General features: G+C 44.5%; 4 protein-coding genes, 1 long non-coding RNA gene, 1 other non-coding gene and 1 pseudogene across 14 annotated transcripts; 4 read left to right on the top strand and 3 right to left on the bottom strand.

Moving 5' to 3' along the window:
• Nucleotides 1-3,046: 3,046 nt before the first annotated feature.
• LOC116271788 lies at nt 3,047-3,150 on the bottom strand. The gene has a single exon (XR_004180538.1). It is a non-coding gene; the product is annotated as a small nucleolar RNA U13 (small nucleolar RNA).
• Nucleotides 3,151-23,136: 19,986 nt separating this feature from the next.
• SIGLEC14 (sialic acid binding Ig like lectin 14) lies at nt 23,137-27,070 on the top strand. Of its 2 annotated transcripts, XM_003916014.5 has the most exons (7): nt 23,137-23,299; nt 23,383-23,766; nt 23,960-24,238; nt 24,505-24,558; nt 26,003-26,260; nt 26,370-26,505; nt 26,629-27,070. In XM_003916014.5, exons 1-7 carry the CDS (start codon nt 23,263-23,265, stop codon nt 26,669-26,671), a joined length of 1,191 nt encoding a protein of 396 aa, XP_003916063.3. In that variant the 5' UTR covers nt 23,137-23,262; the 3' UTR covers nt 26,672-27,070. The 2 variants fall into 2 exon arrangements, with proteins under 2 accessions (XP_003916063.3, XP_021787072.2); XM_021931380.2 differs by lacking the exon at nt 24,505-24,558.
• A 16,557-nt stretch (nt 27,071-43,627) lies between these two features.
• Nucleotides 43,628-60,445, top strand: SIGLEC5 (sialic acid binding Ig like lectin 5). Of its 3 annotated transcripts, XR_004180233.1 has the most exons (9): nt 43,629-43,772; nt 43,863-44,246; nt 44,442-44,720; nt 46,184-46,441; nt 46,529-46,813; nt 47,028-47,127; nt 48,440-48,521; nt 52,859-52,993; nt 59,900-59,980. XR_004180233.1 is itself a non-coding variant. In XM_031659244.1 (8 exons), exons 1-8 carry the CDS (start codon nt 43,736-43,738, stop codon nt 60,089-60,091), a joined length of 1,617 nt encoding a protein of 538 aa, XP_031515104.1. In that variant the 5' UTR covers nt 43,629-43,735; the 3' UTR covers nt 60,092-60,445. The 3 variants fall into 3 exon arrangements, 2 of the variants coding, with proteins under 2 accessions (XP_031515105.1, XP_031515104.1); XM_031659244.1 differs by lacking the exon at nt 52,859-52,993 and having other exon boundaries at nt 59,900-60,445; XM_031659245.1 differs by lacking the exons at nt 48,440-48,521; nt 52,859-52,993 and having other exon boundaries at nt 43,628-43,772; nt 59,900-60,445.
• Nucleotides 60,446-68,565: 8,120 nt separating this feature from the next.
• Nucleotides 68,566-74,806, bottom strand: LOC101017714 (annotated as a pseudogene). Its single transcript, XR_004180231.1, has 2 exons — nt 73,681-74,806; nt 68,566-71,466 (listed from the first exon to the last, which is right to left on the bottom strand). The product of XR_004180231.1 is annotated as a cytoplasmic tRNA 2-thiolation protein 1-like (transcript).
• A 576-nt stretch (nt 74,807-75,382) lies between these two features.
• On the bottom strand, nt 75,383-90,250 carry ZNF175 (zinc finger protein 175). Of its 3 annotated transcripts, none has more exons than XM_003916008.5 (5): nt 90,017-90,250; nt 88,095-88,346; nt 84,013-84,139; nt 83,656-83,751; nt 75,383-79,490 (listed from the first exon to the last, which is right to left on the bottom strand). In XM_003916008.5, the coding sequence occupies exons 2-5, from the start codon at nt 88,164-88,166 to the stop codon at nt 77,650-77,652; spliced, it is 2,136 nt and encodes a 711-aa protein (XP_003916057.2). In that variant the 5' UTR covers nt 88,167-88,346; nt 90,017-90,250; the 3' UTR covers nt 75,383-77,649. The 3 variants fall into 3 exon arrangements, with proteins under 3 accessions (XP_003916057.2, XP_009193380.2, XP_009193379.2); XM_009195116.4 differs by having other exon boundaries at nt 88,095-88,336; nt 90,017-90,197; XM_009195115.4 differs by lacking the exon at nt 90,017-90,250 and adding an exon at nt 88,884-89,938.
• Nucleotides 90,251-90,399: 149 nt separating this feature from the next.
• Nucleotides 90,400-109,008, top strand: LOC110741954. 2 transcript variants are annotated; one of them, XR_004180232.1, is made up of 4 exons: nt 90,400-97,461; nt 103,780-103,834; nt 107,433-107,801; nt 108,031-109,008. It is a non-coding gene; the product is annotated as an uncharacterized LOC110741954 (long non-coding RNA). The 2 variants fall into 2 exon arrangements; XR_002519042.2 differs by lacking the exon at nt 90,400-97,461 and having other exon boundaries at nt 103,536-103,834.
• Nucleotides 109,009-117,814: 8,806 nt separating this feature from the next.
• Nucleotides 117,815-133,965, top strand: LOC101012377 (sialic acid-binding Ig-like lectin 6). 2 transcript variants are annotated; one of them, XM_031659242.1, is made up of 8 exons: nt 117,815-118,043; nt 118,106-118,471; nt 118,673-118,951; nt 119,114-119,194; nt 119,655-119,912; nt 121,371-121,464; nt 121,794-121,875; nt 133,068-133,965. In XM_031659242.1, the coding sequence occupies exons 1-8, from the start codon at nt 118,010-118,012 to the stop codon at nt 133,239-133,241; spliced, it is 1,368 nt and encodes a 455-aa protein (XP_031515102.1). In that variant the 5' UTR covers nt 117,815-118,009; the 3' UTR covers nt 133,242-133,965. The 2 variants fall into 2 exon arrangements, with proteins under 2 accessions (XP_031515102.1, XP_031515103.1); XM_031659243.1 differs by having other exon boundaries at nt 117,818-118,043; nt 119,147-119,194.
• The last annotated feature ends 8,403 nt before the right edge of the window (nt 133,966-142,368 follow it).

The raw sequence follows: 142,368 nt of genomic DNA, 5'->3' as shown, positions 1-142,368 counted from the left end.
CTGAATTCGATCTTTCTTCTCAAGAGATTAAAAAAACTCAAGAAAGTAGACATAAGAAAATAATAAAATAAATACTAAATAATACGTGTTTTAAAATGCATACAGTAGAATCAACAAAGCCCTAACTTGTTTGGTGAAAAAGTAATAAAATTGATAAACCTCTGGGGAGTCTAAATACAAAGAAAAGAGAGAAGGCATACGTAGCTAATGTCAGAAATAAAATAAAGGACATAACCACTGATGTTGCAGACATTGAGACTATAAGACAATATTTTGAACAATTTCACATACTTTAACATTTAGATTAATGAATAAATTAATAAAAATATGTAATTTAGTATAATAGCCTCAGAAAACAAGTAGAAAACCTGAATAGTTCTAAAACTATTCAGAAGAATCAGTAGTAAAAATCATCCCACAAAGCAGACTTTAGGTCAAGATGGCTAAACTTCAGGTATACCACCAAATTGTACCAAAACTTTAGGAATAAATTACTCTATTCCTATTCAAACTCTTGCTCATTTTCTGTGGCTAATTATAAAATTAATACCCAAACTCAACAATATGAAAAAAATAAAAGTATAGGCAAATCTTAATTAGGCATATAGTGGCACAAATATTAAGCCAAAGTTTGCAAATTAAATAGAGCTAGATGTAAAAATGGCAATGTATCATAGCCAAGATGTGTTTATGTCAGGAATGCAAGGGTGGTTTAATATTAGAAACTCATTTAGTGTATTTATCACCAGCACAAATACAAGAAAAAAAACATAATATAACTATCCCAGTGAAGGCAGAAATGAGTCTGATGAAATTCTATCTTTATCTATAACAATTCTCATCAACTAAGGAAAATACAAATCCAATTAGAAAAAAAAAATCAGGCAATCCAATAGCAAAATTGGCCAATCACTTCAAAGTGACTTTACAAGAAGAAAATTCAATGAACTCCAATTGTATAAGAAAAGGTCCTCGACCTCTTTAGAGGTAGAAACCAATCAGTATCATAGTGGATACCGTTACATACTCTTCAGATTGCTAAAAATGGAAAGTACCAAGGTTGGCAAGGATGTGGGGCAATGGTAACTCTCATATTGTACACTTTTGGGAGTGTAAATTCATGCAATTGTTTGGGGAATTTTGTTAGCATTATCTACTGAAGTAGGAGATATATACACACACTCACATCCCTGACTTACGATGGTTCAACTTATAATTTTTCATCTTTATGATAGTGCAAAAGCCATACACATTCAGTACTCAGTATACTGAGTACACATTCAGTATAATCCCATCATAAATGGAAAATATTAAGTAGAAAATTACTTTTGACTTATTATATTTTCAATTTATGACAGACTTATTGGGACGAAACTCTACCATAAGTTAAGGAGCATCTATACACAGACATACACACATGCATACAGAAATTCCTCTAAGATGCATCCTCTAGAGAAAGGGTTCTACTAGGAGATCCCAAGATTCTCTCAGGGGGCATTTTCAAGGTCAAAACTATTTTAGTAATACACAGATGTTATTTGCTTTTTTCTCTGTGTTGACATTACATTGCTGGTGCAAAAGCAATGGTACATAAAAGGGCTGTACCTTAGCAGGAAGCAAGGTAATAGCACTAAATTGTACTAGAAGTTGTATTCTTTATCACTTCACACTCACTGTTAAGAAAAATTCCAGCTTCATTTAAGATTGCGCTTGATGAGACAGTAAAAGCTATTAATTATGTTAAATCTCAACCCTTGAATACACTTGTTAAAAAACTTTTATTTTAAGTTTGGGGTACATGTGCAGGTTTGTTGCATAGGTAAACTTGTGTCCTGGTGGTTTGTTGTACAGATTACTTCATCACCAAAGTATTAAACCTAGTATTCATTAGTTATGTTTCCTGATCCTTTCCCTACTCCTACCCTCCACCCTCCAATAGGCCCCAGTGTATGTTGTTCCCCTCAATGTGTTCTCATCATTTAGCTCCCACTTATAAGGCAGGTGGATCGATGAAGTGCAGTATATCCATATAATGGAATACTATTCAGCAATGAAAAAAATGAAATACAGCTACATGAGTACCTAGAATACTGTCATCAATGTGATATTATAAAAATTTGCAAAATCAAATGAACACATAGTATCTTGTTCCATACATGTAAATATGTAATCTTAAAGACAGCTAAAAGAAAACTATATGCTGGGCACAGTGGCTCACACCTGTAGTCCCAGCACTTTGGGAGGCCAAGGTGGGCAGATCACCTGAGGTCAGGAGTTCAAGACCAGCCTGACCAACATGGAGAAACCCCGTCTCTACTAAAAATACAAAATTAGCTGGCCGTGGTGGTGCATGTCTGTAATCCCAGCTACTCAGGATGCTGAGGCAGGAGAATCATTTGAGCTCAGGAGGCAGAGGTTGCAGTGAGCCGAGATCGCACCATTGCACTCCAGCCTGGGCAACAAGAGCAAAACTCCATCTCAAAAACAAACAAGCAAGCAAACAAAAACTATATGACTGATAGCAATAAAAAGAAAAGTGAGGGCAAAATTATCAAAAAGTTAGAAGTTGCTGACTTCTGGAGGGAGGCGTGGATTATTATTGGGGAAGCCACATGCAGGGGATTCGGAAATATTGTGTATGTTTCATTTCTTGACCTATATGACTACTTTAAGGTGAATCTTATTTATTTATTTTTTTTGAAACGGAGTCTCGCTCTGTCGCCCAGGCTGGAGTGCAGTGGCCGGATCTTGGCTCACTGCAAGCTCCGCCTCCTGGGTTCACACCATTCTCCTGCCTCAGCCTCCCAAGTAGCTGGAACTACAGGCGCCCGCCACCTCACCCGGCTAGTTTTTTGTATTTTTTAGTAGAGACGGGGTTTCACCGTGTTAGCCAGGATGGTCTTGATCTCCTGACCTCGTGATCCGCCCATCTCGGCCTCCCAAAGTGCTGGGATTACAGGCTTGAGCCACCGCGCCTGGCCTTAAGGTGAATCTTAACATGTACTTCTGAAACTATTCAGAAACTATCTTTTTTTTTTTTTTTTCCATTCATATGTGTAATGTGCTGATGTTGTAACAAGGAATGAGGGAGGCACATCTTATACACGAGTCTGAAAACCCAATCATCACACTTATGAACTACAAAAGGCTCTAGAAAGTAGCTTTTCAAGCAGTAAACAAAGATTCAGTTTGTGGTATTGTTTTAATTAAATTGCCTCATCAGCTTTAACCAGATTTCCCAAAGAGGAAGTAATCCTTTCTTTGTGTTAGTTTCTATTAGTGAGGAAGGAAGCTTAATAACTTGGCAACATTACTAACACCAACCTTTCTTTTTTTTGAGACGGAGTCTTGCTCTGTCACCCAGGCTGGAGTATAGTGTGGCATGATCTCGGCTCACTGCAACCTCCACCTTCCGGATTCAAGCGATTCTTCTGCCTCAGCCTCCTGAGTAGCTGGGACTACAGGAGCACGCCACTATGCCTGGCTAATTTTTGTATTTTTAATAGAGACGGGGTTTCACCATATTGGCCAGGCTGGTCTCAAACTCCTGACCTCGTGATCTGCCCACCTCGGCGTCCCAAAGTGCTGGGATCACAGGCGTGAGCCACTGTGCCCGGCCAACACTAGGACCTTTTGCTGGCAAAGTGAGCATCTATTTAGTACCAGAACTGTGCAGTAAGGTGAACAGAGAAAAAAGTAACAGCTAAAAGTACTGAGAAATCATTGTTCCCATACTCTAATGTAAAATGTTAAAATTTGACTCCTCCACATTTTTAACTGTTTATGCCGAGCTAATTTTAGTGTTTTGAAAAGTTGTAAAAAATGGTACAGCGAATTCCTGCCAACCCTCCACTGAACTTCCCTAAAGTTACTGTCTTATATAACCACAGCATAATGTTCAAAACCAGGAAATTAATATTGGTGCAATACTACTAATTTCGCCATATGTTTTAAAAATAATAAATTATTCAGAATCCTTTTCTATAATTCATGGTCATTTGGATTTTCTTTTTGTGAAGTTTACTGCTATGAATGTGTGTGTCCCTCTCTACTCAAATGTTGAGATTGAATCACCAATGTGATGTTAGGAGATGAGGCCTTTCAGAGGTGATGAAGCGATGAGAGTAAAGCCCTCATGGATGGGATTGGGACGTTTAAGAAAAAGGCCCCAGAGTTCCCCTTCAACATGTGAGGACACAGCCCATCCTCATTTCTACAAACCAGGAAGTGGGCCCTTACCAGACACCTAATCTGCCAGTGCTTTGATCTTGGACTTCCCAGCCTCCAGAATAGTGAGAAATAAATTTCTCTTGTTTCGAAGTGGTGTTTTGTTTATTTGTGCTACTTTCTTATAACAACAGCCTGAATGGACTAAGGTATAAACTCAGATCATTAGTGATTTTTTCTATTGAGTTGTCTAATATTTTTCTAGTTACATTTATAGTGTCCTTATAATCTTCATTCAATGAGAATTATTTTCAAAATATTTACATATTTATTTTAAATAACAATGATAACCTCCCCCCCTTTTTTTTGAGACAGAGTCTCACCCTGTTGTCTAGGCTGGAGTACAGTGGCGAGCCTTGGCTCGCCTCCACCTCCTGGCTGATGGCAGCCTCCACTTCCTGGGCTCAAGCGATTCTCCTACCTCAGACTCCCTAGTAGCTGGGACTACAGGTGTGCACCACCATACCTGGCTACTTTTTAAATTTTTCATGGAGACAGGGTTTTGCCATGTTGCCCAGGCCCGTTTCCAACTTCTGAGCTCAAGGAATCTGCCCACCTCAGTCTCCCAAAGTGCTGGGATTACAGGTGTGAGCCACTACACCTGGCCCCATGCATGTTATATGTTGTTAACACAATTAATATATTTAATGAAAAATGCCTACATTTTCAAAAACAAAAATCAATGTGAAGACTGACATTGTTTTACATGTTTTGCAAATCTCTTTCATGTCTGGCTTAAGGGAAATTGATTTTGCCTAGCTGCTTCTTTGTTCGGTTTGTTGTGATTTTTAAACATTTGTCCTGTACTCAGTGGTGTTGGCAAACAAAGTTATTCAGCCATTATCAGATTGATGGGCATTAACTTTATTTCCAGTTTTGCTGCCACGAATAATGCAACAATTAACTTCCTTGTATATTTACCTTCTGTAGTTCTGCTTTTGTTTTAATGGGGTAGATTCTTAGGAGGTGGATTTTGAGATAAAGTGAATGTGTGGGAGTGTTGCTAATGGATGATCCCAAATTGCTTCTACATGAAAGGGTACCCTTTTCCTCACCCCCATGCCAACTTAAAGGTGCTCACCTTTCCTCAGATCCATGCCAGCTTAAGGGTGTTATAATTTTTCCAGTTCATAGGTGTAAGGTGACATGTTATTTTGACTCAAACACTTTTCAGACTGCTGGTTAATTTGAGTAGTTGTTTCATGTTTAGCCTTTTGGATTTGCCCTTCTGTGAATTGTCTAATCACATTCTTTCCTTCCTTCCTATCCGAATGTTCGTTCCTTCCTTCCTTCAACAAATTCCTTCTTGTCAGACTTCCTTCCTTCCCTCCCTCCCTCCTTTCCTCCTTTATCTTCCATATCCATTCCAAAATTCACCATCCCTCACCTCCTTTGGCACTCCTTTTCTTCCTTCCTTCCTTTTTTCCTTCCTACCTTTTTTCCTTCCTTACTTTCTTTTTTCCTTCCTTCCTTTCTTTCCTTTTTCCTTCCTTCCTTTTCTTTCTCTTTCTTTCTCTTCCTTCCTTCTTTCCTTTCTTCCTTCCTTCCTTCCTCTCTCTCTCCTTCCTTCCTTCCTCTCTCTCCTTCCTTCCTCTCTCTCCTTCCTTCCTCTCTCCTTCCTTCCTTCCTTCCTTCCTTCCTTCCTTCCTTCCTTCCTTCCTTTCTTCCTTCCTTCCTTCCTTCCTTCCTTCTTTCTTTCTTTCCTGTCTTTCTGTCTTTCTTTCTTCTTTTCTGTGTAGAGACAGGGTCTCCTTATATTGCCCAGACTGCTTTTGAATCCTGGGATCAGGTAGTCCTCCCACCTCAGGCTCCCAAATTGCTAGGATTACAGACATAAGCCACCACACCTGACCTCTTTCCTACATTTTCTTCAAATTCTTTCATGACTTTTCTGTTTGTATGTTTAAGCCTGGCATGTATTTTTGTGTATAGTCTGAGATGAGATAGGAGTTCGATTTTATTTATTTTGAGATGGGCCAGGTTCGCCAAGCCCATTAAAGTTTAAATTAATTAGAGTGTAACAACACTGAAAATTAAGTTACTTGGTCACACTAGCCATATTCAAGTGCTCATTGGTCATAATAATGAAGCTCTAAAGCCAAGAATGAGGCAGAGTCCCACTATTACCACAATTATCATTGCATTTGTGGTGTTAGGAAAAATAGCCAGAGAGAAAGTTGAAATAAGGTATAAATATGAGAAATGAAAAGACAAGATTGTCATTTTGGTAGACAACATGATCATCTACCTAAAAAAACACAAGAGAATTTACAGAAAAACCTTAGAACTAATAATCAAGTTCTCAGAAATACCATTTGACCCAGTAATCCCATTACCAGGTATATACCAAAAATATAAATCATTCCATTATAAAGATACATGCATGTGTATGTTCATTGCAGCACTAATCACAATAGCAAAGACCTGGAGTCAACCAAAATGCCTATCAATGATAGACTGGATAAAGAAAACGTGGTAAATATACACTGTGGAATACTATGCAGCCATAAAAAGGAATGAGATCATGTCCTTTGCAGGAACATGGATGATGCTGGAAGCTATTATCTTCAGCAAATTAACACAGGAACAGAAAACCAAACACCACATGTTCTCACTTATAAGTGGAAACTGAACAATGAGAACATATGGACAGAGGCAGGGGAACAACACACACTGGGGCCTGTCAGGGGCGCCAGGGGAGGGAGAGCATCAGGATAAATAGCTAATGTATGCAGGGCTTAATACCTAGGTGATGGGTTGATAGGTGCAGCAAACCACCATGGCACATGTTTAGCTATGTAACAAACCTGCATATCCTTCTCATGTATCCTGGAACTTAAAATAAAATTAAATTTATTTGATTTGGCAAGATATAAGATAAATACACTAATCAGGATCTTGTAAAGAATCAACAAGTAAAGTTAGATCCCTACCTCATACCATACACAAAGTCATTTCAGATGGATTTAATCTGATTTTGAGGTGATTTAAATATGAACAAAAATGATTTTTCATTATAATTTTTTTTTGAGACAGAGTCTCACTCTGTCACCCCTGCCAGAGTGCAGTGGCATAATCTTGGCTTACTGCAACCTCTGCCTCCCAGGCTCAAACACTTCTGTCTCCCAACGTGCTGGGACTACAGACATCAGTCACCTTGCCTGACCTCATTATAACTTTTAATTAGTTAGTTTTTTAATGTAAGAAAGTTATTGATTCTTATAAATTAATTGCATAACCCAATTTAAATGGGGGTGATTTTGCCTTCCCCCCAGGGGACATTTGGCAAGGTCTGAAGACATTTTTGTTTGTCACGACTTGGTAGGGGAGGGAGTGCTACTGGTATCTAGTGATTGGAGGCCAAAGATGCTGCTAAACATCCTACAATGCACTGAATATCTCTTCTCTCCCCCAACAACCAAGGCTTATCCAGTTCAGAATGTCAGTAGTGACAAATTGTAAAACCCTTTTATAACCTGATACTTTAATGCGTTTCTGGGTTGCCTCTAATCCTTTTCCCAGTTAATTTTGAATTTCCCAGATATGTAATCATGCTAATTGCAAATAATAAAGATATATCCTTTCCAGGGTTGATACCATTTATATGGTTCTGTTTTGTAATTGCATTTGGCTAGCACTCTCGGAGCATTGTTTGCAGCGCACAGCTGAACTACATTTCTCTATTAGGAGGTTCTATCACTGTGTGAGTCATGATAGGAAGTCCTCCTTCCCACCTCTAAGGACCTAAAAGCTAGATACATGTTTTCCTGGAAACCTAGTGGCTAGCATGCAGGTATCGACTAAACTTACACTGAGACTTTATAAAGACATAAAGAAGGGTTCAGTACCCATTTTGATGGCACTGAACTAGGCTGTCCCTAGGGAAACTTGGAGAAGGTTCTTCTTTCATTGTTTCCTTGGGTTCTGACCCATTTTCTAAACTTGGTACTTTAGCCTTTTCATGGAATCTGTCAGCTGCCCAAGGTCTTATGAATGAATTCTTTTTTGTTGCTTAAGTTAACCCAGATTGGTTTCCTTTGCAACCAAGAACCCCACTGTTAGAATGTTAAATAATCATTGTGATAGTTGGGTGCCATTGTCTTGATCCTGACTTTGTTGGAATTGGTCTCTCATTTGCATTCATGTGTTATTTCATTCATGAAACAGATTGAAATCCATGAATTCACTCCTGTACCTCTAGTTGCAATCAAGTACCACATGGGTCATTGTAGTTTTCTGCCATCCCATATGTGTAAATACCTTCTCTGAGAATGAGAAACTCGTTTCCCATTAATCATGATATATTTACTAATTTGTTCAGTCAATCCCCTGAGTGTAACTAGTCCCTTATCTCAGCCACTGCTCCTCTCCAGCATGACTGGCTCCTCATCCTGCTTGGTCCTGCTTCCCACTACTGGGATGCCCTCTGGCAAAGGACTCCACTCACCCTGTTCAAGCTCTGGTGTACATGAGGGGCCATCCCTGTGTGCACACACAGGTAAGTGCCCTCCCTCCGCAGGTTCTGACACTCCCCTCTGACATCCCTGGGTAGATACCCTCCTCACTCATCTGGAATAGTTCCCCATTCCAGATGACCTCTGCACAACTATCTGCCTTGCTCTTCCCCACCTGTTGGCTTCAGGGTTCTATTGATCAGAAAAGGAAAAGAAGTGGTGAGGAGGAAAAAGAAAGGAAGAGGTGAGGAAAGAAGAAGAGGAGGATGAAGACGGCGAAAGAGGAGAAGAAGAAGGACAAGAAGGAGGAGGAGGGAGGAGCAGGAGAAGGAAAGAAGAATGAGGCCGGGCGTGGTGGCTCACACCTGTAATCCCAGCACTTTGGGAGGCCAAGGCAGGTGGATCACAAGGTCAGGAGTTCAAGACTAGCCTGGCCAACATGGTGAAACCCTGCTCTACTAAAATTACAAAATTAGCTGGGCGTGGTGGCACATGCCTGTAATCCCAGCTACTTGGGAGGCTGAGGCAGGAGAATTGCTTGAACCTGAGAGGCGGAGGTTGCAGTGAGCCGAGATCATGCCACTGCACTCCAGCTTGGGCGACAGAGTGAAATTCTATCTCCAAAAAAAAAAAAAAAGGAAGAAGAATGAGGAGGAGGAGAAGAAGAGGAAGAAGAAGAATGAGCAGGAGGAGGAAGAGAAGTAGTTTTGAAGATATATATATATATATATATATATGTATTTGGATTATAGATATAGATGTATATAATTTTTTTTTGAGATGATGTTTCACCATGTTGTCCAGGCTGGTCTCGAACTTCTAGCCTCAAGTGATCCACCCACTTTGACTCCCCAAAATGCTGGGTTTACAGGTGTGAGCCACTGTGCCCAGCCTCTGGGTATATTTTGAATGTAGAACTGAGAGGATTTCTGACTGGATGCAGGGTGTAAGAGAAGGAAGAGTGATAAGGAACACTCCAAGATCCTTGGCCTGAGCAGCTGGAAAATGGAGTTAATATTTACTGAGATGAGGAAGAATGTAGGAAGAGCAGGCTTGGAGTAGGCGTCCAGAGTAAGGTTTGGACACGATGAATTTGAGACGCGGAGTACATATCCAAACAGGCAATTAAATGTGTGGATCTAGAGCTAAAAACTGAGGACTAGAATGAAGATGTATATTTGGGACTTACCAATGTTTGATAGTTTTTAAAACCTTTGGACTGTTACTAAACTGTTGGCAGAGGGAACTGGAGCCTCTCAACTGGAGCTCTCTGTTTCTCCTCAAGTTACCGCTGAACAAGTGAACCTTGTCCAGCAGGGGGCACAATTGGACAACTGGACGTCGATTGGCTCCCGGACTCTGCTTGAGCGGGATCCGCGATGAGAAATGAAGTTAGAGAGTAAACCCTTGGCTAGAGGAATTGTTTTTTTTCTTGAGACGGGGGGTGGGGAGCGGGAGGGTCTCACTATATTGTCTATATATATATATATGTGTGTGTGTATACACACACACACACACACACATACATATATATAGAGAGAGACAGGATCTCGCTCTGTTGCCCAGACTGGAGTGCAGTGGCGCGATCTCGGCTCACTGCAACCTCTGCCTCCCAGGTTCAAGCGATTTCAGCTACAGGAATTTTTATTTAATGGCTCAGTGCATCTGTTTTCCCGGGAGTTACACAGTCAGGTCTCTACAAGAGAAAGGAGGTATAGAAAATAAGTAGGCCTGGGGTAAGATAAACAATGGGGTTGGGACATGGTGGCTCATACCTGCAATCCCAGGGCTTTGGGAGGCCGAGGCGGGAGGATCACTGGAGCCTAGGAGTTTGAGGCCCGCCTGGGCAATATAGTGAAACCCCACTTCTACAAAAAATAAAAAAAATTAGCCCGGCACGGTGGCACACACCAGTGTTCCTAACTACTCAAGAGGCTGAGGCGGGAGGATCACTTGAGAGCAGGAGTTGGAGACTATAGTGAACTTTGATCATGCCACTGCACTCCAGCCTGGGGGACAAGAGCAAGACCTTGTCTCAAATGACAACAACAACGAAAAGATAAACAATAGGGCAAGATATTGACAAAGCTTTGTCAGTATACTTGTTTCGGCCTTAGCACAGGGGAGACCATAGCACTTGGTGGGGAATGCAGCATAGTAAAGAGGGGCAGCTCCTGCTTCCATGGGCTAATTGCTGTTACATGGGCATGCAAGATAGTCAGATATTTCAAGAGAAGTTAGGCATTCAGATTATTGGGAGAGAGCTCCAAATTTTAAACTGTGACCCACAAATTATAAATATTTTTTAAATAGCTGGGTGCTGTGGTAGCTCACACCTGTAATTCCAACACTTTGGGAGGCTGAGGTAGGAGGATCGCTTGAGTCCAGGAGTTAGCTGCAATGAGTGGTGATCATGCCACTGCACTACAGCCTGGCCAACAAAGCAAGACTGTTTCTTTAAAAACAAAACAAAACAAAAAACACTGTATATACATTGAATACAATTATGAACTGGAATTTTATTGGTGAATGGCACTGGAGTTACTGTATTCATGTAGCATGAACTTCCAGTTATACTGAATAGTGAAAATTGAACACTTTTTCCCTAAGGTCAAGGAAAACAAGGATGTCTATTATTATCACTTTATGCAACATGGCAGTAAAACTACTAGCAGGGTCAATGAAGCAGGAAGAATAAGAGGCATAGTGATTGGGAAGCAAGAAGTAAAACATCATTGTTTTCACTGACAAGATAACATACATAGAAAATCTAAAATATCCTCTAATTTGATATAACTATGATAATTTAGCAGAGCAGCTGCATCCAAAGTCAATATACAAAAATCATTTCTATATCTCTGGTAGCAACTATCAGAAAATTAAACTTAAGATACAGTATCTTTTAAAATAGCACTTCAAATCACAGTGTTCTTAAAAGTGAAACTAACAAAACGGTTCCAAGACCTCTGAAAGCTAGAGCATGTTGTTGAGAGGAATTAACGTCCTGAATAATGGCGAGCTATACCATGCTGATGAGTTAGAACATTTGATAATGTTTTTAATTTTTATTTAATTTTTTATTTTTTGAGACTGAGCCTTGCTCCATCGCCAGGCTGTAGTGCAGTGGCATGATCTTGGCTGACTGTAACCTCCACCTTCCGGGTTTAAGCAATCCTCCTGCCTCAGCCTCCTGAGTAGCTGGGACTACAATCACATGCCACCATGCTCAGCTAATTTTTGTATTTTTAGTAAAGACAGGGTTTCACCATGTTGGCCAGGCTGGTCTCGAACTCTTGACCTCAAGTGACCCACCCACCTTGGCCTCCCAAAATGTTGGGATTACAGGCGTGAGCCACCGTGCCTGATCAGAATATTTGACAAATTTAAGGAAGTCAGTTCTCACCCAAATCAGGAGCCCAGGTGCTGGGGCCTGGGAGTGCTCAGGGCTTTTCCTTCCTAGGCCCATCTTGTTACTGGGGGTCCTGGTCACCCTAGAAAGGGGACTGTTTCCTGTTCCAAGTCATGAAGCTAATATGTGAAACCGACAGTGAGTATCAAGTAGTGCAGGCTTCATTCAACAGCTACAGGATTGGGGAAGTGGGAGCTGGGCTTAAAAATCGACTTCTCAGCTCCTGAGAACTGGGAAGTTACAGATATAGGGTATCATTCATGAAGCGGCTGGACATTAAGAGCAAGGGGAGGAATATTCGTGCTTTGTCTTGGGAAGGGATGAAGATTTTCTTTTTCTTTTTTTTTTCCTTTTCTTTTCTTTCTTTTTTTTTTTTTTTTTGAGATGGAGTCTCACTCTGTCGCCTAGGCTGGAGTGCACTGGCACGATCTCGGCTCACTGCAACCTCGACCTCCTGGATTCAAATGATTCTTCTGCCTCAGCCTCCTGAGTAGCTGGGACTACAGGTGCGTGCCACCATGCCCAGCTAATTTTTTTTAGTTTTAGTAGAGATGGGATTTCACCATGTTGGCCAGGATGGTCTCAATCTCTCGACCTTGTGATTCGCCCACCTCAGCCTCCCAAAGTGCTGGGATTACAGGTGTGAACCACTGCGCCCAGCCCAGCTGCCTGTCTTTTAAGTACCCTTGCAATTACACTGAAGATCCACTTAGGTAATTCAAAATGATCTCCCCATCTTGAGATCCTTAAATCACACCATCAAAGTCTCACTTGCCACAAGTCACATTCACAGGTTCTAGGAATTAAGTTCTATATAGCTTTGCAATCATTATTAAACATGCTGTGATTAAATACCCGTCTTTTAGGGAACCTGTGTCCCTGGTTTATGACATTCACAAGTGATTCTCAGTTTCTCTCCATTCATTTCAGGTGAGACAGGAAGTCTAGAATATGCTGTGCTGGATTCAGGAGAAAATCCTCCTCCTCCTCCTCCTCCTCTGCCGCCGCCGCCACCGCTGCCGCCTCCTCTTTCTTCTCCTTCTTCCTTCTTCCTCGTCCTCTTCCTCTTCCTCTTCCTCTTCTTCTTCTTCTTTTCTTCTTCTTCCTTCTTTCTTCTTTTGTACATTTCCGTTGGAGGCTTGGCCTTGCACATTTATACTTTGGAAATGTGTCTCTTCAAGTTTAACGTCTGGAATGTGCCAAAAATGCTGAGCTCACTAGGTCCAGCAGAGGGAGCCCTTGGGCTTTGGTTTCCTTTTCTTTCTCAAGCGAGCTTGACCTCTGCTGATGAGCCAAAAAGAGAGACAGCTGGTATCTTTTGTTTGGTAGCTCCAGTGCCCCTGAATCAAACCTCTACGTGGTTAAGGCAATTACCGCAAATGAGTGAAGTGGATTTGTGTAAGGAAAACAACTGGACAAGTATTCTGACAAATGGCGCCTGGACTTTGGCTTTAGTAGAGGGAGATGATAGCGCATGGTGGGGAGTGTGGCAAAGTAAAGGTGATTGGTTCTTGCTCAGCCTTGGCTGATTGCTACATGTGAGGATACCGCATCTTCCCATTTTCCAAGAAAGTCGGGTCTTTCATGTCAGTGTGAGATATCTTCAAATTTTTTCTTTTTTTTTTTTGAGACAAACTCTCCATCTGTCTCCCAGGCTGGAATGCAGTGGTGTGCTCACTGCAACCTCCGCCTTCCAGGCTCAAGTCCTTCCCCTGCCTCAGCCTCCCAAGTAGCTGGATTTACAGGCAAGCACCACCACACATGGCTATTTTTGTATTTTTAGTAGAGATGGGGTTTCAAGACCAGACTGGTCTTGAACTCCTGACCTTAGTTGATCCGCCCACCTCGGCTCCCAAAGTGCTGGGATTACAGGCGTGAGTCACCGTGCCTGGCCCAATATTTTAATGGTGTAAATTAATTAAATATTTCCAAACCATCCCAGTCAAACAAAATGTGAAGATGAGCCAGATCCTGTCTGCTCACTGGAAGCCAAGTCAAGGGGAGAGGGACCTTTTTTTTTTTTGAGATGGAATTTCATTCTTGTTGCCCAGGCTGGAGTGCAATGGCGCAATCTTGGCTCACTGCAACCTCTGCCTCCTGGGTTCAAGCGATTCTCCTGCCTCAGCCTCCCAAATAGCTGGGATTATAGGCATGCACCACCACACCTGGCTACTTTTGTATATGTAGCAGAGACGGGGTTTCACCATGTTGGTCAGGCTGGTCTCGAACTCCTGTCCTCAGGTGATCCACCCGCCTCAGGAGAGAGACTCTTTACAGGTGCCTGGTGTCTTCTTCAGCCCTGACGCCACCACTGGTCAAACATGTATCCCATCCTTCCTGTGGTCTACACCCATGGTAGTTGGAGTCCATCATTTCCTCTCCATACTTCAGCTTCACAACATTGTTTCACATTCTCAGATGGGGCTGGGGGAGGGGGCGTGGGGAGGCTCTGCCTTTGTTCTCAGTTCCCCTTCCCTACCTTCAGTGAGGTCCACATGATAGTGATACCAAACTGATATCCTCAAGGATTTTTGCATTATGCAGGGTACAAACCAGAGATCCCCCAATGCTGCACCCTTCCAGAATTTTAAAGCCTAGAGGAAATAAATGGAACTTCAAGCCAGAGAAGTACAGTAATTCCCAAACTTGCCACCCTGCAGGTTATTTGGGAAGATTACTGTAGATGACGGTATTCTCCTAATTGTCATTTGCACAGTGATGTTCTTTCATCCTGACACGGGAACAAACGCTTCCTTCTTGCATTCCTCGGTCCTGTTAATCCAGTGGTATTGTGTAAAACATACCAAAAGTTTGGGGAAAACAGTAGTGAATGGTCCCAAAAGACACTGTGTCAAAAATGCTGGGTTCACCGGGTCCAGCAGGGGGAGCCCTAATGGAGCAATCTACATGGGACCTTAATCTCAACCATCCATCTCCACCCCACGGAACCTGGTACCAGCTGTATGTCTGTTGTCACCATGCTGCTGGGGTCCCATCTATCAAAAGAGAACACCAGCTCCTGCCCCCACCACCTCCGTTGCCATCAAGACCAGGACCTTTGCTGTCTTTTCTCTCTCAGCCACAATCTTAGGATTCACGTTATTCTATTATGCAGAGAAAATTTAGCCTGTTCTTCAGCTCACCCTCCAGGCTAGTCCTGGGCTTCCTGTTTAGACACTCAAAGAGGTGATCAATTTGTTTTGAAAAATAAGTATATAGGTCTTCTCCCTGAAATACATTTGGAATCTCTTTTTGAATGTGGAAAATTGCTCTCCTACCCTGTGAGAGGCTGAATATACATGCAGAAATGGCCAGCTCATTTGTAAAACTAGAACTCTGACCTCTAATTTGCAGCAACCAGCCCTGAAAAACCAGCCCATCATCCACAGTCACCAGCTCAGGCAGCCAGGCTACTCTCTATAAGTCAGACTTGTCTCTGGTAGCCTGTCCAGGAAGCTAAACAATAATCCCTGTAACAACTGGCCCTAAATGGCTGGGACTTGATTAATAACTGACAACTTTCCTAATTTCTGTCCCCACTTTCTACTTAGGACCAAATCAGAGAAAGTGGATATGCTTTCTTAACCCAGTCACATAGGATTCCCTGCTTCTAGTTGGCTCACCTGCAGCTTCCCCAGGCCAACAGCCTCCCATCAGGACACACCTGAAGCTTTCTCTTTTCCCCACTATGAAGCTCTCCCACTCCACTGCCTGCCGGTGAGTCTCTGCCAAAACACAAATAATGGTGGTTGACTCCCTTGTCATAGCAAGATCTGAATACATAACCTTTCCTTGTTCTCATTTAGTTGGTCTTTCTTTATTTCTACAACTGGTTTTATTTTAATAATTCATTCCTTCATTCATTCATTTTGGAGACAGGGTTGCATCTCTCTCTGTCATCCAGGCTGGAGTGTAGAGGCACGATCATAGCTCACTGCAGCCTTGACCTCTGGCCTCAAGCGATCCTCCTGCCTCAGCCTCCTGAGTAGCTGCAACTACAGGCATGCACCACTACACCCGGCTAATTTTGTAGTTTTTAATTTTAATTTTTAGTTTAATTTTTAAGTTTTAAAATTTTGAGTTTTTAAGTTTTTAAATTTTAAATTCTGTGGATACATAGTAGGTGTATATATTTCTGGGTTACACGAGATATTTTGATACAGGCATGCAACATGTAATAATCACATCAAGGTAAATGAAGAATCCATCACCTCATGCATTTATCCTTTGTGTTATAAACAATCCAATTATACTTTTTAAGTTATTTTAAAATATAATTAAATTATTTTTGACTATAGTCACCCTGTGGTGCTATCAAATACAAGGTCTCATTTCATCTTTCAATTTTTTTTTTTTTTTGAGACGGAGTCTCGCTCTGTCACCCAGGCTGGAGTGCAGTGGTGCAATCTCGGCTCACTGCAAGCTCCGCCTCCCGGGTTCACGCCATTCTCTTGCCTCAGCCTCCTCAGTAGCTGGGACTACAGGCACCTGCCACCACACCCCGCTAATTTTTTGTATTTTTAGTACAGACAGGGTTTCACTGTGTTAGCCAGGATGGTCTCAATTTCCTGACCTCGTGATCCGCCCACCTTTGTCTCCCAAAGTGCTGGGATTACAGGCATGGGCCACCGCGCCCGACCTCATCTTATTTTTTTTTGTACCCATTAACCATCCCCACCTTCTCCCCTCCCCTATGCCCACTATCCTCCCCACTATCCTCTCTATCTCCATGATTTCAATTGTTTTAATTCTTAGTTTCCTCAAATAAGTGAGACACGCAAAGTTTGTCTTTCAGTGCCTGCTTTATTTCACTTAACATAGTGACCTCCAGTTCCATCCATGTTATTGCAAATGACAGGATCTCATTCTTTTTCAAGGCTGAGTAGTAGTCTCTGGTGTATAAGCACCACGTTTTCTTTATCCATTCATCTGCTGGTGGATACTTAGGTTGCTTTCAAGTCTTGGCTTTTGTGAACAGTGCTGCAATAAACTTGGGAGTGTAGATATCTTTTCCCTATACTGATTTCCTTCCTTTTGGGTATATGCCCAGCAGTGGGATTGCTGGATCACATGGTAGCTCTATTTTTAATTTTCTGAGGAATTTCAAAACTGTTCTTCACAGTGGCTACATTAACTTACATTCCCACCAACAGTGTACAAGGATTCCCTTTTCTCTACACCCTCGCCAGCATTTGTTATTACCTATCTTTTGGATATAAGGCATTTTAACTGAGATGAGATGATATCTCATTGTAATTTTGATTTGTATTTCTCTGATTATCAATGATGTCAAATGCCTTTTCATATACCTGTTTGCCATTTGTCTGTCTTCTATTGAGAAATATCTGTTCAGATCTTTTGCCCAGTTTTTGATTGGATTATTAGATTTTCTCCTAGAGTTGTCTGAGCACCTTACATATTCTGGTTATTATTCTTCATTTGTAAATTTTTCGTAGAGACAAGGTCTCATTATGTTGCCCGGGCCGATCTTGAACTCCTAGGCTCAAGCAATCCTCCCACCTTAGCCTTCACAACAGCTGGGACTACAGTCGCATGCCGCCAGGCCTGGTAATTGACCTTATGTTGATGGATGTCACATAGGGTGTTGTTAAAAGGGAGGGATATATGTCAGCATCTTTCCCAGACGTCCATGGAAGGGTTGTGAACTCTGAAATTGAGGTCAAGTCTCACAGGGAGGCTTCTGGCGGCTTCAGGGTCTGACGCAGAGTAGGTGAGGGGACATGGAGCACAGTGGTTAGGGGAGAGGTTGTATCAGGCAGAACCCTTTGGGATGCAAGCAAGATCAATCCAGCTCAAATGGGCCTGTTGGGAAATAAAAGCCAAGCGCTGGCCCACTTAGCTGAAAAGTTCTGAAGGACACTGGCTTCAGGCACAGCAGGTTCCAGAGTTGGTTGATGTCTCTAAAATCCTTTTTCTTTGTTTGTTAACCCTAGAGTTTTTCCTTCCTCTGTTGGCTTTGTTCTCAGGCAGCTCCAGACTTACATTTCTTCCACCCAGGGATGCCAGGAGAAAGTGAGTAGCTGTTTTTCCAGAAGATGTGGCAAAAATCCTGAAACTTAAATTCTTTAGAGGAAATTGGACATGGGCTTGTTCGTAAAATTGGCTGCAGCATTGTCGGTGATGATCTATGTCCATTTGTCAGTGCTCCCTGCACAATTCACAGACTCCCCACTGAAGCGAGGGGTGGGGCTGACAGTGGTAGTTCTCCAAAGGAAAATCTAATAGGGCTGTGGATGAAGAACTGGGTTGTGGGCAGTCAACTAATAAGCAAGCAAACAAACAATAACTCCACTGCATAGGAGAACAGAGCCATCGGAGACCTCTGCCTTTCTCTCAAACTTGGAAAACCCAAAAGTGTAGAGGAGGACGTGAAGATGAGGGCAAGTCTGTCAAGGGTTACAAGATTGATACATTGGACTCAGCATTGGAGCTGGAGATCTGACGCCAAGACTGTGGTGTTGTGTTGGTATTTCCACATCAACTCAGATACTCTCAGAAGGGTGACTGGGGACCCAGGCTGGAGATATCATGGGGAATCTTCCTCTTTCTCTGAACCAGAGTGCTTGTGTCTACGTGTTGTATCTTCTGAATGCAACTTCCTTCTCGCTCACCTATCTCTTCCGTGTTCCCGCTCCTAATAGATGAATCAGAGTATGGGGTTAGAGAATGAGGTGATTCCAGGGCAGGGACTCGGGTCTCCTCCTGCCTAGAGATGCTTCTGGCCTCCCTGCCATGGACTGGGGCAGCGGCCAGAGGGTGGGTGAGGGAGGAGAGAGGGGTTGGTTGCACTTGAGTTTCATTCCCCTAGAAGGAGCCTGGGGGTGTGCAGAAAGCAAGAGTGACCACGAACTCTACACTTCCCCTACACCTAGTGCATAGTCTGACTCTGATCCTCAGGTCTAGGAAACTCCAAATTCAAGTTCCCCACATTCAAAATTCCTGGAGGGCACCTGTGATTTTGGTGCTCTGCTTCCTTCTCTTGGTTCCCACCATCTCCTGCACTTTTGACTGTAAATTCTTCTCTCTCTTGTCAGCCCTTCTATGGTTTTAAGAAGATTTGCATTAATTATCTTTCCTGTATTTTTAGTTATTTTCAGTGGGAAAGCAGGTCTGATATCCAGATTATGGAAGCCGTGGAGATGGTCTCTGTCCCTTTTTTGTTTAAACTCATGCCCTGGCCGGGCATGGTGGCTCACACCTATAATCCCAGCACTTTGGGAGATCAAGGTAGGAGCACCACTGGAGCCCAGGAGTTCGAGACCAACCTGGGTCACATAGTGGAACCTTTGTCTCTACTTTTAAAAAAGAAAATTAGCCCAGCATAGTGGCATGCACATGTAGTCCCAGCTACTCAAGTGGCTGAGGTGAGAGGATTGCTTGAGCCTGGGAGGTTGAGGCTGCAGTGAGCTATGACTGCACCACTGCACTCCAGCCTGGGTGACAGCTAGACCATGTCTTAAATAAATAAATAAACTCATGCCCTTTGTGATGTCACTCAGGCTCATGACTACAGACACTCTTTGAACATGAATGACCCCACTTTTGTCTCCAGCCAGAACTTTTTCCTATTTTTCCTAAATTCCAGACCCACAGATCTAACTCCTTTCCTTTCCCCCTCCACTTGTATGTCTAATAAGCACATCTAACCCACCATGCTCCAAGCTGAGCTCCCGGTTCTTCTCTTGAAGTCTTTTCCTCTTCTCTCAATGGCAGCTTCAAGCCTGCAACAGCTCAGCTCAAAAACACTGGCATTATCTGTGGCCCTTTCCTTTCTCTTCCCATGTGTGTCCAATCTGTTGACAAACACTGTTAATTCCCCCTCTTCTCACCACCTTCACTGTGTCCTTGCAGACCTGAGCACCCTCCTCTCACATCTCAAGCATTGCAACAGCTGAGCAGAGTCTAGTCTCAGGAAAGCAAGCAGAGTGATCAGGTAAAAACATAAAATCCTGCCCCTTCTCTGTTCAACCCCTGTCTTCGCTCAGGGTGATGGTTAGTTTTAGGTCTCCACTTGACGGGGCCATAGAGTACCTGGTATTTGCTCAAATACTATTCTGGGTGTTCCTGTGAGGATGTTTTGGGATGAGATTAACATTTAAATCAGTAGACTTTGAGTAAAGTGGATTGCCCTCCTCAGGGTGGGTGAGCCTTGACCAATCATTTGGAGGCCTGGATAGAGCAAAAAGCCTGGCCCTCCCATGAGTAAGGGGAACTGCTTTTGCCTGATTACCTGCAAGCTGGGATCTGAGTTTCCTCCTGCCTTTGGACTCAAGCTGAAACTTTGGCTTTTCCTGGATCTCCAGCCTGGAAGCTTGTGTACTAGAGCTACACCATCATTTCTCCCAGGTCTCCAGCGTGCTGACTGAGGATCTTGGGACTTGTCTGCTTCCATAATTGTGTGAGTCAATTCCTTATAATAAACACACACACACACACACACACACACACACACCATTGGTTCTGTTTCTCTGGAGAACCCTGGCTAATACACTCAGCAAAAGTCAAGTTTTTCTTTTCAATTTGAAAGTAGGTACTGTTTATTAACTGACCACGTTAGTAAAATAATCATGGTAGACACCCTAGTTCATTCTTCTAAGAAGCCTGTTGATCTGGTCCTCCTTGTTGCCAGCATCTCCACCTTCTACAAAATGGGTTGTCTCTTTCCTCATTCTACCTTGGGGAGAGGATCATTTGAACGGCCACAGGAAGTTATTTCTTCTTCAAGTCATTTTCCAGCCATACAGGTCCTAAGAATCAGATCCTCATATAGCAGATGATGCTATCTTTACATATTTATCAAGCAATTGAAGTGTTATCTGTCAAAGCAATTTGCTTCTTATTGATTTTGTCATAACCACGCTTGTAGATTAGTTCATTTACTGACTTCAGGTTTGAGTACCCCCATGTGATATGGGGTTTTGCAATCCTCAGCCTGTTAATTGACGATTTGTTGAGCTTCACAAAGGTTCCATTAGAGAGCTGACGACGGCGAAGGAGCTGCAACACCTTTTGGACCTTTGGGCTCCCACCTTGACACCTCTGATCAGAAGTTGCCAGCTTTTCTTGCCTTCCTTGCATTCAAATTTCAGTTCTGTCCATCTGCCTATATTCCTTGTGATAGTGCTTCGCTTTTTGCTAGAAAAGCTTCCTTCTTGTCTTTTGAAGCATCTTTTGGGCAAACTTCCTTTTCAGGCCTTGATCTTCAGCTCTGTGAAATTCCTTCACTTTTTCTTAAGGGTTTCTGGTACAGCAGGAACCTCCTCCTCCTCCTCCTCCTTCCTTCCTTCCTTTCTTTCTTCTCCTTCTCCTTCTTCTTCTCCCTTCTTCTTCTTCTTTCTTCCTGTCTTTGCCACCCTCCATGGTACCAGCTGGACAAGAAAAAAGTGAAGTTCTTATGAGAGCCCCCAAATTTCTTCATGATCAGACCCAGGACACCTCCCAGACCTACCCTCCTACCATCTTCCCCACTGATCACCCCTCCATGCTGGCATATGGCTATTTTCCAAGCACACCACGTGTGTTCCTACCTTGGGACTTTTAAATGTCCCGTTCTCTTGGAATGGATACCAGTGGACTAATTTCCACACACCCTTCGCATCTTTACTCAAATGTCATCTCTTCCAAATGGCCCCCCAAGCCATGTTGTAAAAAATTTTATCATCACGCCTGTAATCCCAGTACTTTGGGAGGCCAAGTGGTGGCAGATCACCTGAAGTCGGGAGTTCGATACCAGCCTGACCAACATGAGAAACCCCATCTCTACTAAAAATACAAAATTAGCCAGGTATGGTAGCACATGCCTGTAATCCCAGCTACTTGAGAGGCTGAGGCAGGAGAATCACTTGAACCCGGGAGGCGGAGGTTGCGGTGAGCTGAGATCACGCCATTGCACTCCAGCCTGGGTAACAAGAGCGAAACTCCATCTCAGGAAAAAAAAAAAAAAAAAAAAAAAAAAATCAGTCCTCACTGATTCCTCTTTTGTGTTCCTGTTTTTATTTTTTCTTAAAATATATCATTCTTTAGCAGACTGTGTATTTTAATTTCATATTAAATGTTTGTCTTCCCACTAGGATTTATTATTATTTTTATTATTTTTTCTTTTTTTCCTGCTCTTCGTGGAGCAGGGGTACCCATAGGCCGTGTGCTCAGAGGAGCCTCCAGTGGGATTTTTGACTTGCCTTCTCATCCCAAGGGTTTATCCTTTGCTGTATCTCCAGCTCCTAAAACAGGGGGCCTGGTGCACCATAGGTACCCATGAAGCATCAGTTGGATGAGGGAATTCTCAGGGCCATGCACTGTCCTAAGCACTTTACACATGAGACCTCACTAAATCCCCACACAGCAATTCTATTGTGGTCTGCATTTTTCAGCTGAGCAAACTGAGGCACAGAGCGGGTAGGCAACTTTTGTAAAGTTCAACAGCCGGTAGGTGAGGGGTCTGGGTTCACACTTGGTATTCCATGTCCTCAACTTCCACATTTCCAATGGCCGGCTCTTAAGCCTCACCTGGCTGTCAACACCAGGGCTGGAGTCTGACGCTGCCTGGGACAAGGACAATGATGAGATCAGGGACCCAAATCCAAGGGGTGGTGGGGACCACATCTCTCTTGACTGCTAAGGACCTGGTCATGTCCACCTGAAGTGTTTGTCCCTGAGGACTCGCCTTCCCTCTGGAAAGAGGAAAGTCTTCCGCACCTGAAACCCCCAGCCCGTGCTTCCCTCTCCACAGCTCCTGTCATGCCATAAAGAATTTATTCTCCCATCTCGCTGAGGGTCCAGAGGCCCTGACTCCCAGGGACGTGGCCAGGTGGTGTTCTCCTTCCTGTGTAGACAAAGCTGCATAAGGAAAGTGCTGCAGCTATGGGACCTGGTGACCTCAGGAGTCTAGATTTACAAGTCTGGACAAGCCCCTCGGGGGGCCTCAGTATCTTCACCTGCGGCGTCCAGTGGGGGTGGGAGCAGGACGGCCTCCCAGCCCCGGCCTCACTCCGACAGCACGTGATGCCCAAGTTCTCCTTCTGTGCGCGGCCACAGCTCTCACTCACCCTCCGGCTTCCTGTCGGGGCTTCTTCAGCCCCACCCCACATTTGGGGCATTTCCTTCCCTGACAGAGGGACCTGGGACCCGGCTGGGGCCCTGGCGGATGGAGACATGCTGCCCCTGCTGCTGCTGCCCCTGCTGTGGGGGGGTGAGTGAGCTGAGGGAGGAGGGACAGGTACGGGGGTGAGAAGGTGGGGCTGGAACTGCAGCTGAGCCTCTGTGCCCCCCCAGGGTCCCTGCAGGAGGAGCCAGGGTACAAGCTGCAAGTGCAGAAGTCGGTGACGGTGCAGGAGGGTCTGTGCGTCCTCGTGCCCTGCTCCTTCTCTTACCCCTGGAATTCCTGGTACTCCCCTCCCCCACTCTACGTCTACTGGTTCCGGGACGGGGAGAACCAATACTTTGGGGAGCCTGTGGCCACAAACAACCCAGACAGACAAGTGAAGTCAGAGACCCAGCGCCGATTCCGCCTCCTTGGGGATGTCTCGAAGAAGAACTGCTCCTTGAGCATCGGAGATGCCAGAATGGGGGACACGGGAAACTATTCTTTCCGCGTGGAGAGAGGAAGGAATGTAAAATATACCTACCTTCAGAATAAGCTGAACTTGGAGGTGACAGGTATGGCGGGGGCCCTTGGAGAGGACCCTGGAACGTGGAGACCCCCGTGTGAGAACAGGGACAGGACCTGGGCAGGGGCGGTTGGAGGAGGTGTAGGACTTGGGGCAGGTCGGGGCCTGAGGCCTGGCCACTCTCGGGGTCACACCGTACGTCTTCAAGCCCCTGGGGCCCAGGTATCTCCCTGTCTCCTCAGCCCTGACAGAGAAACCCGACGTCCACTTTCTGGAGCCTCTGGAGTCCGGCCGCCTCACAAGGCTGAGCTGCAGCCTTCCAGGATCCTGTGAAGCGGGACGACCTCTCACATTCTCCTGGACGGGGGATGCCCTCAGCCCCCTGGACCCAGAAACCACCCGGTCCTCGGAGCTCACCCTCACCCCGAGGCCCGAGGACCATGGCACCAACCTCACCTGTCATGTGAAACGCCAAGGAGCTCAGGTGACCACGGAGAGAACTGTCCAGCTCAATGTCTCCTGTGAGTGGTGCTGGGGACACAGCTGGGTCCCCAAGGACAGTGGGAGTAAGGGGTGTGTGTGTGTGTGTGTGTGTGTGTGTGTGTGTGTGTGTAGAAGAGAGAGAGAGAGAGAAAGAGAATGATAACCAGGGAAAATTCGTGTGTGGTGCAGGAAGGACAGCCATCCCCACCTGGTGGGTTTCTGTAGGCCCTCCTTGGGTACCTCCCAGGCCCACGCCCCTCCCACTTGTCACCTCTGAAGCTGGGGCTGTATCTTTCTATCCCAGATGCTCCCCAGAGCCTCGCCATCAGCATCTTCTTCAGAAATGGCACAGGCACAGGTAGGAAAGATCCTCTTCCCTCTGGGGCTGTGATGGGAGCCTTCTATCAGCTCAGGGTTCAGCACTGGGAGAGGAGACCCTCCCTCACCCCTAAGACCCTGGGTCTGGGTCCCTCCTGCTCCCAGCCCCCCCCAAGTCCCGGTCACTAAGATCTCGCACGAACAAACCTAGTATTGCTTTTGGCTTCTCCCTTTTCTCTGCTCCCTGTTTCAAATTTATTTTTTCATTGTGAGAAAATTCACATAGCACAGAATTTGTCATCTCAGCCATTTTAAAGAGTATAGTTCAGCAGTGTTACATGTGTTCACATTGTTGCGAAACCAAACTGCAGAGCTCCTTTTATCTTGCAAAACTGAAACTTTGTACTCACTAAACAGTGACTTTCCACTTCCCCCTCCTGCCACCAGGCAGTCACCATTCCACTTTTCTGTCTCGATGAGTTTGAGTACTCAGGACACGCTGTTTCCTTTTCTTGATTTTCTGCCTGCCCCCATGTCCTCTGATGCATGCCCTGCTTCATCTCTATCTGATCACCCTTTTCGGGAGCCTTCGACTTTCCCATCTCTCATAGCTTTGTCCCAGAACCCTGTTCTTCCCCTCCACATTCCTGAGTGATCCCCTCTCTCCTTGACCCTGTCCTGATGCCTCCCACAACTTTATATCCAGCCCTTTCTCTGAGGCACAGATCTGCACATTTAGCCACCTCCCTCGCATGCTTCTCAGCTCCTCCTTCCCTGTTGATCCCAGAGCTGTTCTGGACATCGCTCTGGACAGCACCGTTTCTCATCAGCTGCTCCATGAGTCCGCAAGTCTTGACACTTTTACTTCACCAATCATCACTTTCCTCCTCATCCCCTTGGTTCCAGGCCCAGCTCAAGTCTCGTGCTCAACCCTGGCCCATTGTCCCAGCCTCCTCCCAACCTCCCTGCCTCCCATCCCACTTCCCTCCAGTCCCGGACCTACTTGGCTCCAGCAGGATCTTTCTAGATCCAGTGCTTACTCTGTTTCCCTTGCTCATAGCCGCCTACTGCTTTCCAGGATAAAGCCCAAGGCCCTCAACCTGGCACCCAAGGCTCCAAAAGATCTAAGCCTGCTTCCTCTACCTCCATTATTGTGTCTTGGGAGCTCTGGGTCCTCCCTGCCAGGTTGCAGATATAGGAGCCTCTTTCCTCATCTTCTTCTCTCAGTTCTTGGCACATCTGCCCCTGAGCTGCCCATCCACTTCTCCTTAACGTGAGAACTCCTCCTCATCCATCTTTTCTCAGCTCAGCGATCTTCTTTCTGATAGCCTGACCTGATCACCAAGTCCTCACCCCTTCATGCATGACTAGTCCATTCTCAGCACTCACCACAGTCTTAACTTTCTTCTTACAGCTCAGTGGGAGGAGTGAGGGAGATTTGGGCCTCCCAGCTCCCCTCACCTGGCTGTGCATCTCTTTCCCAGCCCTGCGGATCCTGAGCAATGGCATGTCGGTGCCCATCGTGGAGGGCCAGTCCCTGTTCCTGACCTGCACAGTTGACAGCAACCCCCCTGCCTCACTGAGCTGGTTCCGGGACGGAAAAGCCCTGAATCCCTCCCAGACCTCAGTGTCTGGGATCCTGGAGCTGCCCAACATAGGGGCTAGAGAGGGAGGGGAATTCACCTGCAGGGTTCAGCACCCGCTGGGCTCCCAGCACCTGTCCTTCATCCTTTCTGTGCAGAGTGAGTTGCAGGACAGGTGCTGAGGGTGGACAGCCTGGTGAGGTATTCAGGTTGGTGGGAGGGACTGAGGCCTGGGAACAGCACCTTACCTTCTTCTCCTTTCCCCCAGGAAGCTCCTCTTCCTGCATATGTGTAACCGAGAAACAGGAGGGCTCCTGGCCCCTCGTCCTCACCCTGATCAGGGGGGCTCTCATGGGGGTTGGCTTCCTCCTCACCTACGGCCTCACCTGGATCTACTATACCAGGTGAGCAGGCCTGCCTGTCTCCAGGAAGCTCCTGAGTTCCAGGTGGGGCTGAGCTGTGCTGCCCCACCTGGAATCAGAACTGAAGTGGCTGGTGCTGATCTGAGGCCCGTGTTGGCTCTGCAGGTGTGGAGGCCCCCAGGGGAGTAGGGATGAGAGGCCAGGCTGAGCGCCTCCTGCTCAAGACAGAACCGAGGTGTGGACACGCAGCTCTGCGGGACAGATGTAGGACATCACTGTCAGCTTTTCTGGAGGCTGACATCCCACTGACTACCCCTCTTTTCCTTTCTGCCCCATACCCCATCTATTTATCCCCCTCTGCTTGTGAGTCTTGCCCTATCACACCTGCATCCCTATCTGCACCCCATCCCCTCCCCAACCCCCGTTCTCTTCCCTCTCCATCCTCCATCTCCAGCCCTGTGAAGGGAACGTACTTTCGGTCTTATACCCCCAATACTCAAAACTAACCTTTTTTATTTTTTTAGACAGAGTCTCGCTCTGTTGCCCAGGCTGTGTGCAATGACACAACGTCCGTTCACTGCAACCTCCACATCTGGGGTTCAAGCAATTCTCCTGCCTCAGCCTCCCTAGTAGCTGGGATTACAGGTACCTGCCACCACACCCAGTTTTGTTTTTGTTTTTTTTTTTGAGATGGAGTCTTGCTCTGTCGCCCAGGCTGGAGTGCAGTGGCGCAATCTTGGCTCACTGCAAGTTCTGCCTCCTGGGTTCACGCCATTCTCCTGCCTCAGCCTCCCCAGTAGCTGGGAATACAGGTGCCCGCCACCACACCTGGCTAATTTTTTGTATTTTTAGTAGAGACGGGGTTTCACCGTATTAGCCAGGATGGTCTCAATCTCCTGACCTTGTGATCCACCCGCTTTGGCCTCCCAAAGTGCTGGGATTACAGGCGTGAGCCACCGTGCCCGACCAATTTTTTTTTTTTTTTTTTGGTATGTTAGTGGAGATGGGGTTTTACCATGTTGGCCAGGCTGGTCTCGAACTCCTGACCTCAAGCAATCCACTGCGTTGGCCTTCCAAAGTGCTGGGATTACAGGCGTGAGCCACTGTGCCTGGCTGCCAAAAGTTACCTTCTTAACACTTGAATTTCTGGTCTCCTCAACTTCCTTATCCATATAGGCACAGACAGGCAGCATTTGTTTTCCAGTTAAAACTCTACCTCACTGTGATTATTATACAATACAATTATTATAAAATAAGTAAAACTTTTATGAAACAATACAACGTAATCGATTTTACTCTTTAATGCCTCTGTGAGAGTTTGTAGACAAAAATTATGTCTTTTTTTTTTTTTTTTTTTGAGACAGAGTTTCTGTCTTGTTGCTCAGGCTGGAGTGCAATGGCAAAATCTCAGCTCACTGCAACCTCTGCCTCCCAGGTTCAAGCGATTCTCTCTGTCTATATCCATCTATATTGTCAGGTTCTGTGCATCATATAGCTGGAATCAAACATTGTATATGCTTTAGGGTCTGCTTTCATTTTTTCAGTGTGGTTTTCCCGGTTTATCCATGTTGTTACACGTATCATCAACAGCTCATTTTTGGTTTTGGTGGGTTTTTTTGCTTTGAATATCGTGCAGTCAGCCTTCTGTATCCACTAGTTCTGCATTTTCCCTTTAATTACCACTTTTGCTGCACCACAAAAATTTTGTTATGTTGTATTTTTATATTAGTTCAAAACATTTCCTTCTTTCCCCTGAGATTTTTTTTTAATCCGTGGATTGTTTAGAAGTGTGTTGTTTAATTTCTAAGTGATTACAGATTTTACTGGTTTTTTATTTTCAAACACATTGTTACTAATTTCTTTTTTAGTTCCATTTTAATAAATATACATGCTTGATATGGTTTTTTTTTAACTTTTAAGTTCAGGGGGTACAAGTGCAGGTTTGTTACATAGGTAAAGTGTCATAGGAGTTTGTTGTACAGATTATTGCATCACCCAGATATTAAGCCTAGTACCCATTAGTCATTTTCCGGATCCTCTCCCTCCTCCCACCTTCCACCCTTTGAAAGGCCCCAGTGTGTGTTGTTCACCTCTATGTATCCATGTATTCTCATCATTTAGCTCCCACTTATAAATGAGAACATATGGTATTTGGTTTTCTGTTCCTGTGTTAGTTTGCTGAGGATAATGGTCTCCAGCTCCACCCATGTCCCTGCAAAGGACATAATCTCATTCCTTTTTATGGCTGCATAGTATTCCACTGTGTATATGTACCACATTTTCTCTATCCAATCTACCATTGATAGGTGTTTAGGTTGATTCCATGCCATTGCTATTGTTAATAGTGCTGCAGTGAACATATGTGTGCATGTGTCTTTGTAACAGAATGATTTATATTCCTTTGAGTATATACCCAGTAATGGGAATGCTGAGTCGAATGGTATTTCTGTGTTTAGGTCTTTGAGGAATTGCCACACTGTCTTCCACAATGGCTGAACTAATTTTCACTTTCACCCACGGTGAGAGTCTTTTATACTGGTTAAGTTTGTCTTGTGACACTGGTCTATCTTGGTGAATGCTCCCTGTGTGCTTGGAAAGAATGTGTATTGCCCTGTTATGGGACGAATGTTAAATGGCAATTAGACATAGTTGCTTGATGGTGTTCACTTTTATATCCGGTAACTTTTTTGTCTACTAGCTCGGTCTATTACTGAGAGAGGAATGTTGGAGTCTCTGATCATAATGTTGGATTTTTCAGTTTCTCCTTTCAGTTTAATCAGTTTTGCATCATGTATTTTGAAACTCTGTCGTTAGGTGCATACATATTAAGAATTCTTATGTCTTCTTAAAGAATCAACTTAAATTTTTTTTTTTTTTTTTTTGAGACGGAGTTTCACTTTTGTTGCCCAGGCTGGAGTGCAATGGCGCGATCTTGGCTCACTGCAAACTCCGCCTCCCAGGTACAAGCGATTCTCCTGTCTCAGCCTCCCAAGTAGCTCGGATTACAGGCATGGACTACCACGGCTGGCTAATTTTTTTGTACTTAGTAGAGACGAGGTTTCACCATGTTAGTCAGGCTGGTCATGAACTCCTCACTTCAGGTGACCCACCTGCCTCGGCCTCCCAAAGTGCTGAGATTACAGGCATGAGCCACCATGGTTGACTGAATCAACTGTTTTACATTATGTAACATCACTTTTTGTTCTTGGTAATTTTCTTTGCTCTTAAGTGTACTTTGTCTGCTATTAACGTGGCCATTCCGGTTTTCTTTTGACTAGTGTTTGCATAGTATGCATTTTCACATCCTTTAAGTCCTAACCTCACCTCATTATGTTTGAGGTGAACATTTTAGAAAGCATATATATGGGTCACACTTTTAATTTTAACTAATTTTGACAATCTCTAAATTTTTTAGAGTATTTGCATTTAATGTTATTATTGATATGCTTGAATTTAGGTGTACCATTTTTTTTACTACTATTTTTCTTTTTTATTATTTATTTAATTTATTTATTTCTACCATTTTCCTGCCCTGTTTTGGGATTATTCAAACATATTTTAGTATTCTGTTTCAATTTATTTACTGTGATTTCTTTGTTTCTGAGACAAGGTTTTGCTCTGTAGCTCAGGTTGGCATGCATAGCTCACGGTAGCCTTGAATTCTTGGGCTCAAGTGAGCCCTCCACCTTAGTATCCCAAAGTGCTGGGGATACAGGCATGAGCCACTGTAACTGGCCATATCGACTGTGGTTTTTTTAACAGCTCTATTGAGATATAATTTGCACACCATAAAATTCACTTTTTTTTTTTTTTTGAGATGGAGTCACGCTCTGTCGCCAGGTTGGAGTGCAGTGGCGTGATCTTGGCTCACTGCAACCTCCACCTCCCAGGTTCAAGTGATTCTCCTGCCTCAGCCTCCTGAGTAGCTGGGATTACAGGTGAGTGCCACCACACCTGGCTAATTTTTGTATTTTTTAGTAGAGACAGGGTTTCACCATGTTGGTCAGGCTGGTCTCTAACGAACTCCTGACCTCGTGATCCACCCGCCTCGGCCTCCCAAAGTACTGGGATTACAGGCATGAACCACCGTGCCCGGTCTTCTCCTCTTAATTTTTATTTGCCTTTTATTACTTTCTTTTATAGTTGCCTAGTTATTAAAATATGCATCTTTGACATATTGCAATCTTTCTTGCATCAGTAGTTTTATCTCTTGAATAATATGAACAACTATATCTTCAGATACATATACCATTCCTCCCACCATTTTTGTTATTATCCTATATTTTACACCTATAAATGTTATCAACTTCATAGAACATTATAGTTTGATTTCAACAATGACAACTGTTAAAAATTACCTATATGGTTATGATCCGCTCATGAAATTCAGGACTTCTATCAAAAATTATTTCTTTTTAGACTGAAGAACTTTTGTTTATACTGCAGGGCTACTGGAGTTCAACTGTGTTAGGTTTTTTTTTTAACATGAAATATTATTTTAATTTAATTTTTGAAGAATTCTTTGTCTGGGTATGGAAATCTGGATGATAGGTTAAAGATATCACTCTATTGTCTTCTGATTTACAGTTTCTTTTGTTATATTATCTTCATCATTATTGTCACTTCGTTGAAAGTAACCAGTTGTATATTTCACATATCTGATTGTTTTTAATATTTTCTTACTATCGTTTGACAATAAGTTCTTACTATTGAGTGGAATGGGGGCAGAGAATGGGGGTGAGGAATGCAAGTGGAGATTGAGTTGGAGCTGCTGGTGGTCTCTGTCTCTCCTGTAGAAGACGTGTAGATTCTTTCATGGAGTAGGAGGGTCTGTGTGACCTCATACTCCATGCCATTTGCTACACCTGGAATTCCAAGACTGACTGCAGTTAAGCTAATGATCTGGGACAAACCTCTAATAAACGTGAGCAGCTAATTCAATCTTTTTTTTCTAGTGGTTATAAATGACTCTAGATCCAAATATACAAAATAAAGTCCAAGTTGATTCTAACTTCTTAGAGACCCTCAAATCAACAGTTCCCTGAGAACTAGAATCTCTCAGGTTGTTGAAGTAGGTGGAACTGAGAGGTATTTGGAGTTCTCATATGAGATGTACCCTGGGACGTAAGAGCCTTGCTGTGAGACTGACAGGTACAAGTCTTCTCAAGGAGACAGCAAGAAGATGGGGACTGGAGGAGGCATCAAAGCCCAGCTTCAAGAGGACCCTCTGCTATTCATGCTATGGAGAGTAACCAACCAGAAACTGTGGTGAGAACATGACCCTCAATTTCTCTTGAATGACACCTATCCTCTCCACCTGGGGGCCTGAGATGCCCTGTACTTTGATGCTCACCTTCACTTTGGTTCTCCAGGAGACCAGAAACAGCCTAACTGTTCAGGTGCCATTTCCTGGAGCTGAGGCAACCGCAGAGAGAACCACACTGTTGAGCATGGCCTGTGAGTCACTGTCGTCGCAGGACCTCCATGCCCTGGGAGATGCAAAACCTGTTGGCTGGGGAATGGACATGTCACTAAGCAGCAGAGTCCTTGGTTTTCAGCTTAGGTCAGGGCAGCAGGAAAAGGCCGGAAGGATCTGGTTAAGTTCATTTAGACCAGAACATCCTGGAGCTGCCCCATGCTGGAAGCACATCCCCTGCTCTCAGGGCAGGGTAAATGTTAGGAGCTGGTTGCAGATCACCTGGGTCCCGGGTGGGCTTTGAGTAGTGTGGGTGGAGATTTGATCTTGGCACCAGTTCCTCCCTGTCCCTCCCCTACTTCCACATCTTTACTCTGTCTCTGAGGGGGCAGCAGCAGGGCTCCTGGCCTTGGGTACTAACTTTGCTGGGGTGAGAAATCTCTTTGGGAGTCATCTTTCTTCTAATCTATAGCCTTCCATTGTTCTACACCAGCTGGCATAGCTCTTTCATTCCTAGGGAGTCCAGACCCTCCCCTACAACCACAGCTCTGTGTTCACTGCAGACGCTGAGACTCTCCAAGATGGGAAGAGCTTTGGAGGCCAGGATAAACTCCTGTCTTCCTCAGGACACAGGGAGTCAACTGGGAATGTTACCAAGAGTATTTCCCAGCCTCACTGACTCACTGCCCCAAATGCCCTCAGGCTCAGATTTCTTTACCATCCCGATCCACTGCTTGTCCTGCCACTTCTCACATCCTGGGCCTCCAATCCCCTCTCCCAGGACTCAGACAATAAATATCTTCTTTGCTCTGAGATTCTGTCTAAGAATCTGGCTCCAGAAGGAAGAGAAGCTAGGGACCTCTAGTGTTGCACAGGAATTACCCTTAACCCAGAATCAGTTCCTTCCTCTCCCACAGACAGCCTACTTGCCAAGAGGATCAGATATCAGGTCTGATGAGTAGCATCCTCATTGCACATGAAGATCTTCAATTTATTAGATGGTGATGGGAACAGTTTTTGTCTTTCAGTGTTCCACTCTTTACCAGCACCTGACATCTTCAGACATCTAAAAGTTTTCCAATTTGGAGAGTGTGTAATAGTATTTTACTAGTGTTTTGAACTTAAGTTTACCCACTTACTAATGAGACTGAGTACTTCTTCATCCATTTTGTCGGGGCTGGATATTACTTTTATGAGGGATTGCTTTAAATCTTTGGTTTCTTTCATGTCTCTACCAAATTTAGGATGTTTTGGACATTTTATTCAAATATTTTTGTCTGTTCCATTCTGTCTTTCCTCTTCCTTCAGGACTCCAATTACAAATAGTTAGACATATTTGTATTGTCTCACATGTCCCTGAGTCTCTGTTTCCTATTAGTTTTAATATTTTTTCTCTTTTTTTTTTCAGGTTGAATAATTTTCATTGATCTATCTTCACATTCACTAGATCTTTCTTCAGTTATCCATTTCCTTTAAAATTTGAGATACTGTATTGCAGTTTTCAGTTTCAAAATTTTCATTCGCTCTTTTAAAACAAATATGTTCTATATCACCGCTTAGATTTCCTATGTCTTTATTCGTTATGACTATGTTTTCCTTTATCTCGTTGAGCATAGTTATAGTAGCTGCTTTAAAGTCCTGGTCTGTTGTTTCTATCACTTGGTCATCTCAGCATTGGCCTCTGTGTATTGCCTTTCACTTTTCCCCTTTCCTGTGTGTTGTTACATTCAGGTAGGTCCTATGTTCCCATGTTTTCATATGTTGAGTAGCTTTGGATTGGATCCTAAATGTTCTTAAGGTTACATTGTGGAGACTCTGCAACAAGTTACATTACTTTAAAGAGTATTTTTTAAAGCAGGCAAATAATTTGGTTCAAGTCAAATTGCAGACTATTTCTTGCCTGTGATGGGTGACAGCTCAAGTCTCATAGCAATTCTGTCATCTTTACCTGCAGTGCTTGTGGTATGTCCTACACATACATGGTTCTTAGGTCAGTCAGAGACATGGGAGCATTTATACTCAGAAGCTGGAGTTCCTTTCCCCTAGCTCTCTCCTTTCCAGAATTCTCACCTTATGTTTCAGTGTTCCTAATTGCCCTGGCTTCATCCTTGTTTCTCAGTCCAGAAAGATGGAAGTTCTATTAGAATTTTAGCAGCCCATTTCTGCATTGTAGCTCTGGCCTAACATTGGAATAGAGCTATTTATTCCTTGTTGGTCCCCTTCCCCAAATTTTGACTCCCATCTAGAATCTATTTTCTTTTATCCCATTTTCCAAGTAGCTTTTTTTCCCCATTCAAAGCTTATAACTTGTAAGGATTGTTTTTTGTTCATTTTGTTTTGTTGTGGTGGGTTCACTCTGCTAGGAGCTTACTCCTTCATAATAAAAACACTACTCCTTCTCTTTCGTTTTGAAGGATAATTTTCCAAAATGTAGAATTCTAGCTTTGCATTTTTCTTTTAACCTTTTGGAGATGTCATTCCACTTTGGAGGGCGGCGAGTTTCTCATGACAATTCAGTCATCAGTTTCTTATTGTGGTTCCGTCTAAGATAATATCTGCCTGTGTCTTGCTGCTTTTATAATTTCTTCATTCTTTTTCATGAATTTAAATTTTATACACCTCAGGTATTTTTCTTTTAAGTTCTCTAAGTGCACGTAGCAAAGAGTGCAATATTTACTTCTTTTCTATATGCTTTCACTCTTGATATACTCTATTTATGCTACAATAGAAATGTGTGTCTTCCCAAAATTTATATGTTGAAATCTTAAACCTCAAGATGATGGTATTAAGGGAGGTTGGGGCCTTTTGGGAAGTGATTGACCCATAAAGGTGCCATCCTCATGAATGGGACTAGTGTCCTCATAAAAGAAATAGCAGGAAGTGTGTTTTCCTCTTGTGCCATGGGAGGATACCACAAAAAGATACTATATGGGAAGCAGAGAATTCTCTCCAGACACTGAATCCACTGGCACATTGATCTTGGACTTCCCAGCCTCTGGAACTATGAAAAACAAATTTCTGTTGTTTATAAATCACCCAGCCTAAGGTATTTTGTTATAGCAGCCCAAATGGACTAAAACAATTTATCTGTTCCATCCTATGTCTTCCCCCTCTTTATTGTTTGGGTAACTTTGTTGGAAGAGACAGCTTGGACCACTACAGTACATAATAGAAAGTGTGGCAAAGTAAAAGAGGCAGTTCCTGTTCATCTCCAGTTAATCACTGTCATAAGGAGAGTGCCAGATCTCCCAATTTTGAAAGGTAAGTTGAGTAAGTTCATATTATTTTAATACTTCTCAATATCAAAATATTGAAAACAAATTGATAATTTCCAATGCATAAAGACTTATACAATTCTATAAACAGTAATAATTACAGGAATGCAAATCAAAACCATTAGGAGATACCACTTCATACACATTAGAATGACCACTATTAAAAAACAAAACCAAACCAGATAATAACAAATATTGGTGAAGAGTTGGAGAAATTGAAACCCTTGTGCATTGCTGGTGGGATGTAAAATGGTGCAGTCACTATGGAAGATGTTATGAAAATTCCTCAAAAAACAAAGCATATAATTGCTATGTAATTCAGCAATTCCACAATTCCACCTCTGAGTAGACACCCCCAAGAATTGAAAGCAGGGGGTCTGATATTTGTACACCAAGGTTCACAGCAGCATTCTTGATAATAGCCAAAACATGGAAGCAACATAAATGTTTATCAGTGGATACATGGATAAATGAAACGTAGCATGCATCAAATAAAATCTTATTCAGCTTTAGAACAGAATGCAGTTCTAACAAACGTTTTAACATGGATGACTTTGAAGACATTATGCTAGGTGAACTAAACCAGACAGAAAAGGACAAATGTCATATGAGTCTACTTATATGAGATACCTAGAGTAGTCAAATGCATAGATACAGAAAGTAGAATGACACTTGCCAAGGGCTGGGGTGAGGAGGAAATAGAGAGTCAGTGTTTAATGAGTACACAGATTCAGTCTGGAAAGATGAGAAAGTTCTGGAGATGGATGGTTGTGATAGTTGTACAACAAGATGGATATATTCAATGCCACTGAACCATACACTTAAAAATGGTTAAAATATTAAAATTTGTGTTATGCATTATTTTACCAAAATAAAACATTTTTTGGTCAACGCTTTCAGTCAAACATAATAGAAATGCAAGCTAAATATATCTATCCAATGGATGCCCAATCAAAAGTAAAGACTTCATAGCTACCAGAGTGTTCTCTCAGTCCATACCTCTCCTAATTGGAGTCCTTCATAATTGCCTCCACATAATTCCTGCCTCACTTTTTCATACCATCAACTCAGTCACAGATTGTAACTTTGTTCTCAGCTCCTCCTCTCCTGCTTTGAATATGTTAAAATTGTACTGTACCAGGCTGATATCATCCAAGAGTTTAAGAGCAGATTTAAGTTTTGATGGTACGAACCAGTAGTTCCCAAATCTTGCATCCTGTTCAGATTTTAAGATCCCCAGAAAGTAACTGGATCTCTCATGCTTAATAATCACAGAAAATCCAAAGCTGCCAACTTAACCACAATATGTGGGAGAGTTCCTGAGGGTGATGGGTGATTGACATATGCAAGCTGGTATCCCTTCCTCAAACATGAGAACAAAGACTTCTTTCCTGCCTTTTCCAGCACTTTGTACACATATATTTTGGGCAGCACTTTTCATTCAAGGTTTGGGAGCAGCAGAAAGGAATGGCCCTTCAGGATAAGAAGTAGGTTAAATTTGATGCTAGACATCGTGTTGCAGAAATTCACCATTCATCCCCACCACAGAAAGTCTTTCACTGGATTTTGTGTCCTATCACCACGTTGTTGAGTCCAAGAGGTCATCCCCCAAATCCTCATCTCATTGCCACTGAATCCAGAACTTTAAAAAATGTTTTCTCTATCCTCCATAAGGGGGAGCCTTAATGTTCATGTTCCTTTTTTTATCCAGCACCATTTTAACTTCCTCTTCACCTCATCCTTCAAAAGTGTATACATCCAAAATTACCACTAGTAATTTTGTCGTCTGAATTTCACCTCAGTAAAAATACTATCACCAGTTTGATTTGAAAACAAAGTAGTGATAAACTATATACACACTCCTGTCTCAAGGTAAATTCCGTAGCCCTTCTTGAATGGGAAAATGCTTATTTCTTTACCCCAATTCCTTTTTTCCTTCTTTCACCCAATTCTGTATTTTGTGTTACTTTACTTTTATTAGGATGGGTATTGTGCCCCTGAGGTGGGCCAGCCTGGCCTCCTCCTTGCCCTTGGGCCCAGCTTTCCTGGTAGAGTTTGTGGGGAAATTTCCTTTTGTGCCCTTCTGTCTATATCTTGTGGCTTCTGGTTGCAATTTCCTCTTCCCTCACCCCAACTGTTTGTTGTCTTAATAGACAGCACAGAGGATGGGGGTTGGGGGAATGAAGCTGTCCCTGGGCAAGATCTGGAATCTCCAGCTTGAGAGATGCCTCTAATGTTGAGTGGGACAAATGCCAGAGAGGACCAGGTGGGGTTTGGGGCTGGCACTGCAGGCATCTCTGTCTCTCACCCAAGGAAACAAGTGACCTAATGTTCTGTACATTCTTCTACACCTGGGATCCTGGAATCCTAAAACTCACTGTAGCCAGGCACGTGGTAACTGTGCTTTAGTGATCACAAAGCAGAGGGTGAAAATAAAAAATATTAATTCCCAAGATCAATGTCACCTCCTCAGTTGCCCCCAGGACAATAGCTTTTCTCTGAGAACTGGGGGATTCCAGGTGGGAGTTAGTGGGAGATATATCTTAAGAGGATGTGGTATATAACAGATACCTTTTACCTAAGGAGTCACTGTGAGAGTGACAGGGGCACAAATTCTCCAAGAGTGAGCAACAAGAGGTGGAGACCAGGGTGGGGCCACACATGGAGTTAGGATGAAATCTCTTGTTTCTCATCACTCAGAAGGGACCCTGCAGCCCAATGGAGAGGAACCACCCATTACCTTCTCTCAAAAAGGTGCTGTCTTCCCCTCTCAGGGACCTGAGACCCATCACTGCTACCTCAGTCCTTGTCTCAGAGGTCATCTTTACTTCTGGCCTTCAGGTGCTCTGCAGGTGCCCTTCAGTTTTCCCCTTCGGAAGCTAGAGAAGCATGGAGAGAACCAGCCTCCTCAGCATGGCTTGTGGGAGCTGGGGTAGGATGTCAGGGTCCTGGGGAGACAAGACCTTTGGATGTGCAGGTCCTGTGGAGGCAAGACCTCAGAGAGGTAGAGCTCAGGGTCTGGGCCAGGGGTCAAGTTTTCAATCTTTCTTTTTATAAATAGTGTTATTGGCCGGGCATGGTGGCTCACATCTGTAATCCCAGCAATTTGGGAGGCTGAGGTGAGCAGATCACGAGGTCAGGAGATCAAGACCATCCTGACCAACATGGTGAAACCCCATCTCTACTAAAAATTCAAAAATTAGCTGGGCGTGGTGGCGCGTACTTGTAGTCCCAGCTACTCGGGAGGCTGAGGCAGGAGAATCGCTTGAACCCAGGAGGCAGAGGTTGCAGTGAGCCGAAATCGTGCCACTGCACTCCAGCCTGGGTGACAGAGCAAGACTCCATCTCAAAAATAATAAATAAATAAATGATAAAAATAAATAAATAGTGTTATTTATGTTTTGCTCAGAAATCCTTTCCTACCTCAAGTTCATAGTGATTTCCTGCTATATTATTTTCTAACAGCCCTATTGTTTTCTCTGTCATATTTAGGTCTTCAGGCTACCTGTACTTGACTTTTATGCATGAGCTGGGGGTCAAATTTCATTGCATACTTACTGCAAACTTGATTGCATTAAGTTTTGCCCACGTATTTTTTGAAAAGTTGGCCGGGCACAGTGGCTCGTGCCTGTAATCCCAACACTTTGGGAGGTCGAGGTGGGAGGACTGCTTGAGCCCAGAGGTTCGAGACCAGCCTGGGCAACATAGTGAGACCATGTCTCTACAAAAAATTAAGAAATTAGCCAAGAGTAGTGGTGCATTCCTGTAGTCCCAGCTACTCGGGAGGCTGAGATGGGAGGATTGCCTGAACCCAGAGAAATTCAGACTGTGGTGAGCTCTGATCACACCATTGTACTCCTTCCTGTGTGACAGAAACATTGTCTCAAAAAAGAAAAAAAATCAAATAAATAAAAACCAAAATAAATAAAAAGAAAAATTTATCATTTGCCACTTCCTCTATCACACATGATGTTTCCTGTGGTCGAGGTCTATTTCCAGGTACTCAGTTTTGTTCTACTTAGTCAATACATAATGGTCTTTTTTTTTTTTATTTTTTCAGACAAGGTCTCACTCTGTCACTCTGTCACCTTGGATGGAGTGCAGTGGTGCAATCTTGGCTCACTGCAACCTCCACCTCCTGGGCTCAAGCGATCCTCCTGCCTCAGCCTCCCAAGTAGCTGAGACTACAGGCATGAGCCACCATGCCCAGCTAATTTTTGTGTGTTTTGTACAGATGGGGTGTCAGCATGTTGCCCAGGCTGCTCTTGAATTCCTGGACTCAAGTAATCCTCCTGCCTCGGTCTCCCATAGTGCTGGTATTACAAGTGTGAACCATTGAAATGGGCCTATTTTCTCAAACTTTTTAAAATTTGAGACAGTCTCACTCTGTCACCCTGGGTGGAATGCAGTGGCACAATCTCAGCTCACTGCAACCTCCACCTCCTGGGTTCAAGCAATTCTTGTGCCTCAGCCTCCCAAGCAGCTGAAATTACAGGCACATGTCACAATGCCCAGCTAATTTTTGTTATTTTTTAGAAAAGGAAACAGGGTTTCACCATGTTGGTCAGGCTGCTCTCAAACTCCTGACGTTAAGTGATCCATCTGCCTCAGCCCCCTAAAGTGCTGGGATTACAGACGTGAGCCACTGTGCCCAGCCTGAAATGGTCATATTTTCTATGATGTTATGATACATCTTTTTATCTTGCAAAACCGTTCATTGTTCTTCATGGTTGTCTTGATCATACTGGAACATTTCTACTTCAGTGTAAATTTTACAATAGAGTTATCAAGTTGTACAAAAATCACCCGGGAGATTGTATGACATATTCCTTTGACACTGTAGATTGTTGGGTAAAATTGACATTTGTACAGTATTTGAGAAGAATATTGTTCTCAAACTCATCAACATGGCCTCTTTTTCAATTTATTTACTTTTTTTTTTTTTTTTTTTTTTTTGAGAAGGAGTCTCGCTCTGTCGCCCAAGCTGGAGTGCAATAGTGCAATCTTGACTCACTGCAACCTCCGTCTCCCAGGTTCAAGTGATTCTCCTACCTTGGCCTCTCGAGTAGCTAGGATTACAGGCACTTGCCACCATGCCCAGCTAATTTTTGTATTTTTAGTAGAACCGGGGTTTCACCAGGTTGGCCAGGCTGGTCTCGAACTCCTGACCTCAGGTGATCCACATGCCTCGGCCTCCCAAAGTGTTGGCATTACAGGCGTGAGCCACTGTGCCCAGCCTATTTACATCTTTAATGTCCTTCAATACAGATTTATAATTTCCTCCATAGAGGGGACATATATATATTTTTGTTAGATACATCTCTAATAGTTAGATATATTCTATACATTCAAAAATTATATCATACTTTTTGATATTGATAAATTATATCATAATTTTTGAAGCTTTTGTCAAAGACATCTTTTATAAAATTCAATTTTTGTTTATTACTGTGATGTGGAAAGACAATTGATTTTGTAATTTGATTAATCTCTGGCAGTCTTGTAAATATTTTATTAAGGCTTCAAATGTATCTGTATCTATTTTTGGATTTTTCTATATACGCAATCATGTCATTGATAAAGACCTCTGTTAAAATTTCATTGTAATTGCTGTACCTTTTACTTATTTTTATTGCCTTCTTATGCTAGGACCTGAAGCTACGTCATTAGGTGTATGATGTTTGCTGAAGACACCCTTTATCTTGTTTGGGAAATTCTTTAAAGAGAATTTCTAGTTGGCTATGAATTATATCATAAAGGGATTTGAAATCACCCAATGCTCATTCATTCATCTCTTGAGATTTAATTAGTTAAGGCCTGATGTGAAAACAGAAACCATACTATGTATTTTAGCAAAGGGAATTTAATATAAAGATTTTAATATAAAGACAAAAATGCCATGTTCCTACATAATCGAGTCTTTATCTTTAGATCCTACTAGCCAGTATGATGAATTACTTTCACAGTTCGAATGAGAAATAAGGTTCAGAATTTGCAATAAGAAAAAGAAAAAAGAAAAAATTATTCTGACACCTGTTAACATTGGCTATTCAGGATGACTGAGACAGGTATCAAGACTAGTGCAGGCCAGGCACGGTGGCTTATGCCTGTAATTCCAGCACTTTGGGAGGCAAACTGGGCAGATTACCTGAGGTCAGGCATTCGAGACCAGCCTGGCCAACATGGTGAAACCCCCATCTTAACTAAAAATACAGAATAAGTAGGGCATGGTGGCATGCACCTGTACTCCCAGCTACTCAGGAAGCTGAGATAGGAGAATCGCTTGTACCTGGGAAGGGGAGGTTGCAGTGAGCCAAGGTTGCACCACTGTACTCCAGCCTAGACAACACAGTGAGACCCTGTCAAAAAAAAAAACCAAACAGACAGAAACAATTTTTTAAAAAAGACTAGTGCAATAATGTAGAGAGATCAGGTTCAACTCGGAATACAGCAAAGACAAGGCGGGTTTATAGCCAAGAAACATGGTGCAGCAGGCGAGGGAGGCTGGGTGTGTATGTCAGTGGATGGAAAACTACTAAGAGGAGACGCTGAAGATACCAGAATTCTTTCTAAACTGACTTAACAGGATTCTTGCTGAAAGCAGGCCAGCATGATCAGATAGCAAGAGTGAAGGCTAGGGAATTTTATCAGATAGTGAAGGTGATCAGATATCAAGAATCTTGCAAAACCGACTTAGCAGGATTCTTGCTACAGCTGGACAAGGCAGTCCCAAGGACAAAAGTATGGTTAAGAAGAGAGTCTTTGTGACTCTTTAGGAAAAAAATACAAAAATACAAAATTTGGCACACATGGGATGATTTTTCGACTGAGAAAACACATCAAATCACAAAATCTAAAATGCCAAAATATGAGACAACTCAAAAAAATGGCATACTATTTTTATTAATAGTATAGTCTACCTGTCTGCTATACCTGCATACTTTTTTCCTGTATTTTTGACTGATATTCTTTGATTGCCTTCATAATGGAGATTTTCTTTTTTTTTTTTTTTTGAGACAGAGTCTTGCTCGGTCACCCAGGCTAGAGTGCTGTGCTGTGATCTTGGCTCACTTCAACCTCTGCCTCCTGGGTTCAAGTGATTCTCCTGCCTCAGCCTCTGGAGTAGTTGGGACTATAGGTGTGCACCACCACGCCTGGCTAATTTTTGTACTTTTAGTAGAGACGAGGTTTCACCATGTTGACCAGGCTGGTCTTGAACTCCTGACCTCAGGTGATCCACCGCCTCAACCTCCCAAAGTGCTTGGGATTACAGATGTGAACCACCACACCTGGCCAATATTGGAGAATAATTTTATAATATAATTTTTATAGATAGACTAGAAAGAGAAGCCTGTATTTCTTCGGGCATGGGAGGTTGACATTTGTTTTGATCATTGATAGCTTAAGAAACTGTCTTTATTCTCACAACACATTAATCAGAATGTGACCATTTGTTAAGGTCATTGTTAAATTGTGGGAAACTATTATGAAATTTATTTCATAAATGAGCAGTAACAATGCAGGTTATTTCCACACATTGCTTGGACCTCTGCTGGGCATCTGGAAAGTGGGCCCTGGAAGGGAGGGCATTGAAGATTGAGCTTCATTAGCCTGATGGTGGCAAATTTGCTTCTGTAGCTCCTTAACAGGATGAGGCTTTAGCAGGGCCTTGTGTTTCACCGCCATCCCACAAGACCCTCCGGTCCATCAAGACCCAAACTGGACTGTGCTGTGTCCCAAGAATCTTCTTAACATAAGAGTGCTTCAGCTCTCTCATGTTCTGACCCTCCACTCAATTTGGGTCAAAGAAAAATTTTTTTTCCAGCACTTTTGAACTTCTTTTTTTTTTTTTTGCAAGGTTTCACTCTGTTGCCCAGGTTGGAATGCTGTGGTGCAATCATGGCTCACAGCAACCTCAAACTCCTGGGCTCAAGGAATCCTCCTATTTCAGTGCTCCAGAGAAGCTCAGACTATAGGTGTGTCACCACACCAGCTAATAGCTTTTATTTTTTCTAGGGATGGGGTCTTGCTATGTTGCCCAGGCTGGTCTCAGACTCCTGGGCTCAAACAATCCTTCAGCGTCCCAAAGTGTTGGGATTAGAGGCATGAGTTACTGTGCCTGGTCACTTTGAACATTTAAAATCAAATTTAAAATTATGTATTTCCAGAATGTTTCATGGTTTTTGGGTGGAGGGTGGTTCTGACATCTCACCTCATCACCAGGACAAGCCCTCCTCTCTCTTTTCTTTCTGCATTCACCCCCCTGAGGATCTCACTCATGACTGAAACATCATTTGAGGGTGATCACCTCCAGATCCCCAGCTGGACAAGCCTCGCATCGTCTGGGGGCCTCAGTATCTTCACCTGCGGCGTCCAGTGGGGGTGGGAGCAGGATGGCCTCCCAGCCCCCGCCCCACCCAGACAGCACGTGATGCCCAAGTTCTCCTTCTGTCTACAGCCACAGCTCTCACTCACCCACTGGCTTCCTGTTGGGGCTTCTTCAGCCCCACCCCACATTTGGGGCATTTCCTTCCCTGACAGAGGGACCTGGGACCGGGCTGGGGCCCTGGCGGATGGAGACATGCTGCCCCTGCTGCTGCTGCCCCTGCTGTGGGGGGGTGAGTGAGCTGAGGGAGGAGGGACAGGTACGGGGGTGAGAAGGTGGGGCTGGAACTGCAGCTGAGCCTCTGTGCCCCCCCCACCCCCAGGGTCCCTGCAGGAGGAGCCAGGGTACAAGCTGCAAGTGCAGAAGTCGGTGACGGTGCAGGAGGGTCTGTGCGTCCTCGTGCCCTGCTCCTTCTCTTACCCCTGGAATTCCTGGTACTCCCCTCCCCCACTCTACGTCTACTGGTTCCGGGACGGGGAGAACCAATACTTTGCTGAGCCTGTGGCCACAAACAACCCAGACAGACAAGTGAAGTCAGAGACCCAGCGCCGATTCCGCCTCCTTGGGGATGTCTCGAAGAAGAACTGCTCCTTGAGCATCGGAGATGCCAGAATGGGGGACACGGGAAGCTATTCTTTCCGCGTGGAGAGAGGAAGGAATGTAAAATATACCTACCTTCAGAATAAGCTGAACTTGGAGGTGACAGGTATGGCAGGGGCCTTGGAGAGGACCCTGGGACGTGGAGACCCCCGTGTGAGAACAGGGACAGGACCTGGGCAGGGGCGGTTGGAGGAGGTGTAGGACTTGGGGCAGGTCGGGGCCTGAGGCCTGGCCACTCTCGGGGTCACACCGTACATCTTCAAGCCCCTGGGGCCCAGGTATCTCCCTGTCTCCTCCTCAGCCCTGACAGAGAAACCCGACGTCCACTTTCTGGAGCCTCTGGAGTCCGGCCGCCTCACAAGGCTGAGCTGTAGCCTTCCAGGATCCTGTGAAGCGGGACGACCTCTCACATTCTCCTGGACGGGGGATGCCCTCAGCCCCCTGGACCCAGAAACCACCCGGTCCTCGGAGCTCACCCTCACCCCGAGGCCCGAGGACCATGGCACCAACCTCACCTGTCATGTGAAACGCCAAGGAGCTCAGGTGACCACGGAGAGAACTGTCCAGCTCAACGTCTCCTGTGAGTGGTGCTGGGGACACAGCTGGGTCCCCAAGGGCAGTGGGATTAAAGGGTGTGTGTGTGTGTGTGTGTGTGTGTGTGTGTGTGTAAGAGAGAAAGAAAACAATAACTTGAGAAGCCTTGTGCATGGATCTGAGCCTTGGGATCTGGGAGAGAGTGAGCCAGGACAGCCTTCCCCACTTGGTGGGTTTCTGTGGCTCCTCTTTGGGTACCTACTGGGCCCATGCCGGTCTCCTCACTCCTGAAGCCAAGGTTATATCTTTTTAATCGGATGCTCCTGGAACATCTGCATCTTCAGGATAAGCACAGGTAGGAAGACCATTCATCCATCTCTGGAAGCTGGGATACCTCTCGGTCTGTCTCTGAGCAGATGTACAGGTCAGGCGGATGGATCGGTTGGGGCAAAGATGGGGATTACTGTCTTCTGGCTTCCACCTTCATAATGTGAACCGTATTGCGGGCGCATGCACCTGCGCCTTTATCTTGCTGCGCTTTTACTCCGCGTACCTGTGCACCTGCCTTTATTACTTGCTCCACGTACTGCGCTTTGCTCCACGTACTGCCTTTTATGCGCGCGCACTCACGTGCACCGCGCACATTACACCCGGCTCACCGGATAAATGTTGATGCTGCGGTTCTTCAGTCGCCAGTGCAATCGCCATCATATCTTGATGCCATAACCTTGCGCCAGTCCGCGGTCATTGCGCGGTCGGCATAACATTGCCATGATGCGGTCGCCATCCATCAGCGATGCGGTGCTGCCTGAATCCACGCTGATGCTGTTGTCTTCATTGCTGATCATGGTCACGGTCGCCATTGCTGATCATCGCGTTCGGTCGCTTGCGCATCGTGTCATGCTGGGTCACGCTGATCTGCTCAATCCTCGCTGGTATGGGTCTTTATGGTCTTCGCCTGCTGTTCGCCTGCCGCGATCTGCCGGTGCTGGTCATGCACCGCACTTTCACTTTTTACATGCATACCGCCTGCACACAGGTGCACACTCATGCACTCTGCTCCAAGCGGTGAACAGACTTTAGACCCCTCCCATCTCCCATCCCTCCTGTGGTCTGGTTCTTCCCACAGTCACCAAGGACCAATCCATGTCCCTCTCATCTCAGTCAGCCTAGCTCTGTGGTTCTTCTCCTCTCACCCTTCCACTCCTGCGTTCTCAGTCTATGTCCTGCCACACTATGGGACTGTATTTCCCAATGCCACAGGGGGCTCTCTGTCCTCTTTCCACCGCAGTCCAGGCATGTACCAGTGAGATATTGAGCCTCCTCTGGAGACATGAGACTCAGACAGTTTTGGTCAGTTTCCTGAGTGTGCAAAGGCCAAGCGTTTGAACCGGGATGGAACCAAGCCAGCATGGCCAGGGGAGGAGAGGGAGATGTCATCTGGATCCTGGGAAGGAGGGAAGAATAGGGACTGTCAGCCTCCCTGACCCCATCTCTCTCTCCCCAAAGCCCTAGAGATCCTGCAAAACACCTCGACGCTTCTGGTCCTGGAGGGCCAGGCTCTGCGGCTGCTCTGTGAAGCTCCCAGCAACCCCCCTGCACACCTGAGCTGGTTCCAGGCATCCTCTGCCCCGAACGCCACCCCCATCACCGATACTGGGATATTGGAGCTTCCTCGAGTAGAGTTTGCAAAAGAAGGAGTCTTTACCTGCCGCGCTCAGCACCCGCTGGGCTCCCTGCACATTTTTCTGAATCTCTCAGTTTACTGTGAGTGTGGGGGCAGCTGGAGCAGGAACTGTACGGTATTAAAGAGGGAAGAGGCTCCCTGCTGAGCCCTGTCCTCCCTCCCCACAGCCCTCCCACAGCTGCTGGGCCCCTCCTGCTCCTGGGAGGCTGAGAGTCTGCACTGCAGCTGCTCCTTTCGAGCCTGGCCGGCTCCCTCCCTGTGCTGGTGGCTTGGGGAGAAGCCACTGGAGGGGAACAGCAGCCAGGGCTCATTCAAGGTCAACTTCAGCTCAGCCGGGCCCTGGGCCAACAGCTCCCTGATCCTCCACGGTGGGCTCACCTCTGGCCTCAAAGTCAGCTGCAAGGGCTGGAACATCAATGGGTCCCAGAGCGGCTCTGTCGTGCTGCTGCAAGGTCAGGGGGCGTATTGCAGAGGGCAGGGGCCTGAGGGGAGGGGCGTGGATCCCAGAGTGATGGATGGCAGGAGAGAGAGGCTGGACTGGTGGTGGGGAGGACAAGGTTCTTCATCTCCTGTCTGAGCAGGGCCCTGGAGCAAGTTGCCCAGCAGGTGGGAGGAGAAGAGTCTGAGTGCTGAGAGTGAGTTATTGCATGCCCCTCTTTTCTGCAGGGAGACTGAACCTCAGGACAGGAGTGGTTCCTGCAGCCCTTGGTGGTGCTGGTGTCATGGCCCTGCTCTGTATCTGTCTGTGCCTCATCTTCTTTTTAATGTAAGTCTTGGTCCCAGGGAAGGTACAGGTTGGTGTTCGTAGGGAGTAGGAGAGACTGAATGTCAGAAATGCAGAGCTAAGGCCAGAGGTGGTAAAGTGTGCTCATAGTTTCATATGCTCAGGAGTCCGAGGCAGGGGGATAGCTTGATCATAGAGGCTGAGGCTGCAGTGAGCCGGGATTGTGCCACTGCACTCCATCCTGGGCCACAGAGCGAAAGACCCTGTCTTAAAAGAAAAACCAAACCAAACCAAAAGCAGAACTGAGTAGATCCAAAGAGGTGTTCTTTCTTTCTTTCTTTCTTTCTTTCTTTCTTTCTTTCTTTCTTTCTTTCTTTCTTTCTTTCTTTCTTTCTTTCTTTCTTTCTTTCTTCCTTCCTTCCTTCCTTCCTTCCTTCCTTCCTTCCTTCCTTCCTTCCTTCCTTCCTTTTCTTTCTTCTTTCTCTCTTTCTTTCTTTCTTTCTTTCTCTCTTTCTTTCTTCCTTCCTTCCTTCCTTCTTTCCTTCCTTCCTTCCTCTCTTCCTTCCTTCCTTCCTTTCTCTCTTTCTTCCTTCCTTCCTTCCTTCCTTCCTTCCTTCCTTCTAATAGCTTTATTGAGATACACACTTTGTACAATTCATCCACTGAAAGTGTACGAGTCAATGGCTTTAAGTATATTGACAGAGTTGTGCATCTGTCACCAAAACCAATTATAGAACTGTTTCATTAGCCTAAAGTGAAAAACGAAGACCTAAAGAAACCTTGCACCCCTTAGCTATCACTCCCGCTTCTTTCCCCCAGCCCTAACCTATTCTCTGTCTCTGTGGATTTGTCTGCCCCGAAGCTGCAGCTGTACTTCATGTGAATGGAATCATGCGATATGTGGTCCTTTGTGGCTGACTTCTTTCACTCAGCATAATGTTTTCAAGGTTCATCCATGTTGTAGCATGCATCGATACTTTATTCCATTTTGTTTCCAAATAATATTCCATTGTATAAATGAAACACATTTGATTTGTCTGTTCAGCCATTGATGGGCATTTGGGTTGCCTCTGCTTCTTGGCTATGATGCATAACACTGCTATGACCATTCCTACCATGGTTTTGTGTGTAAGAGGGGGTCTATATGATGGAAATTCAGTCCGTGGCACCCTGACCAAATCCCTGGTTATCCAGGAGGATGAAGCCCTCATTCCCATGTCAGGAAGGTCTCCGAGTGCAGTTCCAGGGCCTGGATGACTTCACTGTCATTTTCACCATCTTAACACGGGATGGGGCAGCCTGCAAACCTGTACCTGGGTGGTCCCAGCTGCACTGTACTGGTTTCTTTCCTTAGAGTGAAAGTCCGCAGGAAGCAAACAGCTGGGAGACCAGAAAAAATGGATGATGAAGACCCCATTATGGGTACCGTCTCCTGGGTGAGTGGCTTGGGAATCTTCTCTTGTGCATGTCCACTCAGAAAGTCCAGGCTGAGCTCCTCAGCGTTCCACCAAACCCACTCCTCCCTCGTCTCCTGGGAGTTCTCGTCTCTCCTGTTCTCCCCCTTCATATCCCAGATCCAGGAAATCATTATGTCCCATTCAACCTTCTTTGTTTGTCTGTTTGTTTGTTTTTGAGACGGAGTTTCACTCTTGTTACCCAGGCTGGAGTGCAATGGTGCAATCTTGGCTCACTGCAACCTCCTCCTCCCAGGTTGAAGCGATTCTCCTGCCTCAGCCTCCCAAGTAGCTGGGATTACAGGTGCACACCACGACGTGCGGCTAATTTTTGTATTTTTAGTAGAGACGGGGTTGTGCCATGTTAGTCAGGCAGGTCTTGAACTCCTGACCTCAGGTGATCTGCCTGCCTCGGCCTCCCAAAGTGCTGGGATTACAGGCATGAGCCACTGAGCCCAGCCACCAACCTTCTTTCTAAAAGTAAAACTTACTTGTCCTCTGCTCATCTTCCATCCCCACCTCTACTGACCACAGAGCCTGCCTCGCCTCCTCCCTGCCTCCATCTCTCATCCCAAACTTCAGGCTGCCAGGACCATCGCCCCAAAACTATTACTTCTCAGGCAGCCTGGAGTTGTTGTTGTTTGTTCCCGTCGCTTAGAGAATCAGGCCCGTGTTCCTTGCCCCACACCAGGTGGCCACTGCAGCCTGTTTCCTGACCTCCGATCCTGCCCCGTGGCCTGGCCACACTGGCCTTCTGTCTCCACACAGACCTGCTGTCCTACAACTTAGAGCCCTCGCAAGTACAGTTTCTTCCACCCTTCCTTCCCCATTTCCACAAGACTACCTCATCCAATCCTTCCAGCTGTAATCTCAGTATCTGTTACTCTAGTCATTTCCCCTCCTTTTGACATCTACCCCTTCTCTTCTGTGTTTACAGCCCTATACGCATCCCTGTCCCCATCACACATCACCACTGCCTTTACCTGTCTCCACCCCCCTCATCATATCTGTGGAATTCTTTTTTATTTTTATTTTTTGGAGACGGAGTCTTCCTCTGTCACCCAGGCTGGAGTGCAGTGGTGCGATCTCGGCTCACTGCAACCTCTGCCTCCCAGGCTCAAGCAATTCTCCTGTCTCAGCCTCCCAAGTAGCTGGGATTACAGGCATGTGCCACCACACCCGGCTAATTTTTGTATTTTTAGTAGAAACGGGGTTTCACCATGTTGGCCAGGCTGGCCTTGAACTCCTGACTTCAGGTAATCTGCCTGCCTCAGCCTCCCAAAGTGCTGGGATTACAGGTGTGAACTACCGCGCCCGGCCAATATCTGTGGAATTCCTGAAGGACAGGGGCTGGGGCTTCTTTAGCCCCTGCAGTTTTTTCTCACACTGTTTCTGTCCAGCATGTCTCCTCTCCTCTTTTATAAAATTGATCTAGTGTTGCCCTGAATGGAATTATCCAAAATGCTTAGTTCATGACCAAGCTATAATCACTGGAACAAGCATCAATTACTTTTACTTTTTCATTTTTGTTCATAATATGATAAATAACTGCGAACCCACCATCCAACCTAAGACCTAACACCTTGGTGATAACTTATATCCACCCGTGTTGCTCCCTGATCCATTCCCAGTAACCACTGTTGTGAATCTTGTCTTCCTACTGTTGTCACATATATGTAGACTTAACATATGCCACTATTTCGTTTTAATTGTTTATGAATCTACAGAGGGTATCATGTTCCATGCACACTTCTCCGACTTGCTTTGTAGATTCAACATTGTATTGTGATTCATCCATGCTGTATGAAGTTGCAGTTGTATTCATTTTTCCTGCTTATAATATCTATATTTTTTGAGACAGGGTCTGACTCCATTGCCCAGGCTGGAATGCAGTGGTGCGATCTCGGCTCATTGCAACCTCCGCCTCCCGGGTTCAAGCAACTCTCCTGCCTCAGCCTCCTGAGTAGCTGGGATTACAGGCGCGTACCACCATGCAAGGCTCATTTTTGTATTTTTAGTAGCGATGGGGTTTCACCATGTTGGCCAGGCTAGTCTTGATCCACCCGCCTTGACCTCCCAAAGTGCTGGGATTATAGGTGTGACCACTTATAATGTTATATTTTATGATTGTATCTATCACCTAAGCTCATATTGATGCACACTTGGGTTTTTCCATTTGAGCCATTCTGAACATTCTTATCCCTGTCTCATTGTATTAACACGCGAGAGCTTTTCTTTAGCATTACCTAAAGATTGAGTAGCCGCATCGCTGGACATGTGAATGGGCATCTTTACAAGGTCATGAAAAACGGCTTTCCAAAGCAATTACATCCATTTATACTCTCATCTATGCCTAGGAAGTCTTGTTGTTCTGTAATCTCTTCAGCCCTTGCTTTTCTCAGTTTTCTCAATTTTGGAGGCTATTTTACTATCTCACTATGGTACTGATTTGCATTTCCTTGGTTACCAATGAAGATGAAAAATCTCTCTCTGTTTTCGTCCTCTATAAAACGCCTGGCCACATCTGGATCCCATTTTCCTATTGGGTGTTTGACTTTTTCTTATTGAATTTGCTTTATACATCTTTACACTATTTTTCTCATTATATGTGTCGTAAATATAAATATATTCTCCCAATGTGTAGCTTGTCTTCACTTCTTAAAGTGATCTTCAATGAACATAAGTTCCTAGTTGTAATATAATCATATTCACAAATCCTCTCTTTTCTATTGAGTACCCTTTGGATCTCATTAAAAAAAATTTCACCCATCCTAAGATTAGAAAGATACTCAAATATAGTTTCTACTAAAAGTTTTATGCTTTTCTTTTTAATTTTTTTATTTTTAATTTTGTGGATACATATTAGGTGTATATATTTATGGGGTACATGAAGTGTTTGAATACAGGCATGCAGTGTGAAATAAACACATCATGAAGAATGGGGTACCCATCCCCTCAAGCATTGATCCACTGAGTTGCAAACAATCCAGAAGTCACCTAAGTGTCCATCAATAGATGAATAGATAAAGGAAATGTGGTGCATATACACAATGGAGTACTATTCAGCCAAAAAAGGAATGAGATCCAGTCATTTGCAACAACATGGATGGAACTGGAGATCATTATGTTAAGTGACATAAGCCAGGCACACAAAGACAAACATTGCATGTTCTCACATATTTGTGGGATCTAAGAATAAAAAAAAATTGAAGTGATGGACATAGAGAGTATGCTTTTCTTTTGACATTTAAGTGCTCACCCTATCTGGGGTTGACTTTTGTGTGTGGTGTATAGTGTTGATCCAGATACGTTTCTCCTTCATTTCTGAATAGTCCTTCTCCCTTCTCCATTGAGCTACATGCCAATTCTGCCACGTATTAAAATTCTGTATTTTGTGGGTCTCTTTCTGTGGTCTCTGTTCTATTCCAATAGTCAATTTTACTGTCCCTGAGTCATCACTGTCTATAAATTCAAAAATAAGTCCTGATATCAAGTACATCAAAACCCCTTCCTTAATCTCCTTCAATAGTATCTTGACCATTCTTGATCCTTTTTTTTTCACTTAAATATTAGAATCAGGTTGTCAAGGCTGGGCATGGTGGCTCACGCCTGTAATCCCAGCACTTTGGGAGGCCAGGGCAGGTGGATCACGAGGTCAGGAGATCAAGACCATCCTGGTTAACATGGTGAAACCCGGTCTCTACTAAAGATACAAAAAATAATTAGCCGGGCATGGTGGCAGCGCCTGTAGTCCCAGCTACTCAGGAGGCTGAGGCAGGAGAATGGTGTGAACCCAGGAGGCGGAACTTGCAGTAAGCCAAGATTGCGCCGCTGCACTCCAGCCTGGGTGACAGAGTGAGATTCCGTCTCAAAAAAAAAAAAAAAGAATCAGGTTGTCAAATTCCAAAAAATGCATTGAATCTATAGCTCAATCTGGAAAAATTTTACTTGTTTAGAAATTCATGCCTTCTTATCCTTGAGAGTAGGTCTTTCTCTCTCTATTCCTTTAAATCTTTTTAAGTGTTTTTAAGAGATAATGTAGTTTCTTCACACAGGTCTTACACATCTTTTGTTATTTTTCTTCCTAAATACCAGTTTTTGTGGTTATTGTAAATGCTATCTTTTTAAAAGTGCATTTTCTGATTCCTTATCACAGTGCAGAATGAAAGTATTTTAAAAATATAAGAGGGGTTGATTTTTTTTTGTAATTAAAAAATATCACAAGTTGGTCTTGCATGTGTCCTTTAGAATCTTTTTGCTTCAGTAGCTGGAGAATTCTTAGATCTTATTTATAAGCCTGCTGATCTCTTCTTTTTCAGAAATATAGATACCATCTGAAAAATTAGTGATATTCCTATTTTTAGCTGTCATGGCTTGCTGAATCAAAGCAGCTGGGTTTGATGCAAGTGTAATGCTATTTTCTTCAAGAATCAACTCATCCTTTTGGGCTTCAGGTACTGAGCAAGAAATGCCTGTCCTCATGTATACTCTGCAGATGTGTTTTTCTTCTAAGGGATGTCAGATTTCAACAACTGACCCACTGCCCTGAATAATCACTTTGATGAGGAAGTGAGGACACGCAAACCTCCTCTGGCAACGGAAGTCCATGTAACACCTCAGACTGTGGGCAGTTCATGACTATGGATGGTTCGAATAGAAGCCAGTTACTTTTCATTTCCTCACCGTTTGGCAACACCGAACTTCTCCTTTTCCTTTCCCACGTTGATGGGGTTGAATTTCTCGGCTGGGTTCCTCGAGGGGCTTCACTATAACTGTGCATCTCTTCATAGTGACACCCACCGCTTCTGGGGTGTCAGTTCTCTGGATTTAGAGGATTGTCTTAATTCTCTTGGTAAATGCAGCAAGTAAAACTCAATTACATTTTTAATTGATTTCATTTCCTTTCAACTTGCTAAGCTCCCTTATTAGTTCAAATAACTTGTTATAGAAACTGAAGTATTTTAAATAAATTTTTTTCACTTAAAAAAAATCACAAATTAGGCCAGGTTTGGTAGCTCATGCCTGTAATCCCAGAACTTTGGGAGGCTGAGACAGGAGGATCTCTTGAGGCCAGGAGTTCAAGGCCAAGGAATAACATAGTGAGACCTCCATCTCTAGAAAAAGAAAAAAATCACACATTGGTCTTGGGTATTATTTAGAATCTTTTGGGATTTCAAATTAGATGATTATATCATATGCAAAGTAATAACATCTTATTTCTTCCTTTTGTCCTAAGCACTTCTTTCCCTTTTCTTGTTTCAACATGCTGGGTGAAAAAGTTGAGTACACATAGTGTCATGGTGTCATGTCAAAGTTGAGTAGACATAGTGACCATGGGCATTTTTGCTACTGCTGATTTTGAAGGAAATGTACCCAGTATCCAGCCACTTGGTTTTGTGAACTTTCATCAGGTTAAGGAAGCTCCTTTCTATCATCTGTTGTATTTTTTGAATGCATCTACTAATAGGATTTTTTCCTACTTAATCTCTTACCGTGGGGAATGACAAAGATTTTTCTAATATGAAACTACTCCTGCATTCCTGGGAGAAAAGCATATTGTACATAGCATTTTATTTTTTTTAATACTCCAGTAGGTTCAATTTGATCATCTTTTGCTCAGCACTTTTGCATCTATATGCATGGGTCAAATACACTTGTCATTTTCCTTTTTCCTCCTGTTTCTTTTGTTTGGGCATCAAGATAAGATTGAGAAACTGGGGACTAGTCTCTCTTTTTCTATTGTCTGGAAGAGTGTGTAAAACTGAAATGACTTGTTTCCTCGATGATTGATAGATGTCACTTATCAAACTACCTGGGCCTGGTGGTGTCACTATGTGCAATTTTCCTAATTTAATCATTTTATGTATTCTTCAGCGAGCTTTATTCTAGAGACATGTTCATTTCATCTAAGTTTTACATATTTTTTTTTGACAAAAGGATATAGGTGGCATTCTCTTGTCTTTATGTTATTTGTTTTGGTCGAGATTACTTCCCCTTTTGGAAATATTCCTAACATTGGTTATTTGTGACTTCTTTCTTTTTTTTTCCAGCTAAATCTTGTTAATTGCTTTCCCTATTTTATTATCAGTTTCATGGAACCAACTTTTGGGATTGTGGAATTTTCTCACTGTATCTTTGTTTTCTATTTTATTGATTTTTACTCTCATTTTCTCAGCACCTTCCTTCTACTTGTTTTGGTTTATTCTGATGATCTTTGATAAATTTTTAAGCTGGATACTTACCTTCTTAGTGTATATATTTTCATTCTCTATAAAACATAGTTAGGGATAAATTTCTCTCAGAATTTCATTTTTATTCCCTTCCACAAATTTTGATATATATTATTTGAATATCATTCAGTTGTGGATATTGTTAAAACAACATTGTGATTTCTTCTTTGAATCTTAAATTATTTGGGATTAAAAATTCCAAAGGTATGAAGATTTTAAACATCTTTCATAATTAAATTCTAAGTAGATGCTTTTTGGTCAGAATACATGGTTTTATGATATTTATTTTTAAAATTTGTTGAGACTTGATCTGTGGCCTGTATACAATGAATTTTTGTAAATGTTTTCCGTGTGCTTAAGAATAATGTATATTTTTAGCCGGGCACAGTGGCTCATGACTGTAATCCCAGCACTTTGGGAGGCTGAGGTGGGTGGATCACAAGGTCAAGAGTTCAAGACCAGCCTGGCCAATATGGTGAAACCCCGTCTCTACTAAAAATATAAAAATTACCTGGGCATGGTGGGTGGTGGCAGGTACCTGTAGTCCCAGTTACTCAGGAGGCTGAGGCAGGAGGATCACTTGAACCCAGGAGGCAGAAGTTGCAGTGACCCGAGATCGCACGCGCCACTGCACTCCAGCCTGGGTGACAATGTATATTTTTTATTTCTTAAACTAACAGGCCAGTGTGTTAATTGTAATGTTCAAACCCAAATCTTTAGATGTAGATAGATCTTCCCAACCTGTCAATACTTGAGAGAGGTGTGTTGAAATCTGACATTATGATAATGTATTTGTCAATTTCTTACTGTAGTTCTATCAGTTGTGTTTCTTATATTTGATGTACTTTTAAATTAAAAGCATATATTTTAGAAAAGCATTATTATCTTCTCAGTGAACTGAACATTTTATCAAACATAGTAATTCTTTCTCTTCTTTCTCTTCATAGTGGTGCTTTTTGTTTTTTTTTTCTTCTTTCTTCTTCTTTTTTTTAGACAGAGTCTCACTCTGTTACCCAGGCTGCAGTGCAGTAGCATGATCTTGGCTCCCTGCAACTTCCACCTCCTGGGTTCAAGCAATTCTCCTGCTTCAGCCTCCCTAGTAGCTGGGATTACAGGTGCCCACCACCACGCCCAGGTAATTTTTGTATTTTTAGTGGAGACACGGTTTCATTATGTTGACCAGGCTGGTCTTGAACTCCTGCGCTCAAGTGATCTACCCACCTCATCCTCCCAAAGTGCTGGGATTATAGACATGAGCCACTGTGCCCGGCTCATAATGATGCTTTTTGCTTTAAAGTCTGTTTGATTGGATTTTTTTTTTTTTTTTTTTAGCCAGGGTCTCACTCTTTCACGCAGGCTGGAATGAACTGGCATATGGATCTTAATATAGCTACTCTAGTTTCTTATTGATTAGTTAGATGCCTGATACTTTTTCATTTTCTCCCATCCTCACAACATTTTATGTATTTGTGCTCTAGCAGTGATTTTTGTAAACAGTATATAACCAGGTTTTAAAAAATCCAATTTGACATCCCTTGTTGAGTTTACTGGCATTTATTGTGGTTACTGACATATGTGAATTTCTTTCTACTATTTTACCTTTTACTTTCACTTAGTTCCACTTTTTCAATATTTAGTTTTTCTCCTTTCTTACTTAGAAGCTTAATATCTTGCCAGGCACGGTGATGCACATCTGTAATTCCAGCTACTTGGGAGGGTGAGGTAGGAGGATCGCTTGAGCCCAGGAGTTTGAATCTAGTCTGAGCAACATAGCAAGACTCTCATCTCAAAAAAAAAAAAAAAAAATTAATATCTCTGTCTTACATCTAACAAAAAGAATTTTGGTGTGCTTTTATATCTCTTGGCCTCTCTTCCTTCAACTTCTTACAATGTTGGTATTTTCTATAGATGTGCAGTTTTTGTTCTGTGTTACTATGAACATACTTAGCAATTTTCTATTATTTGATTTTTTTTTTTTTTTTTTTTTGAGACGGAGTCTTGCTCTGTCGCCCAGGCTGGAGTGCAGTGGCCGGATCTCAGCTCACTGCAAGCTCCGCCTCCTGGGTTTACGCCATTCTCCTGCCTCAGCCTCCCGAGTAGCTGGGACTACAGGCGCCCGCCACGTCGCCCGGCTAGTTTTTTATATTTTTTAGTAGAGACGGGGTTTCACCGTGTTAGCCAGGATGGTCTCGATCTCCCGACCTCGTGATCCGCCCGTCTCGGCCTCCCAAAGTGCTGGGATTACAGGCTTGAGCCACCGCGCCCGGCCCTATTATTTGATTTTTTAAAAAAAATACACAACTACACATTTTGCTGAGGTATTTTGTTACCTTTCTATCTCATACTTACCACAGACTTTCTGTTTTTCTTTCTCTTTATCTCTTTGTATTTGAATTCTTCCTCCCAATGGGTTTTCAATTTGGGTTCCTCAAGGCCTCTGAAGATTTATATGCCTGGAAATATATTTTATCCCCTTACATTTGAATTTTATTTGGCAGGATATACATTCTAAAATTAAAGTGATTTTCCTTCTGTGCTTTAAACTTCACCCCACTGTTTCTTGCATTTAGTACTGCTGTCAAGAAATCTTACGCCGGCCAGGTCCGGTGGTTCACGCCTGTAATCCCAGCACTTTGGGAGGCCAAGGTGGGTGGATCTCTTGAGGTCAGGAGTTCCAGACCAGCCTGGCCAACATGGTGAAACCCCATCTCTACTAAAAATAAAAAATAGCCGGGCGTGGTGGTGGGCACCTTTAAGTCCAGCTACTCAGGAGGCTGAGGCAGGAGAATCACTTGAACCCAGGAGGCAGAGGCTGTAGTGAGCCAAAATCACGCCACTGCACTCCAGCCTGGGCAACAGAGCTAGACTCCGTCTCAGAAAAAAAAAAAAAAAAAAAAATTGACATCTTACGTCATTATTAATCTCACATACTTGTAGGTAATCCACTCATTTTCCCTGGAAACTTTTATAATTTTCTCTTTGGTTCTGATATTCTTAAGATTCACTATCCTGTATCTAGGCATGGGATGCCCTGCATCTTTTTTTCTTGCACTTCTGGGGCTCTTTCAGCTGAGATGTTTCATCTTTCTTCAACTCTGGAAATTTTATTTCCACTATTTTTTTTTTTCAAATATTTCTTCCTTTTCTATTTCTTTTCTTTCTTATTTGAAAACTATTATTATCTAAATATTAAAGTGTTCTTTTTTTTTTTTTTTTGACAGTCTCACTCTGTTGCCCAGGCTGGAGTGCAGTGGCACAATCTCGGCTCACTGCAATCTCTGCCTCCTGGGTTCAAGTGAATCTCGTGCCTCCGCCTCGAGAAATGGTGCATGAAATCACACCACTGCACTCCAGCCTGGATGACAGAGTGAAACTCTGTCTCAAAAAGAAAATTTCTGAGCTTCTGTTTGAAGACTCATATTGCTTTCAACATACTTTTCCACAGTGTGATGGGTAGGGATATGGGTGAAGGTGGGAGAGGAAAGAAATTGCTTCTTGTGTCTGGGTACCATCTTTGCCATCTTTTGGACTTAGGATCGGCTCCATTTTGTTCTCTTTCTTGGAACCTAGGTCCAGGATGAGAATTGCCATCTCTTTTCTGGTTTGCACATAAGATACCTTGTAACATATGCTGAAGGTATACATTTGCTTCATCTATAATCTACTCCTCCTGCCTAGGTCAGGGTCTATGTCTGATTTCTCACACGGTACGTGCCCAGAACCTGAAAGAGAGGAGACAGAGCTGGGTTCGAATCCTGGCCTCACCATGTATTAGATGAATAACCCTGAGCAAGTTACTTAACCTCTCTCTACCTCAGTTTCCCTGTGTGTAAGGTGGGGATAATTAGGATATCTTTTATACTGTTGTGGGTTTTTTTGTGACGATTCAGTGTGATTAGTAAGTCCCCAATATGGTCTAATCAGTCATAGTATTACAAAATTTTGAAAGAATGAGTGAATAGTTGAGTTCACAGGAAATGTATATGGACAGGTGGGGCCGGGATTTGAACCCAGCCCTGTCTGCCCTGTGCCAGGTCCTGGACACGTACAGTGTGAGAAATCAGACATAGACCCTGACCTAAGCAGCCTATGGCCTGCTAGGAGGAGTGGATTATAAAAGGATGAATTGATAAATGTTACATCAGCCCAACTTCCCCGTGGGAACCATTTATTGTATTTTCCTCTTATTTTGGTGTTGAGGCCTCTTTCTGGGGATTGGCCATAAACTCTAGCCTTGCCTTGAATGGGAACCCCAGGGATTTGGCCATATGTTCACAGTGTAACTTTCACAGAATACTCCTTTATCCTGGCACACCGCCTACTGCCTAAGTGCCCGGCCTGTGACCAGCAGTCCCTCTCATAGCAAACTTGTTTATCCTGGCAGATGTCCTTGCAGCTCTCATATGACCTGTGTCCAGTTTATTCCTACCAAGACAGCTATTCTCTAGGAGAGCCCTGACCAGAAAAGAAGTCAGGTTCAGGTCTGTCGGGTGGGTGGGGCACAGAGGAGACAACACAACAAAACACATGAAATAACAGAGGCAGTTTATTACTCACAGGTCCCAGAGAGAAGATGGCACAACAAGCCTTGAAGGGCAAATGGAAAGGAGGGAACTGACCAGGACACAAGTACTCATCCAGTGGGTAGGGAGCGAGAGAGAGAGAGAGAGAAAAAAAAAAGGACCCATGAGCCAAAGCCTTAATAGAGTCCAGGGCATAACCCAAGCAGGCTTCCCACAGGGAATATTAACTGGGGGTTTAGAGCTAGCAGATAGGAATTCTGTGGAGTCACACTGTGACTGAGATGTGGCTGCCACAGTATATCTGTGCAGCCTATGAGGGACACAGGAGTCAGGAGGTAAGTCAAGAATGTTGTAGCTGTAAGTCCCATAGGGAACTGGTCACAAGGAGGTGGTTGTATCAGGCAGACATCTGGATTAACCACCTTGGGGAACTGGGAGGAGGTGGAGTATTGGAAATTGTGTCCAGGTGACTAAGCCCTGCTTCTGGCATGAGACGTTCCAACTTAGGTTCAAAATAAATCCCAAGGCAACATATAAATATAAGAACTCATTATTCTATGCTGCCTCTTTATTCCTACTGTGACACCTTTCCTTCCCCTTTACTCAGGATTCCAGGAAGAAGCCCTGGCCAGACAGCCCCGGAGACCAAGCATCTCCTGCTGGGGATACCCCTCCCTTGGGAGAACAACAGGAGCTCCATTATGCCTCCCTCAGCTTTTCTGAGATGAAGTCGAGGGAGCCTAAGGACCAGGAGGCCCCAAGCACCACGGAGTACTCAGAGGTCAAGACAAACAAGTGAGGACTCCCCCAGAGCTCAGTCCTGGCTGGAGGAACCACAGCCTGTCTGGGGGGAAGGACAAGTCAGGGACCACTTGCTGAAGCAGGAAGAGCCCTTGTGACGATGTTAACATTAACTGATATGTAAGTGCTCCAAGCAGAGCAGAAAGAAGATAGATGATGGAATTGGAGAAGTGGGCTCAAACCTAGGCCCTGGCACTGCCATCAAGCAATTCACTGCATCCCTCTGTGCCTCAGTTTCCCATTCTGTAAATCAGAGATCATGCATGTTACCTCAAAGGTTGTTGTGACCATTAAAGAAAGCAACACATGGAAATCAACCAACACAGGTCCTGGCACAGGGCATGTGCTCAGTGCTTGCTGGTCTCTCTTCCTTGAATAGGAAGGTCCTGTTGGCAAATTCTCTCAAGGCTGGGGATTACCGGGTACAAAAACCAGGGCAGCAATATGTTGGTATCACTCCCCTTCCCAGAACTTTTCAAAGACTCCCTAGGAGAGACCAGCCCTCAGCCTGGCACTTGGTTCATGATGTGGGATCTTACATCCTTGCCAGGGTCATATCTTTGCCCACTTTTACCTGCAATCCTTGCATCATATTCCATTGGCTCCAGTCCTTCATTTTTGAGACCCACAGGAATCCTTCCAACAGCCAAAGAGTTGAGTCTAACTCTTTCCTGCCCAAACCCATTCATGGCCCCCTGGCCTTAGACAACACATCACAAGCACCTCCCCTGTCACTTAAGGTCCTTCATGACCTCCCTGCTATCTATTTATTTATACTTTCCTCTTGGCCAACCCTTTCTTAAGCCTTTCATGCTGGTTCATACAACACTTTCTTTGCAATTTGAGATTTATCCCCCTGGAAGTCATGCTTCCTTGCTTTCATCTGGCTTACACTATCTTTTCCTCCAAACATGAGTTCATGGGTGGTCTTGGGTTGAAAGAGTGGACTGGAGAAAGAAATTATACACTCCCTCCTCTGAAATTGAACTAATTAATTTTTTAAAATGCTAAACCAAAAGCAGCTAAAAATTTGCCGGTTACTTATCTAGGTTTCTCCAAACCCAGATAAATGACGATGTTAGAAACTTTAGCAAGTGGCCATGAGGAAATGAATGGATAATTCCAGTGGAGTACTGGGAGGACACTGATTCTCAATATCTACCACCCAAACCTCGTTTTCATCACTGTAAAGAAGTTGAATTGTGACTACTGTTTTGGTTATGACAGGTTAGATAATTTTGATCAAGCCTTGTGTTGAAAATAATAAAATCTTTTGGGGAAAAAATGAGAGTAGAAAAAGAATACTTCCCTTAAATAGTATAGAATGCCTGAAAATAAAATGGGAACTTAGTAGGCCAAAATTCTGGGGAAAGCCTGAACCCAGAGAAGTAAGCAGAATCACTAAGCCAAAATTCCCAAGGGCATTTGCTCATATTGAAAAAGGGAGCTTTGGTTCTGTGGTCTTGCATGTGGCTCTGGAAATGAAGGTCAAATCTATGGCCCAGTGAAAGGTTGGGAATGTCAAAAGAGACCATCTCCACATTGGGTTTTTGTCAAGGTAAGGCTGAATCAAAGAAAACTGAAGACAAGGAAAAAAATCTGAACAGCTACCAGAGAAAAAGGATCGCCTTCAAAAGAAAAGTCATTTAATTGACAGCTGAATTATCAGTAGCAACTTGGAGAGTAGAAGGCGGCAAATACGATTTCTAACATCAATTTGTAATCTATACTCAGTAAAGTCAACTCAAAAATGAGAGCAATAATGATCTTTCAGAGCAAGTAAATGGGGGAACTTTAATACAAACAAAAGATAATTTAGAATTCCTGACAAACACAACGGCTAAGTACGAAGGTAAGCGTATTTTACATGTCCTAATATCCATATATTATCCAGGAGGAGAGAGAGGTTTTCATTTACTAAAGACTTTGATAGGTTAATTATGCATGCTGTAAATTTGTATCATGATGGCTAAAAGAACAGAATCATAATATATAACTTTCAACCTAGTGATGATTAAAGGTATACTATTAAAAACTTAGTAAACCGGCCAGGTGCAGTGGCTCACACCTGTTAATCCCAGCACTTTGACAGGCCAAGGTGGGGAGAATCACTTGAGCCCAGGAGTTCGAGAATAGCCTGGGCAGCATGGCAAAACACACCTCTACAAAAAAATACAAAAAATTTAGCCAGGCATGGTAGCATATGCCTGTAGTCCCAGCTACTTGGGAGGCTGAGACAGGAGGATCAACTGAGCCCGGAAGATGGAGACTGCAGTAAGCCGAGTGATAGAGTGAGACCTGTCTCAAGAAAACAAACAAACAAAAAGCCAAACAACAACAAAAAACTTAGTAAACAAAAAAAAGTAGAGAAATAAAGTAATGTAGAATTGGTGACACATACAGAAAACAAAATATAACATGGGACATTTACGTTAAATATGATTGGATAAATGCTTCAGTTAAAAACAGAGTCCACTTGGATAGATTCCAAGTATATGATCTTTACAACATATACACATAAAGTACAAGGATAGAGAAGGCTAAAAGGGAAAGTATACTATGCTGACATTAATACAAGGAAAGCTGGTGCAGTCCTATTTGGGTATACAAAATACACATTACCACATTGTTCCATTTGTGTGAACGTTTAAAGCAATTATTCTTGCTTAAGAATATAGACACAAGTATTATGCTTATGGGCAAAAGCAGGGAAAAAAGATAATTCCAAATATCAGCAAGGTGGTAACTCATAGAGAAGGTCAGGGAGGGTGGGAAACAAAGAGAGTTTCTAAGATTCCCGGGGTGCCCGCATGTTCTATTTCTCAGCATAACAGATGATTATACAATGTGAATGGTAAGTATATTTTTGATAACACAAACATGGAAAAATATTGCAAGCTAGGAAATGTCTGATCTTCTGCTAGTCATCTTAAAATTTTTGAAGAAAAAAATAATTGTCCTTATGGAGATTATGACAAAAAGTTAAGAAAAATTCATCCTTCTTATCAAAAATCTTGATAGATTTGACAACATCACAATGGAAAGTATCACTAGGCTCAGTGGCTCATGCTTGTAATCCAGCACTTTGGGAGAGTGAGGTGGGAGGATCACTTGAGCCCAGGTGTTTGGAACGAGCTTGGCAACATAGTGAGACCCTGTCTCTATAAAAAGAAAAGAAAAAAGTTAGTGGGCATGGAGGCACACGCTTGTGGACCTAGCTACTTGGAAGGCTGAGATGGGAGGATCGCTTGAGTCCAGGAGTTCAAGAACAGCCTGGGCAACATAGTAAGATCCCATCTCTATGAAAAATAAACAAAAATGAGTTGGGCATGGTGGCAGGTGCCTGTGGTCCCAGCTACTCGGGAGGCTGAGATGGGAGGATCACTTGTGCCCTGGAGGTTGAGACTGCAGTAAGCTGAGATCATGACACTGCAGTCCAGCATGGGTGACAGAGTGAGACTTTGTCTCTCTCTCTATATATATTTATATATATATATATACACACACATATATACATGCACCAATAATATGAGACCCCATGAAGTTGCTTATACGTCCAGTCTCTGTTTCCCACTGTGTCAAATGAGAATTATTAACCATATCTCTCTTAGGTTGGTTACGAAGATTAAATGAGGTATATATAGAAAAGCACAGCCCTGAGTCTGGAACTTGGGGAGCTTCAGTGAAAGTCCATCTCTTTCCTAAACCCTTATCCGAGAGGAGATCCAGGCAGGGACTTGCTACTTAAAGCGTAGTCCAAGAACCAGCAACATCAGCATAATCTGGAACGTCAGAAAAATACCTTGTCCTTCTCTGTCCTTTAGCCAGGCCAGCACTACAATTCAAAAGAATGATCCTTAGGTCAACAAGAGGAGCGAGAGGAAAAGCACAGCGATAAGTCCCTTTCCCAGGCCTCTCCTTCCCAAAAGGGACCCAGCCTTTTCGAAGCCTTTCTGACTTAGGTGCCCCGCTGGCCTACAGCTCAGAACCGTGAGCTTGTGAATTTGTGTCCACGGCGGAGTTGGGAGTTTCCTGAACTCAGAGCACAGTTATGGTGCAGAACCATGGACAGCGCCAACCCTGGCTAGTAGGTCCCCAAATCGGGCATGGCGGATGGAGCGCCCCCTGGGGGCAGAACTCTGGCCTGTCTCCAATGCAGAGGTAAGAAGGTTGGAAAGTAGGGTTGGTTACATTCTGTGCTGCAGGACAGAGGTGGTCAGAGGACATCCAAACTCCTCCTCAGTCTTCTTCTGAAGTCCCCCTCATTTTAGGGAAGAGAAGACAACTTTAGAGAGATGGTGCATTTCTCACAGGCCACTGGGATACTTGCTTCTCTGGGCTGACTCTGCCCTCACTCCTTCCAGGAAACCTTCTCTGTGGCAGGCTCCATCTCTTCCTCCCTTCCTTTTCCAGTGGGTCGATAATTTACTCTTGCTTTGAATCCTTTATTTGTTCTGTCATGGTGTTCTGAACAACAGAACATGATATGTGATCCTTTTCCATACCTGACTCTGTGCCAAAACCCGAATCAGCTCAAATGAAGGAATGAAGTATCTATCAGAAGGCTGGTTGTGAAGTTATATTTGGAGCTGGGGGGTCACAGAAACAAATTCTAAGTTTTCCTTCATTCTACATGAATGGTAAGTATTTATACTGGGAAAAGGATCCTGGGGCCTCAGTGGACCACAGGATGCAGAGAGTTGTCATGAAGGGCAGAACAGGCAAGGCAATGTCAGGGTAAAATGGATGTTGGTTAAGGAGGGAGAGATCTGATAATTACTGTGAAGATGGGAGGCCCATAGGGCTGGAGGAACTGTTAAGAAGTCAAAACTCGGCCGGGCGCGGTGGCTCAAGCCTGTAATCCCAGCACTTTGGGAGGCCGAGAGACAGGCGGATCACGAGGAATCCAGGAGATCAGAGACCATCCTGGCTAACACAGTGAAACCCCGTCTCTACTAAAAATACAAGAAAAAATTAGCCGGGCAGTGGTGGGCGCCTGTAGTCCCAGCTACTCGGGAGGGCTGAGAGCAGGAAGAATGGCGTGAACCCGGGGGGAGGCGGAGCTTGCAGTGAGCCGAGACCACGCCTGCACTCAGCCTGGGACACAAGCAGACTCCGTCTCAAAAAAAAAAGAAGTCAAGACTCAACACTGAAGGTGTGAGTGAAGGGCTTATCAGAAACCTGAGAATAAGCAAGGAGACATACAAAAATTCAGTGACTTTTTGAACTCAAATTGACACCAGAAAAACCACAAATGTCACAGCCAAGTGTGAAGCTGGAGCCAGGCCCTCAGTTCTGAGTCACAGTCTCTGACAATGAAGGGCCCCCTTGCAGGTGAGTTTCAGTTCCACCTTCTTGTGACTTCTTGTGTGACTAGGACTGGGTGGAGGGGCAGAAGATTCAGTTTCAGGGCTCCTAGACTCTTCTGCTCTGAGAGAGATCTCCAAGAGTTCCAAGTGAACAGAGAAGAGGTGGGGCATGCCCCATTAATTTTCTGAGGAGAGGTAGGAATGGATGCCTGGAGGAGGCCACATCTGAGTGAGGAATGAGAAGGCAGGGGGCACTGAACAGGTTATCAGTAGGCCTGGGGTGAAAGGAGGTCAACTTTCACTTCCCTGGTGGTTGTTTGAGGAAGAGGACTCCTAATAGAGAGAGGAACTTGGAGCAGCCCAATCCAGGAAAAATCTCTAGCTGTCCTCTTTCTGTAGCTGCCTTGATCTGCAGATAGAAGAAACTCATCAGGTGATGTCAGGAGTCCCAGACTCCCCCCGCTCCAAACCCAAGATGCTGCTGTTACCCCTGCTGTGCATGTGCAGGGGCAAGAGTACTGCAGGAAATATGACTTCAGAGAAGGTCCTTGGTCTTCATTTTGGGGTACAGCTTGGAGAAATATGCAGGATAGAAGTTGCAGGTCTGAGATTTGAAGATGTGGTACAGGACAAAGTACCTCTGTATCCTCATGCTTTGACCTTCTCTCATCTTGAAATTTTTGTGCTTACTCCAGAAGAGCCTATGTCTTTTGGTTTGTGGAAGAGGTCAACATTTCTATTTCCATGATTCTCCTATTTCCACAAATAGAACAGATCAAAAGCTGCAGAGGAGGCACCAAGAACCGTAGGCAGATTCCACCTCCTTGGGGACCTTCACTGAGCAACAGAGATGCCAAGAAGGAGAGGAGCATGACATGTTTCCCTCGTGAAGAGAAGACTTTTGTGAGATATTGTCACAAATAGAAAACATAACCTCTAAATGTGAAAGGTAGAGTACTGCTCTACTCACAGAGAACTTAGGTGTTGCTGTGTCCCACATCTGGGCACCTCTCATGCTTGGGGGCCAATTGCAAGTTTGGAGGCCTTAGAGAAGGTAGATTTGCCATTGCCTTCTTCTTTCACATTTTAGACTCTGTTATGTTTGGTACTGGAACATCCAGGTGAGGATGGCCCCTTTCCAGAACCAACAGCCACGAACTGGATCTGAGACCATCTGGGGATCCTGGAGTGAGGAAAGTGTAAAGTGCAAGCTCTTCTGATAATCACAACCACAATAAGTGTGGGTGGGTGAGTGGGTGGAGCGAGGTGTGCCTCAGGGTGACCCATTGCCAGTAACAGTTCTTGGGTGTCCTATATCCTCAGCAGGCTCTGACATGGTGAAGTCAGAGCCCCCTTGCACCCAGATTCCAGGATACCTAGGATGTGAATGTCAGGTGTCTGCATCAGCACTTTTGGGGAGAGGGAGGACCTGGGGCACAGACTGGGAGGGTATGGTATCACAAGTGCCTCTGCATCAGCCCCTGAGCTGGGTCCTCTGCTCTCAGCTCAGGGTCCTTCATGCCTTCCACAACCAAACCCTTCAGATGAAGTAGGTTGCTGATTCCAAACAGAGTCTGAAAAGCAAAGTAGAACGTTTGAGTCTCAGCGAGATAGAATGATAAAAGTTATGGCTGAGGGCTTGCCAAGGAAAAGGGGCTGTGGCAAACACTGCAGTGCTCTGGTTGGGACCTTGTAGAGTAAGGATGAGCTGGAACTAGATAATACCTCACAAGGATTAAAGCCAGACCAAATTTCCTCAATATCTGATCAAATCGAAGTGGTCTGCTTGCCACAAGCAAGAGTAAATATGCCCTGAAAAATGATAATGTGACTCAGAGTTTTAATATAGATTTTTATCACTGCACCAGACAAGAGTGTGGCCAGGGAAACAGCCACCAAGAGTTTTATGAGAATAAAGGGCTTGCTAGAGGACCTAGAACTTAACGCAAATGTGGTAGAGCTGGAAAGTGATGCTTTGGAGAAGGCAGGATGATCATGAGAGCATCATTAAGCAGTTCAATTGAAGAACAGGTGTGGGTGGGCAAGATAGAGCTTGCAGGGATGTATGAAAAGCCAAGTATGTCCACTGTTACCATGGGAACCCGAAGGGGGATCTCAGAAAGTTCTATGGAAAACTGTTGCCTATGTAGCTACTGCCTCTGTAAGCACACAGGCAAGCAGGTGGTGGTATACTTGAGGCAGGTGTAGGTCATCCCCAGGGCTGGCAATTGGGAAGCCGGCCTGCATGTGGAGCAAAGCAAGGAAAATTGCCTAATACATTATGCTATTTTATAGTTGTTTACAGCAGGAGGGTAAGTCTGCTACTAGTTACTCCATTCTGCCTGGTTCTTTATTATTATTCGTCACATTCACAGTTTTAATGGTTCTTTTTAAAATGTAATCCAATACAATGCTGAAACTCTCCATTTTAGCATCTATTTTCACATGATGACAATTAAAGTCCATACCTAAAACTCATATCTAGAACACCTGTAATTACATCTGTGCTTGATGCCCAGCCTCTTGGTATTCAACTATTTTGTCATATCTCCTGGTATTCTTGTAAACTTTTTCATTTTTAGTTGAATTTCCAGTATTTTGTTTGAAAAACTGCAGAGATTTTTTGGAGCTCTGACTGAAATTTTCCTCCTCTGGATTCTAGGACAGTCTAGAACAGCACTGTGCAAAGGAACTTTTGTGACGATGGAAGCATTGTGTCTGCATTGTTCAATCTGGTGGTCTTGAGCACTTCACAGGTATTTAGAGTGACTGAGGATTTAATCCTTGATTTTATTTTAATTAATTTAAAGATAAATTGGCTCATGTGGCTAGGGCTACCCTACTTTTGCTTTCTAGCAAGTAGAATAGAGACAGATCCCTTAAGCCAGCCCCAGGCTGAGTGAGTTTGAAGATGAATTTTGGTCTTTTTGTGGGCAGGTCTACTCCCAGTTGACCCTTACTTTTTTTTTTTTTTGAGACAGAGTCTCACTCTATTGCCCAGGCTGGAATACAGTGGTGAGATCTCTGTTCACTGCAAGCTCCGCCCCCTGGGTTCACGCCATTCTCTGGCCTGAGCCTCCTGAGTAGCTGGGACTACAGGTGCCTGCCACCATGCCCGGATACTTTTTTGTATTTTTAGTAGAGACGGGGTTTCACCATGTCAACCAGGATGGTCTCAATCTCCTGATCTCGTGATCCACCCACCTCAGCCTCCCAAAGTGCTGGGATTACAGGTGTGAGCCACCGCGCCTGGCCAACCCTTACTTTTAATCTGTAACCCTTCTTAAGTCCTAACAGAAGGTTTGGGGTGTTTACTGGGCCTCTCCTTATCAGACCTGGAACATCACATTTGGTTTACCCAGTTCCATCAGACTCCTAAGAGTAGAGTTTAGGTATGTTGGGCTCACCTCAGTGATCTTCCCTTCCTTCCAGGGTTTTGGTCCCTCAAGTCCTGTCTACCTTGGTAGCACCAGGCTCTAGAATCTATTTGTATTTATTTAATTTTATTAATTTTTTTTCTGTAGAGACAGGGTCTCTGTATGTTGCCCCCGCTGGCCTCAAACTCCTGGGCTCAAGTGATCCTCTCATGTTGGCCCCCCTAAAGTGCTGGGATTATAGGCATAAACCACTGCACCTGGCCACCATGATTTCTTTCTCCAGCCCCAGCCATAACACTACTGAAAGCTCAACTCAGGTTCCCATCCTCTTAAGCCTCTGCTTTCTGCTTGCTTCCTTAGCCTTTTGGCCCCTCCAGGAGAATGAGCTTCCCTTTTCTCTTGGATCCTGGCCAACTTGGTAGCTCTCCAATGTCTTCAGATTGTTTTGTGTGTGTGTGTGTGTGTGTACGTGTGTGTCCTGTTTTTCCAGTTCGTCTCAGTCTCAGTGTGGAAGTGTTATTCTGACGTTAGCTACTCTATCATGGCTAGAAACCTCGCTTGCTTTATTTGATCTCTGCCCCCAAAGTCACCTTCTCAAAGAGGTCCTGGCCTTTCAAACTAAAATAACAACTAAAATAACACCTCTTTACACCTTTTCCCTTTATGTTATTTCGTATCCACAGCACTAATTATCTGACATTATATAAGTGTCTTTCCCACAAGGCTGTAAGCTCCATGAAAGATTCGGTCTTTTTTCTCTCACTAGTGCCTAGAACAGCCCCTGCACACATTATATGCTCAATAAATGTTTCTTGGATGAATAATGCTGTATTGTCCAGTGGGGAGACAGGTCTGGTCTTTGCCCTTAATGATCAGTCTAATTAGGGAGAGCATAACCCAAAACGGTTGGAAGGCCACAGAATCAGGATAGGACCTATGGGTGGGGGACCTACGTGGTAGGGTTTGGGAGAGCCGTATGCCCTGGACTGGGTGGGAGGGGAGAATCAGGAAGGTCCTCTTTCTACAAGGACCCTGGAGGGTTTGAGCAGGCAGATGGGAAAGGGAAGGCATTCCTGACTAGGGAGGCAAGTCAGCAAAGCTCGGAGGTGGGACTGAGAACACTAAATCTCCCACAGGTCAGGCAGGAAGTTTCTGGGCCTCACTCCTTCCAGGACCAGTTGAGCAGCAATCCTGAAAGCAAAAGCCCCCTGGTGGCCAAACCTTAATATGAACGACCAAGTTACTGAATCCTCCCAAGAGTACTCTGATGTCGGGGGAGTGAAGAGGGAGGGTTGCTTCTCTTTTCAGAGGAGGAAATGGAAGGTCAGAAAAGTTAAGACGCGACTCAGGCTCACGCAGCTCTGCCTTCAGAACTTGAGAGGTCTGCAAAGCCCACCAGCCCCTCCTTATCTATGACAAGAGAGATTCAGGTGGTGATGGATGAGGATAGGATAGCATGGGGGAAAGGCAATCCCAAAATCTGTGAGAGCTCTGGAGCCAGGCCAACCTGGTGGGAGCCCCCAGGTCAGTTACTGCGGCTCAGGCTACAGCCAGTGAGGCCGTAGTGGAGACGAAACGAGAGGGTGCAGCGCGTCCTGCACACGAAGCGCTGGAAGGGAGGCACCGTGACGGGGGCTGTGAATGGCGTGTGTCCATCAGGTAATGTCACTCCGCTTACCCCACTGCGGGCAAACAGGAAACATCAGGAATCTGGTGCTCAAGGAGGGTCAAGACCATGCTGAGCGCACCCAGAACCAGCAGAGGCACTGGGCAGGAGGTCCCCAACCAACCCCCACTCGCTCAGGAATCACAAGGTGTTCAGCCCCCACCTCCCTGAGACCCAGGAGTCCACGACCCCAGGCCCTCCTTCTTCAGCCACAGATGCCTGGGGTCTCCAGTCCCACTTCCTCTAGCCCTAGTCCTGGCCCTTTCCTCTCTCAGACCCAGGATGGTCACCCAGCCCCCTCCTCCCTCAGAGTCAGAAGCCCAGCTCAAGACCCTTCCTCCCTGAAACCCCGAAGTCTGGGGTCCTAGCTTCTTCAGGGTTTCAGGTTACTAGGCCCCCATCCCCCTCCCACCTCACATGGAAGGCCCGGTAAGGTAACAGGTTTATTCACAGTGTCATTTACAGGCAGCCCCCACCAGGGGGCGTCGGATCCCGGCGGGAGGCCCGGAGTCGCTAGAAGGTGGGGACAGTCTCGGAGGTGGGGGCCCGGGCCGGATCCCCGGGTGTCCCCGGCGTCGCCTCCTCGTCCAGCCGCCGGCGGCCCTTGCCGATGGCCGGGAGCGCGCAGGCCTGGCAGAGCGCGCGACTGGCCAGGGCCCCACAGCGGGAGCAGGCGCCGGGGCGCGGGGGCCGCGCGGCCGGGGCCAGCGCCAGGCGATCGGCCGAGTGCACGAGGTCCAGCACCGCCGACGGCCGCGCAGCCTCCAGCCGCTTGAGCGGGTCCCGGGAGTGGCCGCGGAAGGCCTCGGGCGCGTAGACGCACTCCTCGGAGAAGTAGTCGAGGCGGCGAAGTGCGCGTACGGCACCACCTCCTTCTGCGAGGCGAACTGCAGCGGGCGGCAGCGCGGCAGGGCGCCCCCTTCGCCCGGAGAGCCCAGGCCCCCGCCCCGGGCCAGCCGCCCCGCGTCGCCTCTCAGGAAATTCATGAGCACGGTCTCCGCCATGTCGTCGGCGTTGTGACCTGCTGGGGAGAGACGGGAGCGGGTGAGGTGGGGCGCGGAGGGCGCTGCTGGCCAGGGAGCCCCCCGGGGAACCAAGGGTCCACGAGGACCCAGAGAGAGACTGGGAGGAGAGACCCACGGAGACCCAGGGCACAGTGTGGCCGCCAGGACCCAGAGAGAGACGGCGAGAGGGAGAGCAAGCCATGGAGACAGACCCCCGAACAACGTGCGACAGTCAGGATCCAGAGACAGGGAGTGGGAGAGAGAGCCATGGAGACCCCTGGGGCACTGTGGGCAACCAGGACCCAGAGAGAGACGGGGAGGGGGAGAGCGAGCCATGGAGACCCGCGAACAACGTGCAACAGCCAGGATCCAGACAGGGAGGGGGAGACAGAGCCATGGAGACTCCTGGGGCACTGTGGGCAACCAGGACCCAGAGAAAGACGGGGAGCGGAGACCCAGGGCACAGTGGGGCCGCCAGGACCCGGAGAGAGACGGGGAGAGGAGCGCGGAACATAGAAACCCAGGGTACAGCGGGGCCGCCAGGACCCAAGACAGAGAGGGGCAGGGGGAGGGGGAAGAGACACTGATGGGGAAACCGGACCATGGAGACTCCCGGGCACCATGGAGCAGCCAGATGGAGACTGGAGGTGGACAGAAAACCTGAAGGGAACACAAACAAGTTCCTTGGGGGAGCCCTCATTTGCCATCCACCTACTGTACACCAGGCCCTTCGCCAGCTCTCCTTCCACATAGCGGGTAAAAATGCTTTAAGCTGCAAACCATTTCAGCCTCACTTAAAACTGTATTTCAGACAACACAGGAGAAAAAAGGACCATCTAATGGGGATTCTCAAGAGAGCTGTAGACACAAGTGCCTCTGGGAATACAGATAACGAGGTTTAGAAAGACCAGAAAGTTAGTGCATACAAACACACCAGTCGCCATACAATGTAAATAGAAACCATGTTTATTCTGCATCTTGTCATCTTATACTTGACTCTGTATATTAAAATGCTTGCTGTTCTTCTTAGGGCTTCTCAAGTTGGTCATACTTCCCCTCCTCAAGGCCTTTGCCTCTCTGTGTCCTCAGCTCAGAACACCGCTCCCCCAAACTCCAACTCATCCTTCACCTGGTTATTCACTGAGCCTTCGGGTCTCAGTTCACTCAGGAAAGGTTTCTTTAATCCCCACCTTTTCCCCGTCACTAGGATCCCCTGATATAAATTCACATGTTCTGTGTAATTTTCCGTAGTAGCACTTGTCAGGTTATAACTACATACGTGAAAATCAGGCAGGAGTACAGATTGTATTGTGCTCTTGTGCATTGTCATAACAGCAAACATTTACATCATGTTTACTGTTTTTCAGCCTCTAGTCTAAGTGCCTTATATATAACTCAAGTACTTTCCAACTCAAGGACCCAGATATTATTAACATCCCCATTTTAAAAAAGATGAAATGGAGGTTAGGTAATCTGCTCTAGGCTACACAGCTTGTATCTGGTATTTAGTCAATGGACGATAATTACTTATTAAAGTAATCATTGGGAAAAAATAAGAGTTGTCGGAGAGAAACCTATAAAGAAAAGGAGTTAAGAGACACCGTAGCGTTTCAGACTGTATGGCTCATGATGGGAGACGCCTCTTCACATCTCTCTCTTTGTAAAGGGAGATACAAAGAAAGTCATTTCCCTCTACTAAAAATACAAAAATTACCCAGGCGTAGTGGCAGGCGCCCGTAATCCCAGCTACTTAGGAGACTGAGGCAGGAGAATCGCTTGAATCCGGGGGGGCCTAGGTTGCAGTGAGCCTAGATTGCACCACTGCACTCCAGCCTGGGCAACAGAGCAAGACTCTATCTCAAAATAATAACAATAATAATAATAGCAGAGTACTCCAGCCTTAGCTCCTACAGGGTAGCCCCTCTACCCCTCTATTTGCCAGTGTGTGTACTAAGATGATGGCAGAGACCCAGAGGCTTGAAAAACCTGCCTTACTCCATCCTAGGGAGGCACACGTACTACCCACATGAGCCTTCAGCAGGCTCTGGCCCCAAATAGGCACATGTGTATTTCCCCAGCGCCTTACTGAGATCCTGCCGCTAAGCCACTCCCAGGGTCTCCTCGCCCACTTCTGGAGCATGCGCCCTAGTCCCCTTTCAGGAACCGCCCATTGCCTGCGCATGCTCCCCACTCCCTCTATCACGCAGAACTGCGGCCGCCCTTGTTCTCACCGGTCAGTGTGTGAGTGGCTCCCACGCGGCGCGCCCCTTCCTCCAGCGCCCGGCGCTGCAGCACCCCACAGAAGGTACAGCAGGAGCGGCTGCGGCTGGAGTTCGTTGTGCTGCGGCCTACGGGGTCCACCGTCCAGCCCCGAAGAGGTCTTCGTAGGCCACAACGGTGAGCGACAGTTCCCAGCGCGCCGCACGGCCGCCAGCGCCGCTTCCCGGTAGCCGCCGATGCCCTCGTCGAAGGCCACCAGCTGCAGTGAGATGCCCAGGCGCGGCGCCAGCGCGCAGCACGTGCGCCACCACTGTGGAGTCCTTGCCGTACGAGGCGCCCACGGCCACCACCGCGGCGGGCAGCAGCAGGCGGCCTGCAAGCACCGTGTGCAGCACCTTGGCCTCGAAGGCGGCGCAGAAGGAGGCACTGCACAGCGCTTGTCCCGAGGAGGGCTGCGTGTGCCGCGTGGCAGGAGGTACATGACGGGGCGGGCATTGCAGGAAGGGTCAGCTTCTCCGGGACCGGGAGAGGAGGCGGGTTACACGTGAGGAGTTCTTTGAGGAGTTCCCTAGATAGCACCCCTGCCTGAATAGACCAGGGGCAGCTGTGCGCAGGCTGCTGCTATATACATGGGTTATAAACGGGTTCTGGCTTAAGAAGGCCACTGCCTCCAGGAAGTCTTCCTGGAGTGCACCCATTATGCACCAAGAAGAATAGGAACTTAAGCTCATTTCAGGGGGAAGAGAGGGAGTAGCAAACAGGTTATACCCAGAATTAGATTGTGTGCTATCCAAAGGGGTGAGGGTGTCTATTAAGGACCAGTTGTAACAACTTCCAGGGAGGCCACCCATGTTACAGCCCTGATCAGAAGGTAAATATTATTGACTATTCAGAGAGGTTGTGAGGGGAGGGGTCAGAGACTCTTAAGGACAGAGGGAGGCCATGCTCTGTATGTATGAGTATGGAGACTAAAGCCATGGGTGCCCATCTCTAACACCCTTCTGGAAAAGACTTCCAGCTGACTGAAATCTCCCACCACAGTCCCACACCCAGCACAAGGGAGCCAGGCAGGCTCAGGGATACTTGGTCTGTCCATGCAGTTCCAACGGTTTAACACATACCCACTTCTCACACCAAATGCATGGGGATAGGGTACTATCATAATCTCCCTTTTGTAGATGAGAAAACCAGAATAGATGATACCAAATAACTTGCTCAGCAGATGCAGAGGGTAGAGAGTGGAGCCAGGAATCAAATGCAGGAACCTAGCTCCTGGGCCTGTGCACTTAAAATATTATGCTGGTCTGCGTCTCAGAAGTATTTATAACAGTCCCCTCTCCCTTTTTTAGCAAAAAACGTGTGTGGGGGGAAATAAGTAATCAAAACTGTGGGAGTGGCTCAATAAATTATGACAGGTCAACCTCATAGAATACATGTGTGTGCAACCCATCATGGATTGTAGAATGAAAAAAATACCATCCACACACGTAAGAGATCTGAGTTTTATAAATCAAGGAAAGGGTCCTTACACAGGTATATGATTATGAGCACAGTAATGTGTGTGTGTTTGTGTGTGTGTCATGTGTTGGCAAACATTTTCTGTGAAGAGCCAGAGAGTAAATATTTTCAGTTTCCAGCTTGGGGGCCATTTGATCTCCGCCAAAACTACTCAACTCTGCCAGTGGAGCATGAAAGAAGCCCAGACAATACATGTCCAAATGAACATGGCTGTGTTCCAATAAAACTTTATTTTAAAAAAACAGCTGGGAGGCCGTATTTGGCCAGTGGCCACAGTTTGTTGACTCCTGGTGTGTATGTTTAGGGGCCTGTGTAAAAATATGAACGAGACTAATGGTTGGCACTGATTATCTATGCAGAGACTTGAACCAGACTAATGGTTGGCACTGATTATGGAGAGGCTCACTATAGATGGTGGAGATGGAAAGGGAGGTGCAAGCTGAGCTAATCCTGAAAGAAGAGAAAAGCTATAATATAAAGATCAGTAAACATTATAGAATCTCATTTATGCATTTACTAAAAATGTACATTCATGTGTATGTATAATAAAGGAGTTAATCATTGTTGATACAACCTCATGACATATTCAACAGGGAATAATTTTTATAAAAACAATTAAATTAGATTCTCTTAAAAAATAACTGTAATCTACCTACACCTAATGCTGTGCAGTGAATTCTGCTGCAAACCCATTGCACTGAGGGCATACATACCTACGTATGCATACATACACATATGCTGACCAGACCATATACATATGTCTGCATATGCATATATACACATACATAGATACCTAAATATATGTACATACAGGTTGGGTATCCCTAGTCTGAAAACCCAAAATCTGAAACTTTCTGAACTCTAACATGATGCTCAAAGGAAATGCTAACTGGAGCATTTCACCTTGGATTTTCAGATTAGGGATGCTCAACCAATAAATATAATGCAAATATTCCAAAATCTGTTAAGTATCTGAAATCCAAAATGCTTCTGATCCCAGGCACTTTGGGGAAGGGATATTAAACCTGCATATAATATATATGCTTATATACATAAGGCACACACACATACACATAATATTGTCCTATCATTACTGTATTGGCACTTTAGAAATATATCCCAAAACAAACAGGGTTATCATTGATATAATTTCCCACAAACTTTACTATAAATAATCAGGTAACAACCTGTCTTGTACCATTCTTTACAGAAAGGCTTTTCTCAATGCATTAGTCAGGGTTTCTTCCCAGGGTGAAAATTTATAATCCTTAATGAGGCCGGTACTAAGAGAAGGACATTTCTGCTTACTCTTTTCTCGGTAATTGCCCTCACATAAAATAAAGCATGACTTTGTCGTGTTCACACGTGCAGTGTGGGGAAAAGAAAGAGAGATCAGACTGTTACTGTGTCTATGTAAAAAGAAGTAGACATAAGAAACTCCATTTTGTTCTGTACTAAGAGAAATTCTTCTGCCTTGAGATGCTGTTAATCTGTAACCCTAGCCCCAACCCTGTGCTTGCAGACATGTGCTGTGTTGACTCAAGGTTTAATGGATTTAGGGCTGTGCACGATGTGCTTTGTTAAAAATGTGTTTGAAGGCAGTATGCTTGGTAAAAGTCATTGCCATTCCCTAACCTTGAGTACCCAGGGACACAGTACACTGTGGAAGGCGGCATGGACCTCTACTCAGGAAAGTCAGGTATTGTCCAAGGTTTCTCCCCATGTGATAGCCTGAGATATGGCCTCGTGGGAAGGGAGAGACCTGCCTGTTCTCCAGCCCAACACCCATAAAGGGTCTGTGCTGAGGGGAATTAGTAAAAGACGAAGGCATCTGTCTCCTGCTCGTCCCTGGGAATGGAATGTCTCGATGTAAAACCCGATCATACGTTCTATTTACTGAGATAGGAGAAAACTGCCTTATGGCTGGAGGTGAGACATCCTGGCGGCAATACTGCTCTTCCATGCACTGAGATGTTTGTGTCAAGTCAAACATAAATCTGGCCTACATGCACATTAAGGCATAGCACCTTTCCTTGAATTTATTTATGACACAGAGATCTTTGCTCACATGTTTTCCTGCTGACCCTCTCCCCACCATTACCCTATAGTTCTGCCACATCCCCATCTCTGAGATGGTAGAGATAGTGATCAATAAATACTGAGGGAACTCAGAGACTAGTGCCGGTGCGAGTCCTCCATATGCTGAGCGCCGGTCCCCTGGGCCCATTTTTCTTTCTCTATACTTTGTCTCTGTGTCTTATTTCTTTTCTCAGTCTCTCGTCCCATCTGATGAGAAATACCCACAGGTGTTGAGGGGCCAGCCCCCTTCATGCAGTGCATCCCTACAGTTTATTGAAGCATGAATTAAGTAACATACAATTAGACCTGATTGTGAGATTTTCTCTTCTTCAAGAAACTGAGGGAGTATATTTCATTTATGAATATGCTGATGCGCTAGGATTTCATTGCTTGGTAAAGCCTTTCACAGAATAACTGCATTTGTAAGATTTGTCTCTGGTATGAGTTGTTTGGTGTTTATTGAAGTTTGACCTGTTATTGAAGGCCTTTCCACATTCAGAACACACATAAGGTCTTTCTCCCGTGTGAATTCGCTGATGCACCTTGAGTTGTGGTTTCTTACTGAACGATTTCCCACAGTCGAGGCATTCATAAGGTTTCTCTCCCATGTGAGTTCTTTGATGGGTAATCAACTCTGATTTCTGGACAAAAGCCTTCCCACATTTGGAACAGACAAAAGGCCTCTCTCTAGTGTGTGTTACCTGATGTTTATGGAAATTCGACCTGCCGTTGAAGGCCTTCCCACATTCAGTGCACACATAGGGTTTCTCACCCGTGTGAATTCGCTGATGCTCTTTGAATTGAGACTTCGAAGTGAAGGCTTTCCCACATTCACTGCATTTGTAAGGCTTCTCTCCGGTGTGGATTCTCTGATGCATGCTGAGTATTGACTTCTGGTTGAAGGCTTTCCCACATTCACCGCATACATGGTGTCTTTCTCCAGTATGAATTTTCTGGTGTATATTCAGGTGTGACTTTTGGGTGAAGGTTTTTCCACAGTCACTGCATTCATAAGGTTTCTCCCCTGTATGAATTCGATGATGTATATCAAGCTGTGACTTGGAAATGAAGGATTTCCCACAGTTGTGGCACTGATAAGGTTTTTCTCCCGTGTGGCTTCTTTGATGGACAATCAGGTGTGCCTTCTGGATGAAGGCCTGCCCACATTCGATACACACATAGGACTTCTGCCCTGAGTGGATTCTCTGGTGCAAGCTGAGTGTTGACTTCTGGGTAAAGGCTTTCCCACATTCGCTGCATGCATACTGTCTCTCACCAGTATGAATTTTCCGATGTATAATGAGGGTTGAGTTTTGGGAGAAGCCTTTGCCACATTCACTGCATTCATAGAGTTTTTCTCTACTGTGAGTTCTCTGATGTCGGAAGAGAGATAACATCTGGAAAAAGGCTTTTCCACAGTCATGGCATTCATAGGGCTTCTTTCTAGTGTGTGTTTTCTGGTGCGTAACCAATTCTGATCTCTGAATAAAGACCTTCCCACATTCCTTGCATATATAGGGTACGTCACCTGTATGATCTGTCAGATATACACTGAGTTTTAGTTGTGGCGTGAAGGCTTTTCCACATCTGCCACATTCATGGAGGTTTTCTACACTATGAATTCTCTGTTGGGCAAAGAGGTGTGATTTTGGGGTGAAGCCCCTCCCACATTCGGAACATCCACCTGGATTCTTCTGAGTATGAATTTGATGTTGCGTGAGTGACTGTTTATGGCCACAGACTTTTCTACACTGATTACCTTTGCAAAATGTCTCTCCTGTATGGATATTCTTGCTGCAAGCGTGGGAGGAGCTACGGCTGAATAGCTGACCAGACCCAACAACGTCATCAAGCTGTTTTGTGTCATTGTTTTCATTCTGACCACTCACTTCTAGGTTCAGCTTCAAACTTTTTGTAAATAAGCAACATTTCTGAGGTTGTTCCTGTGAAGAAGCAAGGTGGGGCCTCGTGTGAATCATTTTCCCAGGGTCCTTATATTCACAATTGCTTTCTGTGTTCAATGTTTTCTTGTTGAAGAAAGCACTGTGACTCATGGGCTGAATTTGATTTTGCTTGTCTTTCTTTGTACGGTCTGTATCCAGCCTCAGTTCTTCTAAAATGGAACACCATGAACCATCTCTTGTGAACTCACCTACCATATCCTTTTGAAATGAAGCTTTCTTAGAAATCTCCTTTTGTGGGACTTCAAGCCCAAACTCCCCTTCTAAAAGGAGAAAGAGAAGATGAAATAGACACAATGAACAGGAAAGAGGAGAAACTGTATGAAGCTGATTGACAATGAATACAAGGAAATTGCTGAGTCATGTAATAATGATGCTAACGATGCTGACAATGAGCAGAAACACAGAGCCCTTATTATATGATGAGCACTTATCTACATAGCACTTAGCAGGTGCCAGGCAATGGCCTAGTACTCATTTAATCTGCATAATAACCTCGGGAGGCAGTCATGATGCTGTTCCTGTTTTACAAAGAAAAGGAAGCACATAATGGTTATGTAATTGGCCAAGATCACTTTGCTAATCTGTGGGGATTAGATTTCAACAACCTGAGGCCACTTATGCAAGTGGTCTGGACACCCAGATCTAGTAGGATGAGTAGGGGATAAAACAGACAAGAGCGTTGTAGGGCAACATCTGTGGACAGCCAAGGCTTGAAGGAGGGGACTCAGTGTGTAGGTCTTCCTTAACTTTCAGAGATGAATCCTCACCAATCTGCCTGCTTTATCTTACTTGTTAGAAACAATGCCAAGTACATCGGCCCTGTACATCCTTCTGAAAACTATTAAAGCTTCACCTATCTTGACATGGCCAACCAGTGAAAAAATGACTATGCCCCAACTCTCCATGAAGCTACAATTTTTTTTTTCTTCTTGAACTTAGGAATATACCCATCTCCCCAGAAAGATATTCTAAAAGACTGGGTAAGCAAGCTGTTCCCCAGAATTTGTTTCACCCTTGTTCCACTGAAATTAATTATTCTCTGTTAGAATTTTTGGCTTTATGCTATCAAATATGCCTTTTTTTAGTTTAGTTTTTTGTTTTGTTTTTTGCCAAGAATAAGAGTCCCTGATCATCTTGTGCACTTTACTAGTATAGTGCACAAAACACAGCAGGTTCTCAATAAAAATAATAGTTACTAAATTTTACTATTACTTTTTCTACCAGATTGTAATACTGAGTATGACCATCACATGTAGTTTCTTTTCGCTTTCAGTCACTTAAACTGTATCCCAGACTCTTGTCCTATCAAAAAAACTCAATCATCTTTCATTCTTTTTTTTTTTTAAAAAAAAGGACACAATCTTTATTGTTAACTTTTCCTTATTGTAGCAGAAGCGCATAATATTAAACTTACCATCTTACCCATTTTGTATTGTACAGTTCAGTAGCGCTACCTGTATTCACCCTGTTGTGCAATGGATCTCCAAAACTTTTACATCTTGCAAAACTGAAATGCTGTACCCATTAAACAATTTCCCTTTTCCCCCTGTCCCTCATGCTCTGGCAGCCACAATCTTATTCTGTCTCTATGAATTGAGAACTCAAGGTACCTCATATAGGTAGAATGATACATTTGGATTTTTTGTGTCTGGCTTATTTCACTCAGCATCATGATAAGATTCATTGACACTGCAACATGTTTCATAATTCCTCTTCCTTTTTAAGGTTGAATAATATTTCATCGTATGTATGGACCACATTTTGTTTACCAATTCATTGGCCAATGGACAATTCCACTTTTTGGATATTGTGAATAGTGCTGCGAGGAACAAGAGTGTACAAACAGCTGTTTGGGTTCTTGCTTTCAATTCTTTTGGGTATCTACCCAGAAGTGGAGTTGCTGGATCATATAGTAATTTTATGTTTAATTTTTGAGAAATCACCATCCTGTTTTCCACAGGACTACACCGTGTTACATTCCCACTAGCAAGACACAAGATTCCAGTTTCTCTATATCCTTGCCAACACTTGTTATTCTGTTTTTTTACTAGTAGCCATTCTGATGGATGTAAAGGGATATCACACAGTGGTTTTCATTTGCATTTCCCACATAATTAGTGAGGTTGAGCATTTTTTCCTGTTATTGGCCACTTGTATATCATCTTTGAAGAAATGTCTATTCACATCCTTTTCCCACTTATTAAAACAGGTTATTTGTTTTCTATTTCATTTTTTACTCTTAAATAGCAATTTTACCCATATATGGGTGGTCATTTATTCTGGCAGTCTTCCTCTGTGTCCCCAGGCAGAGATTTGAAACCTTTTTAACTTCTCACTTTATTCAGGTCATAAAAATCTTGCTGAACCTGGTAACACTTAAATTACTGCCCGAAATGTTCAATGTAAACTATCAGAACTGTACTGAAAAGCTCTTCCACAACTCTCCAACGCAGCCTAACAACGCTGATTGCAAAAAAGAAGTCCAATTTATTCTCAAATGCAAGCACACTCTCATGTCCTCTGTTCCCATTTAGCCTGCTTCATCTGCTGCTTTGTTTCAATTCAAAATGGCTTTGTGGACCAGTTACAGGTACTGTGTCCTTAAAATTAATTCCCAATGTCACTCCACTTCTAGGCTGACAACACTTTTTCTGAACTTCACAAGCATTTACTATCCATGCTTCCCGTGTTGATACACTTACTTTTTGAGTAACCTTTCATGAAATAGACATGATTGATGCACAAAGGCTAATGCTTTTAACATTTAATGCCATTGTCTTCTCCATCCAAACACAATCTGTTCTTTTGAATTTATCTCAGCAAATATTTAAAGCATCCTTTTAAAATAGTGTGAAATATTCTTTCCTGACCATTTTCAGAAAATCAATAATTTCTGTATCCTAAATACAAAAATCCTAATCCTGTATCTTAAATACAATGGTTTCCTCATGCGGAACACTGACATAATGAAGATTAAGTAAAGAAAGTACAAAGTAATCAGCAGACTGTGTGCAAAGTGATACAGTCTATGGAGAAAACATTAAACAACATACAAAAACAATGGAGCAGAGCATGAGTGATGAAAACTCTTCAGGTATATTTTTTACATTGGAAATACGTGGCCATGAGGACAATCTCACTGAAAAGAGTTTGTTAATCCTACACAGTAGGAAATAACTGCATGTTTTTATCATATCTACTGAGGAAAAAAGAAAATAGCCATGTTTGGGGGTAATAAAATCTGTCAGTATCTTGACTGAACTCCAAAAACTGAAATCATTAGGAACAACATTGTCTAAATATGAGAAAATGGGGATCTAGTTTGTTGTAATACCACTGGGCTTAAGAAAAAGGGTCACCTTCTTCTTAATAAAAAGAAAAAAAAAACTGGTAAGAATTCCAAAATAATAAATTAGAGGACTGTGTTTCTGAGCCCATATGGACAGAACAGGGCTGACAAGCTATGTCAGGTAAGAATCACATACTTGGGAGGAAAAGAAGACCAATATTGATTTTCTGAAATGGAGAAAGTCAATAAAATTAGGGGCAAAAAAACTCCATGAAAAAAAAAAAAAAAGGCAGAAAACTCCATGGACACAAATAGATAAATGATAAGAAAATGCAATGAACAAATGAAAACGCCAATCAGATAACAGATAAGATGAGAGGCTCTCATTCAGTTATTAGAAAAAGAACACTTCAACAATGAAACAGGCTGGGCGTGGTGGCTCACGCCTGTAATTCCAGCACTTTGGGAGGCGGATCATGAGGTCAGGAGATCGAGACCATCCTGGCTAACACGGTGAAACCCTGTCTCTACTAAAAATACAAAAAATTAGCTGAGTGTGGTGGCGGACCCCTGTAGTCCCAGCTACTCAGGAGGCTGAGGCAGGAGAATTGCTTGAACCCAGGAGGCAGAGGTTGCAGTGAGCCAAGATCACGCCACTGCACTCCAGCCTAGGTGACAGAGCGAGACTCTGTCTCAAAAAAACCAAAACCAAAAACAAAAACCAATAAAACAGCCCTTTCACCCATCAGTAGGGCTATAAATTCACCAATTTTGTTAATGCCAAGTGTTAGCAAGCAAGATGTACAAATGCAAATCCTTGTGCACTGCACATGGGAGCGTGAACTGGTGCAGCCCATCAGCCCATCAGAAGAGCAATATGGTTGACTTAGTCAAGTATACTTATCTCCAGGACCAGGCAATCCCATTCCTGAGTATTTACCACTGGGAAATTCTTAAGGTAGCCCCTATAGGACATTCAGAATTTATAGAATATTTACAGTGTTTGATGTAGAAACTGGGAGTAGGAGGCAACCTATGGGCCATCACTGGGGGAATGGAGGGAATGGAGTAGTATGGTAGACTGGTAGTGGTTCCCTGCAAAGATATCTACATTTGCCTGGGTACAATTTACTCACCTTGACACCTCTGATGTGAGAGTTCAGCCTCCTCCACACATGGCTCCTTTTCTTTTAGCATTCTGAAGATGACGTCTGGGTTGGGAATGTGATACCCTGTTAATTAGAAAGGATACTGGATTCGGGTGTAGCGTCTTCAGTTTTAGAGGCCATTCAGTGAAGCTTTACACTGGCTCATTAGAAAAGTCAACATGGGCACAAAGTAATACTAAAAGATGCCCAAAAGAAACAAACAATCCAGGGCAAACCAAGGAAAGAGTCATGACATACTTTGATATCCCACTGCGTCCTGCAACAAGGAGGAAGGAAATCTCCTCAACAGGATCCAGCCAAGATTCCCAGGTCAGTTGTGCTCACCCACTGAGAAGAGGTGGCTATAGAGCTCCAACGTCACGTCCTGGTACAGGCGTCTCTGGGCAGGGTCCAGTTGCTGCCACTCCTCCCTGCTGAAGTCCACGGTCACGTCTTCAAACGACAGTGATGCCTGTAACAGTGTACCCCAGCTCACTGTGAATTAGGTCATCATTGGTGAGTGGGGATGGCACACATAGGAGGAACATGCTTTTAATGATTTTCACCATGATCCATCACAGAGGGTTCCCACCAAACACCTATTTCACATTTTTAGGGATTTAAAAAAATTAGAGAAATATCCTCCATCCACTGTACACCTACATTGATTTATTCATATTTTTTTTCCGAAAATGAGGCCAGAAATGGGTTCCCTCTAAGTCCTCTAGCTAATTTAGGAATAACCAGCATGATGTTGATGAAGCAACTACATGTGAGGCTGTACTTACGCTGGGTCCTGGTGCTCAACATAGAATTACATAAGCTTCTACTCTTGCAGCAACTCAAGAGACTTGGAAGACATGTGAATACAAAAGCTCAACTATGGGGTTAAAAAGGGAACATGGTAGAAATATATGAGAGGACACCGTTGGGGAGGGGCAAATTAGGGAAAGGCAAATTCTACCTAGCAGTAGAAGGTAATGCTACTTAGAGTTGGCGCAGCTTACACTGGAAGTAAGAACTTTGATGCAGGATGTGCGAAGGAAATCATTTTCCAGAAAAGAGCATGAATAAAAGTAGAGAGGTAGGAAAATACTGTGAATTCAGGGAGAAGCAGACACCTCTGTGTAAGGTAAGAGGTGACTATGTCATGTTTGGAAAGTGGTTACCATCCAAGCTCCAAGGAAGTGGGCTGGTGTCTGAATATATAATGGGTACAGATTATTTTAATGAATGGATTGCCATTTCAGGATTTTAAGTGCAGGGAAGAGATATGATCATATAATATTTCAACAAGATGATCTTTCCTATAAGAACCAATATTAGGTTCATGAAAGGACTGATGATGGAAAGATCTTCATTACAGAAGTACCACAGATGATAAATGCAGCCTGAAGGACAAAACAAAAATATCACTTTTACTGATCACCAATGACTGCTAAAACCATATGAAAGACTGATGGGGTCTTTATAATGGAGGAGTGGGCTGACAATATCTGAACCCAATCATCAATTTTATCACAAGGAGAGAGATAACCAGATACTAAAGTGCACCTAATATGATGTAACAGCTACTCGGGAGAGTGAGGCAGGAGAATCACTTGAACCCGGGAGGTGGAGGTTGCAGTGAGCTGAGATCACACACATTGCACACACAGCACTGGGACACACACACAAAACTGTCCCTGAAATAGCGAGTGTCTGCTGCCATTACCTAGTAACAAATTCAATTTATGAAGAGAGTGTGTACACACTTGGAGAAAATTGTATAATACATTAACATGTATATAGGCAAGTAAATAATCCATAAAAATTGTGTGCTCCAGGGAAAAACCTTAAGTTATGCAGGCAACGAGTTATCACAGTCTGTACAGGCAGCTCTGAATATAGATTCACACAGTCATAATAATGAACAAGGAATATTGACCTGATCAGAATCTGAACCAGTTCTTAGAGGAGGATGGGCAAGGAAAGCAGGTGTTGGGGATGAAAGTATGAGGAAGTGGGTAAAAGCAAACCTTTTAATGACATGTTTCTTAATTAATTAACATGTTAATTAACAATCCAAGAGGCAGCAATATAGGCATGTCACTAAAAGATTAGGAGGTAAATGCCGAAATAATTAGCTAAAAATGTAAAATGTGATTTGTGATTGCCTGGGAGGAGCTGGAACTTGGGTAAAAATACAGCAAGTGACAGCTCTTTTAAAAGATTACAGGCTTCACAAAACCATCTGATCCTCTTTTCTATGTTCAAATAAAACTAAAACCTACTTTCAAAGGAAAAAGTAACAAAAACTATTTACAAACATGCAAAAAGGACCCTAGGTTATTACTATGTAAGAACTCTCTTGGGACGCTGAGGCGGGCAGATCATAAGGTCAGGAGATCAAGACCATCTTGGCTAACACGAGGAAACCTCGTCTCTATTAAAAATACAAAAAAATTAGCCGGGGGTGGTGGTGGGCACCTGTAGTCCCAGCTACTCGGGAGGCTGAGGCAGGAGAATGGCATGAACCCAGGAGGTGCAGCCTGCAGTGAGCAGAGATTGTGCCACTGCACTCCAGCCTGGGCTTCAGAGCAAGATTCCATCTCAAAAAAAAAAAAAAAAAAAAAAAGAGAACTCTCCAAAAATCCAAACCAAAATATAAATCAAAAGGTGAGAAAAAGTAACTCACTAAAGACAACTGACCAATAAAATTATGAAAAAAAATGCTGTTTGTAAACAAAGTAATGCAAATTAAAACACTATAGTATCTTCATTTCCATCAAATTAGAAAAGATAAAAACGACATAAAAATAGTACTGTCCAGAGCAGAGGGAAATACACACCACAAAGAGAAGACAACATGAATGGTACTGGGATATATTCTGACATGAATTCAGACACTGATGGAAAATCTGAATTAGCGACAGCAGTATTGATTTAAATGACAAACTAGAAATCAGGTCAAGCAGGAAAAAAAAATTCATTGTTAAAAAAGGAAAAAAGCTTATATTGAACATGTGTCCTAAAACACTAAACTTGAAGAGGTTCTGAAAATACAGGTTGACCAACATCAATGCAAATGAGAGAAACGTTTGTGCATTTGTACTGCTGTCACAAAGACTTAGACAATTTCATGTTTTAAACGGGTTTTTTTGGTTTTGTTTTGAGACAGGGTCTCACTCTGCTGTCCGGGCTGGAGTGTAGTGTCATGATTGCAGCTCACTGCAACCTGGACCTCCCCAAGCTCAGGTGATCCTCCCACGTCAGCTTTCTGAGTAGCTGGGACTACAGGTGCATGCCACCACACCTGGCTAATTTTTGCATTTTTGTAGAGTCTCACCGTGTTGCCCAGGCTGGTCTCCAACTCCTGGGCTCAAGTGATCTGCCCGCCTTGGCCTCCCAAAGTGCTGGGATTACAGGCCTGAGCCACTGTACCCCACCTAAACTTGCATGTTTCAATTTTTCTTTTAAGAATGACTTTTAAATATTTGGGGTATTTACAATTTTGAAAGTGATTTATATGTGCAATTTATTTTGTGTTAATGTTCCCTTCTTTTAATACTTTCTATTATCAAATGTTTCTAGCAGGTTGAGATGATTTTAACAGGCTACTGAAATATATAATCTTCTCACGATACACTGGTTCAGGATAATAACACACATATTTATTATACTTTTTTAAAAAACAACATCTCTGTAAATTTGGGTAGAAACCTATCACAGAACAATGGTGCACTGTTTACTACTATAGTCATATGCTATTTAAAGACTTGTAAATAAAGCATCAAGAGATACACAGAATAATTTAGGATTTCAGGAAATCTTGACTATACCAAGAATTCTGATTTCTTGTTACTAAATCCTGACTATTTCTTGTTACTAAATCCTGACTATCTGTGGGCAATCTCGAGACACTATTTTCCAGCATTTTTTATTCACCTTTTTAAACAGGAAAATCAACATGGTCCTTAAAAGCCTGTTCTCGCTCTACCTCCCTGTGACTAAACTACAAAGGAAGCTTTTTCTGCACCTTATGAGAACAGAGGAAAAACGGGCCAATCCCCATGGACCAAGCAAGGAATTTGGGTGGGGACCACTTGAAATTCTTCAAAGACCCAATGGTGGATGAAGGAGCGGAACAAGTGCTTAGAGGGAAAGCGTCAGCTTTTCCATCCTATGACTGGGGCTTCTGATCAGACCAGGGACTACAGTTTCTTCTTTCTTGACCCAAGGCCAACCCTCTACTATCCTCTTTTATTAGCCAATTTATGGTTTCCTCTAGAACACAGATAGCCTATGAATGTGGAAACATCAGCCTTTGTGGTCCTCGCTTGACAGGAGGCTCAAGACTGACTCAGGAGCAGGGAGCCCAGAGCCTGCTGCATCCTGTGTCTGCCCTCACGTTCTGGAGAACTGTCCCCAGGGCTGCCCCTGCTTACCTCGCAAGATCCATCCTGCTCCTCTGGACCCAGGACATGAGGCTTCTGGGATAAATTCACATCAGCAGGCATCTCCGCTCTGGACTTCTACTCTCGGTCTCTCTTGCTGACAACTCCACTTTTCCCAGGGGCCAGAAGCTGGATACGTGTTTGGATTCTCCAACCAGGGACACTGTGGAGAGGCGTGCTGGGCTATGAAGAGAGATCCTGCAGCCTCAATGAGGTGGCCTGACCCAGGGATTCTGCAGAAGCCTCGGAAAAGCAATGAGTACATGGTCACTCATTCAACATTCACTCCACAAATATTTCCTGAGGGCACTGAGGTGAAGTCACTGTGTCAGACCCTGGAGTAGGCAAAGTTCAGAAAGCCCAACTCTAGTTATTAGTCAGGGTTAAAAATAAAGACTGAGTCTGGACTAAATGATGAATTCATTGCAGCTTTGCCAACTTTTCACTGAGAGAATGTGAAAATATTACTTTAGTTATAGTTTCCAAAATGAAAATGCAGGTATTTATCACAGGTGTTGGGAAACTCAAGCAAGATGAAGCTTGTCAAGTCCTCAGTGCCTGCCTGGCAAGTGATAAATATGAATAAAAAAGAGAAATTTGTCAATTTAATTGTCAGCTAAATATCATGGGCATTATTACACCCATTTTGGGGATGAGGATAATGAGGCTGTTACATAATTAGCCTGAAGATTACTCAGTCTGTAAATGGAAAAACGGAATCAGCCCACATCTGCCTTGTTCTAAACTGTACACTGTCCCCACTATCTCATGCACCCTTACATGGCCAGCTTCCGGAAACACCATTTCCTCTTCCTGTTGCCTTCATAGAGCTCAGGCTGGGAGGTGGCTTTGTCTGGTGTACCTATTCTGAGCTTCTGGACTTTTCAGTCCCCATCCATAACACACCACACAGACCAGCCTCTTCTGACTAGAGCTAAAACTTAAAATCACTGTCCCAATCCCCACCTTGATGCAGAAAATTTGCAGACATGCATCAGGGCCTCCAGTTACCATTTCTTGCCTGTCCACAATAAGTTGCCCCCACCGCACCTGAATGCAATCACTGACAGCACTGATTTTCAGAAATCCCCAATGAGTGGACTACAGGGCTGCCAGAAAGTTCCATAATGCCTCCCAGTCACTGACATGGCCCAGGCTTCTGAAATCATTACTGCCCTGATAGCCAAGAAATGTTTCCCAGCGAGTACAATTTTCTGGTTTCCATAAAACGACAAATAATCTCCAACATAGGGGTCCAAATGAAATGCTCCAATAGGAGACCATCGTCGATCTGCTCAACTGTCAATTACCAATCCTTACCATATCGAAGGGACCCAAGAAGAGGCCAAGACTGCCCCACCCACCAATCCCTGAAGGACCCCAACACTCACTGCCTAGAAAGCAATGCAGTCACCCTCACAAATCCCCATCATTAACCCCCTATGCCTCCAGTCAACTGGCTGCCATAGGCTACTACTGGCAACCCCAGTCTACTGATTACTATAGGTCGCCCATCACTGGTCCCCTGAGAGTGTTACAATGTGATCCTCAAAGGCCTCCAACTTCTGAAGCTCTTGGCTGCCAATCAATCACTGACTTCTCGAGTCCCACGGAGAGTGAATCCCTTCCCTGAACGTCCTCCAGCACCATCTGCAACGGCGCTCTTAAGACGCACGTTCGCTGTCCTCAAGTTAGCAAGTTTCGTGGACCAATATAAAATCCGGTATTAAAGTACACTTGTAATTTAAGTCACAAAAATACTTATTACAAGCAGAAAATAAGCAAGAAAAGCGGGAAAATTAACCAGCTAATTATCCAACTAAAATTAGCAAAAACCACTTACCCCACAACACCCCTCACCCACCCCAGAAACCCCCCCCCCATCGCTCAGCCAAAACAGGCCTGTCACTTACCTCACAGCCCGGTCTTCAGCCGAGAAATCCCTTTATCACGCACCGCCCCCTCGCAACAAGCCCCTCATCACTCACCCAAAGCTGGCTTCCCCTCCCTGACCCTACAGAACCCCCACTGCTGATATTCCCAATCACTTCAGCTTCCCGTAAGCCGCACAGGCTTAGATCCACTTAACAACAGAAGCGAAATGGCCGCTCTAGGCCACTTCCGGTTTGGGTTACATTCCCGTTAGGATTTCTGCGGGCGAACTGAACCGCGCGCATGCCCACTAACACTTTTGAAGCTACGCTCTGCCAACAGTCATCATGGCGTAAAACGGCGTACTTTTATCCCGCGGTTCATTCAACTTCAGAAACTTCGTCGGGAGGACGGCATGGCCGCACCCATACGGATTATGATATACTGGAGGCCGCCATCGTCAAAGGGCTTTTATTCCGTACAGCCAAGAAGGGCAAATGGAATGTCACAGAGTAAAAGCCCTGGGTCCCACATTGGCAGGGGACCTATTCAATACTGTGTATATATATTTCTAGAAGAAACTGACATTCTGTATTCTGAAAAATACTTTTTCTCTATATTTTCGCCTCTGATTTTTTTTTCCTGAATTGCTAAACAACTCACTGTCTTTAATAGCACTTTTGAAAATGTTATCTTTCTGAGAAATTGTTATCTTTGTTATCCTTACACCACTGCTCTCTATACCTGGATGAACCTATTGATGAAGTTACCTACCAAGAGACCACCTGAAGAGAGAATTTAGGGCTCTTGGGACACTTCATTCAAAGAGAGGAGAATGAAAAAAATACAATCAAGTTAAAGGAAAAAAACACAATTACTGAGAACAATGTCAGCCAGTCCAACTGCGCAGAATTTTCAGGAAGAGGCTGTTCAATCAAATAAACAAAAATATATTCTAGAAGGTGGGAGATAGCAATCATAAAATTAAAAAAAAAAAAAAAGGCTGATTAGTAGGAAATAGGAGGGAGGGCTGAGTGAGGATCTGAAGGTGAAGATCTGAAATGATCCTTCTTTTTTAAAAGATAATAATTTAAATATATTGCTTTAGCTGTTTCTGCCATTTTGTAGTTACCGATTTTACATTCTGTGTTCACAGCTTTTGCCACCCCTTCTCTACACTTAAAGCCACCATACTGCATTTAATTACTTTATACCTCATTTTTTGTCAATTGGAATCATAAAATAAGACTGTTTAGCCAATGAAGCATGTTTTTGAACATGGTTCCCCAGGAATAGTTCAGTTTTCACAGTTAGTATCTGAACCTGACTTTGTTACATGAAGCATGAAACCTGCTTTTATTTTTAAAAATCAATTATATATTTACTGTAAGCAAATAGTGTAAAAGCAATTAAAAACCCTTCTCTTTACTGTGTGAGAAAGTGTGACATTGTACTTAAGTTACTAAAAAATTCCCCAGATTTAGAACTTTTGAATTTTCTCCACTTACAAATCTGAGACTATTCTTTACTGTGTCATAGGTTTTACCCTACGGCTTTGGTACATTTTATTTTTAAAAAAGGAAAATGCAGAGAGTGAAAATTGAGATAGAAGTAGGAAACTTTAAATACAATAGCCCAGCATGTATATATTCAGGGCAAGTGAAGGAGTCTCTCTACTGGGACATCTGTATGTCTGTAGGAAGAAGGGTAACTGCTCCTAATACTCTTAGTGGGGCAGGCATACCCTAAGGTGACCCCTACTGAGTCACACCTTGTATAAATCCATCCCTTTGAGTGCAAACAGAACGTAAGATTTGCTTTTTACCAACAGAATATGGCAAAAGTTATGGGTCTCATCTCTATTATTAGATTATGATGTTAAAATCTATGGGAACTTGAACATCATCTACAAATACCGGAAATATTTCTCAGTTTCTAATTTTTACATTTCTTGCTTATTTTTCTGGTTTTACCTTGTTGGCTATAACCTCTTTAATAATGTCAAGTAATAATGGTGACAGTGGGCATCCTTTTCTTGTTGCTGATTCAAATGAGAATGCTCCTCAATTTTCCTTATTTATGGTGTAAGTTGGTATAGGTTTTAATATATATCTTTTATCATATGCATGATAATTCTAGTTGCTCCACTGCCTTATCAATACTTAGTATTATTAGTCTTTTTAATTTCATATGTTTTAGTGAGTATCTCATAGTGGTATCTTTCAGTAATTTTAATTTGCATTTCTCAGATCAAGCATTTTTTCAAGTGCTGAATGTCCACTCATTTGTCCTCTTTGCTGAAGCACCTCCTCAAATCTTCCACCCATTTTTCATTGTGTTTTAAAATTATTGTGTTGTGAGAATTTTTTATATATTCTAAAAATAAGTCTTTGAGAGATATGCATATCACAAACATTTTTCTTCCAGTCTATGGTTGCTTTTTTATTTCATCTAATCTTTAGAAGTTAAAAAATTTAATTAGGACATTCTAGAAGAGTTTTTAAAGATTGGAGTTGGCTATTCCTCAATAAGACAGACAAAACTCTCTATGAATCTTCATATATCTTGTGTAGATAAAAGTCAAAAAAGAAGAAGAAAAAGAAAGAATTCTGTCTCTTGAAACTTAAATAAAGTGCTTCAAAATTAAAATGCTTCAAAAAATAAAGACAAAAAATCTTGTGTAGATGAAAGTCAAAAAAGAAAAAGAAAAACAATTCTGGTTCTTGAAACTTAAAGTGCTTCAAAATTAAAGTGCTTCAAAAAATAAAGACAACTGATTGCAACTTATGAGGACTTCAGAATTTCAAATACTTCACTTTAGACTATACCAAGAACTCTCATCCTGACCAACTTCAAACCAATCTACTGCCTGCATGACTCAACGCCTTGTTAAATAATGATCTCAACAAGATGCCTGCACTCAAAATCTCCGATACCAATTGTGCCTGTTTTTTTTTTTCCTGGAAATCAAAGAAAGTAAACAACCAAGAACATTGAAAGAAACTTCACCCCAAAAATACAGTATTGAACAGAACATTCTATATACAGAAATGAAACTGTTTATCACCTTCATTTATAGCTAAGGATAAATGCGCACACATTGACTAAAATGACCCTTTTCTTTCATATATCTCATTTTAAGCAAACCTAAGATGTCTGGTAAAAAGAGGCTTCATCATTCTGAGATATAGGATTAGAAAACAAAATGCAAATTAACAGTTGTGATTTGCATCACAAGAAATTGGATGCTAAGGAAATGTGCTGAAGTTTTCCCAAAGTTCAATTATTGATCTGTTCAAATGGATCCAATATTAAGATTCTAAGAATATCATTCTCATTCATTCATATTCTGATATTGCACCTTCCTCAGAAGCAGAAGAAGAGGAGCCCTTGGAAATTGCATGTGGCCTGAAGACAAACTTTGGGCAAGTCTATGAAAGTGAGATTCTTAGTCTGCTTAGGGTTTATGTGGGAAAATGGTTGAGGGCTTTGCCTGGAGGAATGAAGGTCGCTGACAGGTTTTAATCAGGGATGTGATCTTCTTTATTCTGGTGTCTGGAATGACTATCCAAACTGCCAATTAACAAAACTGGAAAAATTACTAATTCCTGAAGCTAGAGAGGCAATGGTTACTCTCATTCAAGACTGGGGAAATGGACACTGCTTCAGCCATTTTCTCAAACTCGTGGCCTCAAGCAATCTTTCCATCTCGGCCTCCCAAAGTGCTAGGATTACAGGTGTGAGCCACTGTGCATGGCCTGTTACAGCCATTTTTGAAAGCAGTTTGTAAATACTCATCATTGTTTTGCAAACATATTACTTTCCCTTGAAAAGGTGATCCAGTTTCTGCTAAAAATATCTTCTAAGGAAATAATCAGAAATTATATTTTTACACAACTCACATTTGTAGCTTGAAGTCAGTCATGATAGAAGTGTTTACACTGCAGAAATTGGCAAATACCATCCATCAAGTCTTCATTTATCATTTTATTGATTGTCTACACTTGATATAGTGATGGATAAAATGCTAATAATGCAACTTAGAGAATGCTAATATCTGCTGTCATTACATTGTAAATAGCACCAAAATTCAGGAAATATTCTTCTAATGTAGATATTCCAAACCTCTTATCTGATTCAGCAAAGAGTTTACTCCTGTCATTGACAGAATAACAAAATCCCACCATACATCTCATTATTTCTGTTTCATCTTACTCCTTAAAGTAAATGAAAATATCAACCAACATTCATAACTACACAGTGTACTGTTCATCAATTGCCACTATAAGTTAGCTAAAGTTGCAAAAGTTCAGAAAAATCACTGAAAGCATTCTGTAAGAATCAGTTGACTATGTGGAATTTACAATAAAAAGTATAGTACATTTTATTATTCTTTAAAAGTTATGTGCTGCAGGGAGACGAAGCCCCGTGGGATGTGACCAACTCAGCATTCCACTGGAGGCTATATGATCAAACAGCAAACTGTTTATCATGAATGCAGGATGTGGGCAAACTCACGACTACTCCCGCTGCCAGAAGGTTTGCTGAGGGCAATTGCTTCCTGGCTCGGAGCTCCTTGGTTATCTACTGGGACATCTAGAGAATGCAGTCTTGCAAGCCTACTTTGGACCAAGCAGCTGACCTCTTTTTCCACCCCACTTCTGGCTATCTCTTTTGCCTAATAAATACGGAGGGCTGTGTAAAGCTCAGGGCCCTTGTCCACTAGAGGCAAGGTGCCTCCGACCCCTTCTTCCAAATATACTCTTTTGTCTCTTGTCTTTTATTCCCATGTTGGCCCCACTTTGTTCAGTCCCCCTAGGTCCATGAGAGTTACGTAGTGGCACCCCGAATAGTGACAGAATTGAGTGCTCAACAGTGTGCTACACATACTTTATATCAGTAAAATTTATCATGATATGTATTTTTTGGAAATCCAGTTGTTAAATATTTCTCAGCACACTTCTGCCCCAATTTCATGTCTCTCTTGAATAAAGAATAGCCTTCATGGATGGAGGAAGAAGGAGTGGGGAGGAGAAAGACTATTCTACTGGGATCTTTCTCACTCACCCCCACACCAGGTGTTATCCACCAGCATAGGCTGAGGGGTGCTCTTGGGAACATCAGCTCCATGGGACTGCTAGTCTGCCCTTAAGCCGGTTGAGTGTGGAATGCCAAGTTGCCTATGTTCACAGTGAAGAGTTAATTTGCACATATGGGAATAGTACATGCGAATTACATTATGAGTAGGGAATTAATATTTTCTACAGTTTTTAACATCCTGAGCCCCAAATATCAGAAGTGCCAGTCAGACTCCTCAGGGGTTGAGGGAGGAATTTGTACATTCACCCCTTAGGGCCAGACCCTTTACTGGATCCTGTTATAGCAGCCAGCAAACCTCTTCATCTACTCTCGTCCTAGAAACCATAGCTTCACTGTCACTAGCAGGATTGGTTCTCTGTTATCCCATGTCTTCTTGGGTAGCAGGGGCCTTGATGTGGTCATTTTTCTTTACCCTTGATGCCATTTCTGAAACAGGTCAATGTGATGCCATTTCTGGGACAGGTCATAGGTGCTCAATACGTGTCAAATGGATGGGTAGCTGACATCCAGACTCAGGTAGGAGAGCGCAGATGAGGGTGTTAGGTTGAAACTCATTTAGGATCAAGCTAAACACACATTATCTGGCCCAGGAAGATCATGTATGCTCATAACCAGAAGTGGACTCTGGCTTCATGTAACCACAAGCCAGATCGTTTTCTGGAAGGCAGCCCACAGGCCAGACGTCTACTGGGAGGAGGCAGGATGAGGAAGGGAGATGTTGCGGTCTTAGTGGAGTGGGGACTGGGTAAAGCACGAAGGAGGGGTGTCAGGAGCTGCTGCAACAGCCTGCAAAGAGAAAGAAGAAATCCAAGGGATAGGAGAGCAGGGGTTCAGGGCACTGAGAGCAGTAAATGGCAATGCTTCCTGGGTTCTTTCTGGAAGAAAAAAAGCCTCACAGCAAAGGCAGAGCTCACACAGAAACCCAAGAAAGGTCTGTGAGGCAAGCCCAGGCTCCTCCCTGAACCCAAACAAGCATCAGAAAGCAGCAAATATCCCACCTAAGTCAGGGACTCCATTCATGGCCCCCAAGCTTCAACCCTAGCACCATGGGTTTTCCTGCTCAGAGAACTTCGAGAGCTCAGCCAGGACTTCCCGAGGCTCCCAGCATGCCCAGATCTGAGGATGAGCATCGAATAGGAGGAATCAGTCCCAGGTGGGACCCAGCTTCCAGCATCTCCTTCCCTGCACGGTGGGAGAATGTCCCCAAATCCACAGCTCTCCTGAGGGAAGGTGAAGAATTGGCTTCAGGGGACATAATCTGAGGTCTGACTGGGGAAGCAAAAGGAAGAAAGTTCCCTGCTAGGGTGTGCTTGGCCCTGAAGTGAATAGGCCTCAGCCTTCACTTCCTCAAACGTGGTTTGGGTGTTTCTGTTGGAGGGAAGGGTTTGAGGCGAAAACTCAAAATAGATACCAGGTGTCTGCTGGGAAGGGCTCCTCAGGTGGTCTGAAGGGGGCTCTAAACAGCCCCTCCAGTCTCAGAGATGCCATCCCTGCTGCTACTGCTGTCACTGCTATGGGGAAGTGAGGAGGCTGGGCAGAGTCGGGAGGGTTGGCTGGAGTCTGTGTTACAAGCCTAAATGCTGGGCTCTCCACAGGTTCCCTGGAGGACCACATGGGGTATGAGCTGCAGATTCCAGAGCTGGTGACAGTGCAGGAGGGCCTGTGTGTCCTGGTGCCCTGCTCCTTCTCCTACCCCAGTGATGGATGGAGTCACTCAGACCCACTCTACATCTTCTGGTTCCAGAAAGGGGACAATGAACACTGGGATCCTCCCGTGGCCACAAACAAACCCGGCCAGAAGCTGCAAGAGAGAAGCCAGGACCATGTCCATTTCCTCGGGGACCCCCAGACCAACAACTGTTCCCTGAGCATCAGAGACACCAGGAGGAAAGATGGCAGAGTGTACTTCTTTTGGTTGGAGAGGGGTCCTGTCGTGAAATTCAGCTTCAAGCAAAAGACACTGTCTTTGAACGTGACAGGTAGGGGTGCCTGTGTCCAGGAGCCTAAGGCTCAGAGCCATCCCTGGAGCCAGGACAGAGGCCGCTTCTGAGGTCGCACCCTGGAAGTCCCCTCTCTGTGTCCAGGTCTCTGCCTCTCTCCCTCCCAGCCCTCACCCAGACACCTGACATCCAAGTCCCAGCAACTCTGGAATCTGGCCATCCTGTGAACCTGACCTGCTACGTGTCAGCAGCCTGTAAAAGCAGGAAGCCTCTCACCTTTTCCTGGACATGGGGAACCGTCATTTCCTTGGGCCCTGGGACACCTCACTTCTCAGAGATCACCATCATCCCACATCCCTGGAGCCACGGCTCCAATATCACCTGCCAAGTGACTTTCCCAAGGTTTAATGTGACCGCAGAGATGACCATCCAACTCAATGTCTCATGTGAGTCGGAGTTATTTTGGGCAGTGGCCATGGGAAGAGAGTCAGGGCATGGGATACTTGGAGTGGGGTCCTGGATTCTGGGCAGGGGAAGGGACCAAAAGGATGCTCCCCTAACCCTCAAAACTGAAGAGGGATGTGTCATCTTTTGAATTCAGATGCTCCACAGAACCTGACCGTGTGTCTTCCATGGAAATAACACAGGTAGGAGACAAACTGTCCTTTCCAAGACTGTGATTAGGGTAGGAGGGCACCTCCAACACCTCAGAATAGAGTCTAAGTCTCAGAGCTTGCATGACAGGAGGGCTGAGACCAGGAATTCCAGCACAGGTCAGGTGCCAGAAGACTTCCTAAATCTAAATCCTCTGTCCCCTGTTTCAGCCCCAGGGAACACTCCCTCATCTCACCACGATGACGAAGACTTTCTTATCGTCAAATTTTTTTTTTTTTTTTTTGAGATGGAGTCCTGCTCCGTCACCAGGCTGGAGTGCAGTGGTGCAAACTTGGCTCGCTGCAATCTTCGCCTCCCGGATTCAAGCAATTCTCCTGCCTAAGCCTCCCAAGTAGCTGGCACTACTGGTGCAAGCCACCAACACCTGGCTAATTTTTGCATTTTTTTGTAGAGACGAGGAATCACCATGTTGCCCAGGTTGGTCTCAAACTCCTGAGCTCAAAGCGATCTGCTGGCCTCAGCCTCCCAAAGTGATGGGATTACAAGCATGAGCCACTGTGTCCAGCCTGGCAGCTTTCTGGAACTTCTCAGCTCTTTCACCAACACTAATAGAACCAAATCTGAGAATCAGATGTTGCCTTCCTGCCTCTTCATTCAGCCTCTCCTCTCTACTTTTCAACAATTTTAATTTAAGAATTTTTCCCAGGCAATATATTCACATGATCTCACAAAGAAAAGACATAAGTGGGCATGTATAGAATGCACCTGTCTCACCTCTGCCCTCCAGATTCCTAGTCTGCTTCCTCTGAGGCCTCCATTGTAAACTGTTTTGGATACATTCATCCAGAGATGCCTTATGCATGTGTATCTTCATCTAGAAGTAAATATAAAAATTTCATGTGAGCATGCTTTTTTACACACAAAACATCCTTGATACACTGTGCTGCACCCTTTTTTAAAATTTATTTTATTTTATTTATTTATTTTTTTGAGATGGAGTCTCACTGTGACAGCCAGGCTGGAGTGCAATGGCACTATCTCGGCTCACTGCAACCTCCGCCTCCCAGGTTCAAGTGATTCTCCTGCCTCAGCCTCCCGAGCAGCTGGAATTACAGGCACCCGTGGCTACACCTGGATAATTTCTGTATTTTTAGTAGAGATCCCAGATCGGGATCCTATCTAGTCAGACTCCTCTGCACAGCCCAGTCATTCCTAAACCAGGGACACAGCCCTGCTTCAGCACCAGGGACAGCGCCACCTCCGATGTCTGGGGCTCTCCAGGACCAAAATGTGTCTGGATGTGCAGCGAGAGCCGCCTGCCTCTTTAGGCAGGCCCTGATGGGAGACTTGGGAGAAGACGCGGCAGGATAGGAAAACCTCCCAGTCTGGGTCTGCCCTTCTCGGGCTCTCGGTCATGCCCAGGAGATGGGGCTTTAGATCACTCAGAAAGGGACTCTGCGCGTATCCTTGGTTTCTTGCCTCTCAGGACAGACTCCACCCCCAGGGCCTTCAGGAATCCCTGTCTAATTGTGATAAACTCCCATCGCCTCCCCTCCTTCCTTCTCCTCCTTTTCTTCCTCCTCCTCTTCCTCCTCCTTATCCTTCTTTCTCTCTCTCTCTCTCTCCCGCCCCTTTCTCTCCCTCTTCCCTGCTTCTTCCTCTCTATCTCAGTATATGTCTCTTTTTTTTTTGAGGGCAGTCTTGCTCTGTCACAGGCTGAAGTGCAGTGGCGGATCTCAGCTCACTGCAGGGTCCTCCTCGGGTTCCACTGTTCTCCTGCCTCAGCCTCCCAAGTAGCTGGGACTACAGGCACCCAGCCCTTAAGCCGGCTAGTTTTATTTTTAGTAGAGCCGAGGGTTTCACTGCCGTGTGGCAGGATGGTCTCGATCTCCTGACCTGTGATCCGTCCTCAAGCCTCCCAAAGTGCTGGGATTACAGGCGAGCCACATGCCGGCCATTATATGTCTCTTTTCACCTTCTTCCCCTTTCCCTTCTTCTGTCTCTCTCTCCCCCTCTCCCTCTTTCCTGCCTCTCCCTCTCTTTATGTCTCAACCTGTTTCTATTCCCTTTCTTTCCCCCTTTGCCTTGTCTGAGGGCAAAGGGAGTGTTCCTGTTGAAGGGAAACTTTCTCTCTCTCTCTCTCTTCCCCTCTCCCTCTCTTCCTCTTCTCTCTTTTTCTCTCTCCCTCCTTCTCTCTCTGTCTCAATCTGTTTCTCTTCCCCTCCCTCTCTCCTTCCCTACTCCTCTCACCTCCGTCTTCGACTGGTACTGGTGCCCAAATGGAGCTCTGAAGGACAAAGAACAAGACTCATGGTCGTTTACAGTCTTTAGCTCTGTGCCCAATCCTGAAAGATTTTACATATATATACACACACATGTATACATATATAATATATGTCATATATCATATATAATATATATAATATATGTCATACATTATATATAATATATACATATATTATATATGTCACATATCATATATTATATATACATATATTATATATGTCATATATCATATATAAAATATATATTATGTATATATACTTCAGGATCTGTAGGCTAAATGGAAGAACAGAATATCAGGAGGCTGATGGAAGCATGGTCTTTGGAAGTGATGGAAGGGAAGACATTCAAAGTGTTTAGGCACACAAGGGATCTTAGATTGAAAAAAGAGTCCTGTGAGCTTAGAGATGGGGAGCTCTCCATGGGAGACCTAGCAGGCTATTCACTTCGAGAGAGAGAGGCCAGGAGAGGCCAATTTGGTGGTCACCCCACAGAGGGGAGGAGTTGTAGAGGCTGGGGAACTGTGGAAAAGTCAAAGGGAAGAGACTGTGTACGTACATGTGGAGGCAGGGCCCACAGGAAGTGGGAGGAGGAACAGAGACCCAGGGCAAGTTCTGTCTGCCTCACCCTGAACCTAAAGAGCTCACCTAAGTCTGGAGCTGGAGCTGGAGCCAGGGCTGGAACTGAGGACAGAGAGGGTTCCATTTTAGGAGAGTCTCAGTCTCGCCCTCCTACGACCCTATGCAAGGGGCTCCAGGAAAAGCACCTGGGGAAAATAGACCCACAAACTTCACATCTCTCTTGAGGGAAGTGGGGGTTGGTCTTCAGGTGGTGAGGAAGAGGCGGAAGGAAGGTCCCACCCTGCTGTGGTCAGGGGAGAGGAGAGCTCAACTTTCATTTCCCCTGCAGTGTTCTGAGGGCAAAGGTAGTGTTCCTGCTGAAGGCAGAAATTTGGGAGAGGAACTATGGCGTTCAGTCCAGGAAGAGAATCTATCACTCTATGGTTGTGTCCACTTCCACGTAGGAGAGGCTAATCAGTGTGGAGAGCCCGGTTCTCTCACTGTCTGGGGCGCCACTTGTGGAGGGCCCGATCCTGTCGCTGTTCGCGGTGCCACCTGTAACCTGCACGGACCTTGGTGGACTGAACAAAGGGGGACGAAAGCGAGAATAAAGACAAGAGAACAAAAGAATATGTTTGGAAGAAGGGGTCGGGGGCACCTTGCCTCTAGTGGACAAGGGCCCTGAGTTTCACACAGCCCTCCATATTTATTAGGCAAAAGAGAGAGCGAGAAGGTGGGGTGGGGGGTGGTGGTGGAAGAAGAGGTCAGCTACTTGGTCCAGAGTAGGATTGCAAGACTGTACTCCTTGAACAGTAGGCTCTAGATGTCCCAGAAGATAACCTCAAGGAGCCGGGGCCAGGGAGTGATGGTCCTCAGCAAACCTTCTGGTGGCAGGCGCAGTCGTGAGTTTGCTCACATCCTTCATTCATGATAAACAGTTTGCTGTTTGATCCAGTGGAATGCTGAGTTGGTCACGATCCCTTTGGCCTTTTCGGCTCCCAGAAAAATCAGATGGTGTCAGTGGAATGTAGAACATCCTTTTCTGCTGCTGCCATTGCCCCCGCTGTGGGGGCAGCAGACGCCTGAGGAAGAGGTTGCTCAGTCAGGCTGCAGCCACAGCTTGCTTCCTGGCAGCAGTTCCATGAGAATCACCCGGCTGCGCTCTCACCTTTCAGTCAGTGATGGTGAAGGGGGAACCTTTGCATCCTGTGCCCAGCCTCATTCTCCAGTGCAATCTGTGGGTTTTCTGGACTGACTTTAACCCAGTTCACACCCACCTTTGGATCTCAGAGGGGGCCCACAGACACCATAATCCCCTTGTGGCCACAAACAAGCCCTGTCAAAACCTGGAAGAAGGCCAGGTGCAGTGGCTCATGCCTGTAATCCTAGCACTTTGGGAGGCTGAGGTGGGTGGATCACCTGAGGTCAGCAGTTCGAGACCAGCCTCGCCAACATGGTGAAACTCCATCTCTACTAAAAATACCAAAAGTAGGCAGGTGTGGTGGCAGGTGCCTATAATCCTAGCTACTCAGGAGGCCGAGGCAGGAGAATAGCTTGAACCTGGGAGGCAGATGTTGCAGTGAGCTGAGATTGTGCCACTCCACTCCAGCTTGGGCAACAGAGCAAGACTCCATCAAAAGAAAGAAAAGAAGAGAAAAGAAAGAAAGAAAGAAAAGGAAGGAAGGAAGGAAGGAAGGAAGGAAGGAAGGAAGGAAGGAAGGAAGGAAGGAAGGAAGGAAGGAAGGAAGGACCTGGAACAGAAGACAGAAGACCTGGGGCAAAGCCAACCTCCTTAGAGACCCAAAGGCCCACGGTTGCTCTCTAAGCATCAGATGATCAAGATGCAGGAAAGTAGGAAAACATCTCTAGGTCAGAGATATCACATGAAATATAGCTCCCAATGAATGACACTGCCTCTGACTGTGACCAGCAGAGAAGGGTCCCCAGGGGAGAGCCCCAGAGGCAGGAACATACCTGTTTCTTATCTGGAGGGTAAGGGAGAGGTGCAGGATCCCAGGGCTGAGGGCAGGGGAGGCCACCCCTAGGTTGACACTCTGGGGTCTCCTCTCTGAGTTTTCTTCTCCTCTCTATCTTGTATCAGATACCCATAATTTATATCCCTTTAAGCTTAAGTCTAGCCATCTTGGAGTCTAAACAGCACCATGCTAGGGGCTTGTGAAGGAGGATGCACCTCTCTTCCTGGGGTTCTGAAGCCCCCCCAAGTCCTCAGTGTACCTCTGTATCCTAGGGTCCAAGAACATGGCATCAGGCCCCCATGCCAGGTGACCTTCCTAGGAAGCGGTAGATCCATGGATAGAACTATCTGAGGAGTCCAGCACCTGGTTAAAAACATAGCTGTGGCTTTTCAGGTTTGACTACAGGCAGTTACAAAGCCTTTTCCTGGAAGGCCTCACTGGGGGACTCCACCCTCTTCACCCTGGGTTGTGGTCAAGGACTGCACCTCTCTGGCCAGTCATCCACCGTGCAAATTTGCATTTCTATCCCAGTTACATTTATTTCTAGGCCTCTTTGTCTGAGGCCTTGGACAGAGGTCTTCCACAGATGCCTCTGCTGAGACCACCTTGTTGGGGGCAGGAGGAACCTTGAAGACATGTTTCCCCACTCTGACTCAGTACTCAGTTATTTTCCACTCCTAGCCCTTCTCATGCCCCCACCCCTCCCAGGGTCTGTGGAACTGTCTGAGCCTTTTGTTCAGGGCTCCCTCCTCAGTGAGAGGACCCTGACCCCTATGTCTGTGTTGATCCATGAGCCACCTGACCAAGCTGGGAAATATGTTTAAGGATTTTTACTTATAAACTCCAGGTGATGAGAGTGTAATGAGTGGGGGGGGCAGTAATGAGTGGGGGGACCCAGTTCAGAGAGGAGGCAGGAAATGAAACAAGAAGAGTTGGTGCATTCTCTGGTTTAGACTCTTGCCTCTATCACTGCCATCTGTGATTAAATGCTTGATTCATCCTTTCAGTTTGGTCTATCATTGCTTTAATCGGTGACCCTGCCACCTTGCAGCTCAGCTCTCTCTCACAGCCCAGCTGAGCTCCTTGCACCACCAGGCTCAGCATCCCCGTTGGATGTGGGCCAGGACACCTGGGTGGCTGAGGGCTGCCAGGATGGACAGGGAGGGTTCAGGACCTGAGAGATTCGACACCTGGTCAGGAGCTCTGCTGGAGAAGGGAGAAGAAATCACCCAGTCCTCACCTCAGCAGCTTTCCGTGGATTCAGCCAAAGAGGCAGAGCAGCCATATTCCTCCCCATGGTAGTAGAAAATGGTGCCTTTCTCCATTCCAGATGCCAGATGCTCCACAGAACCTGGCTATTGGCCCCACCCGAAGAAATAGTACAGGTAGGAAAAAACCCCTCCTCTGGGGTGGTGATGAAGGTGGGCTTCCTGCTTGCTCAGGACAGAAGTGGAGGCCCAGAGCTCTGATGGGAGAGGGCTGAAGACATCCCAATGAGTCCCACCCCCCCTCACCCCGCTTCCCCCTGCAGTCTGCCCCTCCCACCCATCCCTGATAAAATTCTCACCACTGATGTCACCAATGCACAGCTCCTTCTCCTCCTACCTCCCTGGCCAGGCCATCTCAGTCATTCCCCAACCCACAGTTAAGCTTAAGACTGTGGGTTCCCCACCCCTCCCCCTAGGGCCTTCCGTTTCCCCCTTGGTGAACACATCCACCTCCCCTGAGTCCAACTCCCATAGGATTTGTGAAGCTCCCTACTCTTCCCTCTCCAGACCAGACCTGCCCCCAAGCCCTGACTGCTCATCTCACCAGCTCTCTGCCATGACACCCCTAGGCCCCTGCTGCTTGAGTCTGGGCTCTGGGAGCCACTGCAGATGCTCCCCTCCCTCAGGCACTGTAAAAATTAAAGAAAAAGGAAAGAAACACAAAAAGTGGCTTTACAGTTAAAGACAGGCTTATTTTGGAGATGAAACCTGAGAGGGGCTTCTGGCTGAGTTAGGTCAGAGGCACTCTCTTTTACAGACTAAGAGTTTATAAGGGTTCAAGGTGGGAGAGCTTATCACAGGCTCAGAATATTTCTGTCTCTCTGTCTTGCTTTTCTGGGAGGGAGAGTTGTGTGTCTGTTCCCACATATCTTCCTGAAGCTGCAGGCATACCCCCTGAGTCTGCTTTTAGCTTCCCTATCTTAGTGTACCTAAAGGGAAAGGAATGTGTTTGTTAAGGCCCACTGTTTTACTGGGGCCCTTGTATAAGTGTGAAGTTTGGTGGTTACCCAAGAGACTTTGCCCCCGACATCCCTCTGTGCCTGAGCTGTCTCATCTGTGTTTTACTTTCTGCTCTTTCTGGCTGCTTGCTGTTAGAAGAGAAGGGATTTCCTTGAAATGCATGAGGCTGGAAAGGGAGCCGGAACTTACAGTGGCGGTGTTTGTCTGAGATGGCTGTGCTCCTGCTCTGTCGTGCACCACTGCCAACTCTGCAAAGTCCACTTTCTGAAAATGTCTCAAATTGCTTCTTTCTTCAGTTACCAAGGTGACTTGTTTTGAGAGTCCTCAGCTAAACTGGGGCTCCAGTGCCAGAGTGGCTGATGACCCTGCCCTAACGGGAAATGAAGGAGAGCTGGATGTGGTGTCTACAGCGTACCTTTCACAGGATCTTTCTCTTACGTGGAAGATGATCTAATGCCTGGTTGTCTGGCCCATGACCATGGGTGCCTCCCATGGGCAACTTGTCTAAGCTACAGATGCCCTTGTGGTTCTTTTCTGACCCATGTTCACTTTATGTCTGCCTGACCATTGCCCTGGCACTGGAAGTCCACCCTTGTAACCTCCCAGGTGTCCTGGGGGAAAACCCAGCCTAGGGTAGCCCCAGTTCTTCAGCTGGAGGGTGCAAGTTCAATGCACCACCAAGCTGGGAAATATGTTTAAGGATTTTTACTTATAAACTCCAGGCGATGAGAGTGTAATGAGTGGGGGGGGGGGGCAGTAATGAGTGGGGGGACCCAGTCCATCCCTGGGTCACCCGAGGCAGGAATGAAGAGTCAGGCAGAGAGAGAAAGAAAAGCACATGGCATCGGGCAGTACCTCTCAGGGAATCAGGTGTGGTTACTTTAAGTTAATGGGCAAATATCTGAATGGTTCCCTTAAAGGTAGCACCAGAAAAAGCAGGAAGGCCAATCTGCTTTTGCAGGAGAGATGAAGCTGCTTCTTTTGTTTATCTATTGTTTTTTTGTAGAGATGAGTTCCCTCTATATTGCCCAGGGTGTCTTGAACTCCGCTCAAGAGATCCACCCCACTCAGCCTCCCAAAGTGCTGGGGTTGGTTGAAGGCATGAGTCACTGTGCCCATCTAAGTTCTTATCTCTGGCCACTGGCTTGAGCCGTTTGAATGTGGTTTAGAACTGGAAATTGTTAAGGGTGACTGAGCCCTGCTTCTGGTATTTAAAAAGGACACTGAGGTCACATGCAATTCTAAGAATTCACTACGTGACTCTCTCCTTGAAAGCATGGTTCTTCCTTACCGAACAATCACAACGGCTTTCTCTCTGGGCCCTTAGCCTCCAGTCTGGCATTGGAGGGATCTCTCTGACATGTATATATTACGCTGACACTTTCCTGCATGAGAACCTTCCATGACTCCCTATTGTCCTTGGAGAAAACTCAAGCCCATGATTGCGTCTGTCTTCCAGGACTACTTGAGCTAGTTGAGGGTCAGGAATGATGCAAATCTGTCTCTTTTACTTTTGTTTGAGAATGAATGCACATGTGGAATGAATGAAGTGTTGCTGCTCTTACCTCACCTGGACCCTTTCACGCCTCTGGCACTCATCCCTAGGAGACTGACCTCCATGGGGGTCCCACGCCTGTGATTCACGGGGAACTGGCCAGGTGGCACCTGTTTCTCCAGTCACTTGTGCACAAGTCCAGGAGGCAGGACTTGGGGACCCTGGTCCTTCATTGCTGCCTTACTTAGGACAAGCCTCTTGCCTTGTCTGAGCAACATGCAAAAATGGAACTCAGTTTTCTTAAAGAGTTACTTACAAGGGACTCTGTGTGTCTGAAGTTCCCTTTTCTGGGCTGGTCACCTGTTGTTCTCACCACAAACTTCCTCTGCTTTCCCACATCTGTAGCTTTCCCTTCCCTTTCAGAGGTCTGCCCCTGGGTATGAGGCAGAGATGCCACTGCTGCTGACCCTGCATAGGCTGCAGAGACAGCAGTCCCCACTTAGGAGGCTCCAGAGCCCACGGCTTAGTCTCTTCCTCTCTCCCGAGCCCCTGGCTTAGGTTCTGGGATTCCAGCTGCAGCTCCAGGAACCCGTGATGGTGCAGGAGGGCCTGTGTGTCCTCGGGCTGTGCAAATTTCCCTACCCCTGGACTTGCTATGGAACCCTTCACCTATGCTGGTTCCAGAAAGGGGTGGATGTAGACCACAGTCCTCCAGTGACCAGGACAAACGCTTCATGGCAGGACCCAGGGCCAATTCCTACTGCCCAGGGACCTCGAGACCAACAACTTCTCCCTGAGCATCAGAGGCGCACACAGGGACTATTTTTTTTTCCTTCCTTTGTTTTTGAGATGAATTCTCGCTTTGTCACCAGGCTGGAGTGTAGTGGCACAATCTCGGATCACTGCAACCTCAGTCTCCCGGGTTCAAGAGATTCTCCTGACTCAGCCTCCTGAGTAGCTGGAATTACAGGTGCCTGCCACCATGCCCAGCTAATTTTTGTATTTTTAGTACAGACGGGGTTTCACCATGTTGGCCAGGATAGTCTCGATCTCTTGACGTCATGATCCGCCCGCCTCGGCCTCCCAAAGTGCTGAGATTGCAGGCGTAAGACATGGCGCCCAGCCCATGGGGACTCTTCAGAAAGGAGAAACCCTTCAGGAAACATTCATATCTTGTAGGATGCTCTCTTGGAATATGACAAGTATGTTAAGAGCCCAGACATCAGAAATAATGCAATGAAGGTTCTGCTCCTTCTACAGGTGGTGGCATGAGGACAGCCGTGAAAGGACACTGGGGTGGGCTGACAACATTCAGACGGTCCCCAAGCTCCTCTCTCTCCTCACCAGCCCTGACACACAAGCCCAACATTTTCATCCCGGAGATCCTGGGGTACCAGTCACACCAGGAACCTTACCTGCTACGTGTTCTGAGCCTGTGAATGGGAGGACCCCCCTCCACATTCTTCCAAATGGGGGTCTCCGTGTTGCATCTGGGCTCCAGGACCTTCGGCTCCTCGGTGCTCACGATCACCCCACAGCCCCAGGACCACAGCACCAAGCTCACCTGGCTGGTGAAGTTCCCTGGAGCTGGTGTGACCACAGAGAGAACCATCCAGCTCAGTGTCTCCTGTGAGTGCTGGGGCCAAGATGCCTGGGTTCCTGAGGATGTAGGGGGCAGAGGAGGATCAGGGCAGGGGACATTTTGTGGCTATGTCCTGGAGGCCTGGCTGAACAGGGGAACTAGAAGGACAGAAGCTCTGTCTTTTGACATTCCTGTGGCTTCTGGGGTAGGGAAGGAGTGCCTACTTTTACCTCATCTCAACCCCAACGAAAAGGAAATTCTCTCTTCCTGTTCCAGATGCTCCAAGGAACCCAAGGATCAGTGTCTCTCTAGGAGACGGCACAGGTAGGACAGAGCCCCCTCCCTGGGGCTGGGGGAGTAGGGCCTGCAGCTCTGGGCACGACTGGGCTACTGTTTCTTCCTGGACTCACCTTGGTAAACTGAGACCCCCTTGTAAGTGAAACAGCGGTCTTCCCCATCCTTAGTCTCTGAAGCCACCTGAGCACCTGTCCCCATCCTCCCCTCACTACCCTTGGCCTCTTCCACATACAACTCCCACAGGCCCTGTAACAAGGACAGGGTGCCATTCACATAGCAGATCCAGGCTTTGAGTCCCCACCTCCTGAATACTCCTCCTCCCTCATCTTCTTATTCTCCCCAATAGTCCTAATCTTAGTTCTTCTGGACAGACGATACAGTCACATGGGTGAAAATTCAGAATGCACAGTAGAATCTGCCCTCAGTCACCCATGCCCTTCCCCAGAATCCACCAGTGTCTGTCCTGTCTGCACTGCACCTTGATTTGCTTGCCCGAAGGATCTCAGTGATGGTTTAACATCAGTAGTGACATCAGAGTGATATTACTCTCCTCCAGTACTGTGTGTGATTCCACTGTGTGGATGGACTCCAATTGTATGGCATCAAAAATGTGGACTCTGATTTTGTGCCTAATGGAATATCATGGCACTAATTTTATCCTGCCAACAGTAACACTGCAATAAATAATCTTGTATCTACTGCCACAAGTGTACATCTATGCCTGTGAAATCAGTTCTTAAGTGCAAAACAGTTGGATCATATGTTCTTTCTAATTTTGAAAAATATGGCCAAGTGGTTCTCCATGAAGGTGAACAAGGTTACATGCCCAACAGGGAGGGGTAAAAGTGTGTGTATTCACCCACCCAGTGTGGGGCAAAACTTTTTTTTTTTAATTTTTTGAGACAGAGTCTCACTCTGTTGCCCAGGCTGGAGTACAGTGGTGTGATCTTGGCTCACTGCAACCTTTGCCTCCCAGGTTCAAGCAATTCTCATGCCTCAGTCTCCCTACCAGCTGGGATGACAGGCATGTGCCACCACACCCAGGTAATTTCTTTTGTATTTTTAGTACAGACAGGGTTTTGCTATGTTGGCCAAACTGGTCTTGAACTCCTGGCCTCAAGTGATCCGCCCACCTCAGCCTCCCAAAGTGCTGGGATTATAGGCCACTGCTCCCATCTGGGGAAAAACTTTTCGAAATCAGGACCTGTGGTGGAGGTGGTCCTGGTGGCTGTTGGGGAGGCAGCTGTAAAGATCCTGGCTATCTGCCTCTGCCTCCTCTTCCTCAGGTAAGTGCTGCCCCAGGGACCAAGAAGAGATGTGGGAGTACAGGGGACACAACGCTGAATCCCAGGTCCTAGTGCTGGGGGGACCTGAAGACTCAAGAGAGCCAGGCAGTAGGCTGAGTTGTGGATTTTTCAACGCAATATTTCCAGTCTTATTGAGGTGTAATTGAAAGATAAATATTGTATTTATTTACAGCATATAATGTGATGTTTTGTGGATATTTCCTTTGAATTTTCATTGTTCTATTTTAATAGACAAATAAAATTGTGTATATTTATGATATGCAACATAATGTTTTAAAATATATGTGCATTGCATAATGAAGAAATAAGCTAACTAATATTTGCATTACATCTCACACTTATCAACCCCTTTGCACTTTAAAGTAACACCTTATACTCATCAAAAGGATTGCTTTGTATCCAGCAATATTTGTTTTGTTTTGTGATAAGAACACTGGAAATTTACTGTCTTAGCAGTATTGAAATATATGATACAGTATTATTAGCTATAGTCACCATGCAGTACAGGAGATTTCCAGATTCCTCTTGTCTACCTGAAACTTTGTACCCTCTGACTAACATCTCTTTATTGTCTCCAACCCCCACTCCTGATCACCAGGGTTCTAGCCTCTGTTTTTATGAAATTGACTTCTACAGATTCCTCATATAAGCAGAATCATGAAGTATTTGCCTTTCTGTGCCTAGCTTATTTCACTTGGCATATTTTCCTCCGGGTTCATCCATGTTGTTGCAAGTGACAAAATTTTCTTTCTTTTTAAAGCTGAATAATATTCTCTTGCATATACATACCACATTTTCTTTATCCATTCATCCGTTGATGGGCACTTAGGTTGATTCCATATCTTGACTGTTGCGGATGGTACTTCGGTAAATATAGGAGTACAGATGTCTCTTCAATATACGAATTTTGTTTTCTTTCAATAGATACTCATAAATGGGATTTCTGGATCATATGGTAGTTCTATTTTTAATTTTGGGAGGACCAACATTCTGCTTTCCATAATGGGTGTACTAATGTACATTCCCATTAATAGCGTACAAAGTTATCCACAGCGTTTTTAATGAAATTATGAGATTTACTAGCCGGCTGGCACAAGAACCTGTTTTTCTGTTAACAATGTGAACCTTTCCTTAAATAAGAGAATAAACAGAAAGTATGAGCATATGAAATGACTTTTGTATATTGCTGAAATCTCAATAATTTAGTTTCTGAGTATATGCAGCCTATCTTTGTATGTTGGACAAACACTGGTTGGCAAACTAGCATAGGTCAGGAAAAGTGCCCAGATGCAACATTAAATATTCATGTAGGATCTGTCTTCTTGTAGGATCTGTCTTCTGCTCTAAATTAAAACCTAATTGAAGGCAGTGTCTTAACCCATTAAATTATTTTTATTAAACTGAACAATTTAAATAAAGATATTAATTAGAAATTAAAATTAGGCTGATAGATCTAATAATAGTAGTATATATATACCTGCCTTTCCTTTTATTGATAATTATTGGAAGGAAGGAAATATCTTCAGGTATATTAAAAATATGTGTTGCTAATTTTAAAAATTCACATCTCTAGTATAAAAATAATGCATGCAAAACTTTGTTGAGGAGGTTGAACACGGATCAAAGTTATGACTAAGAGTTTTGTTTGTTTTCCTCATGAAAAGGACCTCATTTATTCTTGATGAGAAATCTCTAGTAGAAATGATGCTTCTTATAGGCCAGATATGCTTATGATACAAATATCCAAAAATTTTAATTGTAAGGTATGAGGATTTTGTTTTCACAGTTATGTCAAAATTTTTCTCTCATTGGAACTCTTTCAGGCAAAATAAATTCCAAATTTGACTATAAAAATTATACCTAATAAAGTTCATTAAAGAAACAAAATGAGAAATCACAACTTCATATTTAACCTTCCAGTCTATGAACATGATATAACTTTATTTACTGTTAAAACAAATTTCATTGAATTTTCTATTATGTGCCACATTTTTACCTAAAAAATAATCTAGAACAAGTATTATACTTATTGGTGGCTCAATTACTTATATATCAAATAAAGGCAAAACTAGCTCTCTTATTTTAGTAAGGATGAATGAACATTTATCTAGATACTATTGTGTTTAAAAATTGTTTAAATAAGGGTAGCTCAAGACGACTAACTAGAAGCATTTCATGCCTGCCTCCTCCACTTAGAAGAACCAGAGTAGTATATACACAGTCACACTTGAATTACATTATCCAAGGGAAAATCCTGGAATCCACCAGAGAAGTGACAGGGGGCACCAAAAACAGGGAAGGAGAAAGAAAAGAGGCAGCCTCCCTGACTGGGATTGGCCTGGAGCAGGGAGTGACTTCCCAATGCACAAAGGACTGAGTTAGAGACTTCCAGTCACCCATATCTCCGTGGCAGAATTCAGCAATCCTGGTCAAGAGAGAAGCCCTCAACCCTTCCAACACCCAACACCTGAAACTTAACATAGAGAGTCAGGACACCATTGGACAGAACTCCTCCAGGAAGGGAGCTCCTGCTGGGTTCCACACCTTTCTGACACTTAAGCATTTTCAAGCTTATCCTCTGGAAACCATATGCTGTTCAGGACCCAGAGACACTGAAACTGGGGCATTACAGAAACTCAAGCTGTTGCTGCTGGGACAGGGGATTGAAGCCAGGAGTGCTCCTGCAGCTGGGGCTAGAAAGTGAGCAAGATTTGGGCAGCAGTGGCTGTGAAGCGAGCACTGCCAGGATCTGAGACAAGGATGCAAGAGGAGCACAAGTTGCCACTGAAACTTGTTTGCAAGCCAGATGGGGGTTGCTCCAGCAACCAGGGTGGGGGTTGAGCCCCACCAGGACTGGAGTGTGAAAGGGATGTATGTTCTTCTGCCACCTTCAACTGACCCAGGCTGTGCCCACTCAAGATGGCCCTACCCTCTTCAGTAGCAGGGCCTCAGTGAGGCTGCCACTGCCCCTCACCCAAATACTCTGCCTGGGACCCAGTGATTGTCCTGACCCTGCCCACAATAGCTAGTGCCTGCTCTCACCATTGAGGACCTGAGCATAAGCCCATGTAGCTCAGCTTCGCCTCACCTCTCCTGCTCTGAGACAGAGCATATAGCTCAGGGTCCTGTGGATGGCTCGACCCAATTCATTTGGGCAACTGAGCACTTCTCCTGAGGGTTTGAGGTTGGACCTAAACTTCTGGCTGCTACCACCTTGCCCGGCACCTACCTGCAAGTGCCACCTGTGGGTCCAAAGACTATCTTGTCCAGCCCATTGCAGCCACCACCAACATTAATGTACATCACTTGGGACTCATAGAATCATCTCGCCCATGCTATTGCTATTGCCAATGCCATGCTAGCTGCCCAGGGGCCTAAGAACCCACACGATTGTTTGATCCATTGATGCTACTATGGGCGTCCAACTGAGCAACCTGAAGGCCCAAGAATCAACCCACTGGTAACTGCCAACAGAGAAGCCAGTATATACCACCCTGGGGCACAAAGATAGATGCTCAGCCCACTGATGCCAATGCTGGGGACCTGAAGACTCTCCCACTGAGCATCCCTGTCCCTAGCACAACTTTACCATATGCTCCACTAATAACCATGTCCAACTGGCCAAAGAAATCACACATATCACTAATACTATTTACAGTCAAAGAAATACACAGAAAGTATACTACTACTGCACGTAACCATAATCAAAGCCAAAGCACCCCATCAAACAAGCAACATAGATACATTTTCAAGAAAATGTCTTCTTTGAGAGTAAATTAAAAAATAGGAGGAAGCCGCCGTTATACCAGATGCACAGATTTTAACATAAGGACACAGGAAACATGAAAGAACAAGGAAAAGAACACAAGAATTCTGCAGAAATAGATCTTAATCAAAAAGAAATTTTTGAAACTCCAGGCAAAGAATTCAAAATATTGATGTTAAAGAAGTTCAGTGAGATACAACAGAATTCTGAGAATCAATACTATGGAAACCAGAAAAACAATTCAGGGCATAAATGAGAAATTTATCAAAGAGATGTATATTTTTAAAAGTAATCAAATATAAATTCTGGAACTGAATAATTAATTGAAGGAAATACAAAACACATCTGAAAAGTTCAACAATAGACTAAATCTGGCAGAAGAATCTCAGAACTTCAAGACAGGTTTTTTGAAATAATCTAGTCAGACAAAAATAAAGGGAAAAGTACAAAAAAGAATGAGCACAGCCTTCATAACATTTAGGACAATATAAAGCAATGGAACTTATAAATTATTGGTATCTATAAGGGTGAAAAAAACAAAGAAATATTGGAAAACCTACTCAACAAAATAATACATGAAAACATCCCAAGTCTAACAAAAGATTTAGACATAGAGATACAGAAGACCCAATGATCCCCAGGCAGATGCCCAGTGCAAAAGGTCTTCTCCTTGGCACATTATAGTCAGATTGTGTGAAGTCAAAGTTAAAGAGCAAATTCTACAAACAGCAAGAGAAAAGCATCTAGCTACCTCTAAAGGAAATACCATTTGACTAAGAGCAGATCTCTCAGCAGAAACCTTACAGGCAAGAAAAGAAGGAACTGATATATTCTAAGTACTAAAAGAAAAAATAACTGCCACCACAGAATATTCAAAGAAACTATTCTTCATAAATAAAAGAGAAATAAAGTAATCCCAAGACAAATGCTGATGGAATTTATTACCACTAGACCAGCCCTGCAAAAAATACTCAAAGGAGTCCTAAACCTGGAAGCAAAAGGATGATTTTATCATCATGAAAACACATGAAAGTAAAAAATTCACTGGTAAAGCAATCATACAAATGAGAACTAGAAAGGACTCAAATGGTACCACTACAGAAATCCACCAAATCACAAGGACAAACAATAAGATAAAAGGAAAGAAACAAGGAGTGTTTAAAACAAGAAAATGGTTAATAACCTGACAGAAAGGAAGCCTCACAAATCAATAATAGCCATCTATGTAAATAGATTAAAGTATCCTCTTAAGAGATATAGAAGGGCTGAATGGATTTTAAAAATGACTCAACCATATGCAGCTTAAAGAAACACACCTTAAGAAAAGACACATATAGACCAAAAGTCAAAGGATGGAGGAAGATACTCCACACAAATGGAAACCAATAGTAAGCAGCAGTAACTATATTTAGATAAAACAGACCTCAGGTCAAGAGCAGTAGAAAAAGACAAAGAAGGTCATTATATAATGATGAAGGGATCAACCCAGCAAGAGGATCTAACAATTCTGAATATATATGCACCCAGCACTGGAGCAGCCATATCTATAAAGAAAATATTGCTAGATCTAAAGAGAGAGATAGAATGCAATACAATAAGGTAAGAAGCTTCACCACCCTATTCTCAGTATTAAACAGAACATCTAGACAGAAAATCAACAAACAAACATCACATTTAAACTACACTATAGACCAAATGGAACTAACAGACTTTTACAGAACTTCTACCCAACAACTGCAGAATACATATTCTTTTCATCAGTATGTGAAACATTCTCCAGGATACACCATATATTCGACCACAAAATAAGTCTCTATAAATTAAAAAAAATCAATATTATACTAAAAATATACTCAGACCACAATGGAACAAAACAACAAGTCAGCACCAAGAGGAACTCTGGAAACAAGACAAATGCATGGAAATTAAACAATATCCTCTTAATGACCTACCAGGTGAAAATCTGTACAGGAAAAACTAAAAAACACTGATGAAAGAAATTGAAGATGACACAAACAAATGGAAAAACATCCCATACTCATGAACTGGAAGAATTAAGATCATTAAGAAGACCACATTGGTCTATAGCAATATAAAGATTCAATGCAATCCATGTCAAAATACCAACATCAGTCTTCACAGAATAGTAAAAAACAATTCTAAAAGTCATATGGATCCAAAAAGAGCCTGAATACCCAAAGCTATCCTAAGGAAAAATAACAAAACTAGTGGCATCACATTACTTGACTTCAAACTATATTACAAGGCTATAATAACCAAAACAGCATGATATGGCATAAAAATACATGCATAGACCAATGGAATATAACCCAGAAATAAGGCCACATGTATACAGCCAAAGGATTGTCAACAAAACTGACAAGAACTTATATTGAGGAAAGGACACCTTCTTCAACAAATGGTGCTGGGAAAATCATATACCCCCACACAAAAGAATGAAACTGGATTCTTCTCTCTCATCATATAAAAAAAAACCTCAAAATGAACCATACACTTAAATATAAGACCCAAAACTATATTTTAAAAAAGCTAGAAGAAAACCAAGGGAAAACTCTTCTGAACATTGACCAGAAGAGTCAGAAATTATGACTAAGTTCTGAAAAGCACAGGCAACAAAAACAAAAATAAACACATGGGACTTAATAAACAAAAAGCTTCTGTCAGCAAAAGAAATATCAGAGTGAAGAAACAACCTGTTGAATTGCAGAAAATATTCGCAAACTATTCTTCTGACAGGCAACTAATATCCAGACTATATAAAGAACTCAAACAACTCAACAGGAAAAAGCAAATAATCCAAGTAAAAAGTGGGCAAAGGACAGGAACAGACAGTTCTCAAAGAAGACGTAAGAACAGCCAATACGAAAAAATGGTCAGCGTCGCTAATTATCAGAGAAGTGCACATCGAAACCACAATGAGATACCATCTTACCCAGTCAGAATGACTGTTACTAAAATAAATAAATAAATAACAGATGTTGGCAAGGATGAGGAGAAAGATAACTCTTCTGTACTGTTGGTGGGAATTTAAACTAGTACAGCCACTTTGGAAAACACTACGGACATTTCTCAGGAACTAAAAATAGACTTACTCTTCAATCACACAAGCAATCCCACTACTGGGTATCCACCCGAAGGGAAAGAAATAAATACATCAAAGAGACCCCTGCATTCACATGTTTTTTGCTGCACTATTCGCAATATCAAAGATATGGACTCAACCTAAGTGTCAATTAACAGATGAATGGATACAGAAAATACGGTATATATACTATTTGGCCATAAAAAAGAACGAAATCGTGTCATTTGCGGCAGCATGGATGGAACTGGAATTCATTATCTAAATTGAAATAAGCCAGACACAAAAAGATAAATATTGCATGTTCTCACTTACATGTGGGAGCTAGAAAAATATTATCACATGGAGGTAGACAGTAGAAAGACAGACAACAGAGACTGGAAAGAGTCAGATAAGGGGAGGAGGGAAGATGAAGAGAAGTGAGTGAAGTGGTACAAACATAGAGTTAGAAGGAATAAATTCAGTGTTACGAAGCAGAATAGTGTGATTTTAGTTAACAAGAATGTATTACACTCAGGTGACGGACACTCTAAATATCCTGACATAATCACTATGCATTATATACGTGCAACAAAATTTTACATTTACTCCTTAAGTTTGTAGAAATAAAAAACATTACAAATATATGGTGGCAAATTCTAATACCTCATAGGTATTAAAGATTTGCCAGATGCATACTGCACAGAGGAAAATAGAAAACCGTGTGAACTAGATCTAAAATTTTAATTTTCTCTGGATATTCCACTCATGTTGTCCAGAAATATGTCTTTTGTGCCACCTTTAACTGTGAGAAGCAGATTTTTTACAGGAAAGAAATTGCTAATCTCTATGATGAGGACCTAAAAAAACAACTTCTCCAGTCCACAATGCACTGAGTGGCAACATTAATTCCAAAGAAGTTTCTTCTGCACTGCAATTCACAAAATATGTGTCCTCCCTTTTGGTTTACATGAAGTGCTGCATGGTTCTTATTTTGGAGATGTCATTGAAATTTTGTAAGCATACTAGCTGTCAAGGAAAAACCTCCATACTCACGTTTTAAAAAATATCCAGCATTCTACTGTGACACACGGCAAACTCACCAGTGTCCACAGCTCTAAAGCCAGACGACGTGTGTGTGTGCTGAGGATGGGAGGCCATGGATGGGGATCATCTCAAGGGTAGAGACCAGGTCCCTGGCATCTCTTCTCCAGCCCCGTCTACATACAGATGTTCACTCTGTGAATGAATGAATGAGTGAATGAATGAGTGGCTACCACCCACACTGCACCTGGGACCCTTCTTCCTTTCACTGCCCCAAACACTCCCACAGACCCTACAGAACCCTATATCCTGCAGGACTGACTTTCTCATGGCTTGTGATGAGGCTGTGACTCTCTGAGGCCAGCAGTGACCAGCTCCCAGGTGTAAACAGTGGGGCACAGAAAAGCACCTCAGAGTAGGAGGGCCTTAGACACGGGTGTCCCATTCCTCAGATGCCCCCGGAGGCCCTGGTCCAGGCTCTGGTGCTCGCAGGAAGCCCCGAGGTGGGAGGCGGGACACAGTCTCTGCTCCTCTGCTCTCATTTGAGCAGGTCTCTGTGGTCTCTGGGTCAAAAGGTTTCCGTCTGCTCTGTGCAGAGGGAGTGGAGCTCCGACGGCCTGTGGCTTCTGTGGCTTCCTCTTCTGTGAATCGCCAAGATCACGCGCTCCTCCCCAGCCACCCGTTCCTCCCCGCAGTCCTTCCCCTCCACTCCCTTCCCATTCTCTGCTCACGCAGGGAGCCCAGGAAGCCTCCGCCTCAGAGATGCTACCGCTGCTGCTGCTCCTGCTGTGGGCAGGTGAGTGGGCCGGGGGAGAGGGGCGGTGGGGCTGGGCCGAGCTGACCCTCATGTCTCCACAGGGGCCCTGGCTCGGGAGCAGAGATTCCGGCTGGAAGGACCAGAGTCGTTGACGGTGCAGGAGGGTCTGTGCGTCCTCCTACCCTGCAGATTGCCCAATACCTATCCATCCTGGTACAATTATTATGGCTACTGGTACTTGGAAGGGGCTGATGTTCCAGTGGCCACAAATGACCCACATGAAGAAGTGCAGGAGGAGACCCGGGGCCGATTCCACCTCCTCTGGGATTTCAGCAGTAAGAACTGCTCCCTGAGCATCAGAGATGCCCGGAGGAGGGACAATGCTGTATACGTCTTTCTGTTGAAGTGGAAAGGGACATCTGGTTATATATCTTATATATCTTCCAAGCTCTCTGTGCGTGTGATGGGTAAGGAACCAGCTCCAGTACTGGCCATCAGGGGAAGATCATGGGGGCTGTAGGGCAGGGCTGGGACTGGACTCCCTTCCTGGGAGGTGGGTAGAATTAAGTGTGTTGGGCTCAGGGGAGGAGCTGGACCAGAGACTGGGCTTCCCTCTGGGTGAAACCTAATACCCCCATCCTGATCCTGCGTCCCCATCTCCTCACCAGCCCTGAGCCACAGGCCCAGCATCTCCATCCCAGGGACCCTGGAGTCTGGCTGTTCCAGGACCCTGACCTGCTCTGTGCCCTGGGCCTGTGAGCAGGGAACGTCCCCCATCTTCTCCTGGATGTCAGCTGCCCCCACCTCCCTGGGCCCCAGGACCACCCAGTCCTCGGTGCTCACGATCACCCCACGGCCCCAGGACCACAGCACCAACCTCACCTGTCAGGTGACGTTCCCTGGAGTCGGTGTGACCGTGGAGAGAACCATCCAGCTCAATGTCTCCTGTGAGTGCTGGCCAGGACCCCCAGGTCCCTGAGGGTGTGGGGGGACAGGGCAGGGCTGAGCCAGAGCTTAAAGTTGGGGACCTGGTCGCCAAAGAGGACAGCTCCCTTCCCTGTTTTCATGGCTCCTGAGGGGAAGGCCCCATGCCTACCGTTCCTCTTCAGGGATGTTGAGGCTGCCACCTCTTTCCACCCCAGATGCTCCACAGAAAGTGACCGTCAGCATCTTCCAAGGAAACAGCACAGGTAGGAACCAGCCTGTCCTGTTCTCTCCAGGGCTGGATGGAAGCAGAGTGGGGACTAACGGGGATCAATATGAGAAGCCAGGACTAAGGCCTCCATAGACTTCAAAGCCCTGAACGGAATCTTTCCTCACCCCCAGCCTTTGTCACCTCATCCACAGGAGCTGCCGCACCCCTCGCACTCCCGCTTCTCTCTGACGCTGCTTGTTTTCCGACTACTGCAGGCATCTCCGTGGTCCAGGAATGGCACTTGTTTGCCACGACGCTGTCCCCAGCCCCTGCTCCACGCTCTGCAGGGCAACCTAGGCTGCTCCAGGGAAATGGTCTGGGCTCTTCTGAAGACCTGAGGCCCCCACTTTACTAGTCTCCTCCTCAGAGCTAGTGGGGACCCCACAGGAGGAGAGGGACACCAGTGCCTTGCCCCTACACCCCATCTCTCACTCTCTGCACCTCTCTCCCCAAAGCCCTCAAAATCCTGCAAAACACCTCGTCCCTCCCCGTCCTGGAGGGCCAGGCTCTGCGGCTGCTCTGTGATGCTGACGGCAACCCCCCTGCGCACCTGAGCTGGTTCCAGGGCTTCCCTGCCCTGAACGCCACACCCATCTCCAATACCGGGGTCCTGGAGCTGTCGCAAGTAGGGTCTGCAGAAGAAGGAGGTTTCACCTGCCGCGCTCAGCACCCTCTGGGTTCCCTGCAAATCTCTCTGAGTCTCTTTGTGCAGTGTGAGTGTGGGGAGGTGCGCGAGAGTGTGGGCAGCTGGGCGAGAACTCCATAGTATTCAGAGAAGAGGCCCCTGCTAAGTCCTGTCCTCCCTCCCCAGACCCCTCACAACTGCTGGGACCCTCCTGGCTCTGGGAGGCTTAGAGTCCACACTGCAGCGGCTCCTCCCTGCACTGGAAGCTTGGGGAGGGGATGCTGGAGGAATGGGAACAGGAGCCATGGCTCCTTCACAGTCACCCCCGACCAGTCGGTCCCTTGGCCAACAGCTCCCTGAGCCTCTGCCAGGGATTCAGCTCAAGTCTCAGGCTCAGCTTCGAGGCCCAGAACATCCCAGAGCAGCTCTGTCCCAGCTGCTACTAGGTCAGGAGTCTGCTAAGAGGTGACAGCTGGGGGAGGAGAAGCCTGGGTTCTTGCATGAGTTTGCTAGGGCTGCCATAACAAAGTACTTCAAAGTGCATGACTTAAACAATAGGGATGTATTGTCTCACGGTTCTCAAGGTCAGAAGTCCAAGATCATGCACGGTGTTAGAGTTGGTTCCTTCTGAGGCTGTGAGGGAGAATCTCTTCCATGCTCCTTCCCTGGCTTCTGGTGGTTTCCTGGGAGTCTTTGGCGTTCCTTGGTTTGAAGGAGCATTGCCTTGACCTCTGACTTAATCTTCACATGGTGGTGTCTGCGTCCACATGTGCGTCTGTGTCCACATTTTCCTTTTTTTTTTTTTTGAGAGGAAGTCTTACTCTGTTGCTAGGCTGGAATGCAATAGTGCGATCTTGGCTCACTGCAACGTGATCATCTGACATATGCAACCTCCACCTCCCAGGTTCAAGCGATTCTCCTGCCTCAGCCTCTCGAGTAGCTGGGACTACAGGCGCTCACCACCATGCCCAGCTAATTTTTATATTTTGAGTAGAGACGGGGTTTCACCATGTTGGCCAGGATGGTCTCAATCTCCTGACCTCGTGATCTGCCTGCCTTGGCCTTCCAAAGTGATGGAATTACAGGTGTGAATCACCGCACCCAACCCACATTTTCCCCTTTTTATAAGGACAGTAGTCATATTGGATTAAGGCTCACCCTGATCCAGGATGACCTCATTATAACTAATTACATCAGCTATGACCCTTCTCCAAATCAGGTCACGCTTTCAGGTGCTGGGGGTTAGAATAGGAATTGTGGGGAGACATAATTTAACCCTAACTGCTCCAGAGAAATGAAGCTTGGAGAAGACGTTTCCAAGGCCCAGACCAGAGTGGCTGGGGACACAACGTCCTCAGTCTTGCAGTTGGGGGAAGGGGGAGTCATGGAGAGAGAAGAGGCTGGTTCCGGGTTCACAGGGCAGTGAAATGGTGAGTGACTGAGTCCTGGATTGGGGGTGGTCACATTAGTGGAAGGTGGAGAGGAATGGCTGTGGGGAGGATGTACTGGAATTGGAACTGGAGTTCACTCAAAATTCCAATTATAGGGAAACCAGAAGGCGGGGTTGGTGGTGTCCTGGGAGCAGTCTGGGGAGCTGGCACCACAGCCCTGGTTTTCCTCTGTGTTGGTTTCATCTTCAGGTGAGACTGGGCTCCAGGGAGGCACAGAAAGACTTGATGTGGGAAGGACACACAGGTGGCAGAATCTCAGAAAACCCAAGTGGAGGAAAATGGGGTGCTTGGGAAAGTCGAGAGTGAGGAAAGGGAGGGTAGTGGTGGTGTGAATTACCCCGTTGACCAGCTGAGCCAAGCATGAGGTCTCTGAAACCATGGTTCAACTCTTGGGCTTGTGGGATCACCTGGACCTCTTCATTACTTCTGTACTCTCCATAGGGAGTGGGGAGATGGTTCTTTTTTGGGGAAAGAGGCTCCAAATAACCTGGCTGAAAGGCTTGGTGCTGCTCCCTCAGAGTGAAGACCAGAAGGAGGAAAGCAGCCCAGCCAGTGCAAAACATGGACGATGTGAACCCCGTCATGGTCTCAGGCTCCAGGGTGAGTGATAGAGACCTTAATTTCCACTCAGCATTACCCCTTTTGAATGCTGCCCTACGTAAGGACCCTGAGGCATTTCTTCATTAACACCTGACATTCCATGCAGTTCCACATGTGACTATTTTAAAGTTTTGATTCAGTAATAATTTTAAAGGTATTGATGTCAATAATTTAAAATAGTCACATGTGGAACTGAATCTAATAGTTCTGATGAAATATGTACCCTAGTTAGTTTGTTGGGGGTATTTATGCTCCTCATATATCAGATTATCATATTTCCTGGAATATTAGCCTTTTCTTATGGCATTGATTATTGAGAAAAAGAAATGAACAAAACTTAGTCTGTGTCAGGTGCATTAAGTACAAGGAATGTGATAGATACAAGCCCTATAGTAGACAGTCCAAATCAACCCGAAGTCATTACTGCTCATCACCATTACATTGCATTTTTCACATCAACTACAGTGTTTACTTAATGTCAGCTTTATGACATTATGGAGGAGGCATACTTTATAATAGAAAGCACGCATTTTAAGTGTCCAGTTAAATTAGTTTGGGCAAATGTACACACACTGTAACCATGTCCCCACTTAAGATAGGGAATCTTTTCATCATCCCTCCAAGTTTTCTCATTTTCTTTCCCAGTCAATGTCTCATTTCCAGCAATCACTTTTATGACCCCTATCACTATCTGTTAGTTTCGTCCATTCTGGAACTTCATGAAAATGGAATCACACAATACTTACTCTATGTAACTGGCTTCTATCACTTCATTAAATATATAAATATATTAAATGTATATGCACTCAATAACAGAGCATTATTTATCAAAATAAATGAACAAAAACCAACAGAGCTGCAAGGGGAAATAGATACATCCACGGTTATAGTTGATTTGCATGTTATGGGAGTTTGCTATACAGATAATTTTGTCACCCAGGTAATCAGCATAACACCCAATAGGTTATTTTTCAATTCTCACCCTCCTCCCACTCTCCACCCTCAAGTACGTCCTAGTGTCTATTGTTCCCTTCTTTGTGTCTATGTGTGCTCAATGTTTAACTCCCACATTTAAATGAGAACATACAGTATTTGGTTTTCTGTTCCTGTGTTAATTTGCTTAGGATAATGGTCTCCAGCTCCATCCATGTTGCTGCAAAGGACATGATCTCATTCTTTTTTATGGCTGCATAGTATTCCATGGTGTCTATGTACCACATTTTCTTTATCCAGCCCACCATCGATGGGTATCTAGGTTGATTCTATGTGTTTGCTATTGTGAATAGTGCTGCAATGAACAAATGCATGCATGTGTTTTTAAGACAGAATAATTAATATTCCTTTGGGTATATACCCAGTAATGGGATTGCTGGGTTGAAGGGTAATTCTACTTTAAGGTCTTTGAGAAATCTCCAGACTGTTTTCCACAGTGGCTCAACTAACTTACATTCCCACTAGCAGTGTATAAGTGTTCCTTTTTCTCTACAACCTTGCCAACATCTGTTATTTTTTCACTTTTTTTAGTAATAGCCATTCTGACTTGCGTGAGGTGGTATTTCACTGTGGTTTTGATTTGCATTTCCCTAATGATTAGTGATTTGAACATTTCTTTTTTTACTTGTTGGCCATATAAAAGTCTTCTTTTGAGAAGTGTCTATTCATATCCTTTGCCACTTTTTAAAGGAGTTGTTTGGTTTTTGCTCGTTAATTTGTTTAAACTCCTTATAGACTCCGGATATTAGAAGTTTGTTAGATGTTTGTAGTTTGTAAATATTTTCTCCCATTCTGTAGGTTGTCTGTTTACTCTGCTGACAATTTCTTTTGCTGGGCAGAAGAAGCTTTCCTCTTAACCCTGATCTTTAGTTTAATTAGGTCCCACTTGTCAATTTTTGTTTTTGTGGAAACCGCTTTTGGAGTCTTGGCCATGAAATCTTTCCCAGGGCCAATGTCCAGAATGGTGTTTCCTTGGTTTTCTTCTAGAGTTTTTAATATTTTACATGTTACATCTAAGGTTTTAATTCATCTTGAGTTTTTTTTTTTTACATGGTGAAAGCTGGAAGTACAGTTTTGATCTTCTGCATATGACCAGCTAATTATCCCAGCACCATTTATTGAATAGGAAGTCCTTTCCTCACTGCTTGTTATTGTCAGCTTTGTCAAAGATCAGATAGTTGTAAGTTTGCGGCATTATTTCTGGGTTCTCTAAACTGTTCCATTGTTCTATGTGTCTTTCTGTACAAGTATCTTGCTGTTTTAGTTACTGTAGCCTTGTAGCATTGTTTGAAATCAGGTAATATGATGCTTCCCGGTTTGCTCTTTTTGTTTGGGGTTGCTTTGGCTATTCGTGTTCTTTTTTTATTCCAAATGAATTTTAGAGTGGTTTTTATTAGTTCTGTGAAAAATGTCATTGATAGTTTAATAGGAATAGCATTGAATCTGTAAATTGCTTTGGACAGTATGGTCATTTTAATAATATCAATTCTTCCTATCCATGAGCATGGAATGTTTTTCCATTTGTGTTGTCTCTGACTTCTTTCAGCAGTGTTTTGTAATTCTCTTTTTAGAGATCTTTCACCTCTGTGGTTGGTTAGCTCTATTTCTAGGCATTTTATTCCTTTGTAGCTATTGTGATGGGATTGCATTCTTGATGTGGTTCTCATCTTTGATGTTACTGGTGTATAGAAACGCTGCTGGGTTTTGTACATTGATTTTGTATCCTGAAACTTTTCTGAAGTTGTTTATCAGATCTAGGAACCTTTGAGCAAAGACTATGGAATTTTCTAGATATAGAATCACATCTTCTGCAGAGATAGTTTGATTTCCTCTCTTCCCATTTGGATGTCTTTTCTTTCTCTCGCATTATTGCTCGGGCTAGGACTTCCAGTACTGTGTTCAAGAGGAATGGTGAGAGAGGGCATCTTGTATTGTTCTAGTTCTTCCAGCTTTTGCCCATTTAGTATGATGTTGGCTGTGGTTTTGTCATAGATGGCTCTTATCATTTTGAGGTATGCACCTTTGATGCTTAGCTTGTTCAAGGTTTTTAACATGGAGGGATATTGAATTCTATCAAAAGCCTTCTCTGCATCTATTGAGATGATCATGCGGTTTTTATTTTAGTTCTGTTTACGTGATAAATCATATTTATTGATTTGCAAATGTTGAACCAACCTTTAATCCCAGGAATAAAACCTACTTGATTGTAGTGGATTAGCTTTTTGATGTGCTGCTGGAATTGGTTTGCTAGTATTTTATTGAGGATTTTTGCATGTATGTTCATTAGGGCTATTGTCCTGAAGTTTTCTTTTTTCATTGTGTCTCTGCCAGATTTTTAGTATCAGAATGATGCTGGCCTCATAAAATTAGTTAGGGAGGAGTCTTTCCTTCTTGATTTTTTGAAATAGTTTTAGTAGGACTGGTACCAGCTCTTCTTTATACATCTGGTAGCATTCAGCCGTGAATCTATCTGGTTCAGGACTTCTTCTGATTGGTGGGTTTTCCTACCACTGATTCAATTTCAGTACTCATTACTTAACTGTTTGGGGTTTCAATTTCTTCCCGGTTTAATCTTGGGAGGTTTTATAATATGTTTCCAGGAATTTGTTCATTTCTTCTAGGTTTTCTAGTTTGTGGGCATAGAGGTGTTCATAATAGTCTCTGAGGGTTTTTTCTTCCTTTGTATTTTTGTGAGATTGGTGGTAATGTCCCCTTCATTATTTCTGATTGTGTATATTTGCTTATTCTTCCTTTTTTATTATCCAGATAGTGGTCTATCAGTCTTATTTATTCTTTCAGAAAACCAACTTTTGGTTTTGAAAAAATCTTTTGTATGTTTTTTCTCACCTCCATTTTGTTCAGTTCAGCTCTAATTTTGGTTACTTCTTTACTTCTGCTAGCTTTGGGGTTGGTTTGCTCTTGTTTTTCAAGTTCCTCTAGATGTGATGTTAGGTTGCTAATTGGTTAGATATATGTAACCATTTCACTTGGGCATTTCGTGCTGAAAACTTTCCTCTTAACACTGCTTTAGTTGTGTTCCAAAGATTCTGATATGTTGTATCTTTGTTTTCATTTATTTCAAACAATTTCTTGATTTCTGCCTTAATTTCATTGTTTACTCAAAAGTCATTCAGTGGCAGATTATTTCATTTCCATTTAGTCGTATGGTTTTGAGAGATCTTTTTGGTATTGATTTCCATTTTTATTGTGCTGTGGGCTGAGAGTGTAGTTGGTATGATTTGTTTTCTTCTTTTTTTTAAATTTGTTGAGACTTGCTTTATGGTCAAGCATGTGGTCAATTTTATAGTATGTGCCATGTGCTGATAAGGAGAATGTGTATTCTGACTTTGTTTAGTGGAGGGTTGTGCAGATGTCTGTTAGATCCATTTGCTCAAGTGTCAAGTTTAAGTCCTGAATATCTTTGTTAGTATTATGCCTGGATGATCTGTTCAATACATCAGGGGTGTGTTGAAGTTTCCCACTGTTATTGTGTGGTTATCTGAATTTCTTTGTAAGTCTCTAAGAACTTGCTTTATGAATCTGGGTGCTCCAGTGTTGATACATATATACTTATGAGAGTTGAGTCTTCTTCTTGAATTGAACCCTCTGTCATTATGTAATTCCCTTCTTTGTCCTTTTTGATCATTGTTGTTTTAAAATATGTTTTGTATGAAATAAGAATAGCAAACCCTGCTTTCCATTTGCTTGATAGATCTGTCTCCATCTCTCTGCTTTGAAACTATAGGTGTAATTGCATGTGAGATGGGTCTGTTGAAGATAAAATACTTGCTTCTTTATCCAACTTGCCACTCTATGCCTTTTAATTTGGGTATTTAGCTCACTTATGTTCAAGGTTGATATTGATATGTGAGGATTAGGTCCTGACATCATGTTGTTAGCTTGTTGTTATGCAGACTTGATTTTTGTATTTGCTCTATAGTGTCAATGATCTATGTACTTAAGTGTGTTTTTGTGGTGGTAGGTAAATGTTTTTGTGTTCACGTTTGGCACTGTCTTAAGGACCTCTTGTAAAGCACATATGGTGGTAATTAATTCCTTTCGCATTTGCTTGGGATGAAAAGGATTTTATTTCCTTTCTCTTATGAAACGTAGTTTGGTTGGGTATGAAATTCTTGATAGGAATTTCTTTTATTTAAGGATCCTGAATATAGGCCCCCCAATCTCTTCTGGCTTGCAATCTTTCTGCTAAAAGGTCCTTTATTAGCCTGATGGGATAATCTTTGTACATGACTCGTCTTTCCTCTCTAGCTGCCTGTAATATTTTTTCTTTGGCATTGATCTTGGAGAACCTGATGACTGTGTGTCTTGGGGATAATTGTCTTATATATTATCTTAATGAGGTTCTCTGAATTTCCTGAATGTGCATGCTGACCTCTCGAGAGAGGCTGGGGAAATTTTTGTGGACAATATCCTCCAATATGTTGTTCAAGTTGCTTGCTCTCTCTCCTTCTCTTTCAGGGATGCCAATGAGTTGTATGTAGATTTGGTCTCTTTACATAATCCCACATTTTTTGGAGGTATTGTTCATTTTTAAAATTCTTTGTTCTTTATTTTTGTCTGCCTGAGTTAATTTGAAGAACCAGTCTTTGGGCTCTGATATTCTTTCCTCAGCTTGGTTTATTCTGCTGTTAATACTTCTGATTGTGTTACGAAATTTTTATAGTGAGTTATTCAACTCTATCAGCTCAGTTTGGTTCTTTCTTAAGATGGCTATTTCATTTTTTATCTCTTCAGTTGTTTTACTGGCTTCCTTTGATTCCCTGGAATGGGTTTCTACTTTCTCCTGAATCTCAATAATCTTGATTGTCATCCAGATTCTGAATTTTTTGTCTGTTATTTTAGCCACTTCATCCTGGTTAAGAACTTTTGCTGGGGAACTAGTGTGGTCATTATGAGGTAAGAAGACACTCTGGGTTTTAGATTTGCCAGAGTTCTTGCACTGGTTCTTTCTCATTTATGTGGGCTCATGTTTCCTTAATTGTGCTATAATTTGAGTACAGTGAGTTGGCTTTGTTTCTGGATGTTTTCAGAAGGCCAAAGCTTTGTGCAGGGTCTTTATTTGTTGCTAAATTCTTGTCCTTAGTTTCACAGTGGGGTATATTAGCAAAGTATTTTTGATGTTGAGTTTGGATGTGATCCAACAGATGGTGCTTAAGCATAATGGCTGGCAGGTAGGCTCTTGTTCAACCACGTGAATCCTCTGTATTTCCTCACATTTGCAGCCATGCTCCCTCCCAGTGCTCTGAGAGTGTGGGCTCCTTTCTCACTCAAGTGCTGGCTACAGATCTGGACTTGGCACTCTTGGGCTGCACACTACAGCCCTTTAGTGAGCCCAGGCATTTTGTTTCCTTCCCAGCTTGGAGCAGCAGGGCCAGAGACTTTGGAAGTGCCAATGATAGAGGGCTTTTTCCTTGTTTCTTGGGGCTTCATCCTAGAGGAATGCAGAGCTGCTGCCAATTGGAATAATCACCCCTGGTTGAGGCAACTATGCTGTGAGCCCAAGCAGGTAGACTTACCCAGTGAAGAGTAATGGTTGGAGGCTCACAGGGAAGAGAGACTGGGCTCCTCTCTGTAGTGCTGTGGCATGCTGGAGGTTCCACCAAATAAATCAGGCTCTTTGTTCCTTCCCCAGCCTGAGAGCAGCGAGAGCAGTATGGCTGCAGCAGCAATGGCAGAGAGGCTGCCAGCTGCTCTGAGAGCTCCACCCCAGAAAGACACAGAGCCACGGCCAATAGGAACTTTCATCTAGGGGTGGGGCCACTGTGCTGCAGGCCCCAGCCAGAGTCCCTGCCTGGTGAAGAGCGGGGAGTAGGAGGCCCACAGGGAAGCGAGTCTGGGCTCCTTTCTGTATGGTGGTTGCAGTGTGTTGGAGGTGCCAGCAAAGTGATCAAGGTCTTTATTATTTTCCCAGCCTGAAGGCATCAAGGGCAGTACCATTGCAGTGGCAATGGCAAAGAGGCTGTGGGTTGAACCAGGGATATCCTCCCCAGAGAAACACATAACTGCCACCAACTCAAGTGGGGGTAGGGCAGCTGTCCTGGGGGCCCGGGTCAGGAGGTCCTTCTCAGTGAGGAATAATGGGGCAGGGACCCACACTGAAACAGTGTGGCTGCTTTTCCATAAAGCAGTTCCAGTGTGTTCCATAAAGCAGGGCCAGTGATAGCCCTTATGCTCTTTTCTCCTTCTCCAGCCTCAGAGGAGTAGGAGTGGGACCTGTGGAGGCAAAGAAAAAAAAACCCAGCAGGCTTGTCTGTTACCTCTGGGAGCCCTATCCCAGAGAAATGGAGAGCTGCTACTGGCCCAAGTGCTCAGGCAGCAGTGGGGTGGCTGTGCTGGGATCCCAGGCCAGTGAACTTTGTCTAGCGAGTTGTAGCAGAGGTGAGGTCTGCAAACCATCTGCTCCTCAGCCCCGTAAATGTGGTCTCTACCCTGAGGGCATGTGAGAGAACCTGGCCTCTCTTGGTGGTGGAGCTATGATACTGGTGCCCAGGTGCTCATAGGTCCAAGGCCCTTGGGACTCCACATGGGCCTGAGCAGTGGCTCTGCCCAGTCTCCACACAGCTCTCCATGTCAGTCTGGAGGCCTCAGGGGGAGCTCTCATGCCCAGGATTACAAAGGTCCATGGCAGAAGTGTGGGTCCTTGCGGGCTGTCACTCATTCACTGTTTCCCTGTGGTGGGGAGCCTCCTTTGACTCCATGCCAATCCTGGGTACAGAGCTACCTTGTCTCATTCTTCTCTGCACTCTGGGTCATGTTGCTTCCTTGATGAATCTCAACGTGTCCTTCTGGACAGTCTAGTTGGAGAGCTAATGTCTACTTGCTATTCTATCTCCTCTCCATTAGAGTGGTACACACTCTATAGTCAATTTTTTAAAAACTCTTATCTCAGTCACTGGTAGTACAAGCACATGAAATATCAGTCTACCATGGTGAATGTTACATGTGCAATTGCAAAGAATGTGTTTTCTGAAGATACTGGATGTAGTAGTCTACAAATGTTAATTAGGTCAAGTTATTTTACACTAGTGTTCAAGCTTTCTATATACTTAGTGATTTTCTGTCTGCTTACTTTTACAATTTATTTGTTAAATCATGCTCTGTGATTGGTTGCATATGCACTTAGGATTTTTATATCTTTTAATGAATTGGCTTGTTTATCATTATGAAATGTCTTTATTTCTGGTAATATTTCTTTTCCTAAAATACACTGTCTGATTTAATATTGCCACTCTAGTGTTCTTAATATTAGTGCTTATTTGTTATGTGTTTTCTCTCCTCTTACTTTTAACACATTTGTGCCGTCATATGTATTGTGTCTGTCTTACAGATATCACAACGTTTATTCTACCTATTTTATCAAGTCTGCCAATATCTTCCTTTTAACTGGAGTGTTTAGACCATTTATATTTAATGTGATTATTTATTTGGATCAGTTTAATTCTACCAGATTGCTCTTTGCTTTACATTTATATTTGTCCTTTTATATTTATCACCCTTTTTTGCCTTTTTGGTAGTTTTAAAATATTACTACCTTTTTATTTATTTATTTATTTTTTGAGACAGAGTCTCGCTCTGTCGCCCAGGCTGGAGTGCAGTGGCTGGATCTCAGCTCACTGCAAGCTCCGCTTCCTGGGTTTACGCCATTCTCCTGCCTCAGCCTCCGGAGTAGCTGGGACTACAGGCGCCTGCCACCTCGCCCGGCTAGATTTTTGTGTTTTTTAGTAGAGACGGGGTTTCACCGTGTTAGCCAGGATGGTCTTGATCTCCTGACCTCGTGATCCACCCGTCTCGGCCTCCCAAAGTGCTGGGATTACAGGCTTGAGCCACCGTGCCCGGCCGACATGTTTCTATTTACCGATATACTTTTCATTGCTTACATTCCACAGCTTCTTCGCATAGGTAGCGATTTTGGTGGCATACTAGACATTGTGTTATATTGTTGATTATCTGGATATTTTAATCTTCCTTTAAAAATTGTGGAGCTTTGTTCTCAAATGCAGTTAATTTGTTAGTGGATCGTCTAGGCCCAGTGAAAGATTTTTATAAAAGTTTTGGTAGGGTGACTTTCTATTTGCCTTCACTCCAGCTTTCTCATAGCTGTTCCTTCTCCAGCAGCATGTACCCAGGCTTTCAGCCTTTCACTGTGTGCACACAGCTTAGTATTCAGCCAAAGATTCAAGGGGACCTCTATGCATACTTTCTGGAGTTCTTTCCCTGTGTAGTTGTTTCTGTCTGTACTCTGCTCTACAAATTCCACCCACACCATTCCCACTTGAACTGCAGTTGCTGCCTCCACAGTTTCCTAAGATTCTTGTGTTCCTCTTGGATTTATCCTCCACATACTGCAGTTTGGAAATTGTCATTTGATCATGGGACTCACCTCATTGGTTTCCTTTCTTTCAGATGTTACAGTCCTGGGCTGCCTGTTTTCCTTGTAAAACACTTATTTCACGTACTATGTATAGTTTTCTAATTATGCTGGGCGGGTACCAGTTACTCTACCATAGCCTGAATAAGAACTGACCAAGAATAATTCAAGTCATAATTCCTGTTGTTCGGACCCTCAGGAAAAACTGGTGCTAGGGGAGGTAATACCTAGACTGTCTTCCAAAAATCTGGGATGTGTGGATGGGGGAAGGTGGCAAGGGGAAGGCCAGGGAGAGGCAATTTCCACCTATTCTTTTCTTCATTCAGTAGGACTTTTGTGCTGATCTGCCATTTCTCCTACAGAAATTCACACCTTTAGTCTCGGACTTTGCCACTGATTTGTGTAGCAAGAATGCAGGCAGGAAAATATTATCCCAATGATAGAGGAAAGACATGAGCAGAATATAAATCTCATTTCTGTAACCATTCACCCACTGTCACCAATGCCTCCCTGAACACACACACACACACACACACACACACACACACCCTAGTATAAAATATTTTGTTTCCCCAGAGATTTCCCACTTTTTCTTATTTGCTTATTCCATAATTTCTTGTATTGCCTCTTGGTTTATTTGGAGGGACAACACAGCTAGTGTGTGTTAAATCCCCACCTTGTTGGGAATCATTACATAATTTCTTTACCATGCTTTACTTTCAAGTTTTCAGGGGTGTTGGAAAGAGAAGGTATAGGAGAGAGTGTCCGGTGGCCTGTCCTCCAGTACCTGTCTAGGAACCAGATACGCCGCTCCTGCCCCTGCTTTATATTTCAAAACATCTGCTATCATGAATTAAAAATGCGATTTTGTTTCCTGTTTTTAACTAACTTCATCTCATAGAAAACTACACTGCCTACTATCTGGGAGATGGCGCTTGGTGGCCTGTACTGCAGGACTCAGTCTCTGCTCTGTCCTCCAGTACCTGTCTAGGAACCAGATACGCCGCTCCTGCCCCTGTTTTATATTTCAAAATATCTGCTATCATGAATTAAAAATGTGATTTTGTTTCTGTTTTTAACTAACTTCATCTCATAGGAAACCACAAAACCACACTGCCTACTATCTGGGACCGTGTCTGCTTTCTTCATGGCTTAACGTATAGCACATGTCACATGACCCACACAGTAAGCTGGTTCTGAGTCCTGCTCAGTGGTGCATGTGTGTAGATGTGTGTCTTTAGGCAATATGTGGAGCCTCTCTTAGCCTCAGTGTTCCTGTTTGTAAGATGAATGTCATCATGGAATCCACTCCAAAGCATTTTTTTGAGAATAGAATATGACTGATTAATGTAAACACTCACTAAGGGCTGGCCAATCTTAATTATTAAATATTTAAAAATAAATGAATGCAGTGGACATGGTGGCTCATGCTTGTAATCCCAGCATGTTGGGAAGCCAAGGTGGGTGAATTCCTCGAGCCCAGGGGTTCAAGACCAGCCTGGGCAACATGGTGAAACTCCTTCTCTACAAAGATTAGCCAGGTGTGGTGCATGCCTGTAGTCCCAGCTACACGGGAGGCTGAAGCAGGAGGATCATTCGAACCCAGGTGTTTGAGGCTGCCTGAGCTGTGATCATGCCACTGCACTCCAGCCTGGACAACAGAGCGAGACCCCATCTCAAAAATAAAATAAAATAATAAATGAATGGATAAATAATAAAGTTCCATCAGTTCTACTCCTTTTCTGATCCTTGGCTGCTGTCTTTGAGAACCTATTGTCCAGCCCTGAATCTTTTCTTTTCTTCCATTCAGGGTCATCAGCACCAGTTCCAGAGAGGCGTAGTTTCAGACCACCCTGCTGAGGCTGACCCCGTCTCAGGAGATGAGCAGGAGCTCCACTATGCTTTCCTACGCTTCCACAAGGTGCAGCTTCAGGAACCAGAGGTCACCAACACTGAATACTCAGAAATCAAGATACGCAAGTGAGGAATTGTCCAAAGCCATAACCTTGATTGGAGACAACATGGTACCTCTCAGTGTATTGGTTACTGGGGCTGCCGCAGCAACGTACCACAGACTGAGTGATGTAAACACAGAACTTTATTTTCTTACAGTTTTAGATGTTAGAGGTCTGAGAACAAGGTGTTATCAGGGTTGGTTCCTTCTAAGGCCTCTCTTGTGTCTTCACATGGTCTTACCTCTGAGTGTGTTTATGTCCTAATCTTCTCTTCTTATAAAGACACTAGTCATATTGGATTAGGGCTTCTCTATGACCTAATTTAAATAAATTAACTATTTAAAGACCCTCCAAATACAGTAACCTTCTGAGATATTGAGATTTAAGACTTCCAACATATGAATTTTAGAAGAGAACAACTTAGCCCATAGCACTGTGTCCAATTTTTTAAAAAATTAATATTTTTGTTGTCAATGGACTATATAAATTCCTTAGTATATATGGCAGATCACAGGACTTCTGTCCAAGAGAACTGAGTTCAACTCTATCTATGCCAGTTACTGAACAAGTCACTTTATCTCCCTGCTCTGTAAGGCAGGGAAATAATTTCTGTCTAACCAGATTATTGCGAAAGGTCAAAGAAAGCATACAGCTAACATACAGCTTTGTCAGCTGTAAAACAGCTAACGAAGGCCCTGACACAAAGTTTTTCATAAAGTCTGTATATTATTGTAAATAAATGCCTTGTATCTGGCTTTGGTTAGCTGTTTTTTGTTGTTGTTTGTTTGTTTGTTTGTTTGAGACGGGGCTGTGTCACCCAGGCTGGAGTGCAGTGGCGCGATCTCAGCTCACTGCAAGCTTCGCCCCCTGGGTTCACGCCATTCTCCTGCCTCAGCTTCCCAAGTAGCTGGGACTACAGGCGCCCGCCGCCACGCCTGGCTAATTTTTTGAATTTTTAGTACAGACAGGGTTTCACCGTGTTAGCCAGGATGGTCTCCATCTCCTGACCTCATGATCTGCCCACCTCGGCCTCCCAAAGTGCTGGGATTACAGGCGTGAACCACCATGCCTGGCCTGGTTAGCGGTTTTAATAAACGGTTTCTGCTGGCAATTTCTCCTAAGGCTAAAGAGGAGCAGGCCCAGCGGCCACAGCACCAGGTGTCTGTGTCATTCCCTGTTCAGAAGTCTTCATGACTCCCCAAAATAAAGTTTCCATCCATCATCTTTCTGCTCAAGGCTGTCTACATGACCTTCCCCATCCAGATTTCCCCAACTCAGTTCCTCACCAGTCACCAATACCCCATGTCCATTTCAGCAACTTCCTCTTACAAATCCCAGTCTCCACTCTTTCAGTGAAATTGAAGAAAACTAATGAAGACCAACTATTAAGGAAAATTCTTAAGAGTAGCCACGAAAAATAAAAAGACAGATTACACTTAGAAGACCACAGTTAGCGGTGGCTCACACCTGTAATTCCAGCACTTTGGGAGGCTGAGGGGGGTGGATCACTGGAGGTCAGGAGATCGAGACCAGTCTGGCCAACATGGTGAAAACCCATCTCTACTAAATACAAAAATTAGCTGGGTGTGGTGGTGCTTGCTTGTAATCCCAGGTACTTCAGCAGGCTGAAGCAGGAGAATTGCTTGAATCTGCGAGCCACTGCACTCCAGCCTGGGCAACAGAGCGAGACTCCATCTTAAAAAAAAATCATCATCATTATCATCATAACACAAATAAGAAATTATTTAAAACTGGATACTGAAAATACTATGAAACTTTTAGAGTAAAAATAAAGCATTTATTAGAGGAAATATATATAACCTTATATGCTAGAGATGGGAAAAGCTAAAATTTAATAAACTAAGCTTTAATTTCAAGAATTTAGAAAAAGAACAACAAAACCAAAAGGAATTGGAGGGAAGGAAATATCAAATGATAAGAGCACATAGCATAGAAAACATATTCAGTAGAAAGGGACAACATCACGAACTGCTAGTTCTTTGATACAAATAATAAAATGGGCAAACCTCAGTTGCAATTAATCCAGAAATATAGAAGACAAAAATAACTAGTATGCAGGAATATAACGGAGAAAACATTAATCTAATACAAATTAAGCAGAAAGTAGTAAGCTGTATGAAAAGCTTTGAATATTTATATAAAATGGACAAATTTCTAGGAAAAAAAATGTGTTACCCAATCCTACAGGCATGGTTCAGTTTCTTTTTTTTTTTTTTTTTAATTTGTCAAAGCACATATTAGACAGAAGAATGACATGGAACTCAGCAACCAGGCGAGTTTAAAATGTTCTGCATGGTGAAAAACATTATAAAAGTTAGTGACAAATAACTGACTGGAAGAACAGATTTGCAAAATGTAAATAGCTCCAATCCACGCCAAGATGAAAAGGCATGGTTCAGTTGCTATCTGTCCTTCGACCTCTCAGTCTCAAATAAATGAAAAGCCAAATGTATTTATGAAATTCTGCCACTAGGGGGAGTTCCTTCAGCCCAGCTTTCAGGTTCACTGTAGCTGAGTTTGCCATGCATGATGCGAAGTCCACGCCTTGCTGTGTCCGCTGATTGAGCAGAACCACTTGAAAACCAAGATGAAATGTTTTCCTCCTCAAGCAAGGGACATAAAGAACTGCCCATGAGGCCATAGGTGTGATTTCATGAAAAAATAAGACACTATACACAGGAGGAGTTGTAGGAATCTGGGCCACCTGCTCATATCACTTGGTTGTGATTTCTCGACCTCTTGAAGCCCATCTTGAAGTCTTTTATTTCCAAATTCACTTTTTAATGAATTACTTCTTCACATGCCCAACTTTTTAGCTTAGTGGGTCACAGAGCACCTACTTCATGATGAGCAGTTTGTATCGTGTATTCATTTCATATCCCATAGTCAGGGTATCAGCATCTACCAAGGCCTGGTAACAAGTCGGAAGCTCTTTCTCAAGAGATCCACCATGTTCTGAAAAACAGAGCATGACTTTGCAACAAAAGTCGTAGGGGTCTTCACCCTGGGATGCACCGACATTCTTAATTGTTCCACACACTTCAAGTACGATTGCATCTTGAGTTATAAACCCCAAGTTGTAAAGCTTCTTATACTACAGCCTGGACCTGCTGCAGATCCTTTCCTTGAACAGAGAACAACTCCAAACTGGGAGGATTAGGAGTGTCCTCAGCTCAGCAGTGAGCCAGAAATGTCCTGGGGCCAAGAGCCCCTGCTTATGGTTGGACAGTCTTAGAAAGTGGTGTGATGAGCCCTGGGCTCATGTGGCCCCACATCCAGTGATACAGGAAGGACCTGGAGAACCAATGTCCAATTCCTTCTGCCATGGGAAGACAAGGGAGCTTGGTTTAGCAGGTGAATCCGTCTCATCCCACTTGTCTGCCGGGAAATCAGGGCCCGTGGCGGTGGTGGTTCTGGTGGCCGCTAATTCTCTGCCTCTACCTCATCTCCTCAGGTGAGAGCTGTCCCAGAGACTAAGGGGAGGTGTGGGAAGAGCAGGGGCCACGACACTGAATTCTGGATCCCTGTGCTGGGGGGACCTGAATGAGTCAAGAGGGCCTGGGGTCAGCAGAGGCTGAGTTGTGGTGAAAATTCCACAGGGGCCAATGGTTATCCATGCCTGATGCTGGTCAAAAGTCCAGGGTGAGAGGTTCCTGCTGTCATTGTGGAGGTGGGCTAAGCTTGCTCTCTCCATCTCAGTCCCTTAGCAGGGCACAGGGAGGTAAGTCTGCTGCCCTCTGCACTGGGATCCAGCCACACTGATGGGCCGTGGTCTCTTGACTCAGTGTCAGGTCCCACAGGAGGAAGGCGGCAACAGCAGCAGGCATGGAGGCTGCAGACACCATCCAAAGTTCATCTCGCCAGTGAGTGTCCTTGGAGTCTCACCCTCTAACATCCCACTGGACACACCCCCAAAAGTGGCCTCCAGGGCTGCTCTGCTCAGCATGGCCAAACCTGAGCCACCCATCTTCCTCTCCAAACCCACTTCTCCTCCTGGGATCCCCCTAATGACACAGAGGCTGCATCTCTTAAAACCAGAACCAGGATGTGGGTCTCCACCTTGACCTCCTTCCCTTCTCCAGACCCCATAAATTACTAGCTCTTGTTCCTCCTTCTCCTAAGTGTTTCACATGTCCATGTGAAGAGATCACCAAACAGACTTTGTGTGAGCAACAAGGCTGTTTATTTCACCTGGGTGCAAGCAGGCTGAGTCCGAAAAAGGAGTCAGCAAAGGGTGGTGGATTATCATTAGTTCTTATAGGTTTTGGGATAGGCGGTGGAGGTAGGAGCAATGTTTTGGGGGCAGGGGGTGGATCTCACAAAGTACATTCTCAAGGGTGGGGAGAATTACAAGGAACCTTCTTAAGGGTAGGGGAGGTTACAAAGTTAGGGTGGGGCAGAAATAAATCACAATGGTGGAATGTCATCAGTTAAGGCTATTTTCACTTCTGTGGATCTTCAATTGCTTCAGGCCATCTGGATGTATAGTGCAGGTCACTGGGGATATGATGACTTAACTTGGGCTCAGAGGCCTGGCACTAAGAAGGGTTCATCTTGGAGCCCTTTTCTCCATCCTGGCCCTGGTTATTCCTAGGACCTCACCTTTTCCCTAGTAACTGAACCCTCCTCACCTCCTGCCTCCATCTCTCCTGACACAGACTCCAGGCTGTGCTTCCAGATGCGTCCAAGTCCAGTGCCTCCACGGTCTGAGCGGCCGTGCTTCCTCTCCATTGCTGGAGAATGAGGTACAAATGCAACAGCCTGGACTGAAGGCTGTGCACGATCTGTCCCCTGCTGGACTCTGCCCCAGACAGTGCGCAAATGGCCAAAAGCACACGAGAAGGTGCTCAGCATCATTAGTCACTTGACAATCACAAAACCTAACTGCAAAGGAAATGCTACTTCACACCTATTCAGAGAGCTGCTAAAAGTTAAAAAAAAAAAAAAAAAAAAAAGAAACCTGGCATACTTAAATATATAAATGCTTGATATGATGATATTAATAGATACAACTAAGTAGTTAATTGCTTACCACCCACATATAATGGTTTGGATCTCAGAGAGGCAATACGAGGTCAGGTGCGGTGGCTCACACCTGTAATCCCAGCACTTTGGAAGGCTGAGGTGGGCGGATCATTTGAGGTCAGGAGTTTGAGACCAGCCTGGCCAACATGGTGAAAACCGGTCTCTACTAAAAATACAAAAATTAGCTGGGGATGCTGGTGGCCACCTGCAATCCCAGCTACTGGGGAGGCTGAGGCAGGAGAATCACTTGAACCCAGGAGGCAGAGGTTGCAGTAAGCTGAGATCACACCACTGCACTCCAGCCTGGGCAATAGAGCAAGACTCAGTCTCAAAAAAAAAAAAGAAAGAAAGAAAAAAGAAAAAAAAAAAAAAAAAAGAAAGGAAGAAAAGCGTCACAAATGTAACAGCTACAAGAACAGACAGATACAAGCGTTTTGCATTGTGTTTTGAATATCTTGAATATTATGAGCCAGAGTCCCATGTCTGAGAGCAGAGCAGGGTGGAGGAGGGAGCAGCAGGGAGGATGGGGCAGCCCATGTGGGGCCCTGAGGCCACGCAGGAACCTGGAGCCTTTGGGGAGGGCAGAGGCTCAACTGGATTCTCACTCTAACAGGACCCTTGGCTGCTCCGGTCTGAGCAGGCCCGCATGGGTCACAGCAGCCACAGAGAGACTGGGAAGGTGCTGCTGGGCCCTCCAGGAGGAGGGATGGGGCCGAGCCAGGGAGGCAGGGTGGGGTGAGGACACGTGTTTAGATGTGTATGGAAGGTCAAGGTCACAGAGTTTTCTAATGGATGTGGTCAGAGAGGGGAAGGGAAGAGCAAGGATGGGGCCAGAATGTTCCCCTGAGCACTGGGAAGGAAGGAGATGTGTCCGTGGAGGACTGCAGAGGAGAGGCTCTTAGGGGTGATTTTGATGATGAGGGGTCACTGGACATGGAAGAGGGGAAGTCAGGGACACAGCTGGATGCAAATGCTGGAGCTCAGGAGGGTGGTCCAGGCTGGAGGCATTGAGGTGACAACGATTCCAACAGATGGTCATCTTTATGCAGTCGTCCCCTTTATCTCTGATTTGGATTTTTTGCAGTTTTGCAGTTACCTGTGGGACAGTATACTAAGGGATTACAACAGAAAGAGACCACAGTCACACAACTTTTATTACAGTAGATTGTTATAATAGTTATATTGTATTATTCGTTATTGTTCACCTTTTACTGTGCTCATTCTTAAAATTCATCATAAGTGTGTATTTCTAGAAAAAACATAACACAGGGTTTCCTCTGTCTGTGATTTCCGGCATCCACGGGGGGTCTTCGAATATATTCACTGTGGATGAGGGGGACTACTCCAGAGTAAATCTTTATAGTGGAAAATGATGACAAGAGGTCAGGAATATGATAACTCCTCCAATAATTAAAAACCGACTTCACGTATGAATCGATTTCCCTTCTGGCTCTCTGCCCAAAATAATTGAAAGTAGGAACTTAAATGGATATTTACACTCCCAGGTTCATACTCGTATCATTCACTGGAGCTGAGGGGTGGAGACAACCTCAGTATTTCTGGACAGACGAATGAACAAAGTGATATAAACATATATTTGAATATGTCAGGCTTAAAAAGGAAAAAAAAAATGGACACCTGCTACCACATGGACGGACCTTGAGGACATTATCCTAAGAGAAATACACCAGCCTCGAAAAGTCAAATACAGTCGAGTCCACCTACATGAGGTTCCCAGAGGAGTTCTATTCACAGAGACAGTGAGTGCAAAGGCATTTGCCAGGGGCTGAGGAGAGGGGGAATGGAAAGTTCCTCTGGCTAAAGAGTCAGTTTTGCAATATGAAAGAGTTCTGAAAGTTGGTTGCACAACAGTGAATATACTTCACAGAACTGAAATGTGCACTTAAAAATAATTACAATGCTGATGTTTACATTTTATACATATATGCATATATATGTGTGTGTGTGTGTGCGCGTGTGTGTGTATATATATATACACATATATATATCTACTGAACTTAAAGTTTCTTGAAAGGGGAAGAGGTGATTGCAGGTAGAGAAGAGAAGTTCACAGGACAGAGACCCAGGAGAATCCAATGAGGAAGATGCACCTGAGAACCCAGCTGCCTCGGCCTCCCCTCTTATTCCTATGGACAACCCTTTACCGTGGGATCCAGACCCCATTTCCCCACACCCCTAGAACACTGGGCCTCCTGGACCCCAGAGGCTGCATGGCACTGGGACCTTGTTACTCTGTCTCGCTGCACCGGCTCCCATCCATCAGGCAATAACTCACAGCTGGAAAACGATGTTCATGGTTTATTGTCTGCTCCCTGCAGCAGAGAGTAACCTGGATCAGGGCCAGGTGGGCATCTTCCTGGGACTCCTTCTGCAGCCACACCTGCCCTGCCCTGGCCTCAGGGACCCTCCCTCGGAACCTGTAATTTTTTGACTCCTCATTTGAATACTTGATCCATCACCACCACGTGCGCCAACTCAGGCAGCTTATCTGTGGTCCCTCTGCCTCAATTTCCTTTTATGTGGAATGGAAAAGATAGCCCTGAGCTTATCGCAGGAATTTAGGAGGAAGCAATGTGATTAGTCCTTGCCTGTGCTATTTTCCTTCCGCTGCTGTAACAAATCACCCCAGTGTCTGTGGTTTAAAACAGCAACACTTTCCTTCTACAGTTCTGGAGTTCAGAAGGATGGAATGGGACTCCCTGGGCTATAAAATCAACACTGGTTCCTTCCGGAGGCTCCAGGGGAGAACCTGTTTCCTCACCTTTTCCAGAGTTCAGCAGCCACCTGCATTTCTTGGTTCATCATCCCTTCCTCAATGTCAAGGCCAGTTTTGTGGCATCTTCTCTCCTCTCTGACCTCTGTTCATTTTCACATCTCTCTCTGACTCTAATCCTTCCCCTTCCCCTTTTACAAGGGACGACACTGGGCCCATCTGAATAGCCCGTCTCAAGATCTTAAACTTCATCACACCTGCAAAGCCTCTTTGTCTTGTATAGCAACATATTCACAGCTTCCAGGGATTAGCAGGTGGACATCTGCTGACCACGTCATCCAATCAGAGCTAAGCATTATTATTAATAAATATTTACAGAAATGATAAACAAAGAAATAAGTGGAGCCCAGGAAATATGGAATTAATGAATGGATCAGTTGACAATGATCCTATTCCCAGCCCCTCATGCAGCTCTTACCTGGTGGGATCCTTCCCTCTCCTCCATCAGGGCTCATCAGCAGGGTCCTGTCCACGAGCCGAGGTCTCCCCACAGGTGCTGAATGCAGCTTCAAGGCTGAGACAGACCAGCCCCAGGTGGAGCCCAGGCTGAGGGATGGGCTGGGTGCTCCTGGGCTGGCTGGGAGGCTCCTAAACGAGGCAGTCAATTGAACGTGATCTGGACTGTCAGGGTGACGTGGGAAGAGTCCCAGCCATGGGATGCTGTTAGGAGCAGGAAGCCATCCCTCTGTTCCCGGGTCACTGTGGCAGCAGTGGGCTGTGGGCAGCTTTCCCTCTGCTCCGGGGTCACTGTGGCAGCAGCAGACTGTGGGCAGCTGTCCCTCTGTTCCTGGGTCACTGTGGCAGCAGCAGACTGTGGGTGGCTGTCCCTCTGTTCCTGGGTCACTGCAGCAGCAGCAGGCTGTGGGTGGCTGTCCCTCTGTTCCAGGGTCACTGCGGCAGCAGCGGGCTGTGGGCGGCTGTCCCTCCGTTCCTGGGTCAGTGCAGCAGCAGCGGGCTGCGGAGAGCAGGTGCAGGAGGACTCTTCTCAGGTCCATCTCTGTGCTGTCTCCCAGAGGGGCTCCCTAAGCCCCTGCCCAGGGGACTTTCTGCAGCCCCCAGAGAGCCCCCTTCTGGCACCCTGGCTGCAATTGATCCACAATAGGGGATCAGTTAATGGGTAACTCATCTTTTTGGGAACAAGGTTCTTAAGATTCTATAAATAAAAGTTTAGAAAGTGAAAAGAAAAGTTAGACTGGGAGAAAATATCTGAAATGCACCTATTTAACTAAAGGCTTATATATGGAAAATGTTATATAGAGGACTCTCGCAAGAAAACAATAAGCCAACAAAATCCAATTGAAATTTAATAAGCTAAA

This window comes from Papio anubis, chromosome 20 (assembly GCF_008728515.1).
Source record: "Papio anubis isolate 15944 chromosome 20, Panubis1.0, whole genome shotgun sequence".
In the NCBI taxonomy this organism is placed as follows: Eukaryota; Metazoa; Chordata; class Mammalia; order Primates; family Cercopithecidae; genus Papio; species Papio anubis.
This window is presented reverse-complemented; position numbering and strand designations above follow the sequence as displayed.

What these genes read in the sequence shown, in the direction of transcription:
- SIGLEC14 (XM_003916014.5), top strand. Translation starts at nt 23,263, where the DNA reads ATGCTGCCCCTGCTGCTGCTGCCCCTGCTGTGGGGGG. An exon ending in GCTGAACTTGGAGGTGACAG is followed by an intron (nt 23,767 to 23,959) that starts GTATGGCGGGGG and finishes CTGTCTCCTCAG; the next exon opens with CCCTGACAGAGAAACCCGAC. An exon ending in CAGAAATGGCACAGGCACAG is followed by an intron (nt 24,559 to 26,002) that starts GTAGGAAAGATC and finishes TCTCTTTCCCAG; the next exon opens with CCCTGCGGATCCTGAGCAAT.
- SIGLEC5 (XM_031659244.1), top strand. Translation starts at nt 43,736, where the DNA reads ATGCTGCCCCTGCTGCTGCTGCCCCTGCTGTGGGGGG. An exon ending in CTCTGTCGTGCTGCTGCAAG is followed by an intron (nt 46,814 to 47,027) that starts GTCAGGGGGCGT and finishes TCTTTTCTGCAG; the next exon opens with GGAGACTGAACCTCAGGACA. An exon ending in TGCCTCATCTTCTTTTTAAT is followed by an intron (nt 47,128 to 48,439) that starts GTAAGTCTTGGT and finishes TTCTTTCCTTAG; the next exon opens with AGTGAAAGTCCGCAGGAAGC.
- ZNF175 (XM_003916008.5), bottom strand. Translation starts at nt 88,166, where the DNA reads ATGCCTGCTGATGTGAATTTATCCCAGAAGCCTCATGTCCTGGGTCCA. An exon ending in AGCAGGATGGATCTTGCGAG is followed by an intron (nt 84,140 to 88,094) that starts GTAAGCAGGGGC and finishes ACACTGTTACAG; the next exon opens with GCATCACTGTCGTTTGAAGA. An exon ending in CTCACATCAGAGGTGTCAAG is followed by an intron (nt 79,491 to 83,655) that starts GTGAGTAAATTG and finishes TTCTCCTTTTAG; the next exon opens with AAGGGGAGTTTGGGCTTGAA.
- LOC101012377 (XM_031659242.1), top strand. Translation starts at nt 118,010, where the DNA reads ATGCTACCGCTGCTGCTGCTCCTGCTGTGGGCAG. An exon ending in GCTCTCTGTGCGTGTGATGG is followed by an intron (nt 118,472 to 118,672) that starts GTAAGGAACCAG and finishes TCTCCTCACCAG; the next exon opens with CCCTGAGCCACAGGCCCAGC. An exon ending in TCTGAGTCTCTTTGTGCAGT is followed by an intron (nt 119,913 to 121,370) that starts GTGAGTGTGGGG and finishes TTCCAATTATAG; the next exon opens with GGAAACCAGAAGGCGGGGTT.